The following is a 144179-nucleotide window of genomic DNA, read 5'->3' as shown; positions in this document are numbered from 1 at the left end:
AGAGCAGAGTATGAGGATTTGGTACAAGAGGGGTGTCCAGGACAGTAGCTTCATTAACAGCACGGAGATCCTGAACCATCCTGTACTTCTCTGGCTCACCCTTTGGAGTTTTCTTTTTCACAGGAAATAACGGGGTGTTGCATTCAGATTTACATTTGACAAGGGCACCCTTCCCCAAGAGTGCCTTGATGTGGACAGAAATTGCAGCAGACTGTGCTGGTTTTAATGGATATTGTGGTTTTCTTGGTAACTTAGCTCCTGAAATAAGCTTTACCACCACAGGGGGAACATTTAGGTGACCTATGTCCTCTGGGCCTGAGGACCATAACTTAGCGGGCACCTGTGTTTTTAATTCCTCTGGGAAATTGGACCTTAATTCTGCTGCCTCCTCACGGGGCTTTTCTATATGCAGCATCAGAGGCAAAGAGCATAGGGCTGAAGTGTCTGATACAGACAGAGGTGTAAACATTTCTACCTGCCCATCCGGGGTAAAAGTGATGGATGCTTGCAGGCGTGAGAGAACATCAGCACCTAACAGGTTAATGGGGCATGTGGAGGATACTACAAAGCGAGCAAGCAGGCTAGAGCCAACTCGTAGTGGAGTTGTTAAAGGGCTACGTCTTGGCTGGCCATCCACTCCAACACAAGAGACATCAATACTGGACAGGAAGGATGGGTCTGGCAGGTCTTGTTCTCGTAGAACACTACGGGCTGCACCTGTGTCAACTAGAAATGTAGTAGGGTGGTCTTCAATGGGCAAAGTCACTGTGGCAAGTGGCCCTCCCTTATCCCCTGTAGACGCTGCCATTACAGGGATTACAGACACAGGCTTGCCAGTTTCCTAATCATCTGGTTCTTCAATAATTGGAATCTTTTTCTCGGTCTTGGGGCCTGGGGCAGATTTAGAGAACTTTCTGGGTGCCCCAGGTTCCTTTTTAGGTTCCGGACAATCACTTCTGTAGTGTCCCTGAGCCCCACAATTAAAACAAGTTACATCCTCTAGCTTGGCACCCTTGGTGCCAGAGGTGATGGGGGTAGCGCGGGCCACCATGAGTGGAGCTGGATTGGGTCTTCTTGGGGTCTGAACAGATTCCAGACCTCTAGCAACTAAAAGCAGGGTATCCAAAGGAACAACCTTGTATTCAGGACGTGCAGCAATGATTCCCTTGCGTATAGAGTCTTTAACACCTTGGACAAACGCACCTGACAGCATTTGTGAATGAATCTTATCTGTAAGATCAAACCCCAAATCTGTGAACATTTGATACAGTCTTGCATGAAACCTTTCCACTGATTCTCCTTTATCTTGAATAACATCAGTAAGGCCAGCAGCCTGATCCGCAAGTTTGTCCTTAGCCCATTCTCTTAATTGGGTGCAAAAAGTTACTCCAGAGGGGTAATCAACATCACTGCTGAGCAGATCTGTACTGAGGTGTCGGGCCATGCTTGGCCAATATGCATCCCCTGCTTTTATAGCACAAATGCTCAGTAGATCACGCCATGCTGCGGAATAAGTCTTTTGGATTTGAACTATCCCTCGGTAGAAGGGCATAGGCTGTTTTTCTGGGTCAGGGAGTGATTTCATTAGAGCACTAGCTTGAGTGGGATTGAAAGCAACATATTTAGGAGGGGCCTGTTCTCCCCGACCCTTGTGGCCAAAGGGGTCATCGATAGAACGATGAGTTGGGGCTCCCGCGGCAAGCTCCGATGAGACATGGGACACCCTGTCCATCTCGTCATCATCGAATTCTATGATATTGGCTCTTTTGCGTGGTGCAGGGCCTGAATGAGGTGAAAGGATCGGTGGTTGGGAACGAGCCCCAGATGCAGGGGTGGCTAGCGAGTCATAACCTGGGGATAGGTAGTCACCGGGAATTACCGGCATCAGGGCCGAACTGGGGGCCGCCATATTGGTGGCCGGAGAAGGTACTACATTAGGGTTAAGGGAAGAAGTGGCGGCCATGTTGGAAGAGGGCACATCCGGGGCAGACTGTGCCGGACTGGGCATGACCGGAACCTGGGGCGTGGCTTGGGGAGTGGAGAGTGGATATCCGGGATAGGGCAGGGCCATGGGATATGGGAAGGGGTAGGGCCAGGCTGGGGAGGGGAAGGAGGTGGGGTATTGAGCTGGGGTGGAGATGGGAGGGAACGGAGAGGGATTGGTAGGGGTGGGTGTAGAGGGAGGAGCCGGGGCAAGGGCGGAGGAGGTGGTTAGTTGGGTGGAAGAAGAGAGGAGGGGGTCATGAACAGAGAGAGAGTGTAGGGCAGGAATGGCAGATGAAATGTTAGGGGAAGGTATAGCAGGTAGCGTAGGGATGGATGAGGATGATGGGAATGTTAAAGATGGGGCAGGGGAAAAGAAAGATCCATCAGAATTCAAGACCGGGCAGACAGGGGAGGTGATGGGATGGGTATTGGGAGTGGGGAACATAGTCAGCTGGCTATCACTAATTGCTGACTGAACCTTGGGGATAGACATTCCCTGGGCGCCGGTTTTGGGCGCTGGCTGAGGATAGACCCCAGCAACACAATTATTATGATACACAAACAATTTCACACCTTTGTGATTTATCTCTTCCTCAACCCAACCTTCTAGCTGAATAGCCTTCGCTACTCTATACCATGCTTCAGCAGTCTTTAATAAACCATTATCTGTAAGTTTGCCTTTCTTTTCTGTCAGTAACCTACGCCAACTTTCTGGTTGCAATCTTCCACATGTCGGTACAGCAATTCTACATACTTTTGCAATCTTTTCAACACCTTTAACCATTTCCTCACCCTCTCTGTCTTCGACTAAATCACATGCTAACCAGCCCTTACTGGGCTTGCTTAAATCCTGTCCCATAATCCCTTTACCCCTATACCAGCGTCCTAGATATAGGGAGAGAGAAGGAAAACTGAACAAGAACGTCTACAATGCTCGACTGCCACCCGAGAATCGTGGGACTTTCTCAGGTGCGTCTTCCCAAAACGTAGACTAGTCACTGAATCCGCCTACCCGGGGTGGTAGACACGGATTGGAGCGAGGTGAGAAGTGTGTGACCAATCACTTCTCTTTCAAGAGAAATGGGAGTGGATAGTATAATAATATAGGAAGTTTAGGAAAGATGAAAGGCAAGGAAAAATCCTTAGAGACAGACACAGGAGTTCATGAGGCTCCTAATAAAACAGACAAGACAACAATACAATTGAAATACAGTGCATGCATTACAGTTCAAATAAAATCAACAATAATCCCTTTCCTTCTACATGTGCTTACTCCAAAGTCACCTTTCTCAACCTCGTAGTGTCCCCGCTCGGAGAACGACTTTCATAAGTCTCACTACCAGCGGCCAGGGATAACAGCTAACACCGGTCCGAAATCCTTTCCAGCCTCCCTCTACTCTGCAGTCCACAAGAATGTGGCCACGTCTATCCTCACTCCCGTAGTGCCCCTATAAAACCCACTTATAAGTCTCACTACCACGTGATGCGAAAAACAAGCAATACCTGCCTGAATTCCCCCAGGAAACAAAGTCCCCTGCCACAAGGCTAAGTCTCCTACCACGATTAAATAATCAGTGGACCTTCAGCTCAACTAGAGCCGACAGGTCCGGGTCAGGACGTCCCCAACTCAACTAGAGCTGGATGGTCCGGGTCAGGACGTCCCCAACTCAACTAGAGCTGGATAGTCCGAACGCGCACAGTGAAGCTAGCTAGGCTATCAAAGTGTCACAAACTTGGATCACAGGAAACTATGATTCTACACAGATCCCACAGTTCCACAAACTTCTTTTTCCTTACAGCCACAGCCACGAGGCTCCTAAAAGAAGTAAACAGGCAAAGAAGACCCCCCAGGAACACATCCACGGGTCAACCCCTCTTTTTCCTTACAACCACAGCACCGTGGTTCCTAAAAGAGGTAAAACAGGCAACAGAAGACCCCCCAGGAACACATCCACGGGTCAACCCCCCTTTATCCCAAAAGGGGTAAAATACAAACAGATAGACAGACACACAGAAGACCCAGGCAAGTCCCCTCAGGTCCACCCCCCTTTATCCCAAAAAGGGGAAAACAAGCAAGACAGAACCCCAGGCAAATCCCCTGCAGGTCCACCCCCCCTTTATCTCAAAATGGGGAAACAGGCAAACAATTCAAACACAATTCAAACACACCCAGGCAACAGATAGACTAAAATGCAGGTAAACAAGTGAGTAACGAGGCACCGGGAAAGATATTACCTGTCTTTGATGTCCTCCCGGGAAGCAGTCACAGACACGTGGACGGGTCAATCAAAGGGGCCGGAACGTACCGGTGGCTCTGCAGAAGTCTCTACCGTGTATCTGGAGGTGATCAGTCTCCCTTCCTTCCCCCTGGATTCCTCCGTCCACCCTTGTCTTCCTTAGGACGGCTCACCGGCCAGACATAGCCCGGTGCCCCACGTTGGGCGCCAAGTTGTTATGGTACTTTTTGAAAGTAAACCAAAATGTTCAAAGTCTATCTGTTCCTGTCCAAATCAATAAAATTAAATTGCGTATATACGCTGAAGTAATTAAGTCTGACACACGAGGTTCAGGTTAAAATAACTTCGAGAAAGTTTATTGGCAAGTGAAGTAAAAGCGGGCGCGCAGGCCCTTTTAAGAGGCATTTTGCGTCATCATTGATTATTAGAATATCAGCAAATAAACATCATCAATTGGATTAATTGTTAAGTGACGGGGTTAGTGTCTTACCTATTGGTTCGTAAAATTAAGAGGTTAGTCCCGTGCCCACCCATCAGAGGTGGGATTATTCTGGACACGGGTGGGGGACAAGGGGGTCCTAAGCGTCATTTTACACGGTCAATGATATCAGGCTTTATGTCCAGGTGCAAGGTCTCTTATGAATAGAACATTTCATTACTACTGTGTTCTGTGGCCTTCAAACTGTACTATCTTACAAGCTCTTAAGGAGTAGCCAGCAAGTCTTAAGGAGTAGCCAGCACCTCCTGGTACTTGTCCTTGAAGGAAACACGGTCTTTGTCTACTGTATTAATTGGGTTGAGAAGTTCAGTCACGTAATGTAGTTTTAAAATGAACAAGTTAAGTCATGAGGACAAAATGGAGGATTGAAGAAGTCAGGTTAGGAGGACAAAATGGAGGACGAAGTCACAGTATAAAGTTAAAATGGAGTTAGTACAATAATTCAATACAAGTACAATAAAGATTTTTAATAATTCCACATCAATGGCACCTGCCTTTTCTACTTCCACAGACATAAACTACTGACCCACAGTTTTGGGACTCCAGAGGTTTGACCATGGACCCCAAAGATCTCTTGTCAAACAAGGAGGGAAGGTGGTAGCACCACTTTTTATTTCACATTTTCATGGATTTGGCACATAGGTAAGCATCTGACACTCAAGTAACTACAGACATGGTTTGTATGTAGAGATCTCAAGGAGATGGTGGAATCAAAGTTGAGTAAAGTGAGGGGAGATGGTAAGTTGAATTGTGCATTCAAATTTGACTGAATTTCAATTTGGATGAATTTGGGCTGATTAGCTGTTCAGGAAAATACTGTATCTATGCACACAAGAAAATTGCAAGCACAATGGGCAAAAAGTCACATGTTTATTTGATTCTGTATTTAGAGTTCTGCCCGTGGCACCAAAATTAAAGAAAAATAGAGAATTATTAATGCTGGCTATGGTTTATTCATAGATCAACTAAGAAGTGGCCAGTAAAAGAAAAAAAAGCTGTAAAAACCATCTATATTTATATTTATTACATTTATATAAAATATAGATTATTCTACTGCTCCTCTCTTTTCCCCCTCTATTGGTGACTTTTTCTCACTTGATCTGTGAGCCAAATGGCAGGAAAATGTTGTTTGACCAGTTTGTGAGTCCATTTTTCTTTTGTCCAAATGTTTTCCTGAATTTTTTTCTATGAATGCTATTCGTCCAAACTGAACTGTCACATGAACAAAATACTGGGCATCCTAAGCAAAATTGCAATTTCAGGAAAAATGATTTGCCCGAACTGAACGTTCCCATTGTGCACACGTCTAATGGATAGTAGACTTGTGCATTTTGCTTTCAATGAAATAATTTTTTTCTGAATTTTGAATGATCAGTGATTTGTCCAAATTCCATAACTCCAAGACACTATACGGGAAAATCATGAAACAAACAAGCCGTTTTGTTTGTTTGATGATGTGAAATTCCATTAATTGCACCAAAGAAAAAAGATGATTTATGGAAAAAGAGATGATTGATGTTTAGGAAAGTGGCACTAAATGTTGCCAAGTAAAGTGAGAAGTGACCAATAAAAAGGTGGAGCAGTAAAAAAAAAAAATATATATATATATATATATTTATCATCTCTATATATTATACATTATACACTGGTTCTCCTTATTGCTCTTTATTGGCTACTTCTCATTTGATTGGATGAAATGGCAAAAATATCAGTGTAATGAAAGATATATATATATATATATATATATATATATATATAATACATAAATGGTCCTTGCACTCAAGCTTCAGATTTTTTGAATATTTAAATGATTCAAATGCCGGGTGCCAGTCCTGGGGTATGGGTATTCAAAGATAATAGAAACATGGGCTGCACTCAAGGTCTTTCCAAGTAAAGATTCTTTATTCCATCAAGATTAAAAGCAGATCAACGTTTCGGTCCGCACAGGGACCTTCCTCAGGATATAATAGATAATGCCAATGTAAATACAAACTAAATATATAACAGTGTTAATTACAAAAAAGTTATTTACCCCAGGTGTTGATTGTTACTACCGGCGTCCCTGTATGCTCACAGTGCATGCGCGCGGATGTCACTCCCCCTTCGTAACTGTGCGGTCATGTTACGCCATTGTCATGGCGATGCGGGAAACATCACTATGGTGACCGCCTACAGAGGAAAGCATAGCCCAATAGAGAAGCCCGGTTAGAAAACCAACCGTGAATATGTGCATAGTTTAATAAAAGAGTAAAGGAGAAAAACTTGTGATTTAAAAACAGTAAGGAATAGCATACTGCAAAGGATGAGCTTACCCATGTGATGCAGAGCAAAATAAGTTCTGGTGTTATGCTTATCGAATATTATACATATTAAGCTACTAGCAAACATAAATAAATGTGAGCATGATCATTATGCTTCTGAATAGTTGCCATGAAATAAACTATTCAGAAGCATAATGATCATGCTCACATTTTGTAATTAACACTGGTATATATTTAGTTTGTAATTACATTGGTATTATGCTATTTTATATCCCTGAAGAAGTCATTTACACACTATTTTGGACGAAACGCGTTGGATATCGGACTCCTGATTGTTTTTATTGTCTATTTTGATTTTTAGTATTTTTTATTTCCTCCACTTGCTCTGCTGCTTCAAAATTGGAATTGTGCTTAATTTTCCACACTGCCTTCCAGTTCCACTAAGAGTGGAGATATGCCTAGAACATCTTTATGTTTGTAAGTGCAATCAATAAATCTCTTTTTTGTATATTTCTTACATACTTCACCATGTATGTTTGTTTTTTTTGTATCCATTTCTTTGAAGACATACACCTATTTGGATCCCATATTTGGATCTATTATCAAGTTTTATACTCCATATACCCCGAGGGGGTGAGAGGCCTGATTTTCACCGTTGTTTGTGAGTTTATTACCAACACCACAATTTCACTAAGATTATATAACGGTGTTATGCTATGATTTGTACTTTTTATCATTTTAGATTCCACCATATTCTTATATAGAATATTTCTACTCTGGTTATATTTCCAGATTGTATATTATATATTGTATGCTTATTGAATGTGGTTTCCACTTTGTTGTTTCTTGTTTTACTATTTTGGGTGATTAGTGAGGTTCACCTGGGACCTTTTCAATTTAGCAGATCTATTATCTGTGGTTAGTTTGTATACTACTCAGTTTTCATTATGCTATTTAATCCTGAGGAAGATCCCTGTGCGGACCGAAACGTTGATCTGCTTTTAATCTAATCTTTACTTGGAAAGACCGTGAGTGCAGCCCATGTTTCTATTATCTTTATATATACATAATATTCATATTATGTATATATGTTTTATTAAACTGATTGACCAATTTTAATGCAATTGTGGTTAATTCAATCTTCTGAAACCATCACGTGGGCTAAATGTCTGAACTGAAACCCAAATCATCTTTTACATTTCAGAAGATATATATATATATATATATATATATATATATATATATATATATATTTTTTTTTTTTTTTTTTTTTTTTTTTTCCAGGGTCACAAAATGTATTTTTACATTTTTTAATACCTATTATTTTACTCTTTTTGTCTTTTTGCAGAATTTGGTTTACATTTTTAACCCCCCTCCTCCTGATCACTGTACTGCACAGTATCTGTGCTGTATCAGTGATCAAAGAGCTCTCAGATCAAGCTAACATTTTGGGGGAGGTTATTTCTCTAAAAAAAATACAAAATAAACTTTAATGCTGCTAACATCTGTTTGATCTTTAATCAGTAATTGTGTCTACGTTTTTTGGTTTGGTGTTGGATTTTCTGTGGGTGGATGTGGGTAGTGTACATTAGGCAGGTAGGCACATTAATTAAATTGTTCCCTTAGTGGCATCATTTGAATTAATTCCTCTAAAATGGCACGCTAATATGTGATGGAGGGGGCATACGCCATTCTGGCAGGCTCTGATAGTAATCTCCCAGGCAGTGATAAAGTCCTAGTTTCTGACATTGAACACCAAAGTGAGTCTTCCAGTGATTTTGCCCCACCACCATCTACAAGAAGGAGCTTTGCATACCCTGCAGTGCCAGAGGAAAAGTGGGTACCCCAAACTTGACTGCCCCAAAATTACCCCCATTCATGGCTATACCTTCCATCACAATGTTTGGGAGCCAGTGAAATACTTTAGTCTGTTTATGTCAGACTGTATACATTACAGTAGAAAAAAAAACACATGTCCCCCCAGTGATGTAACAGAAATGAAAAGATTTGGGTATTTAACCCCAGTAATTAGTATTGCGAAAAAGCCATGTATCGGGCACAAATGGCAAGATTGTTTGGAATCTGATCCTGCCTTTGTTAAATAAGGGTTGTAAGCTATTGGTTGATAATTATTACTAAAAAAAAGGGTTGTAAGCTATTTGTTGATAATTTGTATACAGATATTGATTTATTTAAAAAAATATTTTGTTTTGAAACCCTATCATGTGACAAGATGTGTGAAAATCAAAGTTTCCCCAAAATACTGACAAGTGGCAGAAGCAGTAGAGGCAACTCTTCAGTTCTAAGCAAGGATGAGGTGCTGACCCTTCGGTTCACATGCAAGAAAGATGTATACATGCTGTCTACAATCACAATGGAAGAATAGTGCCAGTGTCTGTCAGAGGAAGAACTGAGCAGCTGGAAAACTAAAGTGCATTGCAGACTACGGCAAGCATATTAGGGGGGTGGGGGGTAGACTTGGCTGATCAATGTATACAGCCTTACCTGGTGAACTGAAAATGTAGGCCCTGGTACAGAAAAAATAGCAACTAAGTCAGATTGCAATATTCCATTCCTATGCACTGTACAAAAAAGCAGCCATAGGTAAGCTATACTCATGTCTTGATATTTTGTGGAAAATGGTGTCCAATATGCTATTTACCCAGTCCCTCGATCCTCCCTCTTTGGAATAAGGAGATGTCAAGCACTTTCCTTCTTTAATCGTCCCAACACCCTGTAAAAAGTTGCCCCAGAGAAAATGTCTTGTTTGTTACAAGAAATGAGTCTGAAAGGATTCCAGTAATTACTACCCTTCCTGCCCAGCTCTACCTTCCCTCTGAATAAGAGGGCAGAGTCTGCCCTACCATACAGAGCTGATCTATTGAATCACTCTGTATTGGGCTTTGTCAGTTTTTTGATTTTTTGGGGGGGATTTATGACCTCGGCTTGTCCTGATTACTCTTTGTTTGCTGTCTGTACCAACCTATTGGCTTGTTTTACCAACTACTTTATCCTCTGGATTCCCCTGTCCCTGTTTATGTCAACCTAGGCCATTCTAAAGTGGCTACATTCAACAACTCAAAATACTACATTTAGAATACTTTTTTAAAGGGACACTATAGTCACCAGAGCAACTACAGCTTATTGAATTTGTTCTGGTGAGTAGAATCATTACCTTCAAGCTGTTTGCTGTAAACACTCTCTTTTCAGAGAAAATGCAGTGTTGACATTACAGCCTAGTGATAACTTCACTGGTCACTCCTCAGATAGCTGTTAGAGATCCTTCCTGGGTCATGGCTGCCTAAAATGCATTCAAACGTTCAGTATCTCCTCCCTCTGCATGCAGACACTGAACTTTCCTCATATAGATTCATTGATTCAATTCCTCTCTATGAGGAGATGCTGATTGGCCAGGGCTGTGTTTGAATTGTGCTGGCTCTGCACCTGATCTGCCTCCTTGACAGTCTCAGCCAATCCTATGGGAAAGAATTGTGACACTTCAAATGACGTCAACAGGCAGTGGGCAGGTCTAAAGGAAACAGTGACAAAGCATGCAGCTGCAGACTTGAATACAACTAAGATTTTACTATTCTAGGGAGACATGAGGGGACCAGGGTGGCTAGATGTTGGTTTTAACCCTATAATATGTTTCTATAGTGCTTCTTTAAATAGTATGCTATTCTTTGTTAGGGTGCCATGTTCTCTCAGAGGCACAGAAAATCACATTGTCAATTTTACAAGTTGAAAAGGCTATCTATTATATTTGGTCCTGTGACTAACCCCCCAAAAAGCAGAAAACAATTGTATTTGAGGGTACTCTTATATTTGTGAGACAATGTGTAAAAAAATACCGGGTTTTATTGCACTAACGTATATTAGGATTATGACATTTTCTGTGAAAATGGAATTCATGTGTGTGCAAAAAGAAATTAAATGGGGCCAGTATTTTTGATAAAGTGGCTAGGCCAAACATCTCAAAATATGCCACTTTAAATACTCTGGGTTGCCTACGTTTGAAAATGACATAAATTATATTTGGACCTATCAGACAAAAAATTAACTAATAACAGATAAATAGATATAATTAACTTAACTTAGTACAATATGAATAGCTTCCCTAGAGGCCTTACCCACTCGAACATCTGTAGTATCAGATGGATAAAAAAATGGAAATAGGGATACAGCTAAGTGCTAGAATATGAAAAAGAAACAGCACATAGTGATGTACAGTATAAATAAATAACACACTGCGATGTTAGATTGCATTCATAAGATGTAAATGAGGTAAACGCCTTGAAATCCACAAAGGGATTAAACTGTTCCACTTTCCAGCGTGGAAGATGGTAAGTAGTCCGTAGGCACAAGTACTACAGGATACAGAATCAAAATCCAAATAGAAAAAAAATATATTTATTAAGGCACCCAGAAAAAATAGAAAGAAATGGGATCGGTGTGAAAATGGATGTAAAAGGGAATAAACACCACCTCCACACTGATCCCATGCACCATGAGGGCACTCCAGCAATGCCCAAGGGCTTAACCCTAGATACTAGCAACAGAAACAAAAAAGCAAAAATCCACAAACTGAATATAATGCTGACTGGAGATAAAAATATAGGCTACAAAGCATCCAGTGGTATGGAACAATGTAACCAGAGGGAGACCACTAAATATCTGAAGTAACAGAAAGTATCAACACAAAATTAAACTAACTCCAAATAATAATAAATACCGAACTAGCCTTATAAGGCTACCCCCATGCCTAAGTAAGTGAGGGGATAAAGTTACTAAACACCTAAGTCTGCAATATTCATATAGGCTTTATTAGTCCTGGCCCTTTAATGCCTAGGGTGTTAGTAAATCTCCACTTAGTACCTAGGCACCAGAAAAAGTGCCAAAGGGAGAAAGGTCACTGTCTAAAAGATTGGCAGCTCTAATAATCAAAAGTAGACGGACAGATAAAATAAAATAAATGCATTTCTCTACTTGTGAGACTTACTAGATAGGCATAGAAGAAAAAATTTAAATTATAACTCATAACAAACTCCCATGCCTAAGTAAGTAAGGATATGAAGTGCTAAACACCCAAATCTGCAAGATACATATAGGCTCAATGAGTTCTGGCCTTTTAATGCATAGGGTGTTAGTAGATCTCCCCTTAATTCCTGAGCAACAGTAAAAAATGCAAAAGGTTACTGTCTAGAGGACCAGCAGCACTAATAATCAAAAGTAGGACAGATAAAGTAAATAAAGTAGAGAAATCCTCTCTCCCTGATAGGCATAGATGAAAAAAAAATGAAAGGAAAAGCTTAAATGATAACAAAAACGTGTATCACACAGTGCAGTGAAGTGCCCGTGTGTGCAAGTTAAAAGTGACCCATAGGAAAGAGCCCGACGTGCATTTCGGTGCAGTATATATGCACCTTGGTCAGAGGCCTTTTTGTCGTTATTCGGCATGTGCCATAAACCATCCCCATTACCTTTTAATAAACACAGACACCAGTTTTTCTGTTGGAAATATATAGTCCACAGCTTTATTAAATCATCATCAATAACTTACACAACATTTTAGGGTCATTGCCAAAAGATATTTTAATCCAATCTCCCTCCGTACATATATACCCCTGGCAATGACCCCATACCAATATAACAGTATATAATGGTATAAATAACATATAAAATCCAACACGGCCTACCAAACAGGCCCATATCACACTGCTTAAATTGTAGGGGTGTACCGAGACACCTTTACACCCCCAGATTCGGAGCCACCGATGAGCTCGAACCTACCAACCAATTGAACCACTCCAACCTAATCCAGCCTAGACCTTTTCCATGACCACTTCATATTCCACCTACTTCCCATTTATCCTAGCCCTTCCCCGCCACAGCACATGATGACTCCTAAAGCTCATGGGCGCCTCCCACCACAGAACAACAGGGCCCTTGTGATACCTTCCTGGAAACCCAAGTTTAGCAAATCACACCCCATATCAGATAGATGCACACCGTCTCTCCTAAAGTAACCGGGGAGCCTGCCCTCCAATTCCCTATGCCTCACTGCCACACCACCCAATCTACGAATAAAAACTGACATCGGTCTTATTCACCTTGCCTCGACATCAAGCCACAGCCGCCGGATCCCTGGCATTTCTCCAATTAAACCGAGGAACCATCTCCGACCACACCACTACCACACCAGGAAGCAGCCCCCGCAACTGATCCACATCCCTCTTCATCCACCTGACTAACGCTCTCTGGGGATCCAAACCTAAGTCATTCCTCCTCCATGAATTAAAACAACATCCGGTTCGGTTCCCTGTGGCACCCTCCAGAACATCTCCTCACTGATGCTTTGCCAACTGTAGCCCCGAAAACCCAGCCAAACCAATGACACCATCTCCAGAGTAAAGCCCAGCTGTTCTCCTTGTCTCTTAACTGCGGCCTTCTTCTGCGTCCAATAGACGTATGAGTGTCCCACCAGCCAGGCAACCCAACCTAAAAAGAAACGAAAGAGTGACACAGCAGAACAACAGCCAACCATCCTTTACCAAGCCCATCTACACCAACCTGTCCGGTCTCAAGTACGAGCGGAACCGAATAGATTCCCACCTCCCTATGCGCTTAATCCGCTCCTCTCCCAGACCAAGGCACATTGCTTCGGTTACCGCACCAATTCGAAACGAGTGCGTCCCGAACTGCATCGGGTCCAGGCCCAGCCGCCGGAGCCCCATGCGAAAAACTCGAAAAAACTGAAACCGGGACAAAGCCGAATCATCAGCATTAATCAGAAAACAACCACCCACCGCGGGACGAAGCCCCAAAAAGCTAGCCCCACAGTAAACCAGACAGACTCCTGACCCCGGCAAGGAAAACAGGACCTAAACTGCCTTTACCAAATACATCCGTCTTAAAGCAACCCAGCCGAATCCCCACTCTATCTGACTGCACCCCTACATCCTCGCACCGAATCCCGTTGCTTCCGGCCCAGTTGGCACTCACCAACTGCCCAATGCGAAGGGCTGCAAAAAACGCCCAAACGCCCAAACAAATAGCACCACCTCATAAGGAGAGGAACACACCACTGGCAAGACCCCAACCAACCTCTGTAAGACGTCGACCGACACCGGCCTGGTTGAATCCACCGACTTTCTCCCTCTCCGGAAACCACAAAGCGCTTGCCGAACAAGGACATTTTTAGTAACATCCTCTCCACCAGTGAATTTAAACAAAATTCCAACGCTGACATGTACCGGTCTATCGTGGATGGCAAGGCCATCCTCGCAAACAGCAGGCATAAAATCCATAAAAGGGCATCCAGTCTGCCCTCAGACGACCGCGCTACCCCGGTCTGCTCCACAGTCTTATCCCATTCATTCCAAACCTTGATGTACGATGCCCACATGCCTGGGGCCAATGAACTCCTTATGAAATCCCCAAGCAGGACGTCCCGAGCGGCCACATCTCCTCCAGACACACCAGCCCCTCGTCCTGTGCCTCCGGTGCTGCTTCCCGAAAACGTTCTCACTGTGAATGAGACAGCGAATCAGCCACTGTATTCAGAAACCCGGGCACGTCCCGTACCCTGAAAACAATGTTAAACGACATAGATAGCAGAAGCAAGCGTTGCAGCAACCGAACCAGGGGTATCGAGGATGCTGACAAGCCATTAACCGCCTGTACTACCGCCATATTGATGACGCGGCCGGATCCCTAAAGAAGACCTGCCCGTTAAAATCCCGGAGAAACCGGTTCCATACTTCCAAGTCCGCTTTCATGGCCGCGGTCACCCTGATATACTGAGTCGTAACCGTACCCCCCCTGTCGCCCGGGCTAGTAACCTGAAGAAAACCCGGCCCATGGGAATCACCCTACATGTGAAATTTAGGCTGCCCAATAAGGACTGCAGCCCCTTCAAAGTCACTGTCCTTGCCCTTTTAACTGCCCTCACCAACCGGCGGAGTGTGAGCAACTTGTCCATGGGTAACCGACATTCCCCTTTTCCGAGTCAAATTCCAGACCCAGAAAACTGAGGCAGACCGAAGGGCCTACCATCTTATCCTCTGCTAAAGGAACCCCGAACTCGTGAGCCACACCTTGTGACACCCTCATTATCTGTCCGCAGCATTCGGAGCACTATCGCACCCCTGCCCGACTCCACTCGCACTACCCACTCCAAGAAGGTGCTGAACTTGTCAAAGTCTGCACAAGAAATGGAGCAGCCCATAGGCAAGCATAAGTCCAAGAAATAACTCCCCTCAAAAAAGCACCCCAACAAATGTTAACAGTCCGGGCAGATTGGAAGCAGCCTGAATGCTGCTTCTACATCCGCTTTCGCCATCAGTGCCCCGTGCCCTGCCTTCCAAACCAACTCGACTGCATGGTCGAAAGATGCATAGGACACAGAACACAGGGCTGCATCGATATCATCATTTACTGACCCTCCTTTCGGATACGATAAATGATGTATCAACCAATACTTGCCCTCCTCCTTCTTGGGGACCACCCCCAGGGGGACACCCACAAGTCCACCAATGGAGGGGGTGCAAACGGCCGTGTCATCCTCCCAAGCTGCACTTCCTTCCCCAACTTGTCCCGTACAACCCCCGGGTGTTCTTTGACCAACTTGAGGTTCGCACATAACCCCCCCAGCCCATTGAACAGCATAACAGCATAACAGCATAACGAAACTCCTGGAAAACCCATCAATCAACAACTGTGCATCCTCTTGCTTACCGCACCGCCTTAGCCAGGGTAACATCCCAGCAACAATCATCAGTGTTGCCCCCAGCGGCAGTGGAGGGGGCTTGTGCCCCCCCCGGTGCCCCCGGTTGACCCCCGGCGCAGCCTTCTGTACCATCATCAGCTTCATCCAGAGAGGCAGGTCCATCTGGTCCCACCTCATACTAGGATTCGCCGATAACCTCTGGTGGAATTGTTCATCATCTTTCCACCATGCCAAACCCCCATAAGTCCTATACACGTCCCCGATCCCATCAAGGTAACAAAAAAGCTGGGAACACCTATCGGGGAACTTCTCGCCCAGCATGCTGGCCAGGATGCAAAATGCCCTGAGCCAATTCCCAAACGTCTTTGGTATCTTGCGATAGCGAAAACGTTTTTCCTCCTCTTCCTTCTTGACATCTTTTTTATCCTCCTCTTTCAAATCAAGAAATTCCTCCAGAGGAAGGAGTGAAAAGATCTCAAGAAATTCCCCCCTTCCAAATTCTTTCTTTAACCTCTGTTTAAGTGTTTATAGTGTTTTTAGACACTGTAGTAGAGACCCCGAGTTGGTGCTTTACTTGTACTTTATCTCATTTTTTACTCCTGATGAAGTCTAATTAATTAGACGAAACGCGTAGAGTTGATTTATTGTTTAGTGTTTTTATATATATTGTTTTTCTGATTACTGCTTCTGTGGAGAACCCTCTTTCTAAAACCAACGGATTGGGAAGACAGAACTATATTGATGGGCTTTTTAACCATTTTAACACTGTAAGTACATTTCATTAAAGCGTGTGATTTTAATTCATAGCAGTGCTGTACTATGTGTATTTATGTTTTCCATGCATTACTGGATATCCGACCAAGGATGAACCTGTGAGAGTCCACAAATCATTGTTGATGAGCCTGAATATCTTTTTAATTTTGTGAGTCTAACATTTAAATAAGGGGCCAATTGTTGATTTATGTTTCTTCTCTATGAGCTTTTTCTTTCTCTGTTTATGTGTTTAGGTATATCTTATTTTCCCATATACATTGAGGATTAGGATGAATCCTTTGTTATATCAAACTAAAAGGAAGTAATTATCTTTTTATATTCATTGTTAATATGCTGCACCTGGGTGGCCTAATTCTGTTTTTTTGTTTATATTGTAACTTAACTTGTCATCATATTTTCACCAATTTACACCCTGTTCCAAATTATTATGCAAATTATATTTTTCTCATTTACCTAAATAATTGATGTAAATAACAGTCAGCATAATTCTCATGTTATCAACTATTAAGAGTTCAATTCAAATTTTATTGAACAAACCTAATGATAAAAGTATTTTTTTAAACATAAAAAACTTACAATGCACTGTTTCAAATTATTACGCACAGTAAGTTTAAAAACACTATTTAGGTTGTAAAGAACTGAAAATTGGCATTTGTTGTGTTTGCAGCATATTTACTGAAATCAAAAGCTATTTTAATCAAACATATAACAACATTTTTACTTTTTAAACATTTTAACAGGTCTTGTTACATTTTACCATAGGACCCCTTATTTGAAAGCACCTTCACAAATCTTGCATCCACTGAACTTGTGAGTTTTTGGACAGTTTCTGCTTGAATTTGTTTGCAAGATGTCAAATAGCCTCTGTTTGGATGTAAACTGCCTCCCACCCTCAGATCTTTTGCTTGAGGATGCTCCAAAGGTTCTCAATAGGATTGAGGTCAGGGGAGGATGGAGGCCACACCATGACTTTCTCTCCTTTTATCCCCATAGCAGCCATTGATGCAGAGGTATTCGTTGCAGCATGAGATGGTGCATTGTCATGCATGAAGATGATGTTATTACAGAAAGCATAGTTCTTCCTTCTGTATTAGGGAAGAAAGTGGTCAGTCAGAAACTCCACATACTTTGCAGAGGTCATCTTTACACCTTCGGGGACCCTAAAAGGGCCGACCAGCTCTCTTCCCATGATTCTGGCCCAAAACATGACTCCACCACCGCCTTGCTGACGTTGCAGCCTTGTTGGAACAGGGTGGCCATCCACCAACCATCCACTACTCCATCCATCTGGACCATGCAGGGCACTCATCAGTGAACAGGACTGTTTGAAAATTAGTCTGCATGTATTTTTCTGCTCAATGCAGCCATTTCTGCTTGTGAGCATTGGTTAGTGGTGGCCGACTCTGGAGGACTCTACACCTTAGGTCCCCCCCTATTGGTATTTAGGGCCCCCACCCACCGCTCAGGGGTGGGGGCCAGAGGAAAGGACATTAGGTCCCCCCCTAATTGGTATTTAGCACCCCCACCCACTGCTCAGTGGTGGGGGTCCGGGGGGAGGACATTAAGTCCCCCCTTAATTGCTATTTAGGGCTCCCACTCACCACTCAGGGGTAGGGCCAGGGGGGAAGACATTAGGCCCCTCCATTTTTATTTAGGTCCCCCTCAGGGGTGGCGGCTAGGGGGAGGACAATAGATCCCCTGCCCCAATTTTTATTTAGGACCACCACCCACTGCTCACGGGTGGAGGCCAGGGGGGGAGGACATTAGGTCCCCCCAATTTTTATTTAGGGCCCCCACCCACCGCTCACAGGTGGGGGCCGGGGGGAGGACAATAGGTCCCCCCCTTATTGGTATTTAGTGCCCCCACCCGCCACTAACGGGTGGGGGCCGGGGGGAGGACAATAGGTTTCCCCCCCATTATTTTACTTTAGGGCCCCCACCTGCCACTCGGTGGAGGGGACCGGGGGGGGAGGACAATAGGTCCCCCCCCTTATTTGAATTTAGGGCCCCACCCACCGCTCATGGCGAGCCCGAACATCCAGGTGTCCGCTTAACTCTAGTTTTGATGCATTCATGTCCCACTTTGGAGCACTTGCGCAGGCTACATATTCCAGCTACACCATAAAGGCATACCATTTCTTAAAGAAGCTATTCCAGGGTATTTCAAAAGACATATTTTGAACCTTGGTGTGGGATCATTTTTCTGCTAGCTTGTACAAAGTGTAGTGGTAATAAGCATTTTTTTCTGCCTTTTTGACACAAAGTGAGTTTGCATAGTATATTTTGCAAACCTTATGTGTGCTACAACTGTATGATACTACATATGTTGCTCAGCTATGCCGTCTGAGTACAGCAATAACCCCGTATGTACTTTTGCCAGGTATATGTGGATGTTGAAGGGACACGTTTGAGATGCAGCCATTCAGTTTTTTTCTAACTACGTTTTTCGCTGTGTCCATGTTGCATTTTGAAGTAGCTTAGTTGGTTGGTTGGTTGGTTATTCAAACTTCCCCACAAACACATACTATTTATTAAAGAATACACCCCGGGGTAGGATAATTTTTTCTCTAGTTTGTTCCAGGTGTCGTGGTAATGAGCATTTAAATGTATTTTTTTAAACTTTTTTTACTTTTTAAAACTTTTTTTTAGTTATTACATTTTTTAAACTTTAATAAAACTTTTTATTTACACATTTAACATTTTTATATATATTTTTTTTTTTTACTGTTAACCCCTAACTAGCAGTAAGCAGCACTAACAGTAAATCCCCCAATTTCCCATAACTTTTCCCACCCAGCAAAATATATCATTTTAAAATATTTAAATTAAAGAAATAAATTGAACCCCTGAGGGTTAAAAAAAAAAAAAAAAAGTAAAAAAAAAAAAAAAATCGGATCATATTATAATACTGTGATTTGTATTTTGATCACTGTAGGAAGTGATCAACTGCAGGGAAGGGGTTATTTTTTTTTAGTACTGGGTAAAGGGGGTGGAATTTTTTTACTTTTTTTTTAGATGTTATTAAAACAGTTTGTTTCACTTTTTAAAACTTAAAAAGTAGTAGCAAATTCCCCACTAACTTCCACGCACCCCAGCTAGCTAAATATATCCTTTTAATATATTTAAATTAATTAATAAAGTAAATGTAACCCCTAAGGGTTAAAAACAAAACAAAAAAATCAGATCAAAGTAAAATGTAGTCCCTGCCAATTGATCACTGAAGTCAGCGATCAATTGGCAGGGAATGGGGTTCTTTTTTATTTAAAATGGGTAAAGAGGGGGGGCGGAGCCTAACCAGCGAACTGGCAAGACGTGTACTGCAGGAGCTCCTGCAACACGGGCGCTGTAAATGCCCACCTGCCGAGCTACAGAGCTCAAATACTCCTGCCAATGTGCCCAGGACACGGAGGAAGTCTGCCGGAACACACAGCTACCAAACACGACGCCCAGGATGACCGAGCATCGCAACGGCAGAGCGGGGCCTAGCTCGAGAGGAGGCGAGGAAAGACGGCCGCTTTCCCGCCAAAAGCAAACAGCCGCAAGCGACTACGAGTTCTTACCCCCCCCCCCCCTATGGACCGGTGGGGGAGATCCCGGCACCCAAGATGGCGGACATAAGCGCATCCAGCACGAAAAGCAAGCAACCACCCACCAAACAAGTCCACGACACACTGGTAAGAGACTCAATCAGTGTAAAACCGCAGGTGGACCCCCGGGCCACGCGGCCTATAGAGACACAAAGTAAACGAGGCACTACTAAGATGGCGGCCCAACACAGGCCCCAAGCAAGAGACACATACACCAAACGATCGACACAGCCCATGGAGGCGTTAGACCGGCTATATAAAAGCTTCTGTGCAGTACTCCACAACCGTGGAGCGACATACTACCAAGCATTGAAAGCAGTGGCCCTCTGGATGCGCCCAGCAACCAGGCGCCGCCATTATGACGCACTGCCGAGGGCCCCAAGAGCGACCATCCAGCGGTGTCATTACAATTCACCAGAAAGGCGGGACGCGACTACTAGACGGGCAGGTACAAGCACCCGTTCCCATACAAGCAAGGACAGGAATACCATACAAGTCCCACATATACTCACCACACCGAACCCAAGATCCAGAACTCAATGCGGCCCACAGCGGCCCCATACAGCCACAACTGTCGGCCGGACCAACGTACAGAGGGTCACCCCACCGTCCACCGATGGAACCGAAACTGAGCACATAGGCGCTGGTGAACCCGCCTGTCCACACAGACTGATCCCACGGCGATGCCTACACCCACTCTGCCTGCGTGCCCTTGAGGTCTGCCTACCCCGAACGGGCATGGGCTGAATGAGACTGATTTGCGGACACATAACCCTCTCTAAATCTACCCTTGCTTTTTATATTCTCAATGTTTAAATGTTTGAATGTTTAGCCTCTCAGTATAGCCTGCACCATATAGAGTCAAAAAAGCTGCAGCATTTATGATACCCGAGACCGACCTTCCCTGTTTTTCTCTTTTCTTTCCTTTCTTTTAAGCATGCCTTTCACTATGAACGGCCTCAACGTAAACGGAGAATTAACTGTAACAACACTCTAACAAATATAACCCAAGCTCTGTATTATACCAGATTTAACGCCTAGAATAGGGCAGGAGTTATACTAGAATGTATTTTGACACGCTAGCTTACTTTACGCCCATACTAAAACAAGCGATATAACGAGGTTAAAATGTTTTAAAAAGTTTAGCATGTCTGTTTATTATTTTTATCTAAGCCTCTCTTGAAAAATAACGGTTTAAGTACACGATAAGTTAGTCTACACTGGGGACACCCTAAGTTACCCAAATATAGTTGTCCAGATATATCAGCGAAGATACCTTTCGACCAAGTAACGGAATTACCTGTCGGTACCTCTAAGGTACGCTGAAGCAGACAAGTTATTTAGCAATATGTTTATCGTAGTTCATTCATTAATGCCTAACGTATCACTATGTTCGTCAAAAAAAAAAAATTCTGTGCAATTTCTCTATGCCACTGTTTTATCCATATACGTTTCAATATAAATGCACGCTGTTGTGGCGTATGTAATTCAGATGTAATCACCTGCACACCAAAAATAAAGAATTAAAAAAAAAAAAATGGGTAAAGAGGGGTGGGATTTTAAACTAACTTTATTTTTATATTTTTACACAGGGAGAAGGTCAGCAGTGATCCGTCTCCCTGCACTTCACACAGAACGCGGGAGAGCAGGGAGGCGGATCAGAAGTCCCTGCAGCACATGTGCTCGCTCTCACAGCGCGATCAGGTGCTCCCGGTCTGCCTCGAATACAAAAGCATTACAAAAACCTTATTATTTGTGTATATGTCAAAATAAAGAAAAAACACAATTTTACTCCAATATTTAGCAGAGATTGGCAATGAAACGGCTATGTAAAAAGTGTCAAACCAACCTTAGGTAAATAGCCTGTGATGTCTACTTTATTTAAATACCGTATATACTCGAGTATAAGCCGAGTTTTTCAGCACATTTTTTGTGCTGAAAAACCGGAACTCGGCTTATACTCGAGTCAATAGTCTGTATTATGGCAATTTGCATTGCCATAATACAGACTGGGGGAGAGGGGGCTGTCAGAGCTGTACTTACCTTTCCTGCAGCTCCTGTCAGCTCTCTCCTCCTCTGCGCCGTCCGTTCAGCACCTCGGTCAGCTCCCAGTGTAAATCTCGCGAGAGCCGCGGCTCTCGCGAGACTTACAGTGTGATCTGACAGAGGGAGCTGCACGGACGGCGCGGAGGAGGAGAGAGCTGACAGGAGCTGCAGGAAAGGTAAGTACAGCTCTGACAGCCCCCTCTCCCCCCCACTGAACTGCCAATGCCACTAGACCACCAGGGAAGGAGCCCCCCTCCCTGGCCAGCTAGCAAGCAGGGAGGGGGGACGAAAATAATAATAGAGATATTAATAATAATAATAATACAAATTTAATAAAAGTATTAATAATAATAATAATAATAATGAACAAAATATTAAAAAATAATAAAAATAATAATAATAATTTTAAAAAAAATAATATAACAAAAAAACCAATTAGTATTAAAATAATAAAAAAAATAATAAAAATGCCCACCCCCACCAAGGCTCTGCATCACACACTCAAACAGTGCATTCATACACACTGCACTAATACACACAAGCACACTGCACTCATACACACACACTGCACTCATACACGCACACTGCACTCATACACACACACTGCACTCATACACACTGCACTAATACACACTGCACTCATACACACTGCATTCATACACACACACACACACACACTGCACTCATACACACTGCACTCTTACACACACACTTCACTCATATACACACCGCATTCATACACACACACACTGCACTCATACACACACACACTGCATTCATACACACACACACTGCACTCATATATACACACACTGCACTCATACACACACACACTGCATTCATACACACACACACTGCATTCATACACACACACACTGCATTCATACACACACTGCAAATAAATATTCAATTAATGTAATTTTTTTAGGATCTAATTTTATTTAGAGATTTACCAGTAGCTGCTGCATTTCCCACACTAGTCTTATACTCGAGTCAATAAGTTTTCCCAGTTTTTTGGGGTAAAATTAGGGGCCTCGGCTTATATTCGGGTCGGCTTATACTCGAGTATATACGGTATATACTTTTGTGTGGCAATTTTGTTTTCTGTGAGAGCTACTAAACCTAAAAGACAAACATACCAACTTCTAAAATTGTTGAACATTGAAATTTTATTTTAGTCCTTGTATTTTGTAACCTGTAGCTTTCAAAATAAGCTGAAATCCTATACATATTATGTACTGAATAAATCAAGACACATAAATGAATTTATTTTGAATTACTTTTTAAAGCTGGACATATTATGCACATGCTATTATTGCCAAAACTGTGAAAAATATATTTTTTTTTGATAAACAATGATAATGTATCTATGTATATGTGACATCAAATTAAAGCCCTGTTTGCCCTCTAAAAAAAAACGGTATATAATATGTATTGGTGCAATAAATGACAGAGATACAAATTGCGTTTGAACACAAACAGCAAATAACGCAAAAATGGCTTGTGTCCTCAAGGGTAAGACAGGCTTCTGAAGCTGTGCCCTTAAGGGGTTAAATTGCCATGCAGAACTTGGAAAATAACATTTCTTAAATCCTCACACTTTTTTAAAAGATTTTATTCATTCATATTACATTGTGTTTCATGAATAAATATTTGATGTGAAATTAAAGCCCTATTTTCATGAACAAAATAATATATATTAATAATATATTCTAGGTTTTGTTTGGGCCAGAGCTTGTACTATTGCCTCTGTCCTTAAGGGATTAATATGTCATAAATTATAATCCACAGGGGTATTCAGTTGACAGTAGAGAGTTGATCTTGATTACTAGTTTTAAGTTAAGCTAATTATTGACCTTTAGTGATACAGAGCAAAAATAGAACAGAATGTATCACTGGATGTAAAAGCATGTTATTAATTTCTCTATTCCCTGAGACATATCACTAGGAAACGATATAAAATAAGGAGAAATAATGTCTGTTCTCTGTAATGAAACATAGACCCTGTGTGTTTCACTGAGTTATGTCTCTGAATCTGATATTATGTATTTTAATAGGTTATTGTTTACTGTTTGCAAGAACAGCTCTTAGATCCGCAGCTTCTGCTAACTCATGTAGAGTGTTACTGTGTCTGATCATCCTTTATATTACTCCTACAATCAAGACCTCATCATCACCATGCAGCCTACAGCTAGTGCAATCGTATGAAGACTATGAATATTTTAAAGATGGAGACATTATCATTGGAGGAGTGATAACTGTGGGGGCATATGCGGTCGATTATACGTTTAAAGAGCATCCTATGATTCTATGTATGGGGTAAGTCAGCTACAAAAAACAAAAAGTACTAGACAAAATATTGTTTATATGCATGTACTTACTAAATTATGCATTGCAGCAATGTGAGAACAGAATAGTCAAAACAAAATACTTACATTTGAGAACAGTTTCAAATCAATCTGTATTACTCTAAACTTGTATATCAGCATTCAGCCCACTGTTTAGAAAATAAACCTCACACTGGTATTAGTTTAATGCAGAGATTATTAAGCTAAAAAAAACAGAATCCACGGCTATGAAAGCATAACTTTAATATAAAATAAACCTAAAAGGGACAAATCGCAATCCGGTATTTAAAATGTAAATAATAAACAAATAATCGCAGTAGGTTAATAAATGTAAAATATACAGTGTATGATAAAATACTTTATTAGATTACTAGTAGTAAGGGAAATCATTGGTTGTTAATACCACATATTGCTTTCCTGCCAACCTAGTGTTTGTAATTTATTCTTTTGAAGCAATGTAATAAATGGTAAAACTGCAGATTTATATTTGAACTTTGATATATATACATATATACATATATACATATATATATAGCAACATTTTGTCTTATTTGTTGTATTGTTTAAATATCTAAATCCCTAAATGTGTGTATGTGAATATATATATATATATTGTCTAGTACACACACACACACACACACACACACAAAAATGGGTATCTTGGGACTCACCCTTTCCAGATTACAATACATTTTCTGCCTGGGTGCAATCACACATTGAAAGGATATATAAACAAAATAAAGAGATGCACTCTCAGGGTTTGAAAAATGAAAATGTTATGATTTATTCCAATAGGTATTTACATAAAAAAAAAAAAAAACGATGATCAAAAAATGATCATACATTGCATAAGCCTGCCACAACATCAATGTACCCCATTTTTGGCAGGACGTACTCTAACAACCTAATGCTCGCTCTGTATGAATTGGCCCCAGCAGCACCTATAATGTATGCATGCTCAGGTGAGTGCACTGCACATAGATACATTTAATGATTTATTTGAGCAGGGCCTTCCTCATCTCTTGCTTCTGTAAATGTTTGCATGTCATTTACTTGTTGTCAAATATCCCCTAAATTATTCACTCTTTATTTACTGTTAAAATTCTAATAGTATTAGAGTTCTGGGTGCAAGGATTTTCAAGGTATTTCACTAAAGTGAGAATTGGAGAACTGTCAGAAAATCAAAGCAAATTCACAGTCGACTTGCTTATGGTAGAAACATTAGATTCAACTGAATCATTTCATCTGGGAAAAAAAATGTGCTTAGTCCATGCGGCTTTTCAGTTCAGACCAAATTTCTTCCATGCAAACAATTTGGACGAAGCAAAATTAGATTCATAATATGTATATGAATTTATATATTGCATTTCTCATTTATTTTTAGCATTTAAATTTGGTTCACATTTGGTTGACATTCGGTTTTCAAATATTCTGTTACTTTTGTGCATTTGGTTCCGAATTGTAATTGTTCTGTTTGGCTGATCACTTATATTTTTCTTTAGTTATTTGATTTAGTGCATGTCTACTAACCATTAACCCCTTAACCCCTTCAGGACCGGCCTGTTTTTGCGATGTTTGTACGTTAAGGACCAGAGCAGTTTTAACACTTTTGTGGTGTTTGTGTTTAGCTGTAATTTTCCGCTCTCTCATTTACGGTTCCCATACAAGTTATATATTGTTTTTTTCACGACAAGAAGGGCTTTCTTTACATACCAGTATTTATATTATGTCATATATTGTATTTAAAAAAAATAATGAAATATGGTGAAAAATAAAAAAAAAAACATGTTTTTGGACTTTTACTTGAAAAATCTTTTACTTATCTACAAAAGCTAATGAAAAAAACTGCTAAATAGATTCAACATTTTGTCCCGAGTTTAAAAACACCCAGTGTTTACATGCTTTATTGCTTTTTTTTGCAAGTTATAGGCCTATAAATACAAGTAGGAAATTGCTGTTTCAATATATATATATTTTAAATGTATCAATAGTGACATTGTTACACCGTTATCTGTCATAAATCCCCGAAACACACCTAACATGTACATATTTTTTAAAGTAGACAACCCAGGGTATTTAAAATGGGGTATGTCCAGTCTTTTTTAGTAGCCACCTAGTCACAAACACTGGCCAAAGTTAGCATTTATATTTGTTTGTGTGTTAAAAATGCAAAAAACGCTAACTTTGGCCGGTGTTTGTGACTAAGTGGCTACTAAAAAAGGCTGAACATACCCCATTTGCAATACCTTGGGTTGTCTTCTTTTGTAAATGGTATGCCATCATGGGGCTAATTCTCATTCCTTGGCTACCATACGCTGTCAAAGGCAACCTAACCAATCTGACAAATTTCAATAAAAAAAAAAAAGTAAAATCAAGCCTTATATTTGACCCTGTAACTTTCACAAACACTATAAAACCTCTACATGTGGGGTACTGTTATACTCAGGAGACTTCGCTGAACACAAATATTAGTGTATCAGAACAGTAAAATATATCACAGCAATAATATCCTCAGTGAAAGAGCTGTTTGTGTGTGAAAAATGCAAAAAACTTCACTTTCACTGACAATATCATCGCTGTGATATGTTTTACTGTTTTGAAACACTAATATTTGTGTTCAGCGAAGTCTCCCGAGTAAAACAGTACCCCCATGTACAGGAATTAGGGTGTCATAGAAAGTTACAGGGTTAAGCACAGTGCTAGCAAATTAAATTATCTGGACTTTTGGCCTGGGTTGGCAGGCAGGTCCCTCAAATTGCAATCATTAAAATTACTTAATTAGGTAAAAATATTACATAAATATGCACGTAGAATTTTAATATATATACATATTTATATATTTGACGTCTACGTGTATATTTATGAAATTATTAATGTAATTTTGTATGTGGACATATGTATATTTCGTATTATTTTTATTTATTTATTTATACATAGATATATATATCATTACATTCTAAGTGTATTTTGATATAAATATATATATATCAATATCAAAATACTGTTAGAATAAAATTGAATATATATATATAATTTTTTTTTAATTATTAAAAATTATTTTTATTTTTTGTTATTTATTTTTATTAACATATTATTTGTATTTTATAATAATATATATATACCATATATATAGTTATTATATATATTGTATATATTCGTGTGTAATTTAAATATAAGTGTATTTTTATATTAATATACGTATATATAAATATAAAAATACACTTAGTGTGACATTATATATATGATACATATACATATATTATATATAGGTATATATAGATATAATACATGTATATATATCATATATATATACACATATTATAATTTTTTTTACACTGATTGTTTTTTTTTTTAACTTTATTTTATGATTTTACAGATGCAGGGAGACTGCCTGTCAGCACAGACAGTCCCCCTGCAGGCAGATACAAAGACCCCTATTGCGGTCATGTGATCGAGTGATCACATGGCCGTGGGGTCCTGATCTGCCGAGGGGGGACTGCCCGGGCAGACAGGCAGTCCCCCTGGACCGGGAGGAGAGCTGATCGCCGCCGTGGGACCGACGGCGATCAGGTAAGTAGCCCAAAACCGTTATGACGGTTCAGGACCGTCAGCGGTCCAAACGCACGTTTTACCGCTGACGGTCCTGAACCGTCAGCGGTCCTGAAGGGGTTAAGGACCAGCATGTTTTTGCGATGTTGTACTTTAACGACCAGGGCTCTTTTAACACTTTTGTGGTGTTTGTGTTTAGCTGTAATTTTCCTCTCTGTCATTTACTGTTCCCATGAAAGTTATATATTGTTTTTTTCAGGACAAAAAGGGCTTTCTTTACGTACCATTATTTGTATCATGTCATATAATTTACTTTAAAAAAAATAATAAAATATGGTGAAAAATTAAAAAAAAAACATGTTTTTTTACTTTTGCTTGAACAATCTTTTAGTTACCTATGAAAGCTCATGAAAAAAACTGCTAAATATATTAAAAATGTTGTCCTGAGTTTAAAAACACCCAGTGTTTACGTGCTTTATTTGCTTTTTTTTTGCAAGTTATAGGGCTATAAGTACAAATAGGAAATTGCTGTTTCAAAATATATATTTTTAAAATGTATCAATAGTGACATTGTAACACTATTACATTGTAACCAACCTGCCAATTTTCAATGTAAAAATATTTGACTGTTATATTTGACCTTGTAACTTTCAAAAACGCTATAAAACCTGTTCATAGTGAGGGTTAACCGGTTTCTCCAAACTTTCTCTGAGCCTTGCGATCGCCCCGCCCACCCCGTGAACGACCAATGATCTGAAGAGGATTACTGACGTCATGTCTAAGGGCGGAGTTCCAGGCACATTTAAAAAGAGGCGCCAGCACTCCGCAAACTGCTCTTGAAAAAGGCGACTTGCTTCGCCGAAACGCGCGTTGAGCATTTCTAAGCGGATGATTTTAACTTAGGATCATTTGGGCTTGTAGATTGTCTTTATTACCTGTTGATAGGACTGGATACTAGTTTACTATTAGTACGATGTTAGGGACTCCTTCCCCCAAATCTCCTATAGTCTTATAGGTAACTTTTTCTCACATCGGCATTAGTGGTCATTTAGACCGTTTATCTATTTAGCAATGTTGCAGATCTAGGTTGCTTTACTGGTTTTCGATGCATTTAACTTTCTACTTATAGACTTCATATATTTTGCATCCAGGGCTCCTAGTTTTCTACATTTAATGTATCCTCTATCATTTGCAACAATATTTAGCAACTTTGCTACATGTATATTGACAATTCAATCTTTCTGACTACACCACTAAATTCTCTCTAGGTAGACCAGTCAATATACCATTCAATTTTTTGATCCTATGTTATATGTATTCCTTTTTTTCATGTTTGTTTTAGTTTCTCCCCTACGAGGGATTATTAAAGAGTTTTTTTTTTGCTCTCTGCACCCCACTTAGATATTTATCTACTGCAGAGGAGCTTTCTCTATAAGGATACCAGGTCTCTTTGGGAGGCAGATCGTTTATATCTGCCACCCATTAGTCCACTTTTCTTTTTGTATGTATAGGGGTTAAGCCCCAGGGTATCTCCCAACCACTACAACTCTGGCGTGTGGACTTGCTCCATGTCTAACCAGCGATGTCTTTCTGTACATGGGGAGACTTCGCTGAACACAAATATTAGTGTTTCAAAACAGTAAAATGTATCACAACAATTATATCATCAGTAAAAGTGTGGTTTGTGTGTGAAAAATGCAATAAAAGTCACTTTCATTGACAATATCATCGCTGTGTTATGTTTTACTGTTTTGAATCACTAATATTTGTGTTTAACGACAACTCCCGAGTAAAACAGTACCCCCCATGTACAGGTTTTAGGGTGTCATAGAAAGTTACAGGGTAAAATACAGTGCTAGCAAATTAAATTATCTGGACTTTTGGCCTGGGTTGTCAGGCAGGTCCCTCAAATTGCAATAAATAAAAATACTTAATTATGCAAAAATATTTAAATATTTATGTATATTTATATATTTGAAGTCTATGTGTATATTTATATAATTATTTATGTAATTTTGTATATGGACATATGTATATTTCGTATTATGTTTATTTATATATACATATATATATATATATATATATATATATATATATATATATATATAATTTCATTCTAAGTGTATTTTGATATAAATATATATATATATATATATATATATATATATATTAATATCAAAATACAGTTAGAATAAAATTTCATATAGATATAATTAAAAAAATAATTATTATTATATTTAATTGAATGTACTTATTATTTGTATTTTATAATATATATATATATATATATATATATATACACACACACACACAATATATATATAGTTTATATATATATATATATTAGATATATACACGTGTGTAATTTAATTATACGTGTATTTTTATATTAATATATTTATATACACTTATTATGACATTATATATGTACATATATAATTCTATTTTTTTATTAACTTTTTATTTTTATTTTTTATTTTACACTTGCAGGGAAACTGCCTGTCAGCACAGACAGTCCCCCTGCAGGCAGTCACTAGGACACCTATTGTGGCCATGTGACCGCTCTGTTGAGCGATCACATGGCCCCCAGTGTCCTAATTCACTAAGGGGAGACTGCCTGGGCTGCAGGCAGTCTCCCCACAACGGGAGCACCGCCAATTGCTGCCGGGGGAACGACGGCGATCAGGTAAGTACATAATACCATTATGGCGGTTCAGGACAGTCAGCGGTCGGCAACGCTAAAATGCTGATGACTGTCCTGAACCATCCGCGGTCGTTAAGGGGTTAATCATCTATTTTTGGGATGCCATGGGCAGACTCTGAATTACAAAACAGTTTCATTGTCATTTTCATGTGTTTCATGATTCAGTCATATGGCGATTCAAAGTAACAGAGTTTAGACAACAAGACCATCGCGCTAAAATTTGTACGAATCACGACTTAAAACTAAATGAAGATTTTTTTCCAGTTTCCTATGAATTCCTGACATTTTTCACTTTAGTGAATTACTCTGTTAGTATAGTTGCACCAACAACTGGTAAGATTTGCCTGTGCTACTGTGTAGCAGTGCTTTACAATTAGGGGATATTTGATAACAAGTAAATGACATGCAAATATTTAGAGAAACAAGAGGTGAGAAGTGATAGTGGCTTTTTTACTGAGTCGTCCAATATACTAGTGCTCCTCAACTCTCTCCTCAACAGTCCAGGATTTAGGGATTACCTAAAGGTGTTTAAAAAAAACTCCACTAAAAACACCTTATTATTATATATTATACATACATATACAACACATGGGGAAACACGTATAAAGAACATATAGAATAATAATAATATATGTAAAAGATGACTTGGTAAATTATTTTAAATAAACAAAAAAAAATCCAAAATAAAATGTTAATCTTTGTTTTTAATAACCCCTTCACACCAGCACGTATGTATACATGACTTCCAGGCAATGTAACCATACCCTGCAATTGTGTATAAATGATTATCATAATTGCAAGTTAAATGTGTTTATTGCAAATTAATTTAGTTTGCAAATTATGCCATAACTACAGTCAGAGAGCTCACAATGCAGTGGCCCAGGGAGCAGCTACAATGCAATCCTCTAAACAATGTGTATTGCGTTTAGACATGAGAAAGAGAGGTAAACTCTTTAAAGTTTGTCTTTCAAATATGTTAGTCCATTAAAAAATATATATTTATATACACACACACATACACCCAGGGTTGGCACTACCATAAGACGGCACAGAGGGCCACCTTAGGGTGCACCAGCCCAAGGGATGCAGAGCTGGGTGACTGGCAAGAGGAGAGCATGCAGCACTGCGCTCCTGTCCTGCCAGACCGAGGGGAGGAAAACAAACTCCTCTACCCTGGTACGTGGCTCAGTCATGCTACACAGGAGGGAGCTAACCGGACACTGATCGGGAGAGGAGAAAATGGGACCCATGAGGGGGCTGGGGGAACAAGACACATGAGGGGTGTGGCGAAACCAACCTCGCCACTGGGCCCTGGAGAAGCCTGTTTGCTAGCCTCCTACCTGCTGACTATGGCCCCTGGGTTATTTGGGGCATATTGTACTTTATATTGCTGCTGCTGGCCCTTTTAAAAGCATCAGTGGACATATTGGGACTTTTGGGACTACTGTCCCTTTAAGACTGTGGAGCATATTACAATATACTGCCTTTAATATTACATATGCTATAATGTGTTCAGTTAACCTGGGTTATATGTATGCAGCATTCATCTGATTGTTCGGTAGAATCACTCCATTCATTATACTGAGTGAAACTACCGAACAACCAGACCACCCAGGAATAAGTATGCCTCCAATTACCGTTTGCAACAATGTTGCAAACGGGTAATTGGCAATCAGTGTAATGTATTCTTTGTCCTCTGGGTGGCCGCCATTCGGGAAACGAACACGTGGCGGCGGCCATCTTAAACTACCGAACAGCGGTGTTTTGCCGTCGAGTGTCTGGAACTAAAATCGGACACTCGACTAGGCAAACACCGCTGAGACCTCCATACTTCCAGAAATTCGTATAGAAACTACCGAATGATCCGCCGTTCGGTAGAAAGAACCCCACAAACAAGGGAATTCATTCAAACCCTCTCCAGGCTCTATAACACAGGCAATTCGTCTGTTTTCATTCCCTTGTCTGTGACTGACCGCAGGGCCAAAATGCATGGAACTGTTTTCGGATACTTTACCCATGCGGTCGGTCAAATCTTTGGAACCCCATATCTCCCGAACCGTTTATCCGAATGAACTGATTTTTGGATATGTTGTCCCCCTGAATAAGGGCTTTAAAGGTGTACACCCTGTTTTTGGGGTACATCCAGAACCTGGCTAAAAATGTGGGCCGTATAATTGGGTTTACTGTTATCTGAGGGGATGTGTGGGTGGAACCATGTATGTGATTGGTTATTGTATGCCTCCCCCTGGGTGTGGCCTGTAAGTGTACAAGTGTAATAAAAGCCAGGCTGGATGAGCCAGTCCAGAGTTCCTGTTTTACCCTCAAAGTGAAGTGTCGTCTCATTATTGGGGGAAGGATTTATTGCATGCTGTTCCAGTTGACTGCTAGGAGTGTAAGCCTATTCGTATGGTTCCTATTCAACGGTCTACAGCATTCCTATGCTTGAGAAGATTCATATGCTGCATCGGTTCGGTGATTGTGGTGTCTGCCAGAGTGCTTGGAGTCCTCAGGAAGCACTAGGAGCATCCATTAACGGAGGTACCCAGTCGGGGTGCCAGGTGATCCGTTACAAGGGGGCTGGGGCAATGAGACACAGAGGGTCTGGGAAGGAGCTGGTGCAATGAGACACAAGAGGGGGCTGGGGCAAAAAGACAAGAGGGGGCTGGGGCAAAAAGACAAGAGGGGGCTGGGGCATAAGACACATGGAGTCTGGGGGAAGGAGACTTATAGAGTGTTTGGAAAGGGGAGAAAGAGACACACAAATGGACTGTGGTATAAAGAGACATACAACGGGGCTGGAAGGGAGTAAGACACACAAAGGGGAGGAGTAAGAGACAAAATGGGAAAAATGGGAGGATAATATATACTAAAGGGGAGTGTAAAAAAAAAGAGGATAAGAAACACTAAGGGGGTAAGAAATTAAAGAGGGTGTTTAAGGGACACACAAATAAAGATGCAATTTTGGATGGGGACACGGGGTCGGCAAAATGCATCTTTGCCTGTGTAGCCAAAAATATTTGGGGCTATGAGAAAGAAAATAGTAGATGTTGGTAATGTCACATTTTACCATGTGTTTAGAGGGTACAAGAGACAATCATCTTGGAAGAATTGAACACACTATGCACCAATACAATGTTAACCCCTTAAGGACTGAGCCAAATGTACACGTTGTGAACAGAACAAAACGTAAACAAAACCTGGCATTTGCGCTATAAGTCTGTCGAACCGTAATTCACCTCTTTAATATTAAATGCAACCCCCCCCCCCCTTATTATATATCATTTTATTCAGTGGAAACAGAGCTTTCATTTAATATCAAATATTTAGCTATGAAACATAACTTAATATGAAAAAAATGGGAGAAAATAAGAAATGTTGTTATTTTTTAAGTTCTACATGACATTTTAACTGTCAATGTCATAATACTGTTTGTTTTTACTGCAATAAAATACACATATTTGTATTCAGCAAAGTCGCATGTGTAAAACAGTACCCCCTATTTACAGATTTTATGGTGTTTTGGGAAGTTACAGGGTCAAATATAGCGTGTTACATTTCAAATTGAAATTCGCCAGATTGGTTACGTTGCCTTTGAGACTGTATAGTAGCCCAGGAAATAAATTTACACCTATAATGGCATACCATTTGCAATAGTAGACAACCCAAGGTACTGCAAATGGGGTATGTCCAGTCTTTTTTAGTAGCCATCTGGTCACAAACACTGGCCAAAGTTAGCGTTAGTATTTGTTTGTGTGTGCACAAAATGCAAAAAACGTTTTTAAAAAATGCAAAAAATTTTGGCCAGTGTTTGAGTTGTCTACTATTGCAAATGGTATTCCATCATAGGGGTAATTTTCATTCTTGGGCTACCATAGGGCGAATTTTAATCTGAAACAAATGAAACACAAGCCTTATATTTGACGCTGTAACTTTTGAAAACACCATAAAACCTGTACATGAGGGGTACTGTTGTACTCGGGAGACTTCGCTGGACACAAATATCTGTGTTTCAAAACAGTAAAAAGTATCACAGCAATAATATCATCCGTGTAATTGCTGTTTGTGCGTGAAAAATGCAAAAAACTTCACTTTTACCGGCGATATCTTTGTAATACATTTTACTGTTTTGAAACACTAATATTTGTGTTCAGCAAAGTCTCCTGAGTAAAACAGTACCCCCCATGTACAGGTTTTATGGTGTCTTGGAAAGTTATAGGGTTAAATATAGTGCTAGCAAATTAAATTCCCTATACTTTCGGCATGGGTTGTCAGGCAGGTCCCGCTAATTGTAATTAATTAAGATACCTAATTATGTAAAAATATTACATAAATATATGTGTAGAATTAATATATGTATATATATATATATATATATATATATATATATATATATATATATATATATATATATACGTATGTGTATATATATATATATATATATATATATATATATATATACATAGTCCCCCCAACCGTGATCGCCAGCGTGGGATCGCCAGCGACCGGGTGAGTAAGAAAAGACCGGAGGGTGTACAATTACGCCCGGCGGCGTTTAGAGCCGGTCTTAAAGGGACACTCTAGGCACCCAGACCACTTCTGCTCATTGGAGTGGTCTGGGTGCCAACTCCCACTACTCTTAACCCTGCAAGTGTAATTATTGCAGTTTTTTATAAACTGCAATAATTACATTGCAGGGTTAACTCCACCTCTAGTGGCTGTCTATTAGACAGCCACTAGAGGTCACTTCCTGGGTTCTAGCACAGGAAACCTGTGCTAGAGCGTCGCTGGACGTCCTCACGCTGTGTGAGGACCTCCAGCATCGCTCAAAACCCCATAGGAAAGCATTGAAATTATTTTTCAATGCTTTCCTATGGGGAGACGTAATGCGCATGCGTGGCATTGCCGCGCATGCGCATTAGGTCCCCTCGGCCGGTGGGCGAGATCAGTCTCGCCCACCGGGCAATGCAATGAAGAGGAGGAGCGTCGCGGAGGCGGAGACAGCGACGAGGGACATCGCCGCTGCCTCAGGTGAGTCACTGAAGGGGTTTTTACCCCTTCAGTAACCTGGGATTGGGGGGTGGGAGGGAGAGGGACCCTCCAGTGCCAGGAAAACGGATCGTTTTCCTGGCACTGGAGTTTCCCTTTAAAGGGTTAATGCATTTGATATGGTTTATCCATATTAATATGCTGTCGTTTTTGCATGCTCAAGTCTTTATATATTTTGCATAATAAAAATATTTTGCAGAATGCTGCACCATAAGCCTGCCTCTTTACCCACACACTCTCACTTTTGAAAAAGACTTGCTTATGAAATGTATGCACATAGGTGAGACATTGACAGTTCTGACTGATCTGGACTACAAAACAACCTGTATTAGAATGAGAGGACAGCGAGGGAGACATGCTAAGGCTATCACTACCTGTTTGTAGTTTCTGTGACCGTCTTCAGCTAGGCAGTGGCGCATCTGGAGCATTTGACACCCAGTGAGGATCCTATATTTGGCACACCCCCATCCGCCTCCCAACTTTAATGTAAAAAACACCCACTAATTTTTAAATGTATTTAGCACTGAGCAGTGTTTGTGTTTTTGAATGTAAGCATATTTTTGTATGGAGTATGTGTGAGTGAATGTACGGGTGTGTTTGCATGTATTGGCATTTGAATGTAGGTGTGCATTTTTCTGTAGTTTGGTTTTTGAATATGGTGGTGTGTTTTTATGTAGTGTTGACCTTTGGATCCAGGGTTGTATTTGTGTGTAGTGTAGGTGAAATGCTGAGATGTATGCACATATATACACTCACATATACACACACACAGACACACAGAAACACAGATACAGACAAACACTGACACACATACAGATAGACACAGACACAGACACAAACACATATATAGATACAAACACACATATACAGACACACAGACACACAAACAGATACACATACACACACTAACACATACTCAGACACACTTGTATGAGTGGCTGTGTGTGTGTAGTGGATGCAGTGTATGTTGGTGTATTTCTGCATTTATTCTATGTAGTGTGTACATAGTTTATGCGTGTGTATAGTGTATGCAGTGTATGTCTGTGTGTTGTGTGGGATAAGTGCTGGGAAGGTGAGCAGTGTGTATTGTTTAGGTACAGCTTCCTTCCTGACTCTTACCTGCCTGCCCCCCCTCCCCTGTCCCTGACTTTTACCCGTGTCCAGTGAGGGGGAACACTGTTCCCTGGTGGTCCGGTGGCACAGCATAGTTGGCCCGTGAAGAGTGGCACAGGACTATCCACCTTTGATCCACTTCTAGCAGCAGCAAGTCCACTGTTCTCGTGATCCGCGAGAGAGTTGCTATGGCAACCCGCGGCAAAGCTCTCATGGATTGCGAGAACAGCGGAACTGCTGCTGCTGGATGTGAAATGAGCGTAAAATTCCACCCCTGTGAAAGTGTGCCCAGGGCACCCCCTAGTGAATGGCACCCAGGGCGGACCGCCCCCTAGCTTTCAATGTAAACACTATATTTTCTCAGAAAATACAGTGTTTACATGAGAAAGGCTGCAGGGAGCTATACAGGGAGTGCAGAATTATTAGGCAAGTTGTATTTTTAAGGATTAATTTTATTATTGAACAACAACCATGTTCTCAATGAACCCAAAAAACTCATTAATATCAAAGCTGAATATTTTTGGAAGTAGTTTTTAGTTTGTTTTTAGTTATAGCTATTTTAGGGGGATATCGGTGTTTTCAGGTGACTATTACTGTGCATAATTATTAGGCAACTTAACAAAAAACAAATATATACCCATTTCAATTATTTATTTTTACCAGTGAAACCAACATAACATCTCAGCATTCACAAATATAAATTTCTGACATTCAAAAACATAACAAAAACAAATCAGTGACCAATATAGCCACCTTTCTTTGCAAGGACACTCAAAAGCCTGCCATCCATGGATTCTGTCAGTGTTTTGATCTGTTCACCATCAACATTGCGTGCAGCAGCAACCACAGCCTCCCAGACACTGTTCAGAGAGGTGTACTGTTTTCCCTCCTTGTAAATCTCACATTTGATGATGGACCACAGGTTCTCAATGGGGTTCAGATCAGGTGAACAAGGAGGCCATGTCATTAGATTTTCTTCTTTTATACCCTTTCTTGCCAGCCACGCTGTGGAGTACTTGGACGCGTGTGATGGAGCATTGTCCTGCATGAAAATCATGTTTTTCTTGAAGGATGCAGACTTCTTCCTGTACCACTGCTTGAAGAAGGTGTCTTCCAGAAACTGGCAATAGGACTGGGAGTTGAGCTTGACTCCATGCATAAAGAGGATGATGTGGTCAAAATACTCATTTGCCTAATAATTCTGCACTCCCTGTAGTTCTCACCTGAACAACCTCATTAAGCTGAAGTTGTTCGGTGACTATAGTGTCCCTTTAATTACTTCCTAGCTTACCTCCAAATCTGCATTGTATCAGACAGTAGGGGGATTATAAAGAATTTATCAATATGCACATTAAGTTTGTGAATAATGTCTATTAAGTTATATGTGAATGTATTGAAGTGTGTTAACCATGTATGGGAAGAGTTACCAAGTTCTATGTATTTATGCAAGGGATTGCAAGAAATATTGTGATAAACATTGCCATTATAAATTTGATTTAAAAAAATGTCATTGATCTTTCAATGAGGGACAAGAGTTGGTTGAACATCTGAAGAAGTTAAAGGGACACTGCAGGCACCCAGACCACTTCTGCTCATTGAAGTGGTCTGGGTGCCAACTCCCACTACTCTTAACCCTGCAAGTGTAATTATTGCAGTTTTTCATAAACTGCAATAATTACATTGCAGGGTTAACTCCACCTCTAGTGGCTGTCTACTAGACAGCCACTAGAGGTCACTTCCTAGTTTCTAGCACAGGTTTCCTGTGCTAGAGCGTCGCTGGACGTCCTCACGCTGTGTGAGGACCTCCAGCGTCGCTCAAAACCCCATAGGAAAGCATTGAAATGATTTTTCAATGCTATCCTATGGGGAGACTTAATGCTCATGCGCGGCATTTCCGCGCATGCGCATTAGGTCTCCTCGGCCGGTGGGCGACGTAATCACAAGGATGAGCGTCGCGGAGGCGGAGACAGCGGCGAGGGACATCGCCGCTGTCCCAGGTAAGTCACTGAAGGGGTTTTCATCCCTTCAGTAACCGGGGATTGGGGGGTGGGAGGGAGAGGGACCCTCCAGTGCCAGGAAAACGGATTGTTTTTCTGGCACTGGAGTTTCCCTTTAAACAGATGAAAATTGAATTTATATTCTTATTTATGAGTGCCTCAAGTGGAGTGTCTATTTTTTTCCCCAAAATTCAGTGAAAATCCAGCCACTCAACTAAAAATAAAACAAAAATAAAAAATAATTTTAAATACCGATTGCATGCTGTATATTGGATTGTTAACAAAGAGCAATAGAATATTTGAAAAAGCTTTAGCTTTAGCTTTGAGACAGAATCCTCCTATTACAATGGAATAATCAGCATTTGCATCTTAGACTTGGAGTTTCTACCCTGAACTTATAACAATTCTGTTGACTTTAATTTTACAGGCAATCTATAATAAATTATTATCACTTGCTCAATTTTATGTTTGGCATTGCAAAGATTAACTCAAATCCATCGATTTTACCAAATATCACACTGGGATATCATTTATATGATTCATGTACAGAACCAAGGAAAGCTGTGAAAAGTGTTCTACAGGTTCTATCTGGACCAAGGAGGACTGTTCCTAATTATTACTGTATGAATGGAAGAAGCAAGCTGGCTGGTATCGTTGGCGATTACCATTCAATTACAACCATCCCCATAGCACAGATCTTGGGGGTGTTTGGATATTCACAGGTGAGTAAATTTATTGTATTCCCATTATTTTCTCCCTTATGAGGCTTTTAGGAGATCTTCCATGTAAGACTTTAATAGATATTTTTTTAACTTCTACATGTAAGTCTAATAATTCCAGCAACGCTACAACATTTTGCTTACGGAACCAAGGTTTAATTCTCACCTAAATTATAAAGTTGATCCAGGTGGAACAAAAGGGAGTGTTGTCCCAACCAAAGGGTGAAACAAGATGTTTAGGCTACTCCCCCTGCACTGTCCAGATCAGAAGAAACATCACCTAAATAGTGCTTCCAATTAGGGGGTAACCTTGAAGCTAAACTACTGACAATGAGAACAAAACTCCCAGTGTCACCCAAAATTGTGGGATACACTGGGAGGAAGCACAAAAGTAATGTAAGTGGCCAAAAAAAGTGAACTTTATTCTCAATGATACAAAAAATAATGGTCCACTTAAAAAGAAAATATAAACCATATTAAACCAGGGGTGTAAGATGGGTAGTGTCTACCTCTGGACAGGTAGGGATTAAACTAGACTCATCCGAACCGCCCCTGTACACTGTATCCCAAAACGCCAGAGAGGGAACCAGGAGGTTGCAATAGATAAAGGTACTACAAATTCCCAATTAATAAAAACATCTCTCTCTGTCCCTATATATACACCTCGGCATCGCACAGAGCTAATGCCTACTGGAACAAGTAACCCTGAACACTCAAAACAAAAATTCAAACGTGCATAGTACTACCCAAGTGCAAATTGAAAATAAAAGCGCTCAACGCGCATTTCAATATACTAAGACACCGTCATCAGGAGCAGAGTGGCCATAGGTATCCTCTTTTAGGTTTAAATACCCAGCCCTTAATTAGCCATGTGTGAATGATCCGATAACCAAACGGCCCACAAGCCAATCAGATGGCAGAGGTGTGGCCAGGGAGAGTGGCAGCATAAATCTTCCTTTATTTGCTGAATACAATCCTCTATTTGATTGTAATCTGAGTCTGTTTGTCAGGGTGAGCGACCGATATATGTGTCGCAGTGGTACAAATCAGTCTTTGTTTTCATTTTGATTTAATACCCTGTCATTTTTTACATCCTTTTTCTGTTGCACTAGTTCACTGTTTAGTTAAAAGTGCCAAACTTGCCCCACTTTGGGCAGCACTTTTCCTGTACATTTCCTCTACAGCTGTTGATCCTTACATTTTGTAGCTGCTGTCTCACTACCCATTTCCTGGTACGCTTGGGATCTAGTATTCTTAAAACGTACTATATATTTCCAGCCTTGGTGTGGGCTATTTTATGTCAGTTGAGATTTATGCGATCAAAAGCCCACTTGTTCACCACTTACCACATTATTCCTCATTCATTCCCATTCTTTCCACTCTATTTGGACAGATAAACCCCTGTCCTAATCCTTTTTAAACACTGAATCTGCCCACAATTTACAGCATGCCTGCGTAGATCAACTAGCATTGCACTGGGATGCATGCCAATTGATCTGCTTCCTACAGCAGCCACAACAGGGTGATCGTCCCTGTGGGTGTTTAACCATGGGGGCTGATCATCCGTCACTATGCATGCGCTGGGCTTCCAATGATGTTCGAGCGCATGTCATAACAACAGGTATTTAAAAATCCACCCATTGCTATACAGCACAGCTCTATCTTAAAGGAATGTCATCCTTGAAGAGGCAGTAAAACTCATCAGAACAATTGGGTCAATAAATGGAGGTGCATGAATATATCTCCGTTGAGTCGGCATGCCCTATTTTCTTCCATTTAGTCACATTAGTTATAGCTAAATGCTATGCTTATAAGTAATATGATGAATATACAAACACGATGAAAGATAATCTAGCACAGTTTCTGTAATGGTTGTGGGGTAGGCATAACCCAACATAGAAATCAATAAGAAGCTTAGTACAGACTAGTAAGAAACAGCCCAATACCAATCCTATTACTAGTCCAACATTGGAATGAGAAAACCTTAAACATTTATAATTCACAACTTTATTAAATCCCTAGAAGTGTGATACAAATACACACGAAAAAAAGCAGTGCCAGAAAAATGAAGGAAAATAGGAAAATAAAGGAAATAGGAAAATAAATAAAATTGGACAAGCAGATGGATCCTATATAGATAGTCAGAATGATCTCCCAGCTTTGAAATAGACTAGAAAGCAGGTGAACGTAATCTGATACTAGGTTACAAACTTGCATACAAATTGAAAGAACCCGGCTTAAGTCTTATGAGCTGCTGGGGGCTAGGAAAGTCTGATATAGTATTTAATATTTAACAATAAATGTAGATAAAGAATAACAGACTGATCCTAAGGCAGTGTAATGGATCATAGGCACAAATTGTAGAGTGAAGAAGGCCAGGGCCGGATTAAGAGCCCAGTGGGCCTGGTGCTGATAATCATGATGGGCCTAATTACAAAATCTTATTGACCAAAAACACTAAAACAGTCCTACCTCCTAAGCGTCATGTATCTGATGGAGATGATGCTGTAGGGAAACTCATAGGATGCAACTATGAGAAAACACATACCCTTTGCTAATCTAATGCTTTCATCTTTCAAGTAAACCCATACCCCCTAACAGCAGTGTCCAGTAAAGCAGGAAGTCTATGGATGCAGTAAAAGGGTGGGATACTGACACAAATCTCATAACCAGAACGGGTGAACATACACAAAAAGGGGGAATGTCTGTGTCCCTATGTCTCCTAGTCCCTTAGTGTTTGTGTCCTCATGTCTCCCAGTGTCCCCATGTCACTAGGGGACATTGGGAGACATTGGGACATTGAGAGACATTGGGACACTGGGAGACATGGGAAACAGATACTAGGGAACACTGGGAGACCTAGGAAATCTGAGACTCTTGGGGACACTGTGTGACAGACACAAGGGGACACGGGGAGACATGGGGCACTGAGACACTGTGATATATAGGGGACACTGGAGACTTGATAAAAACCTGGGTACAGGTCAAAATGTTGTGGTGTCCAATAAACCTGCTTAAAGCTATCACAGTGAGTGCCTGAGATTTTTTCTTTTATACTAGGGGACACTGAGACACTACGGGCACAGACACACTACGGGCACAGAGACACTATGGGCAGAGAGACATGGGGCACTGAGAGACATGGGGCACTGAGAGACAAGGGGCACTGAGAGACATGGGGCACTGAGAGACATGGGGCACTGAGACACTGATACATAGGGGACACTGATACATAGGGGACATTGGAGACTTGATAAAGACCTGGGTACAAGTCAAAACGTTGCGGTGTCCAATAAACCTGCCTAAATGTCTCCCAGTGAGTGCCTGAGATTTTTTTCTTTTATACTAGGGGACACTGAGACACGGGGACACAGAGACATTGGGAGACTAGGGGACTTTGGGAGTCTAGGGAACACTGAGACACTAGGGACACTGGCACACTACAGACACTGAGAGACACCAGGGACACATGGGGATACTGAGATACTAGGGACACTGGCTGGGAGACATGGGGACACTGCCATGTCTCCTATGTCTCAAAGTCGCCCAGTGTCCCCATGTCTCCCTGTGTCTCCATGCCTCTCAGTGTCCCCATGTCGCCAGGTGTCCCCTAGTGTTTGTATCCCCATGTCTCCCAGTGTCCCTTGGAGTCTGTGTCCTCATGTCTCCCAGTGTCCTGATGTCACTAGGACACTAGGGGACACTTAGAGACATGGGGACACTGGGAGACATGGGGCCACTGAGACACTAGGGACAGTGGCTGGGAGACATGGGGACACAGACTAGGGGCCACTGGGAGACATGGGGCCACTGTGTCCCTAGTGTCTCAGGGTCATGGGCGTCCGAATGGGGGGGGGTAAAGGGAAGTACCCCCCCGGATTTTTCAGCTTGTGCTGCTATTTTTCGTTTTAGTGTGAGAATACAGTGCAGTAGGTGGCGCTGTGAATGGAGAAAGGCAGGAAGCTACAGCTTATCCCTGCCTCTCTCTCATGACTGAAACCGCAGGGGAGCAGCACAGAGGCAGCCTACAGAGCAGGTAAGTGAGGGATGGGGGATAAAGTAGAAGGAGCAGCAAGGAGCAGGAGGGGTCAGCAAGGAGTAGAAAGGGTCTGCAAGAGGCGTCAGCATGGAATAGGAAGGGGCAGCAGGAAGGGGTATGGATGGTCTGCAAGGAGCAGGAGGGGTCACCAAGGAGTAGGAAGGGTCTGCAAGGAGCAAGAGGGGTCAGCAAGGAGTAGAAAGAGGCAACAAGGAGTAGGAAGAGGCAGCAGGAAGGGTCTGCAAGGAGCAGGAAGGGTCTGCAAGGAGCAGGAAGGGGCAGCATGGAGTAGGAAGAGGCAGCAAGGAGTAGAAAGGGTCTGCAAGGGGCAGGAGGGGTCAGCAAGGAGTAGTAAGGGTCTGCTAGGAGTAGGAAGGGGCAGCAAGGAGAAAGAAGGGGCAGAAAGGAGTAGGAAGGGTCTGTAAAAAGCAGGAAGGGTCTGCAAGGAGCAGGAAGGGCAGCAATGAGCAGGAAGGGGCAGGAAGAATCAGAAGGGAGACTTTGGACCTTCTCATCTCCCCAGGTAAAAACAAACAATATCAGTGTTAATGTGTTCACTTTTATTTACTGAGTGTCAGGAAACACAGAGGGCCGCTGGGTAGGGGTGCCGCTGATTGGCTAGATGGGTCAGCTAGCACTCTAAGCCAAACAGTAGCTCCCCATTCATAAAAACGTAAAACATTTTTATGAATCGGGAACTAACGATTGGCTTAGAGTGTCAGCTGACCACTCTAGCCAATCAGCGGCACCGATGCCCAACATCAGTCTGCACTTCCTGACACTCTGTTTCAGAAGTTGAAAGTTGAGCGACCTGGAGATCTGGAGCTGAAGGAAGCCTTTGGGGGTAAACCATTTGAGAGCGGTTTCACCCCTTCAAAGAAAGAGCACCCAGGGGCCTCCTTGCATCACAGCATTTTCATTTAGATAAAGTTGTTATGGTGACCAGAATGTTCCTGTAATTTGATGAAAGGAACACTATAGTGTCAGCAATACAAACATATATTCCTGACACCATAGTTGTGAAAACGCTATTCATCCTTGCTTTATGTGAAAATGACTATGCTCCTTCCCTTTCTTGAAACTGTCAAAAAGGGGCCAAGCATGGATGTCATTACAATTATGCCCCCCCTCCCCCCCTGAAAAATTCCTGCGGACGTCCATGCTCAGGGTCCCCATGTTCCCCAGTGTCCCAATGTATCAGCGTCCCCATGTCTCGGAGCTGCTGTCTGGACTCTCTGTGCAGAGCTGCTCCCCCGCGGATCAGTGAGTAGAGAGAGGCAGGGAGGGAGATGCCGTAACTTCTTATCACTGCCTCTCTCCACACAAACAGTGACCCCTACTGGCCGGCGCTGGTATTGCAGAATAATCTATGTTTATACTGAGACAGACATTTGTATTGCCGGTATTACTGCAATACCGGCACCGGCTAGGCAGCCTCAAATACCTGAGAAATACTTCTGAGAAATACCTGGCAACCCTAAGAAATACATGAGAAATACCTGGCAACCCTAAGAGTAGTGTGTAAAAAAAAAAAAAAAAAAAAAATTTTTTTTTTTTTTTTTAAAACCAATGGGCCTATTCCATGGGCCTGGGCCTGGAGCTGCAGCTCCATCAGCCCCTATGTTAATCCGGCCCTGAAGAAGGCTCTGTATGGTGTTAACCAGTGACTCTTATTAATCAGCTTAACTAATCGTTAAGAAAGCAAAGAAAGAAAAGGAAATTGGAATATATGGGGTAATCCAAAGCAGTAAACCTCAGGCTGTGAAACTATAGCAGCCGGGAAACCAACAATTGAATATGAAGTTGCCGCTAGTATAATATCCCTTATGGACAAGTGCTGAGAGCCAATATAATAATATATAGATAATAGACAAATATGCAGACCTTAATTGGTCCACTCATAAGTGACGGAACAAGTAGTCCCATATAGCATACACCTTGAAGATAAAGAGGTTAGTCAGTAGTATAGAAAATTTAGCTTAAAAAAAACACCAAAAAAATTGGTAAATAACTGCTTCAGAGTGACCCCCTCAAACTAGATATAGACAGTGTGAAATAAGCTAAACACTGCTGCTTCAAGGCAGCCTATCATCTACCTAAAATAGCCGATAATAAAAATTAACAAATAGGTGAAAGCACACACAATAAGGGAATACTACCCGCTCTGTAGTCAATTGATCTGGAAAAAAACAAATAAACAAGACATAGAGTAGTATAGCCTGATACAATATATGAACAGTAGGTGCCAATCACACTCACATAGACAGAGCCACTTAAATAGCTGGCTCAGACTTGATGCCTTGAATATATAGAACAGGACTTTCACTGGGAACTTCTTTCTCCTTGGGATGTAAAACCTCCAGGACGCAGAATTTTCAGGAGTAAAACACACTTTATTCTTCAAATCAAGAAGTATATAAAAACAAGAATAAATAAAAGTCCTAAATATTAAGTCCAATCACTTGAAGCGTTTCGGCTGTTCGCCTTCATCCGAAGTGATGTTGATATCCAAGGCATCTCGATTAAATAGTCAAAATTTGGCGCTCTTTTTCTCCTCCATTCTGTTTGCATCCTTCCGGTTCTGATGTCGGAACGCCATCTGCGTCATCACGTTCCGACGTCAAATGTCACTTCCGGTCACGTGTTTGTAGTCCGGATGTACGGACGCATAGAGGTACAGCGTCCTTACGTCATGGAAATATTTGCGGGCAAAAAATATAAGTGCCAATTTGAACGTTCACAATAATTATATATATATATATATATATATATATTTAATCATTATCAGTCTACATGTAATTTGATATTAATATATATATATATATATATTAATCGTAAAATACACCCAGACAGTGTATGTGTGTGTGTGTATATGTGTATATACATATATATATATACTTAGATTATATATATATATATATATATATATATATATATATGATCTAAGTATATTATTATTATTTTTTTACACTGATTAACATTATTTTATTTTATTTCCAGCCAGTAGGGGGACTGTCATTACAGTCAGTCCCCCTGCTGGCAATGCAGCAGCCAGCCAACCCGGCCATGTGATTGTGAGGTCCTCACAAGGACCTCACTCTCACATGGCCGGGGGGGCTGCAGGAGGCAGGATCTGCCCTGGGGGACTCCCTAGGAGTCCCCCCAACCGCGATCGCTGGCGTGGGATCGCCGGCGGCCGGGTAAGTAAAAAAAAAATGGAGGACGTACTATTACGTACTATTACGCCCTGCGGTGTTTAGAGCCACTTAGAATAGGGTGTAATAGTGTGCCCTTTTAAGGGGTTAATCCTTTCAAATAAAGGATTAAGGATCATGTGAGGTCTCCCAAGTTAAGCATAGAGACCCTCATCGCCCGTCACCTTAAGGAATTCCACTCAGCAGATTCCCAAGGCTTTTGTTTCTGTGGGTTGGAACTGGTTAAACGCAACCATAGAAGGGGTGATTATGACAGGCTCCTGAGACAACGTGAGAACTTCTGGATTTATCGCCTGAAGACTCTTCAACCTAAAAGGTTAAACAAGGGCTTCTGTTTTGCACCATTTATTTAATTGGCAATACATTTATAAATATTTTTTATTATTGGATTCTCTTCTATCCAACATTGACATTAATTTTGTTCCAGTCACTTGTCACATATGTATATGAAGCTCAGACAGGATACATAGATATGTACATTAATATCTTATTTTTATGTCTAACACTTCTATATTTCATTTGATGCTTACACTGGACATCCAATTTTAAAAGACTTTCTTAATATCTTATCTCTCCCTATAAGGGATATATACTTTAAGATTGACTAAATTCTTTACATGCTTTCTGGCATTAGTGGAGTTAATTTGTTTGTTTTCATGACCCTCTGGTATTGGAGGGGTTAATTTGTTGGTTCTAATGTCCCTCCTCCTCTATATCTGCCTAACTGGATATGAAGCTGTCACTGATATCACACACAAAAAAAAAAAGGGGGCGTCTCAATTTTCCCTTTAACCCCTTAAGGACACATGACATGTGTGACATGTCATGATTCCCTTTTATGCCAGAAGTTTGGTCCTTAAAGGGTTAAAAGGAGGCAAGATTTCAGTCTGATCTTAGCTCTTGACAAAGGCGCATACAAGCGCTGAAATGCGTGTTGAGCAGACACACACACATACTCAGACACACACACACACACACACACACACTCACAGACAAACAAACAAACACACATACACTCACAGAAACACAGAAATTACCCCCCCCCCCAAAAAAAAATAATAATAATAATATACACTTGTATGCATATATAAATGCAGGCACACATACACACATACATACACACTCACAGAAACACACACATTATTATTTTTTAAAATGTAAAAATGTCCACACAGCCTCCCTACCTGGAGAGCTGGTGTGGACCTGTCCCTGAGGTCCAGTGGGGCTTCAGTGTGGTGGGCACCTGTCTTCCTGTCAGACGCGGTGAGGGAGCTATGTCCTCTCTGTTCTGCTCCCTCCCGCCGCGCGGGCTGTCTGCTGATGCCGGGAGCAGGAATATGATGTCATATTCCAGATCCTGTCATCAGCAAGCTGCGCGCGAGGAAGCAGAGCAGAGAGAACACGGCTCCCTTGCCGCGTCTGACTGGGAGACAGGTGCCCTCCGGCGGTGTCCATCAGGTGACCTCTTGGCCCCACCTGAGTGCCTGCAGGAGCACCAGGAACAACGTTCCTGCTGTAAAAAAAAGTGCAGGAGTGCCGTTCCCACATGTTCCTGCAGGACTCGAGCCCTGCTTAGCAAAGGTGAGTGGATCCCACTTGCAATGGTCAGAAAAGGTATAACAAATATAGGAAAACAAAACAATACAACAAGATCTTCCTCCTGCCAATGATACATCTTATGGTTTTAAACCTTAAATGCATAGTTACATAGGTGAATAGCTCATATAACAAATTCTAGCTTTTTATTTGAAGAGTATAAAAATTATCACTTGCTTTACCCATTCTGCTAATAAAAAAAAATCCTTGCCTTCTCCAGAGATTAAGATTTTTAGAAGAACACCTATGATTGTTGGTTACTTGCAATGTCCTCTGATTCATTGCAGAGTGAAATAAACCACCAGCATGAACTAAAATAGTTTAATGTGTAATGTCAATTCTAGTGTCCACATGCAAGTTTTCAGCACTTCTATAACTAACAAAAAGACAAATGAATACACCAGTTGGACCTACCATATGTATTGATCCAGGGCTTCACCCCTAATCAACTATAGAAATGATTTGCAGTTCCCAAAAGGAAACAGATGGGAAATGCTTCTCTTGTATAGAAAGTTGAATAGAAAAAGACCTTATAATAATTAACCAGTACTAATAAAATATACCATATCCTAGCTGCATTTCTATATAATCATAGAAAGATAGTATGGATGTTTCCGACTCTAACCCCAAGATTAGTAAAATGTGATCTGTTATTGTGCAATATATTTCATAGTGTCATTCTTTATAAGCTGGCAATCAGATTATCTCAGACAACAAAGAAAAAAAATTATTGGGGAAAACTTTTAATCCCTTAAGGACAGAGCTTCGGAAGCTTGTCTTTCACTTAATGACAACGGCATTTTTTGCATTTTTTGCTGTTTGCGTTCAACTGCAATTTGCATTTGACTAATTTATTGCACCGACGCATATTATATACCGTTTTTTAAAGGACAGAAAGGGCTTTAATTTGATGTAACATATATATACATAAATGCTTATTTATTATAAAAAAATACAGAAAAATGCAAAAACATTTGAAACATTTTGTGTGGTTTTTTTTACAGTTTTTACAATAATAATGTGTGCACAATTAGTGCAGGTTAAGGAAAGTAATTAAAAATAAATTAATTTAGTTGTTCTGATTTACAGAATATATAATGTGTCTGGTATTTTAAGTTTTTTGTTGGTAGTTACAGGTCACAAAGCACAAGGAGTAAAATAAACTTTTAATGTGGAGCGAATTTAGAATTTGGTATGTTTGTCTTGTAAGCTTAATAGCCATAAAAGAAAACAAAATTGCCACACAAAAGTATATATTTATATAAAGTAGACACCACAGGCTATTTACCTAAGGTTGTTTTGACACTTTCTATGTAGCCATTTCACCGCCAATCTCTAACCGCTAAATATTGGAGTAAAATTTAGTTTTTTGGGGGTTTTGGCACACAAACTTATAACAAAGAACTTCTCATGTGTATTTTGTAAAGTTGGTGTGTGCTATTCCTGTACAAAGTTTATTTTTGTGTTCAGTTACATCTGCTGAGTAAAATGACACCCCCATTGTATGTCTTTGGCACTATTTTGTGAAGCTACAGTGCCATATAGGAGACCTGTCCTTTTCAGTATTCACAGTAGAATTTTGAGAGACAGATTTAATGAGCCTATGCTTCCATTTGGGGTATTATAACAGTTTGACTGTTCAAAAAAAACCCACAAAGGCCTACCATTTGTAAAATAAGACACTCCAGGGTATATCATAAGGTGCATATTGTGCCTTAGCATGCCCCCATTTTTTCACCAATATATGCCAAAGTATGTGGTAACAAATTATTTGGGGCATTTTTTTACATACGGATTGCATTTTTGCTGGGCATTTTGTATATTTCATATGTGCCACTAAGTTCAAAACCCCCAAATTATGCTCAGCTAAGTCTTCTGTGTAAAAAGACATCCCCAATGAATGTCTTTTGCACTATTTTGTGAAGCTACAGTGCCATATAGGAGACCAAGCCATATCAGTTTTTACAGAACTTTGAATTTTGACGCTGGGCCTATGTGCAATTTCAAAGCAACTTTGCAGGTTTTAAATTCAAACTACCCCACAAAGGCCTACCATTTCTTAAAGTAGACACCCCAGGGTATTTCAAAAGGCATATTTTGAACCTTAGCGTGGGATCATTTTTCCGCTAGCTTGTACCAGGTGTAGTGGTAATAAGCGTTTTTTCTGCCTTTTTGACACACAAAGTGAGTTTGCACAGTATATTTTGCAAACCTTATGTGTACCACCACTCTATAATACTTTATATGTTGCTCAGCTATGTCGGCTGAGAACAAAAATACCCCCGTATGTACCTTTGCCAGGTATATGTGGACATCGGAGGGGCACATTTGGGACACAGCCATTCCAGTTTTTTTTCAAGTTTTAAATTTTTACGCTGTGCCCATGTCCCATTTTAGAGTATTTTACCAGGCTATATGATCCAAATACCCCATAAAGCCATACCATTTCTTAAAAAAGACATCCCAGGGTATTTCAAAAGGCATATTTTGAACCTTAGCGTGGGATCATTTTTCTAGCTAGCTTGTACTAGCTAGCTTGTACCAGGTGTAGTGGTAATAAGTGTTTTTTCTGCCTTTTTGACACACAAAGTGAGTTTGCACAGTATATTTTGCAAACCTTATGTGTGCTACGACTGTATAATACCTTATATGTTGCTCAGCTATGTGGTCTGAGTACAGCAATACCCCCGTATGTACCTTTGCCAGGTATATGTGGATGTTGAAGGGGCACATTTGAGACGCAGCCATTCAGTTTTTTTCTAACTGAAGTTTTACGCCGTGTCCATGTTCCAATTTGGAGTAGTTTAGATGGTTGGTTATTGAAACTTCCCCACAAACACATACTATTTATTAAAGAATACACCCTGGGGTAATTCAAAAGGCATATTTTGAACCTTAGCGTGGGATAATTTTTTCTCTAGCTTGTTCTAGGTGTAGTGGTAATGAGCGTTTTTAAATGTATTTTTTAACTTTTTTAACTTTTTTTACTTTTTAAAACAATTTTTTTAACTTTTGTTTTGCTTATTATTTTTTTTAAACTTTCCTAAACTTTCTTAAAACTTTTTTTTTTACAGATTTAACATTTTTCTAAGCTTTTTTTTTACCGTTAACCCCTAACTAGCAGTAAGCAGCACTAACCGTAAATTCCCCATTTTCCCATAACTCCCACCCACCCCACCTAGAAAAAAATATTTATTTATACAATATTTAAATTAGTTAATTAAATAAATTGAACCCCTGAGGATTAAAAAATAAATAAAAGTTAATCGTCAGGGGTTAAAAAAAAAAATAGATCACAGTATAATACTGTGATCTGTGTTTTGATCACTGTATGCAGTGATCGACTGGCAGGGAAGGGGTTAATGTTTATTTGGACTGGGTAAAGGGGGGTGTTTTTTTTTGTTTTTTTACTTAAACGTTATTAAAACTTTTTTAACTTATTTTTTAACTTTTTAAAGCTTTTTTTAAAACTTTTTTTAACGTTAACCCCTAGTTAGCCTAACACCATATCCCCCAATTCCCCACTAAATTCCACCCTCCCCAGCTAGCTAAATATATAATTTTAAAATACTTAAATTAATTAATAAAATACATTTAACCCCTGAGGGTTAAAAAAAAAAATAATTAACCCTCAGGGGTTAAAAAAAAAAATCAGATAATAGTAAAATGTAATCCCTGCCAATTGATCACTGTAGTCAGTGATCAATTGGCAGGGAAGGGGTTCATTTTTTTATTAAAATGGGTAAAGGGGGGTGGGATTTTAATTTTACTTTATTTTTTTTTTCACTAAGGGGCAGGATCAGCACTGATCCGTCTCCCTGCACTTCACACTGAACCCGGAAGTGCAGGGAGGCGGAGGTGAGTATACATAGCACATGTGCTCGCTCTGACATGCTGTCAGAGTGGGCACATGTGCTGGGGCAGCACTATCGGGTGCTCCTGGTCTGCCTCTAATACAGAGGCCGGCCTGGAGCACCATTAACCCCACGATCGCCGCGATTGCGGCGATCTGGGGTTAATTTTACCGCGTGACGGACGAGGTCCGTCACTCGTCATTAAGGGTTTCCCCTGAGTGACGGACCTCGTCCTTCACTCGTCCTTAAGGGTCAATAAGCTTTCTAAATGATTCAATGTAAGGAAACTTTGAAAAATGATTTACCTACAATAAGCCACCAATAAAGTCTATGGGAATTTTTGTTGATAAATTAAGTTTTTTGTTTTTTTTTGTGATTTATTATTGTGCAATATATTGTCACATATTGTCATTCTTTATAAACGCACAAGCAGATTAACTCAGATTGCCTGAAGTAGCACTTAAAATGATTGTAAATCTGATGTCAAGAGAATTTAAAAGAGATGGTAATTTTTAACTAAATATGCTGGAGACAAATGAAGCTGGAGATTTGATAACAAGCAGAGGACTTTAATATGGATTTCAAATGGAGGGAAGACGAGACAGGGCGGATGTGATAGAAACATTTAAATACATAAAAGAAATCAACACCGTAAAGGAGACTATATTTAAAGGAAGAAAAACTACCACAACAAGAGGACATAGTCTTAAATTAGAGGGGCAAAGGTTTAAAAATAATATCAGTAAGTAAAACTTTACTGAGAGGGTAGTGGATGCACGGAATAGTCTTCCAGCTGAAGTAGTAGAGGTTAACACAGTAAAGGAGTTTAAGCATGCGTGGGATAGGCATAAGGCTATACTAACTATAAGATAAGGTCTAGGACTCAGGGCGGGATTAACATAGGGGCTGATGGAGCTGCAGCTCCAGGCCCAGGCCAAGGCCCAGGCCCATGGAATAGGCCCATTGATTTAATTTTTTTTTTTTTTTTTTTAAAAGCACACACTACTCTTAGGGATTCCACCTGACTTTTATTTTATTGGCACAGCCAGTATTTGAGGCTGCCTGGCTGGTGCCAATATTGCAGTGATACTGGCAATACAAATGCTGGTATTTTTCTCAGTATAAACAAGAGATTACTATGCAATACCAGCACTGGCCAGTAGGGGTCGCTGTGTGTGGAGAGAGGCAGGGATAGGAAGTTCCAGCATATCCCTCCCTGCCTAGATATACTCACTGATCTGCAGGGGTGCAGCTACAGAGAGTCCAGACAGCAACTCCCACTCTGCAGAGACAGCCTACAGCTCAGGGAAGTGAGGGATGGGGTGAAAGTCTGCAAGGAGACATAGGGGCACTGAGACAGTAAGGGACATTGGGAGACATTGTGGCAGACACTGAGACACTAAGGGACATTGGGAGACATTATGACAGACACTTGGGGACACAGTGACCCCATGTCTCTCAGTATCCCCATGTCTCCCACCCAGTGTCCCTGGTGTCTCAGTGCCCTCTAGTCTCCCAGTGACCCCTAGTCTCCCAGTGGCCCCAGTCTGTCAGTGTCTCACTGTCCCCATGTCTTCTAGTGCCTACATGTCTCCCAGTGCCTCAAGTGTCTCAATGTCCCCATGTCTCCAAGCTAGTGTCCCTAGTGTCTGTGGCCCTGGTGTCTCATTGTCCCTATGTCTCCCATTGCCCCATGACTCAATGTCCCCATGTCCCCCAGCCAGTGTCTCTAGTGTCTGTGTCCCTGGTGTCTGTGTCCCTGGTGTCTGTGTCCCCATGTGTCCCAGCCAGTGTCCCCTAGTCTCCCAGTGTCACTGGTGTCTCCGTGTCCCTAGGTCACACATAGACACATGGGAATACTGGAGGACACAGGGAGACATGGAGCATTGAGTCACTGTGATACTTAGGGTCACTGGGAGTCCAGGGGACATGACACTAGGGAACACTGGGAGACATGGGGCACTGAGACAATGATACATAGGAAAACGGAGACCTGGAGTAATCGACACATGGGGCACTGGAGTCATGAGTGCACTGGGAGACATGGGGGTACTGGGAGGAATCCATCTATACAGCAGAATCAAACTAAGTGATGTTACAGCATTTTCTCTTATGTCACTCCTTGTGATTTACATCATGTGATATCACCCATACATATTTAATTATGCAAATTAGTAAGGCCGGTATGTTTTTCCAAGAAAGGTGGCAACCCTAACTACTTTTCACATACTCTTACTTAAGTATGGAAACTTAAGAGGGATGTATGGGAACAAAACTTGTGTGGACTGGCTGACAATGAATATGGTTAAAGGGACACTATAGTCACCAGAACAACTACAGCTTATTGAATTTGTTCTGGTGAGTAGAATCATTACCGTCAGGCTTTTTGCTGTAAACACTGTCTTTTCAGAGAAAATGCAGTGTCTATATTACAGCCTAGTGATAACTTCACTGGCCATTCCTTAGATGGCTGTTAGAGATCCTTCCTGGGTCATGGCTACCTAAAATGCATCCAAACATGCAGTGTCTCCTCCCTCTGCATGCAGACACTGAACTATCCTCATAGAGATTAATTGATTCAATTCATCTCTATGAGGAGATGCCGATTGGCCAGGGCTTTGTTTGAATCATGCTGGCTCTGCCCCTGATCTGCATCTTTGTCAGTCTCAGCCAATCCTATGGAGAAGCACTGTGATTAGATCAGGCCACCACTTCTAATGATGTCCGCAGACTGCTTGTTTTTCTGAGTCTAACAGCATGCCGAGTTATAGCTTCAGGCTTGAGTACAGTAAGGTTTTGCTATATTTATGGAGGCATGAGGGGCCCAGGGGGGCTAGATGGTGGTGTTAACACTATAGGGTCAAGAATTCATGTTTGTGTTCCTGACCCCATAGTGATCCTTTAAGGTAATGCTGACTTTGGTCTCTCTAACACTGTGGCATGTTCCCTTTATTCTACTCTCACTACATACAACTTTTCTCTGTCCCAGACTATATACCAGGAGCTTCCGCCTGCAAGTAAGAAGTAAGAAGAGACAAGTGGACCAGCGAGTGCTAGGGGACAGTCCTTAGAAAGTGTTGAGCGAGCACATCATTAGACGCATTTATGCCAAGCTCAGGGTGCTGTCTGCATAGTATGCCCTTAGTTGCCCATGATTGGCAGGCAGCCTGACATGCATTCATGCCAGGATGGCCTTCTAATTCTTTGGGCAAACATGTCCTATTTTTGGGCATGTTCGCCCCTTTTAGCAGGTTACGTGATTTGTGTCAGTGGCACATCCTTTTACCATGCCCATTGACTTCCTGCTTGACTGGACACTGCTGTTAGGGGTTATGGATTTACTTGAAAGATGAAAACATAAATTAGAGGGAGATTAGCATAGGGCAGTGGTAGTCAATCTTTTTCTACCTACCGCCCACTAATGTTGAAAAAATGTCCTTACCGCCCACCAGTTTTCGCGCAAATGCGGAATATTTTTAAGAAAGGAGGGTGTTTTTAAAAAAAATAAAAATGTACGTACATTTATCTTTTTATTTCTACTTAATGCAGGTTTATAAGGTTTTTAACTTTATAAAGTTTAATGAGAAAACAATAAAGTAAATTGAAATTACCTTTACTAGTGATAAATGAGATCCTTGAGGTTGATGCTGCGAGACTAAATATTTGATATCTGGTTCGATTTTCGTAAGGAACAAACAAAGGTCTCTTTCAGTGATATTCAGACGACTTCTCTGTTTCCGCATAATATGATTTCGCATTTGTGCGTCAGCTCATCTCCTCTCCCTCCTCAATTCCCCTCCCCACCTTTTTTCCCCTTTTTTCTATTTTTTAACCTTCCTTATAGCAATGCCCAGTAGGAAGGCTGAGCTAGGTAGCCCACTTACTATAGTCCACTATAACAGACAGGCACACATACAGACACACATACACACACACGACACACATACAGACACACATGCGCACATACAAGACACACACACACACATACAAGACACACACACACATACAAGACACACCCACACACGGCACACGTACAGACACATACACACATACATACAGACATACAAGACACACATACATACACACACACACACACAAAGACACAGACAGGCACACATACACACACACACACAAGACACATACATACAAACAGACAGGCACACATACAAACAGACACACACAGACATGCACACACACGACACACACATACAAGACACACACACACACACATACAAGACACACACACACACATAGGACACATACAGACACAGACAGGCACACATACATACACATACAGACACACAAGACACACATACATACACACACACAAAGACACAGACAGGCACACATACACTCACACACACAAGACACATACATACAAACAGACAGGCACACATACAAACAGACACACACAGACATGCACACACACATGCAGACACACATATAAGACATACATTGACACACACACATGCAGACACACAAGACACACATACAATGACACATACATACAAAGACAAGACACACATATATACAGACAGACACATACACACACACAAGACATACATACAAAGACACATACAGACAGACACACAAGACATACAAAGACACACACACACAAGACATACCTACAAAGACACACACACACAAACAAACACACACATTATATTTAAGTCACCCTCCTGTTTCCTACCTTTAAGGTGCAGGAGGGTGACTTTTCCTGGGGTCCAGTGGTGGCTCAGGTGGATGGGAGTCAGAGTTCCCACTCTGACTCCCTGGTGTTCCTCCCGCGTGGCTCTCAGTTTTAGCTGGGCGGAGTGACCGGGGAATCACTTCCTCCCAGCTCTGTGATGTCATCACAGGGGGCCCGGTCACGCTGTTAAAGCGCCCAGCGCTGACCGGGCCCCCTTACAATCCGCATCCATCGGGTGGCCCTGACAGCATGGGCCACCCGATGGACACTTTGGAAGGCGGCCCCGGCAGTTTACCGCGCGGGCCGGAGCCGCAAATGGTCACAGCGGTACCCAGTCGCACGGGTACTGCCGGCTCGCACCCACCCGCCCGCACTATCAACCTGGAAATCCCTACCGCCCACCTGGAATCCTGAAACGCCCACTAGTGGGCGGTAGGGACCAGGTTGACGAACCATGGCATAGGGTATGTGTTTTCTTATAGCTGCTGTTTTCTTTCTTTCTTTCTCTCCAGCACCATCTCCATCAGATACATGACGCTTGGGAGTGTTTTAGGGTTTTTGGTCGATATAATTTTGTAATTAGGCCCGTCATAATTGTCAGCACCCGTCATAATTGTCAGTACAAGACCATTTTGTTTAAGATTGAACCTAAGTTAGCCAATCTTGCCCTCTCTGATGCTGGTAAGGATGCCCAGGGCTTACTGTTCGGAGATTCCTTCATAAAGAAACTAGGGCATTTCATTGTTTAATTTACCACCCTGGATAAGGCCCAGTCCTCCATGAGGAGGGTATTCCAGGAGCGAGCCTCTACCAGTGCCAGCAGATCCAGAGGTTTTCCGACCGGCCACAGCTATTTCTACTCCAGTGGTTCGGGACGAGGCTCCTTCAACCAACGCCTCAATTACTAGCCATGTCAGTCAATAGGCTTCAGAGCAGAGGGAATTCCGCTGCAAGATACCCATACCTCATGTTTCTTCTCATGTTTGTGTAGGGGGCAGACTCCATTTTTTTCCAGCCTGGGCAACCATAACGTCTGATGCATGGTTTCTCGATACAGTGAGAGTTCTCCACATAGAATTGGTTTGGGCACCTCTCCATATCCCAACCCCTCAACCGATCTGTTTTTCCCTTCAGGATCGCAGGTTGAAGGGAGTTGTCGGCTCCCCTTACCAAGGAAACAATAGAGCTTGCCATGCTGTGCCCCTCGGGGGTCAACAGCAATATCTTTCTGGTAGAAAAGAAGCCCTGTTATCAATTTGCGCCCACTCAATTACAGGGTACACTACCGCCAATTCAAGATTGAGGGCCTTCAACTTCTTAGAGATCTGTTCCTGCACATGGATTGTTTGGCAAAACTGGATTTACGAGCGTACCTGAGGATGCTGGTGAATAAGGTTTTGAGGGATTTCCTTCGGTTCCGTTGGAGGAATCTCATGTGGCACTTCACCTGTCTTCCATTTGGTCTGTTTTCAGCACCTTGGTGCTTCACCAAGCTGCTACGTCCAGTGATGGCCTGGCTCCTTAGTTGGAAGGGTGCGTCTTATCGTGTACCTGGACAACATTCTGCTCATGGTTCAAGACCACTCCGTCCTCCTAAGATACCTGCAGTGGATGGTGGATCTACTGGCCTGGCTGGATTTCCTCATAAATTGGGAAAAATCCTGTCTGATGCCTTCCAGACTCATGACGTTTTTGGGTTTCCTCTTGGATTTGAAAGAGGATTCGCTGAGCCTGCCTTCGTCCAAGATTCGGACATTCCTGCCTGCCTTCGTCCAAGATTCGGACATTCCACAAGGAACTTCGCTGGGCATTACACTCGCCATATATCATGCTGCATCACTTGTTGAGGCTCATCGGACTCATTGGCATCTTCGATCCTGGCGCTCACCACTATCGGGCTCTTTAATGGTTGAAGATCGCACACCTCAGCAAGGGCGCATCATATGCGGATTGCATTGGTGGATCAACCAATATGCATGGAATGGCAAGGCCATATTCAGATATCAGCAGGAGTACACCGAAAACTACCGATCGGTCACATACGAATTTGCGAACAGTATTTGTGAACTCGGATGCGAGTCTACACGGCTGGTGTGTGCATTGTGAGGGTTTGTCAATGGAAGGTCTCTGGTCGGAGACCGAATCCCGAATGCACATCCATGCTTTGGAGCATCTGGACAAGTTTCACTGCCCGAAGGATGACAAATGTGCAAAAAACCTTGGTCTTGAAGCTTCAGATGTAGCAATATTGGAAACCCTAGTGGACCTCCTCACAGATTATGATAGACACGACAAAATGGCAACAAAATTTATCAAACTGAAATGTAGGAGTAAATTCACTCCTGATTTGAATGAATTTACGTATATTGATTTATTTGTAGAACCTGTGCAGGTATTGACAAAATTGTGAAAAGTGACATTTGCTTAAACCTTGTAGCAATCTAGATGTGAGCGAACGCAAAGCATTGCAAAAACTGAGAGAGCAAGAATCATTGGTAATTAAGTGAGTCAATATATTGAGATGTCACTACGCTTGGTTGAGGCCTTAGTCTGTATTAATAACCAGAGATGAGTACAATTTTATGCTCATCAACAACCCCACAATCGTCACGTTCTACGCACTCCCAAAGATTCACAAGAAACAATCTATACTGACTGGCAGACCTATTGTTTCTGGCAGAAATAATTAGCAACAAAACATCAGTGTTTATGTTGATATGGGGAAATAGTTGAGAACTTACCATCATACCTTAGAGACACCAAGCAAATCTTGAATGTTGTGGAAAACTTACAAGTTTCACAGAAAGCCATCCTCTGAAGTCTGGATGTTGAGGCCCTCTATAGTTCCACCCCAGACGAAATAGGACTCATATGATTCCTTGATACATGGAACCCATGTGTCCAGACTCACAATCAGTTTGTCAAAAATGTTTTGCAGTTTATCTTATTTAATTATTTTCTGTTCCAGGGCAAGTACTATCAGCAGATGAGGGGGCATCTTTGGGGACGGCTTGTGCCTCCTCATATGCCAACCTCCACCTGGGCTGGTGGGAAAAATTTATAGTGTTTTGCAATGAACTAGCATACTATACCAATCACATCCAACTTTGGAAATGCTACATCGATGATGGTACTGATTATTTGGTCTGGTACTGAGATTGCCTTCCTTGAATTTGTCAATATCCTGAACCAGAATAACATCACTCTGAAACTCACATATGAGATAGGAGGACAGGCACTTAACTTCCTTGATATCACCATTTATGTAAATCAGGAAAATAGGTTAACTACCACCCTCTTCTGTAAACCTACCACCACCAATAGCTTCCTGGACTGGAGTAGTTACCACCCTCTGGCCCTGAAGAAAGGAATACCGGTAGGGCAATACCTCCATTTAAGACGCAATTGTTCGTCTACGGAAGACTTCAAGACTAAGGCTAAGGTTCTGCAATTCCTGTTCAAAAGCAAAGGCTATCCAAACAGATGCCTTAAAATGACATGCAAAAGGGCACTCCTGTCGAATAGGTCGGACATTCTAAAGGAACCTCTGCCTACCATACCAACTAGAGAACCGATTAGATATATAATAAACTTTGATGCAGGATGGTATGCAGTAAAAGGAATACTTGAACGTTATTGGTCATGATCAACGTGTCCACCAGGTCAACCCTGCACACGTCTCCATTACAGCGAGCCGGGGGCGTAATCTTAGGGACATTTTGGTCCCGAGTCATCCTAAGACTCCCTCACTGGACCCTAATTGGCTTAGATCTCCTGCTAGTGGCACCTACAAGTGAGGGAGGTGTAAGGCATGTAGGTACATGTAGGAGACACTCTGCAAACTTTTACAACTCTATGCAGGCAGAGAGCTTCATAACCCACTCCTTTTTCAACTGCCAAATGAGGGGATTGATTTACCTTCTCAAGTGCAGCTGTCAAAAACAATATGTGAGTAAGACACTCCATGCATTTAAACTGAGGATCCTGGAGCATGTAAACTCTAATAATCCATCCCACCATGTTGACACCCCAATTTCCAAGCACCTAAAACTCTACCATGGGGGTTCTAAATCTGGACTGCGTTTCAGTGGCATAGAGAAAGTTACTCTGGGGCCACGGAAGGGTGACTTTGACAGGAAGCTCCTACAAAAAGAGCTTCTGGAATTATAAATGAAAAACCCTGTAACCAGTGGACCTTAACGTACACCTCATTCATCTCAGATTAGATGCCTTCTTTTGAGGACTGGTACTGTATATATGGACACCACGCACCAATTTATTATTGCATTGGTTAATATCTATGTATCCATTTAGCTTCCCTAGATCCTCGAAATTTGTTTTCTGCTGTATTATTGATCTGGAACTTTGTATAATTATGTACAGTCTGTTTTTTACCCACTGATCTATTAACATTTATATACTCTATTATTATATTTTTTTACTCCTCAGGCCTCTTGACCCTGCATGATGTCTTTGATGGCGCTGCCTCTTTATGGTTGATCCTAATTCTATATACATAGGGACTGTCCTTCTCAGCAATATGATAGATGTACCGTTGTGCATTAGTTGTACTTGCATCTACCTGGCCTTTTGTGGGGCTCTGTGAAACTTACTTAAAATATGGCTTTACTTTGGCTCAGTATAACTTGCATTAGCTATCCAACAGCAGTGATTGGGGACCTCTTGCCATTGACCTGTTTGCCTCGCGGCTCAACGCCCACATACCTCGTTTCTATATCTGGTTCACACAAATTCTGGAGATGACGATGGGTTTTCCAAAGGTCTCTTCCTCCACCCATCCACGTACAACACCAAGGGTCCCCGAAAGGTGACAACAAGCCCCCTGTTAAATGTACACTACTGTTACACCAGATATGAGTTGCACTGGTGTGACACTGTGCCCTGGCAGGCCCTGAAACGCACACGTGTGAAGGAAACTGACTGCTATTATATTACAGTCAAAACATTTTTTTTTTTTTAAATGCAAGCTATTGTGACACCAGATATGAGTGGTGGCACTGGGCAAGTGGGCACAGTATACGCTGTGAACCTGACACACACGCTGTCAGGCAGGCAACTGCAATTAGATTACACAGAAAAAAAAAGCAGACTGATGTTCTAGCCCTAAAAAGGGCTTTTTGGGGTGCTGTCCTTACAGCAGAGATCAGATGAGTCCTTCAGGACTGTAGTGGACACTGAATACACTAGCCTAGCTATCGATTTCCCTATTAAATCAGCAGCAGCTACACTGTCCCTCCTCTCACTAAGAATGCAGCTTCCGGGGGGCGGGGCCTAGCTGTCATGGAGGAAAGACGCACTTAGTGTGAGCTCCCTCAATATCTCACTTTAAGCAGCTATCAACAAGCGAATTTCACCCCAGAAGGGGGTGACCCAGCAATGTTGCTCCTACCTGACCGACCCGACATGCTTAATAGCGGTCAGCAACTCGACAGAGTCTTACTTACCTCCGCGTGGCAAGTGTGGCTTGGTGCTCACCGGGCGGGAGAGGCGGCCGATCTCCCGATCCTGGGATGCCCAGGAGCAGCTACTTCCCGGCAAGAGCTCCGTTACCCCTTTCGGACCAGTGGGGGTTATCCTGGTCCACCCCTGAGAGGCTGTCTGGAGCTAATGGACGCACAGAACACAGCCGCCCAGGCTGACATACTCATCTGCGACTCTCCCAATATGGCGGCAGCCGCGTGTCCTCCTGGTACCAGCAAAGCATGGCAGGATATTGAGTCTAAGCTGGACAGACTCTTTAATCAATTTTGGAAGCAAATAACAAGCAGGAAGACCCAACAAGCTCCACCACAGCCCCAACAAACTCCACCACAGCTAAGCGAAGCAGTCCCCATTAAAATCCACCAACGCAAAAGGCGTCGAAGACGGGACCGGAGGCACAAACAGAAATGCAGAGCCTGCCCCACGTCAAGCACTCGCCTCCACCTTAAGCCACCACAATCCCGCACCGGACGTGAAGCACCACCGGGACAGATCCGACCACCCGACAAAACAAGCTTCCACCACCTCAAGCCGCGAACACGGCACTCAGCCAGAGACTTGCCTTTGTTGTTCCAGGTATCAGAGACTCCCAGGGTCTGCACCTGGCGCCCAGAAGGGATCGGATGAGCACAAGCAGTAAACAGCAGCCTGCCAAGCATGTCCCACTATAGCCGATCCTCCACACCATGCCTTTGATCACATGAACTGCTCTCTGCACATTAACTAATCGTAAAGTAGCAAGTGTTTAAACATGTCATTATTTCACCTCCTAAAGAGTTTATTGTCGTAGTTCCTTACATGCCTTTACCTTAACTGCTCATGTATTATGTTATTCACTAGTCTCATCTCATGGGGCGACTCACACTTGATTTATAACTAGTGTTGGAGCTGCTGATATAAATACACAGTTGATAACGTGCAAGCAACACCCTAAACATGACAGCCATCTTTCACAACAATGTACTGCTATATACTCATACCCTCAGTGCAACTAGCCATGATATACGCACGTTCAGCCTAGCATGCTCAAATATGACACACTTCTGTCTAAAAATAAAATACAAAAAAAAAAAAAAAAAAAAAAAAGAATGCAGCTTCCGAATGAATCTAAAATGGATGCTGTCCAGGAGGTGGGAGGGTCTGCTGCTGATTGGCTGGAATGTGTCTGCTGACTGTGAGGTACAGGGTCAAAGTTTACTCAATGATGACGAATAGGGGGCAGACCGAACATCGCATATGTTCGCCATCCGTGGCGAACGCGAACAAGCTATGTTCGCCTGGAATTATTCGCCAGCGAACCGTTTGGGACATAGAAACATAGAAACATAGAATGTGACGGCACTACATTTGGTAGCAGTTTATTTTTGCACTATGATTATTTACTTCACTTTCGGTTCTACAACTGCTAAAATACTCAACATCCTAGAATATCAAACGTTAACATTTTTTTTTTTTTTAGCTTTGTAACAATAATGCAACTTTTATACCTGGAAAAATAGAAACAAATATTTAAAAAATTCCCTTAATCAGATGAATTTACCTTTAGTTGCAGTAGTTATGTTAAAATTAATACAGATTATAAAAAGATTGTTTTAGACTTTGTATCTTTTTTATATATATATTATTTGTAAATATTGACACCTGATCTGGCATAATAAAAGATAACTGTACATGTAACAAAATCCTCAAACGTGACTAGGTTCTTGACATTGTGGTTTGTTTATTTATTTGATTACAATGTTTTCATTTCCAAAACTTGAGACAGTAAGTTAGTATCCACCTTTTTATTCACACTTTTTTCATTCCTTTTAGATCAGTTATGGAGCTACAGACTACATGCTAAGTAACAGACTTGTTTATCCACACTTTTTCCGAATGGTTCAAAATGACCATATCATTTATAAGATTGTGTCCCAGATTTTGAAATACTTTACCTGGACATGGGTTGGGATCTTGGTATCAGATGACATTAGTGGAGAATCAGAGCAATTGGTTTTAATGGATTATCTAACCAGTAATGGAATCTGTGTGGCTTTCGCTGTGAAATGTGGCATGGATACACTCAAGCAACCAGCTGAGGTTAATAAAATTAGAAACATTATGCAAACATCATCTGCACATATTATTGTAATTTGTGGATCATTTAATCAAGGAATTTATTTTTTTCTACAAAATGAAGCACATATTTTCTATGATAAGACATTTATTCTTCCTCCTTCATGGACCTCAAGCCCTTACCTAACATCTTATAATGGTGACACATTAAATTGCTCATTAGCTATAGAGCTTTATTACATGACTTTACCAGCAATCGGTAATTTCTATGATAAAATATCTACCTCATATCGTCCTAATGACAAAATTCTAGAAGATACCTGGATATCAGCCTATAGCTGTTTGACAGCAAATTCATCAAAGAACACATTGTATCAATCTCTATATAATGTATCTCTTAGAGATTGTTCTGGAGAACAAGTTACAGATGAAATGAAATTGTATCTACCTCTTGGGGTTTCTCCTCGTGTGTATTATGCAGTGCTTTTCATGTCTTTTGCCCTACACGATATGCACTCATATTTGAATAAACAATTAAACGGACAAAACATTAAAAGTTCTAATTATAGGAATGGGGTAAGTATATGACCTTTTTTCTTTTACATCCCCATGTTTCTTAACTTATTTTTTTATTAAAAAAAAATCAATACCAACCTGAAGAAGTCCAACTAGATATGATGTAATAAGGTTACTCTAATAACAGTGGTCATTGGGTTAATAAAGACCTTGAAAGGTTGAAACGTTGCAAATAAACCTGCCTGGATACAATCACAGTGAGTGCCTGAGATTTTCTTTTTTTCTTTTTATTGGGTTAATATTAGACATGGGCAATTAGTTTCATTCCGAAAGTTAATTTTGGACGAAGGAAGTCCCGCATTGCCGAAGTGCCGAACTGAACCACATTGCCGAAGTGCCAAATTGTCCAATTACCAAAGTGCTGAATTTCGGCCCTCCTGACCCTAACTTTAACCTTAACCCTACCCCAAACCATACCCCTACCCCTAACCATAACCCTACCCCTAACCATACTACTAATCCTACCCTAACCCCTAACCCTACTCCTAACCCTTCCCTACCCCTATCTTTAACCCTACCCCTAACCTAATTCCCGAAGTGCGAATGGCCGAAGTCCCGAATCTTGGAAGTCCCGAACCAAACCATGCACATCCCTAGTGAATATAGAGTAAGGCCTACCAAAAATAATATATATTGTCAGAATTGTGTCAGGCTTGCAAAATACAGAATCATCACTTTAAATAAATAAATAAACATATATGGACTTCAAAGCAATTTAGAAGTCAGTGTGTTTTTTTTGGTGTTTTTTTGTGTTAACTAATCATAGAAAAGCACCATTAAAATAAATGCATGTTCTGGTGAGTATACTATTCCTATTATATATATATATATATATATATATATATATATATATATATATATATATATATATATATATATAAAAATAAATATAAATATAAATAAGTAGAGTGTGTTTTTTAAAGCAAAGTTTGGGTTACAAACTGAAACGTCGATCTCTTAATTGAGTAAAATAAAAGTTATGTTTTACTTTCCATATCTTTGGAGTCCAGGGAGTGCTATCTCTATGCTATTATATACTCTCAGTCTCTCTCTCTCTCTCTCTCTCTCTCTCTCTCTCTCTCAAGCTCTGGTTAGTGTTGCTAATTTCTTTATCAAGTAGGTGTGGATCATGTCAGATCATTGGTGTGACCAACTCTTCATGTGGGCTACACGCTGTTGGATGTCTCTAACTGTGATAGTGACTGCTTTGTGTTCTGGGAGCGTGAAATGGTCTGCTTGCAGGTCTAGTAGCCACTGGGCCTTGGTGTTATGTGATGCCTTTTTCTCCCAGGTGTTCTTCCAGTACTGTTCAGTCTCTCCTATAGGTGGGTCTTGCCCACATATCCATCCAAGGCCCATTAATCTTTATTAGTTATTTGGGCATTTATTCTTGTAGCCTCTGCTTCTCTGGTGTATCTGCTCAGTCTGGTTGCCAATGATGTAGTAGTCTTTTGAGGACCACTTATGCTGTGGCATATAGAAGCTTGTTGGAATTGTGGACAGTGCCTCATTAACTGCTGCTAGCTATTTTCTGGTGGCAGTTTATGAGACGTATTCATCTGCATATAAAAATGTGATTAATGACATTTACTTTTCTGACAGGAAAAGTTTTTCCGAGCAACATTACTGTCCTGATAGGAAAAGTTGTGCCAAGCAGCAATCAAATCCACAGGAGGGTTTGTGCTGAGCAGCAATTATGCAAATGGGACCTGATAACTGCCTTTGGGGTGTAACAGAGTCTATGGGAGGGTAATAGAAGGAAGGTATCTAGGACCCAGAATCCTCCATAGTCTATACTCATTCACCTGCCCAATTAGCAACTACTGAGGCTTTAATTAGCAGGTCTCAGAGCAGAAAGAGTCAGATACAATCTAACCTGCAGAGAGAGAGCAGGCCTGTGCAGAGCAGCATCTAAACAATGTGCTAAAGGTTGGTGAAACCAATGCTTATTTTTTGATTTGTGTAGTTTATTACCCTGGTTAGTAAGGGACATTTCTTTATGTTTAGTTAGTGCTCAAATTTGAGCTAGGATTTATTTTGTAGATTTTCCTTTCTGTTGTGCTGCAGTTTTTGAACAAACTGATTGCTGTATGGATTTTGTGCACGCTCTAAATAAACCACACCATTTTTGCACCAGAGACTGTTGTTCTATGCCTGTTACCCTAGAGGACTATGTTGCTTTGCCCATAAAGGTCACAAGATGGTGGAGGATGCGGGCATTTAAAGCACATTTATACGGTCTGTGGGTATAGAGGCCTAAGGTACTGCGACTCTGCAAACTGAGACTGGTTGTTTGAAACAGAGGCCTGCAGGTGTGGTGTGTGTGGTATTTACCAAGTGGCTGAAAGAAAAAAAAAAAAAACAACAAGCAAGATGGAAGAGTTAGTAAAAGCCTTGGTACAGGCTACTACTACCCAGCAAGACACAAACCGTGTAACAGCGGCACAGATCAGTAGCCTCATGGAGACACAGCGACAGGCTGTTGTGGTCCAACAGGAGACAAACCGCTTATTGGCCACACAAATAGACTGCATTATGGAAACTCAGCGGGAAGACAGAGACAGACTAACAAGTGCTTTGCAACAAACCATGCTGCCAAGTGTAACTACCCCTACTACAGATAGGGGGCGCCGGATTAGAGTTACTGACTTTTTACATAAAGTGAGTGAGGTTGATGACATGGAGGCTTACCTGACAACCTTTGAAAGGATTGCTACCCGAGAAGAATGGCCTCCAGGTCAGTGGGCAGGATTATTAGCCCCTTGCCTCAGTGGAGAATCAGAAAAAGTGTATGATGATTTGCCTCTCAGCCAAGCACAAGACTATGACCGATTGAAAGCGGAAATACTAACACGGCTTGGAGTTACGCCTGCAGTGTGAGCCCAAAGATATAATGCTTGGGTTTATGATACCGAGAAACCTACTAGGTCACAAATGTATGACCTCTTGAGACTTGCCCAGAAGTGACTACAGCCAGAAATCAACTCTGCTGCAGTAATCATTGAAAAGGTGGTTATGGATCGCTTCCTCAGGAGTCTGCCGATAGCGCTACGGAAATGGGTCAGTCAAGCGGATCCAAAGGACCCTGAAGAAATGATGAACTTGACAGTGAGATACCAGTTTGCTAATGAAACTCAGAGTAAAGAACCTTACCTCAACGCCAAATTGCAAGGTAACAGGATACCTTCAAAGAAGTCTGGTGGGTTTAACCCCTTAAGGACCAAACTTCTGGAATAAAAGGGGATCATGACGTGTCACACACGTCATGTGTCCTTAAGGGGTTAAAGAAACCAATGGAAAAAAAGATTCTGTACAGACCCATAGACAGACTGACTACCTGGAAAATTGGGTACCCAGGTTCCCAACCCAGCCACAAGGCCAGACTGAGAAAGAGATAAAGTGTTATAGATGTCAGGAGATTGGACATATTGCACGTAACTGTCCACAGACTGATGAACCTATGATGCTGTATTGGGAAGATACTGTAATAAAACAGGATAAACGTACAGAGGTAGAGGCAGAAACAGTGGGGTTAGAGAATGGTTTCCCTTTTTCTACGATTGATTTGGAGCAATATAGTGAAAATGAACCCACTGTCGTATGTTTGGGTGAGGAAGGGGTGAAAAAACATAGAGTTGGGGTGGTACCATCATTGCCTTATGATGCTGTATTGGGGCGTGATTTTCCCCTCTTTTGGAAAATTTGGGAAGATACTCCTGTTAACCCGGAAACCCAATTGTCCCTTCCCTATTTTGCAGAAAAAAATAATTTACTTTACCGAATAGAGAGGAGGGGGGTTGAAGAGGTTGAGCAATTACTGGTACCTCAATCCCACAGAAACCTAGTCTTAAAACTTGCTCACAGCCATGTATTGGGGGGGCATCTTGGGATTGAAAAAAACAGGGAGAGAGTACTAAGAAGATTTTACTGGCCAGGAATTTACTCTGCTATAGAGGGATTTTGCAAGTCATGCCCAGAATGCCAAAGAAAGGCTCCATTCCAAACTTTCCGTAATCCCCTCATTCCTCTTCCCATTATAGAAGTCCCATTTGAAAGAATTGCTATGGACCTGGTTGGTCCTTTACTTAAATCCGCTAGGGGGCACCAATATATATTGGTAGTACTAGATTATGCTACCCGGTATCCCGAAGCTATACCTTTAAGAAATACCTCAGCTAAAACCATTTCCAGAGAGTTAATGTTTATGTTCAGCCGGGTTGGACTACCTAGAGAAGTACTTACAGACCAAGGTACTCCTTTCATGTCACGAGTGATGAAAGAGCTATGTAACTTATTGAAGATTAGACAATTGAAAACTTCAGTGTATCACCCACAAACTGATGTGTTAGTGGAAAGATGTAATAAGACATTAAAAGCAATGCTCCGTAAGGTAATTGATAAAGATGGTAAGAATTGGGATCGTTTGCTCCCATATCTAATGTTTGCTATCAGAGAAGTCCCCCAAGCTTCCACAGGGTTCTCACCTTTTGAATTATTATATGGCAGACATCCTAGAGGTCTCCTTGATGTTGTGAAGGAAACATGGGAACAGGAACACACGCCTCATAGGAGTGTTATTGAACATGTGGCACAAATGCAGGATCGCATTGAGGCCATAATGCCAATTGTCAGGGAAAATATGGAGAGAGCTCAGGAAGCCCAGAAAGCTAGTTATAACAGGAATGCTAGACTTAGGGTCTTTCAACCTGGAGACAGGGTTATGGTACTAATCCCCACAGTAGAAAGTAAATTCCTGGCAAACTGGCATGGCCCATACGAGATCATTGAACGAGTCAATGAGGTTAATTATAAGGTGAGACAACCTGGTAGAAGAAAGCCCGAACAAATATACCACATAAATTTACTTAAACCCTGGACAGACAGAGAGGCCTTGATGGCCATGACAGATAAAGTTCCTCTGACCAAAGTAGACAAAGTACCAGAGGTTAACATTGCTGACACTCTAGCACCTCATCAGAGAAATGAGGTCCGAGAGTTTGTTCTTAGAAATCGGGATGTGTTTGCTCCAGTACCCGGAAAAACTCATGTTATTAAACATGACATAATTACGGAACCTGGAAAAAGGGTTAACTTAAAACCCTACCGAATCCCAGAGGCCAGAAAAGAAGCCATCAAAGCAGAGGTCCGAAAGATGCTTGAGCTAGGGGTTATCGAGGAATCACAAAGTGAATGGAGTAATCCTATAGTATTGGTACCCAAGCCAAATGGAGAAATCAGATTCTGTAATGATTTCAGAAAATTAAATGAGATATCAAAATTTGACGCTTATCCCATGCCTAGGGTTGATGACCTAATAGAGAGATTAGGACGGTCCAGATATCTGACTACATTAGATCTGACTAAAGGTTACTGGCAAGTTCCCTTAACGGAGCGGGCCAAAGAAAAAACAGCTTTTTCCACACCAGATGGTTTATTTCACTATAGAGTCTTACCTTTTGGGTTGCATGGTGCACCTGCCACCTTCCAAAGAATGATGGATAGAATCCTTAGGCCCCATAGTGAATACGCTGCTGCCTACCTTGACGATGTGGTTATACACAGTACAGATTGGGAAACACACCTTTCCTGAGTTCAGGCAGTAATAAAGTCTATACGAGATGCAGGTCTAACTGCCAATCCATCCAAATGTACGATAGGTTTGGAGGAGGCTAAGTATTTGGGCTACACTATTGGGAGGGGTCTCCTGAAACCACAGAAAAATAAGGTAGATGCTATTGTGGATTGGCCACGTCCTGTGACAAAGAAACAAGTTCGGGCATTTCTGGACTTAGTGGGCTACTACCGTAGATTCATACCTAACTTTGCTACGATCACAAACCCGTTGACAGAACTAACTAAGGCAAAAGGCCCAGTTATGATTAAGTGGACTCCCGAGGTAGAGAAGGCATTTAGTACCCTGAAGGAGGTTTTGTGTGCTGACCCAATTTTGGTTGCCCCTGACTTTACAAAAGAATTTGTGGTACAGACAGATGCGTCTGATGTGGGCCTAGGAGCGGTTCTTTCTCAGGTACACAGGGGAGAAGAACATCCCATTATGTACCTGAGCAAGAAGCTGAATCCCCATGAACAGAGATACTCAGTGGTTGAGAAAGAATGCTTAGCCATAAAATGGGCACTGGAAACACTTAAGTTTTATCTGTTGGGGAGAAGGTTCAAACTTGTCACAGATCATGCGCCAGTGACGTGGATGAGACATAACAAGGAAACAAATGCCAGAGTAACTAGGTGGTTCCTTAGTATTCAGCCATATAACTTCTCTATGGAGCATAGAGCTGGTAAAGACCAGGGGAATGCAGATGGTTTATCCAGAGTCCATTGTTCGTTGTCAAAGGTCACTACGACCGATGGGTCTAAGCTGGCGGGGGGGATATGTGACAGAGTCTATGGGAGGGTAATAGAAGGAAGGTATCTAGGACCCAGAATCCTCCATAGTCTATACTCATTCACCTGCCCAATTAGCAACTACTGAGGCTTTAATTAGCAGGTCTCAGAGCAGAAAGAGTCAGATACAATCTGACCTGCAGAGAGAGAGCAGGTATGTGCAGAGCAGCATCTAAACAATGTGCTAAAGGTTGGTGAAACCAATGCTTATTTTTTGATTTGTGTAGTTTATTACCCTGGTTAGTAAGGGACATTTCTTTATGTTTAGTTAGTGCTCAAATTTGAGCTAGGATTTATTTTGTAGATTTTCCTTTCTGTTGTGCTGCAGTTTTTGAACAAACTGATTGCTGTATGGATTTTGTGCACGCTCTAAATAAACCACACCATTTTTGCACCAGAGACTGTTGTTCTATGCCTGTTACCCTAGAGGACTGTGTTGCTTTGCCCATAAAGGTCACAGGGGTCAAAGGCCGATTACAGCCTATCAGATCCAGAGGAGGGGTATTTAGGCCGAGTTCTCATCCTGCTCAGTGCCCTGTCGGTGTTTTCCTAGTGGTTGTCCGAGAGCGCGTTCCTGATTCAAGTTTCTTCTGGTTTTTTACTTTGACTTTGGCTTTGATTTTGACTTCCCTGTATTCTGGTATCCCTGACTTCTGGCTTTTCCTTATCGGTGTGTCTCTTTCTGTATCCCCTGACCTCGGCAAGTATCCTGACTAATCTTTGGTACGTTAAGTCTGGCCATTCTAAGGCCCGGTAATACTTTATCTATTAGTCATCTGTGTGACACAATTCTACGTGCTGGATCAGCTAGTAATCCTGACAGTTTATCAGTGATCTTTGGTAATCTTGTGGTCAAGGACTTACTTTTTTCTAGAATAATTTCTTATTATGCCATCTTGGGACAGAGATTCAGGTTGGCAAGCCTCTTTAAGTAAGCGAGTATGGAAATTTGATTCATGTAGGATGTTCTGTGTAGTCCATATATTTCTAGTTGTGACATTGGCTTCCATCTGACATTGTTCAACCATTGTGTAACTAGCTGTTTTGGTGTTATGGTACATGAAGGTATCTTATTCATCCATAGTTCCCATATATATTTTATGTAGCCCATCTCATTGGTTCTGCTGTTGTTGTAGCAGTCAAGCAAGTCTAGGTTCTCACTTTGTGTCCAGGAATAGTTTTTTTTTCCAGTAGCCGACTTATCATAAGAATGCCCTGATTCCCTAGCATCTGACATGAACCTTGTTAATCCAGGCAATGTCCAAGCTGGCATGACTCTTGGTTTGTGTTGCTCTTATATTATTAAGATGGGCGGGGGTATATATGGTTTGGTGTCTTGCCCAATGACTCTTACTGGTGAAATGGTCAGTTTTGAATTTGAACCTGGGTATTCCAGTGTTAAGGCAGTGACATTATATATATATATATATATATATATATATATATATAAAATACACAAACCAGTGCACTCGCTTATTAACTAAACAGTGATTTCAAATCCTACATAGTACTATTTAAAAACACCTCACCTAGGTAACAAATAATGGGGGTTTGGTTACATTATATGATCATACATTGCATAAGCCTGCCAACTGCATCAAAGTACCCCATTCTTGGCAGGTCCTACTCTAGCAGCCTAATGCTTGCTCTTATGAGATTAATCCACTTACTTGGGAAATGCTTCCTTACTGGGACTCTCTGCAAGTCAAGGCTAAATAGGATCCTGGAATGAGACACCTGTGGCAGGGAGGGGTGCAAAACCCAGGGGTTGGCCTAGACCCCTATAATTGTAGATTATGCTAGCTTTAGTGTACTGATAATCTTAATTTTATTAATGACAGGAGGCGAGTATTTGCTTAAGACTTTCTTTACTTAAGCTTCACAGCAGCACTTTTTTACTTAGTAACAAGGTAACCAATCAGAAAAAAGATAACATGGTATAAAAGTCCCTCCCTGTGACGTCACTTCCTCTTTCTGGCTGCGAACCAAAGGAACGGGAAACTGTAAGGGAACCGATAAGAAATCCGGAATGCCAGACGAGAAAGTAGATGCTTGAGAGGGAACAGGAACGAAAACATGACTTCTAGGAGAGCTGAGATGATGCTTGAGATGAAACAGCAACTAAACTTGTCCTCTTGAGGGGCTTTACGCTGAAACGAAAGAGCAGAGTCGAAACCAAGGATTAATTCGAGAATTGGACTTCTAAAATTATGGTGTCCAGTAATTAGAAAAAATCATATATAATAGACCACCTCCCCTAAAGTGTTAATTTATACAGCCATGGAGAGAAATTCTTAGCCCCTCCTGGTAGAATATACAATAGCGTGTTACTCTAATTTGAGATAAACTTACCTAAAGAGGCGACCCAAGGGGGGGGGGAGAAAACGAAGGTGAATGGGTGGGAAATACTCGCCTCCTGTCATTAATAAAATTAAGATTATCAGTACACTAAAGCTAGCATAATATACAATTTTATAACATGACAGGAGGCTTCGTATTTGCTGTTTTAACGCTCCCCCAGGAGGGCTAAGGAAGCGTGCACAGCTGGACGAAAGTAGAAGTTGCGGAACGTCTGTTCCCTGGACCAGTCTGCTGAGCGAAGGATGTCCCGAAGGGAGGCTCCAGCGTTGAATGCTCCCGATGCCGCCGCACCCCTGATGGAGTGGGCTCCGAATGAAGTTTCAATCCCGGCCAGGGAGAGCAACCACCTAAGCCATCTGGCAAGGGTTGTGGTTGATACAGGATGATGGGGTCGGACGTATGAGATCAATAGCTGGTTGGAGGAGGTTGAACGTAGAGAGGAGGTGACTGATAAATAACGAGAGAGGAGCGAGACCACACACAATTTTGGATGGTTAGGGAAATAAGGGTAAAATACTGAAGAGGAGTTTGATTTGGTCCGTCTGGACACGGAAAAGGTGACACCTTCTGGTGAGAAGTTGATAGCGTTATGGTCAAATGCTCGAACGTCTGATACTCTACGGAAGGAGATTAGGCAAAGCAACAGAGTGAATTTTGCTGAGAGTTGACGTAAGGTTAGATCTTCGTTGTTCGGCCAAGCTTCAAGGAAGCGAATCATGACATTAACATCCCATAGATGGGAGTATTTCGGAGTTGGGGGGCGAGCTAGTTTAATGCCCCGCAATAGTCTACAAACCAATGGGTCCTGGCCAACTGGAGCTCCATCTAAAGGTACGTGGGCCGCTGAGATTGCTGACCGGGCAACGTTGATGGAACGGTATGAGCGGCCTAAGTCGAACAGATGTGAGAGGAAATTCAAAATGAACTGTCTAGGGGCTGTAAGGGGATCGGTATTCCGTTCCAGGCACCAATTGCACCAAGCACCCCAGGAGGAAAGGTAGCATCTTCTGGTTCCAGGCGCCCAAGAATCCCAGAGGAGTTCCTTAGCTCTCTGCGATAATTCTCCGAAATTCCAGGATCCCCTGAAAGAGTCCAAGCCACTAGTTGGAGGTGGCCCTGAATTATCATCGGATGAGGGTTCCCTTGAGGGTCCTCTAGCAGGTTGAGCCATGGAGGTAGAAGGAGGGGATGTTGGCAGGATAGGTCCAGGAGATCTGGGAACCATGCTTGGCCCTGCCAGAGCGGGGTGAGTAGTACCAGCGTGACTTGTTGTCTGCGAATCTGGAGAAGGACTCTCGGGATCATTGCGAAAGGAGGGAAAGCGTAGGCTCCCGTAGTCGGCCACTTTTGAAGGAAGGCATCTACCGCCGAGCATTCTGGGTCTGGTAGCCAGCTGAAGAAATGTGGGACTTGAAAATTCGTTCGGGAGGCGAAAAGGTCCAGAGTAAACGGTCCTCTGAGCTTGGAGATGCGGAAGAAAACTGATTTGTGCAGGCGCCAGTCGCTGACGTCCCTCCAATGTCGGGAGAACCAATCCGCCGTAATGTTCGTCTCTCCCGGGAGATATTCTGCTCGAATTGTTATGTTGCGTTGGAAACAAAAATTGTAGATGTCCTTTGTCACTTCGGATAGGGTACGTGATCTGGCGCCTCCTAGTTTGTTGATGTATTGGACAGCTGAGATATTGTCCATTCGAAGGAGGATGCAGCAGTCTGAGAGGTGGTTGGCCAGACTGCGGATTGCGAACGAGCCTGCAATTAACTCCAGACAATTGATGTGGAGAGAGTGTTCCGCCGCAGTCCATGGTCCCCCGGTGGAAGTTGCATGACAAGTTGCGCCCCAGCCTTGGAGGCTCGCGTCTGATTCCACCACAAAGTCTGGAGTGGGGCCGAAAATTGCTTTGCCATTCCAGGCAGACATGTGGCGGAGCCACCAGTTGAGTTCCTCCCTCACCTCGGTAGTGATCGGGACCCTCTGGTCGTATGATGGATGGGTCTGGAGGAACTGAGCCTTCAGGCGTTGCATGGCCCGATAGTGGAGGGGACCTGGGTAGATCGCCTGAATGGAAGCCGAAAGTAGGCCTACAATCCGAGCTAAACCTCGGAGAGGTATATCCGCTTGTCGAAGCGTCTTGCGTAGTTCCTTCCTGATCGCAGTTAGTTTGGTTTGAGGTAGGCGGAGAACACAGGTAGAGGAGTCGATCTCGAAGCCGAGAAATTGAATGATTTGGGATGGAGTCAGTGAGGATTTTGCCTTGTTGATAACGAATCCCAAAGATTCGATCAATGAAGATGCGTAGTTCGTTTGTGACTGTATGCTGGATGCGTCGTCGCAGAGTAGTAAAAGGTCGTCGAGGTAGATTAGGCAGCGAATGCCTCTTGCTCGAAGATGTGCGGTGACTGGTTTGAGTAGTTTGGTGAAGCACCATGGAGCGGAACTCAGGCCGAATGGAAGGCAGGTGAATTGGAAGACCCGGTGGTGCCAGAGAAAGCGGAGAAAACGTCGGCTGGATGTATGTACCGGTAAGGAGAGGTAAGCATCCTTGAGGTCGAGTCTGGTGAACCAATCGCCTGGTCGGAGGATGTCTCTGAGGAGATGAATCCCTTCCATTTTGAAGTGCCTGTATATCACGAAAGTATTCAACTGGCGAAGGTTGATTACTGGGCGAAATTCCCCTGATTTCTTCTTGACTAGGAAGATGGAACTTAGAAAGCCTTTGTCGTTTGGAGCTGGTTGAATAGCTCCTTTTGTCAGTAAGGAACGTAGTTCCGAATCGAGGAGTGTGGCTTGAGCTCTTGACATTATCGGGTAATGGGGAAAACCTGTTTGAGTAGGGAGAGAATAAAATTCTATCAAATAACCCCGAACTGTGTTTAGAACCCAGGTATCTGAAGACAGCGTCTTCCACATATCTATACAATGTAATAACCTGCCCGCATGATAAACCGTAGTAAGGTGAAAGGTAGGAAATCTCACCTGTAGGGTATCTGTTGCGTCCACGGGCTCTGCTTCCTCTTCCCCTGTCTGCTCTTTGGGTGTAGAAACCCCTTGACTGGTAGTTGGGGAAGAAGGATGAGGTGGGGGGTCGCTGTCGTTGGCCTGTGGCCCAGAAGCGGCTGACTGTACGACCCCTTGAACGGCCAGCCCTTCCAAAAACCCGTGAGGGTTGTTGGTGGAATACTCTTTTCATGGATGATTGTGCTTTGTTCAAAGTAGTGTATAAGTTTACATGCTTGTGTAACTCTTTGATATAGGGTTCTCCAAATAATAGACCCTTAGCCTTGGGGCCCAATTCTTTGGTACCCAGATCGGTTAGTTTGGCATCCATACGCAGCAGCACTGCTTTTCTACGCTCCGTACATAGGGAAGTATTTGCATTGCCCAGCAGGCAAATGGAGCGTAGTGCCCATTCTCTTATAACCGATGGGTCTAAGGGGCCCTCGTTAGTGAGGGCTTCATCAGCCAATAGTAGAATTCTTGCCAGGGGCCCCAGGACATCCAACATCTTGTCCTGGGTGAGGCGTAGGCTGCGCTCGATGCCCTTTTTAGGGTCACGGCCAGTTCTGGCTAGGTATGTGCAGAGCATAGGATCGAACTCCGGGGTCATGGCAACCTTGTCCGGCAAAGTCGGCCTAGGGCATTCAGCTCTTAGGCGCTTGCGGACCTCCCGGTCTAGTGGTCTCCTGATCCAGAAATGGATATATTGGGAGAGATGAAATGGGAGTGACCATTCAGAAGACCGAGGATATCTGATATGCCGTGGGTCAAATAGGGGTTGACCCAGTGTATCCATAAAGGTTTCGGCGTCTTCCGAAGGGTTCTGTTCGGGTACAGAATCCTCTGTTGTGAGATCTCTATTAAAATCTTGAGGGAAAGGTGCCCCTTTAAAAGAAGCCACAGGCCAGTCTTCTTCATCTTCAGAAGAGTGGTCGGCTTGCCATTCATCTAGGATGGCCAAGGGGTGTAAATCAAAGGAGTCGTCCTCTTCCTCTGACAGAGTAGGTTGCACGGGATGTTTAGTTTTGGTGTCAGTCTGTTTCGGGCGTTTTGCCGGTTCTTTCCCCTTGCGTTTGAGGGGTTCTGGCCCATCCCCTTTCCAATATCTTTTATTGGGTTTGGAAGGGTTCCTTCTTGTGGAATCTGAATCATCCGCCTCTTCCTCAGAAGGCGGGGGCTCAGAAGTTTTTGGATCTTTAGGCTCAATGGGCAGCACCCGAGCCAGGGCCTTTTCCAGTGAAGCGGCAACAGCCGCATTTATAACAGCTTGTAAGTTTTGGTCTTGGATTGATGCCTCCATATCAATAGTTGATGATACCTATGGGGCAGAATAGGCCAGCATTAGAATGTATTGAGGCCGTCCGAAATAACACAAAACTTTATTAAAATGTTTTAAAAACAGTGCAAGCTGTAGCTGGGGGTCACCCAGTCTTAATAACCTCCGGGAGTAATATTTCAAACCCGTATAGAGGTATGGCGGCACAGACAAAGCGGGCCAATCATGGGCTGTATATCATAACAGCAATCATAAATATATTTAGGGATTTACCCTCAAAATAATTCAGTATTAATGTGATGAAACTCAGGCTGAATGGTAATGGGGTAATCCCAACAACGGTATTGAGTTGTTTAATATGAATTCGAAATATCAATATTTGGTTCCAAGTAGTACTTCCCATTCACCACCAGGGGGAGTAGTATAAGCCAGTAACTCGTCAAACTGAATTACAGAGTAAAATATTTCCAAGGGGAGTGAAATCAATCCTACTCAGAGGTAATATTATTATTATCTGAAAATTAGCAGTGTAAAATATATATATTTCTTTGTTAGAAATTAATATACTGCCGAAGTGCAGTTAAAATGGCCGCCGTGCGGCTATTTGGGCTCCGATCGCGGCTCCAAGAAAATGGCCGCCGCGATCGTGCTCATGCGCACAAGGAAGAGAAGCGGCCGATTGGATCTCGCAGAGGTGCGCGAGATCCAAGATGGCCGCCGTGCGCACTCGGGGCCGCTGGAGGCGTTCTCCACGGCCCAGAAAGCCCGGGAAAACGGGGCAAAATATGCCGACCGCAACCCGGACCGTTAAAATGGTAAATGTTTTAAAAATTATTAATTTAATACATTCAATAGATACACAACAGAAATGGAACTGTAGAATGAGGAAAGAAAAAATAAGGTGGTAATAAGAACTAAGTTAAAAGAAACTTAGGGAAAAAAATAAGCTAGGGTAGGAAACGAACACCTATGAATAAGAAACCATATTTAAAGTGAAATTGTGACAGAAACAGATAGGTAAAAAATAAGGAATAAAGAATAAAGAATAAACCACAGAAACCACAGAAAAGTAGGAGACAGTGGCACTCTGACCTGTACTGGTGTGAAGCAGCAAAGAAAGAGGAAGTGACGTCACAGGGAGGGACTTTTATACCATGTTATCTTTTTTCTGATTGGTTACCTTGTTACTAAGTAAAAAAGTGCTGCTGTGAAGCTTAAGTAAAGAAAGTCTTAAGCAAATACGAAGCCTCCTGTCATGTTATAAAATTATAAACAAGGTCAGGAGGGCTGCACTCACCTAAACATGCATTTATTCACGGATTTATTACAGGGTGCTACTGGGACCAAAATACAAAATACACAAACCAGTGCACTCGCTTATTAACTAAACAGTGATTTCAAATCCTACATAGTACTATTTAAAAACACCTCACCTAGGTAACAAATAATGGGGGTTTGGTTACATTATATGATCATACATTGCATAAGCCTGCCAACTGCATCAAAGTACCCCATTCTTGGCAGGTCCTACTCTAGCAGCCTAATGCTTGCTCTTATGAGATTAATCCACTTACTTGGGAAATGCTTCCTTACTGGGACTCTCTGCAAGTCAAGGCTAAATAGGATCCTGGAATGAGACACCTGTGGCAGGGAGGGGTGCAAAACCCAGGGGTTGGTCACTTTCTATCATAAAAATGGCTATGTCCCGTTCGGAGTGGGGTCGGTACTTCGACTTTAATCGAAGTGTCGAAGTGCCGTTGATAATACGGGTCGGCGTGTTCGAAGTTAAAATGGCCGCCGCCACGTGGTCCTTTGTCCGATGCCGGCCACTTCGACGACTTCGGTAACTTCGATATCTTTGGTAACTTCGGTACTTCGACAGCTTTGACTGTGTCCGAAGTGTCATTTACAAAAAGTACCAATCCTTCACATTATCTCCCAGGGATCATAAGTACTGGGCAAATCAGACGAACCCAGTAGGTTTAGTCCAGACGGATGGGTCTGTCACATGGCTCCCTCCTTGTGGGACACTCCGGCAGACCCGGCTTGACCCTGTGGCGGGTCAACTTGGGGATGACCGGACTTAGCAGAAATAGGGATGTCTGTTTGCCGGGATAACCCATCCGCATTCCCATTCTGCTTACCGGGTCGGTAGCTGATGGTGAAATTATAAGGCTGCAATGCCAAACTCCACCTCAGCAGCCTGCCATTGTCTCCTGAGACCCGGTTAAGCCAGACAAGGGGGTTGTGGTCTGTTACGAGAGAAAATTCTTGTCCGTATAAATAAGGGCTCAGTTTCTTCAGTGCCCAGACCAGGGCTAAACACTCTTTCTCCACTGCCGCATAACTCACTTCTCGAGGTAGTAACTTTCTGCTGAGATATGCGACAGGGTGCTCCCCTCCATCCTCCCCGACCTGGCTCAGCACAGCCCCCAGTCCATACATGGAAGCATCTGTGTGGACAAGAAAACGTTTGTTAGGGACTGGGGCGGCCAGGACAGGGGCATTCACAAGAGCCTGCTTCAGGGCCTGAAACGCGGCTTCACAAGCTGGAGACCACAGGACCTGCCTAGGTAGGTTCTTTTTAGTCAGGTCAGTCAGGGGCTTGGCAATCGTGCTGTAGTCGGGGACAAAACGTCGATAATACCCTGCCGTCCCTAGGAAGGCTAGCACTTGGGTCTTGGTGATAGGTGTGGGCCAGTTAGCTACTGCCTCTACCTTAGCTGGTTCTGGCCGCTGGCTCCCGCATCCTACCCTGTGACCCAAGTACTGCACTTCTGCCATGCCTAAATGGCACTTGTCCGGTTTCAGAGTCAGGCCGGCGGCCCGAATCTTGTCCAGCACTACCCCCACGTGTACTAGGTGGTCTTCCCAGGACTCACTGTAGACCGCGATGTCGTCCAGGTATGCACATGCAAATCCCTGGAAGCCATCGAGGAGCCTATCCACCATACGTTGGAAGGTAGCCGGAGCATTCTTCATCCCGAATGGCATAACCTTGAACTGGTATAGGCCAAACGGGGTGACGAATGCCGACTTGGGGATAGCATCCTCGGCCAGGGGGATCTGCCAGTACCCTTTACATAGGTCAATGGTGGTCAGATAGCGCCCCCTGGCAATGCGGTCTAATAACTCGTCTATCCGGGGCATCGGGTAGGCGTCCGTGGTAGTCCGCTCGTTGAGCCGCCTGTAATCCACACAAAACCGGGTGGTCCCATCTTTCTTAGGCACTAGGACTACAGGCGAAGCCCACGGACTATCTGAGTGCTCAATAACCCCCAGCCGGGTCATCTCCTGTATCTCCTTCCGCATTCCTTCTCGGACTGCTTCAGGGATACGGTATGGGGGTTGTCGTAGGGGGTTCTGTCCGGGTGTCTCGACCTTGTGCACAGCTAGGGTAGTGTACCCGGGTTCTTGGGAGAACGTCGCCTGCTTCTCCCACAGAAGCTGCCTTGCCTGTTCCTTCTCGGCCGGGTTTAGTCGATCTCCTAGCTGCACAAGGCTGGTAAGGTCGGTCTGGGGATCTTTTTCTAACAGGTCAGGTAAGGGTAAGTTCTCTGGGTCGTCAGTAGCTGGGGCACAAACTGCCGCAACATCCTCTGGTCGCTCCTGATACTCCTTGAGCATGTTCACATGAAAGGATCGCTGAACCCTTTCATCTGAACAGCTGGCTATAAGGTAGGTAGTATCACACACCTGAGCTAACACCTTATACGGGCCCTGCCAAGATGCTTGCATCTTGTTTGCCTTCACAGGTTTGAGCACTAGAACCTTCTGCCCAACCTGGAAGACCCGCTGTCGGGCACCCCGATCGTACCATCGCTTCTGTCTCCCCTGGGCTGCCCAGAGATTTTCCCTTACCATCAGGGATAGTTTCTCCATGCGGTCCCGGAGTTCCAGAACATATGGTACTATGGGGGTTCCTTCTTGCTCCGTCTCCCCCTCCCAGTGTCCTCTAATGAGATCTAGGGGTCCACGAACCCTTCTCCCATAGAGTAACTCAAAGGGGGAGAACCCAGTAGATTCCTGAGGCACCTCTCTGTATGCAAATAGCAGATGAGGCAGGAATCGCTCCCAGTCCCTGCAAGTGTCAGTAAAGGTCCTCAGCATCTGTTTGAGGGTGCCATTAAATCGCTCGCAGAGACCGTTAGTCTGTGGATGATATGGTGAACTAAGTAGCGGTTTGATGCCGCACACCTTCCACAGCTGCTGGGTGAGCACAGCGGTAAACTGAGTTCCCTGATCAGAGAGGATCTCCTGAGGGAACCCGACCCTAGTAAAAATTTTAACCAGGGCATCAGCAACCGTCTCTGCCTCTATATTAGACAGTGCTACTACCTCTGGGTAACGTGTGGCGTAGTCTACCACAGTAAGAATATATTTCTTACCGGATGGACTAGCCCTGGCCAGTGGACCCACAATGTCAACGGCTATGCGGGAAAAGGGCTCTCCAATGATAGGCATCGGCTGAAGCCTAGCTTTGGGATGATCTCCCCGCTTACCTACCCGTTGACAGGTGTCGCACGTGCTACAATACATCCGCACATCTCGGTTAAAGTTAGGCCAGAAAAAGTTTTGGGTGATTCTATGAGCTGTGCGGTGGGAACCTAGATGACCCGCTAACGGCACATCATGCCCAATCCGCAGAATCTCCTGCCGATACTTTGCAGGTACTACTAGTTGTCGTTTCTGCGGAGGGGTATTCGGTTTCTGGGACGGTTTCGGGATCCTGTACAGCCTATCCCCCACCCACTCATAGTGTTCCCCATCTACTCCTTCTTCCCCAGCGTCGGCCCTGGCCCTGTACGTCGCTAATGTCGGGTCTTCCCTAGTTTCTTTCCCGTACATCTCTGGGGTATACCAGCCTAACGGGGCCTGGTCTAAGGTACAAGTCGGGGTAGAGAGTCTTACCTGGGTCTCAGCAGCAGGTGGGCCGGCCTCGGCGGCACGGGTCTGGGCACGGGTCGTGACAGCGTCCACTGCAGCGGGACCCATGGGGGCGTAGGCCGAAACAAGGGGAGCCAAGTCATTGCCAAGGAGAACATCAGCGGGTAAATCCTTAATGACCCCCACATTCACGTGTCTAGCGCCCACTCCCCAATCCAAATGTACCCGGGCAACGGGCAGGCGAAATACTGCACCCCCGGCTACTCGTACTGCCACGGTATCCCCGGTATGTTGAGCTTCGGACACCAGGTGCTTCTGGAGCAAAGTCAGGGTTGCACCAGTGTCTCGTAGACCACTGACTTCCTTTCCGTCGACTTTTACGTTTTGTCGGTGGTGTTGTCGGTTGTCCTGGTGGGCAGCCTGAAGGGGGTCTGCCTCATGTAAGATGCCCCAGCATTCCTCTTCCCCTACACAGTGGGCTGCTGGGAGAGGAGCTCGGGGAGGGGCCCCTGCGGGTCTCCTCCAGGACTGGCTCTGGTTTGCAGTGTTCATCGGGCACTCCGGTCGTTTGTGCCCTATCTGATTGCACAGGTAGCACCGACTGGGTTGGGAGTACTCTCGGGAGTTAAACCGGGGTGGACGTTGGTACTGGGCAGACGGAGGGGGTGCGGATGGTCGATTCATGGGAGGCTGATAAGTGGTAGTTGCTGGTTTATATTCCACTCTGGCGGGAGCCTTGCTGATGGAATTGTCCAGTCTGCGGGCATCGGTATACTCATCTGCCAGGCGAGCTGCCTCATGCAGAGTGGAGGGTTTACGGTCCCTTACCCACTCTCTGACCCCTGTTGGCAATTTATCGAAGCAATGTTCCAATAAAAACATCTGCAGCACCTCTTCTCCTGACACCGCCTGGCACCCTGCCATCCAGTGGGCAGCTGTGCGATGTACCTTACATGCCCATTCAACGTATGAGTCCCCAGTGGTTTTAGCAGTGTCTCGGAATCTCCTCCGGTATGCCTCGGGTGTAACGGCATACCGGGCAAGTAAAGCTTCCCTGACTGTCACATAATCCCCGATCTCCTCATCAGGAATGGCCCGAAAAGCGTCGTTGGCCCGGCCGGATAACTTGCCGGACAGTATAGCAACCCAGTCTTCCAGGGGTACCTTGTGCAGGGCACATTGCCATTCAAAATCAGCAAGGTACCCATCAATCTCTCCTTCTGTCTCACTGAAGGCTTTAAATGCTGCAAATGGCACTTTCTTTTTGTCCCCCGGGTTTGCTGTGACTGGGGCTGCTGCAGTACCGTTTTGGCGTAGCAGGTTGGCCTCCACAGCGGCTTGAACCTGGGTGATAATCTCTGCAGAGGGGTTGGGGCCATAATGGGCCAGCCTAATTCTTACCGCCCGGTCGAATCTTGCCTCCTCGGGGGTTCTGTCGTCTGGGCTGGGTCCATTGGTTCCCTCTGCCGCTGATACTCCATCCATTTCCAGCAATAATGTCCCTCTTCTTGAGGTTACTGGCCTGTAGCTCTTCTCAGGTTTTGGTATTGTAGTTCCATTTACTCCTGGTCGTAGTGGTCTCTTTGGGCGTTGAGGATCATCCCGTCGCTTGCCACCAGTTGTTACGGTACCGTCTTCCGAGCTCCAATCGTACGTATCGCCCCTTTCAGCCGAACAGCAATAGGACCTAAACCGCATACAATCTCCATAAGCAGTCCTTAGTCACTAGTAATCCCGGTTCCCCCAATAACGAGACCAAGCTCCATTATGAGGGTAAAACATGAACTGAGGACTGGTTCATCCAGCCTGCCTTTTATTTCCATTTCACACATACAGGCCACACCCAGGGGGGGGCATAAAATAACCAATGGCATAGATGTTACATCCCACACATCCCCTCCCCTTGGTGTGACACATAATCCCATTATACATACAGTTTGAAATATACTTTTACACCCCTTTCATAACTTTAAATCCATATATCATATTCACATAAAAATCACATATTCAGACTCAGCATACTTTAAACATAAACACTCTCAAAAATCATACCAATCCCTTCAGTAAATAAAAAGTTATCCGGAAGTCCTTTTATGACCGACCGCAAGCACTTTTTCTTGCCCAAAATAGTTCCCTGGATTCGGGCTGTGCGGTCGGTCCCTTTCTATCATAAAAATGGCTATGTCCCGTTCGGAGTGGGGTCGGTACTTCGACTTTAATCGAAGTGTCGAAGTGCCGTTGATAATACGGGTCGGCGTGTTCGAAGTTAAAATGGCCGCCGCCACGTGGTCCTTTGTCCGATGCCGGCCACTTCGACGACTTCGGTAACTTCGATATCTTTGGTAACTTCGGTACTTCGACAGCTTTGACTGTGTCCGAAGTGTCATTTACAAAAAGTACCAATCCTTCACATTATCTCCCAGGGATCATAAGTACTGGGCAAATCAGACGAACCCAGTAGGTTTAGTCCAGACGGATGGGTCTGTCACACAATGTATGATCATATAATGTAACCAAACCCCCATTATTTGTTACCTAGGTGAGGTGTTTTTAAATAGTACTATGTAGGATTTGAAATCACTGTTTAGTTAATAAGCGAGTGCACTGGTTTGTGTATTTTGTATTTTGGTCCCAGTAGCACCCTGTAATAAATCCGTGAATAAATGCATGTTTATGAGTGCAGCCCTCCTGACTATATATATATATATATATATATATATATATATATTTATATATATAATGTATTTGTGATTGGGGACAATAAATCGAGTTATATTAGTGGCGCACAAGTCGGTTGTAGTGTGCTGAAACCAATGTTAAAGGGATCCTATAGTGCCAGGAAAACAAACCCTTTTTCCTGGCAGTATAGGTTTAATAGGTCCTTCCCCCATCGGCGCTGGGTCAGGCTCCGCCAACACTCCTCCCTCACCGACATCAACCGGCGGGGGAGACCTAATGTGCATGCATGGCAATAGCAGCATATGCATTAGACTTCCCCATAGGAGAGCATTATTCACTGCTTTCCTATGGGAAAAAGTCCGAAAGTCTGTTTAGATTCTGGGAGCGCCCCCAGTGGCTGTCTGGTAGTTTATCTTTTACCAGTAAGCTTGTGATGACATAACACAATTTGGCTGCATAATATTAGGGTTGTGAGGCTTCTAGCACGATGTAAAGTTACCAATGTGTTCATATATTAATGCTTTACACTGTACTATGTTTCCTTGTTGCTAACTTCTGTCTTACATTTGTGTTAAAAGGCATAATAAAACAAAAAATAAAGAGTGTAAAAAAAAAAAAAGCTTTTAGGGTTTAGCAGCAGCTGGTAATGAGTTGCCACAGGTTTGGAGACCAATTAGAAGGCAGTAGCTAAGTAGTTGTTAGCAGTTACTTAGCAAAGGACTTTTAGTAGTAGCAGCTGCTGGTATCTCCCTGTCACTACTGCTGCAAGTTTGCAGTCCATAACCAGCTGCATCTTGTTAACACTAGTGACAGCCATTTTAGCGAGTAGAAGCTGGCCAACAAAGTGGCGCAACAAGGGTGCAAATGTGGTACTTGCCTTATCCGGGGGTTGGCCGTGGTCGCACATGGCTCGAGCACTACTGCCTACACATGAGTTGTGTGCGGCACGATCGCTTCTTCTGAGTGGACCACTTATTTTGAATAGTCACGCGACCCGCCTTGCACTGGGAGTTGGGCTCACATCACGAGTGCGCTCTTAAAGGGGCAGTGGGAGCCAAAAGTTAGTTAAGGCTCCCATTGGCCCTCATCATTCTGGCGCCCCCCACATGAACTGGGTCAATCAAATGCAAAGTAAGGCTAATTAAACTTCCATAGCCCTATCCACATTGCCCTATCGTGGTTTCTGTTTCTGTACCCTTTAGTGTGTTCCTTGATCTATTGTGTTTATTCTGGTATTGACTTTGGCTTTTTTCTTGGCTATGATTTTATCTTTAGCCCTTTCCTGTATAGGCAACACTCCTGGATACTGATGGTGCAAGCTTTATTCTAGGGTAGGTTACCCTACAAAAACAATGCAACATGCATGATTAAGGCTCATTTGAGATGAAACACTGCATTGTTTTAGTGAGGTAGCCTACCCTTGAATAAAGCGTACATTATCAGTATCCAGGATGGTTGCCTATACTCTTCTTTCTGAGGAAGGTGAAGAAGGTATCCTTCAAGGATAGCTTCATATTGTAGATTATACTAGCTTTAGTGTAACTATAATCTTTATTTTATTAATGACAGGAGGCGAATATTTGCTTAAGTCTCTCTTTACTAGAACTCCACAGCAGCACATTAACATAGAGATAAAAACACCAGAGACAAAAAAACCATGAATCTATAAAAGGCTTCTCCCAACTAACTATTTCCTCTTTCACGCTGCGACAAATAAAGTACATGAACAATACACCGCAAATACAATAACAGGAGAAACGAACATAACAACGATGAATGCCATGCGAACTAGAAACCGTGGAACAGTGGGTGAAGCCTTGACCTTTAACCTGTAGAGTTGTCGGATCTAAGAACTGTAGCCAAACCATTAAACTGAAACGAGTGAAACAGAGTCGAAAACACTGATTAGCGAATGAAATGTACTGAGAAAACATGAATCCCCATCGTAAATACTGACAGTATAATATCCCAGAAAGTGAAAAAACATGAATCCCCATCATAAAATACTGACGGTACCATATCCCAGCTAAACCCCAAGTCCCCTAGATAACCAACCTAGCCCAGGAGACCAGGTGAATAAACAACAAGTCAGTCAAACCAACAAACAACAAAGGGAGGGAGAAACTGGGAGGGAAATATTCGCCTCCTGTCATTAATAAGATTAAGATTATAGTTACACTAAAGCTAGTATAATCTACAATTTTATAGCATGACAGGAGGCTTCATATTTGCTGTTTTAACGCTCGGACAGCAAAGACCAAAGAAACACGATCCGCCGTACCAACCTAAACTCTGCGAAGAGAGCTCCTCATAACCGGCAGGAAAGCGCACAATGTCTTGGAGAAAAACGCCCGCCATGTCGGTACCTGAAGTCGCAGTGTTACGGACTGAAGTGAACCGAAAAAAAATATACGCCCCGCCAATGCCAACCACAACCAAGCGGTACATGAAGGGTGAGAAAAAGGGAAGAACCATTTAAACAAACGGTGATGTCGAACACCGCCTAAAGGTGGGATCACTACCAAAGTAATAATATAACCCTCGGGTCCGACTAAGGCTGATGGACAACTAAGGTCCGAACCACCGAACCCATCTGAAAGAAAAAACAAGGTATAATAACTGAAATAAATCCAGAATCAGTGAATGGACAAAACCAGACAGAAACCACCATAGGAGCATGACAAAAATGCGTGTACCCCCTGGGGAGATGAATACCCATCCTCAGGAACCGTAAAGGGAATTCTAAGCAGAGCGAGGCCAGCTGACAACAGTTGTACGCGCTACCTAATCTAATTGATATGGCAGTCCCCGGTAATAAAGTGACCAAACAATACCCGAACCCAGCAAAATTAGGAGATCCGTACCAGACCCAACTACGTCAGGGTCACCATGCAGACCAAAGTCTCACAATCCCCGAGATCAAATGAGCAAGGGTCCAGGGAATCCAGGAACTGCAGACCGAGGCACGTGTAGAAAGGTCCTGAGACCAAACAAACGGAGGAGACTCGTACGCATCTCCGTGTCGAACACTCCTTGAGGGAAGCGTCCATCGCTGAGCAAATGGGTCCGTCATCCAGCCGAACTGGTCGGGGCCTGATGGGTCCTCCTCTGTGGACTAAAGTCTTGACGCCGGGTCCTCCCAGAGTACCTATTCCATACGTACGAGAAACTCGGGCAGTGGAGAGCGTAGGAGGCACCCCCTTGCGTCAAATCCACCCTCCAGGACTCCATTCCTTGAGATGTAGAGGAGGTCGATATTTCCCTGGTTGAAAAAAACGAAATCCAGGAAGTCTAACCAGGGAAAACGCAGGGAGCGTCTGACCTTTCGGTCTGGGAGGTAACTTGCAGGGGTTCCGGCAAGCCCGTCCAGGTAGACCATACAGCAAGATGTCCTATATCGATGAAGAGTCGCGTTCGGGTCCCAACGCGTGGAAAATGAGAGATCTCTTCAGATAGTTCTGGTATTCCTGAATGTCCTCAATTCCTCCCAACCTGCCAAACAGGTTGTATTGCTGCCCAAATGACTGATGCACAAGATACCTATCTCACCAGGGAGAAAATAGAGGCCACCTTACCAGAACTTGGCCCCGCGGTCCCTAGAAGTTTCTTGAGGGCCGCGTCTAATTCAAAGCAACTAATGAATATACGTTCAATCATGGACTCGTGCCGGGACTCCGAGGGGCTCAGATCCCTTTATCCCATGCACCTCCAGCGGTCCAAATTGCATTTAGGATAGGGTCGTCTGCCACCCCAGACTCGGGGGCCCTGTCTGGGATGTCATCCGAAAGTGGAGGCAAGTGTTATATTCCGGGTCAAGGGTCCAATCTCCTATAAAAGGTACGGGTTGGAGCTGAGATAAGCCTCCGTCAAGTATTTCCATGTAAACTATGACACCTCTTATACTTCCTTGTATGTTCTGCTAGCACTACTCACTCGTGTAGCAGAGAACAATCGGCTTGCCAGTGCGGCCTTCATAGTATAGGCACTGCAGTGGGCCGCTCTCAGGATCTCCTGAATACTAGACAGGTGCTTAACCAGCAAAACCGCAGTGCCCCGTCTGGGTTTGCGGCTACTTTGTTCGGGAGCCCAGCTGGGAATACCGCTCGAATTATCCTGCGGGCTTCTCAAGCCAGCGGTCTACGGGCCCATAAACACACCGATGGTTCTAGGTGATCGGGCAGAGACCATTCCAAAGAAACCAGGTGAGCAATGGATCAAGGGTCAAAGAGGGGTTCATTTAAGGCAATCCACGAGACGACCTCTTCTTCCAAGGACTTTGGGGCCCCTGTAGTGGACTTTGTTCTACATCTCATTGTGCCACTAGGGGCCGTCATCATAATCCACACCCCCATCATCCTCTCCCTCCGAGGGGAACCGGTCCGCCCGCCATTCAGCTAGGGCGGCCATGGTGGGGGGTTACGGGGACCTTCACCCCTGTGACACATAGGCAGTGTCGTCTGGCCGTCAAGGTCGATCATATCAGGGCTAGACCCTTCTCCGGAGTCTAATCTTTCCGGGCGTCTGGTTCCGGGCCTTCACCCTACCCATAGTGCTTATGCGCCCTTGCCTGCTCTCCACTCGGAGAGTCAGACTCCTCCAAGTCATCTGCCTTTTTAAGAAGGCGGTCACTGCCACGTCCGGTAGTCATCGCCTCCCCCGCGCCATATAGGCAGGGCCGTCTGGCCGATTGCAGAGGGGTTAGCCGCTCCTCAGAGTCTTCTCTTTCCGGGAGCCTGGTTCAGGGCATTCACCCTTCCAGTAGCGCTCATGTGCCCTTGCCTGCTCTCCTCTAGGAGAGTCTCACTCATTCAAGTCGCCTGCCGTTTTAAAGGTGGGCCCTCTAGCGTTACGCTCCTGATAAGCTAATTCCACGGAGGCCAATCAGTAAGGCACGGACAAAGCCTGCCAAGTCCTGGGGCACAGACAAGTCAGGACCTTCAGAGATGTACAGGTGAGGAACTGTGCATTCCATTTCCATTCTTCCGATAAAATTTACCTTTTGCTAAGATGTACATAACACTTCTTCAGATTATTAGCACATAACACATTTCTGTGTAACTGTAATTAACACTCTTCTGTGTAACTGTACGTAACCTTCTTCCGTGTAACTGTACATAACACTCTTCTGTGCAGCCGTACATAACATCCTTCTGTGTAAACATACAATACGTTCTTCTGTGTAACCGTACCTAACGCTCTTCTGTGTAACTGTACATAACACTCTTCTGTGCAGGGGAGGGCTGGCAGCCTTAGGCCTGGGGGGCAAAACCAGTCAAGTGGCCCATTGCACCACAAAATCAGTGCAGTGGTGCCCACCTTTTCCTGGTTTTATAACGGATATTGATGTTATGCTAATCAGTAGCTCTTTGCCATACCCGCTCCTTCGCGGCTCTGACTTTCAATGTTGTCAGAGTGCAGGCTGAGAATCTCTGAGCCTGTGCTCTGACTCACTAACTGAGCACTGGAACCACGAGGGTGAGGATATAATCTGACTGCACCTACTGCTGGTGCGCACACTGGACCACCAGCAAATCGTTTAAATTGAATATGCTGGTGTACCCAACTTGTGAGCTGTGTTGGCCACCGGGCGCCTCTGTTGTCATGGCACCCTACGTGACCGCACAGCTTGCACACCCCAACTGCTGGCCCTGCTGACACACACTGACGTTACTACTTAGACATCCCTCAATATTAATACAGACATCAGAGTAAATTTATAAAGATTTGCTTAGTGGATTTGTTGTAAGATTAAATCATGCCTCCTCCTCTCTCTCTCCCATGCGCTGCTCTGTAGGCTGGGAGGAAGTGAAGAGTAATCACATTCTCCCAGCACAGCACCACCAGTGGCTGCATGGGGAACAGCTGTTTAATGTAATGCTTGCAGGACGGCCAGCTGCCACAGAACCTCTTTGTTCCCGTCTCTGCAAAGGGCTCCAGGCACTGCTTGCTGTGAGTGTGAGCCACTGTAAATTAGGGGCAGAGGGCACTTGCACTGCGGTAAAGACGGATCTGGGCAGGAGGAGAGTGCTGTGCAATCAGTGCACTCCCCTCCTCTGGGTCACCAGTAGACTGGTGCACCTGCCCAGGATCAGAGCCGGTGCAAGGATTTTTTCCGCCCTAGGCAAAAGAAAAATTTGCTGCTCCCCCATGTGACATCACAATGCCCCACCTATATGATCTGCCATATGAACTAACGCCAGTGCTGCACACAGTGTGTGTTTACATTAAAAAGCCTGCAGGGACCGGCTATAGACACCAGAACCACTTCATTAAGCTGCAGTCGTTCTGGGGACTATAGTGTCCCTTTAATGTGAGGTAAATTAGAGATTAGTGTCACTAATAATATACTAGATTGCCTACTTACAACCAGATGAGGATGATGGGCTGCAGTATTTGCTCCACTGGTCTGGTGTAGAACAGGATCTCTAGAGGCTGCTTGTAACTGTGGTCACAAAATTCAAAGTTCTAGTAGAATGGGAAGCAGCTCCATTTTTGGGGGGCCCCTTACACAGCTCAAGGTCTGGGCCCCAGGGCCTGACGGTGAGTATGCCCATAAGGCCCACCTAAAAGTCCACCTACATGTTCCACCCATGAGTTCGCTCACAGGAAGTGGAGTGTGTAGGGGATGTGTTATGTGTTATTGTAGAGGATCTAATGTGTGTGCTTATGGTATGTAGTATATAGGGATACCAGTTTGTGTAGGTGATGCAGTGTATTTGTTTGTAGTGGGAGCAGTGTGTGTGTGTGTGTATTAGGGATGTATTGTGTGAATCTGTGTTTGTATGCATAAGGGATACAAGGTGTGTGCATTGAGTGTGTGTATGAAATGCATTGCATTTCTGTGTATATGTAAGAGAAGCAGTGTGTGTGTTTGCATGTGTGTGTAAGGGTTTGCATTGTGTGTTTCTGTGTATGTGTGCAAAGGATGCATTGTCTTCTCACCCCCCCCCCCCCAACCTCCGGTGTTCTTTTCACCCCCTCCCTCCCTGTGTTCTTCTCACTCCCCTTCTCCCTGTGTTCTTCTTACTCTCCCCCCTCCTCTCTGTGTTCTTCTTACCCCCCATGTTCTTCTTACTCCCCCCCGTTCTTCTTAATTCCCCCAACCCCCCCGTTCTTCTTAATTCCCCCAACCCCCCTGTTCTTCTTAATTCCCCCAACCCCCCTGTTCTTCTTAATTCCCCCAACCCCCCTGTTCTTCTTAATCACCCCTCCCTGTTCTTCTTAATCACCCCTCTCTCCCCCCTGTTCTTCTTAATCTCCCCACCCCCCCTGTTCTTAATCCCCCTCCCCTCCCCCCTGTTCTTAATCCCCCTCCCCTCCCCCCTGTTCTTCTTAATCCCCCCACCCTCCCCCTGTTCTTAATCCCCCTCTCCCCCCATTCTTCTTAATCACCCCTCCCTGTTCTTCTCAATCTCCCCACCCCCTGTTCTTCTTAATCCCCCACCCCTCCCCCTTCTTCTTAATCCCCCCACCCCCCTGTTCTTCTTAATCCCTCCACCCTCCCCCTGTTCTTCTTAATCCCCCTCCCTCCCCCTGTTCTTAATCCCCCTCTCCCCCCATTCTTCTTAGTCACCCCTCCCTGTTCTTCTTAATCTCCCCACCCCCTGTTCTTCTTAATCCCCCACCCCTCCCCCATTCTTCTTAATCCCCCCTCTTCTTATTAATCCCCCACCCCTCCCCCTTCTTCTTAATCCCTCCACCCCCATGTTCTTCTTAACCCCCCACCCTCCCCCTGTTCTTCTTAATCCCCCCAGTTCTTAATCCCCCCTCTCCCCCCATTCTTCTTAATTGCCCCTCCCTGTTCTTCTTAATCTCCCCGCCCCCTGTTCTTCTTAATCCCCCTCTTCTTATTAATCCCCCACCCCTCCCCCTTCTTCTTAATCCCCCACCCCTCCCCTCCCCCTTCTTCTTAATCCGCCCTCTTCTTATTAATCCCCCCTCTTCTTATTAATCCCCCCCCTCACCTCCCCTTCCCTGTAGCGTGGCGGCCGAGCTGCTCTCCGGTCCGCGGTGCCCGGCCGGAGTTATAGGAAGGTGCACGCTCAGTGTGCACTTCCTGTCAGTCCGGCCGGTTACAGGAAACAGAAACTCCTGTTCCGCGTGGAGTTTCTGTTTCCTGTAGCCGGCCGGACTGACAGGAAGTGCACACTGAGCGTGCACCTTCATATCACTCCGGCCGGGTACCGCGGACCAGAGAGGAGCTCGGCCGCCACGCTACAGGGAAGGGGGGGGGAGAAGATGTGCTGCAGCCGCCTGAGGCTCTTTACAGAGCGCTCAGGCGGCTGCAGCATTAGGACCGGCCTGCCGTGGCCGGTCTTAAAATTATTTGGGGCGGCCTGGGATGCAATTGCCTCCCTGCCCCCCGGCCCAGCCCGCCCCTGCTTCTGTGTAACTGTATATAGCACTCTTCCGTGTAACTGTACATAACACTCTTCCGTGTAACTGTACGTACATGCGTCTGTGTATTTGTACATAACACTCTTCTGTGTAACAGTACATAACATTCTTCTATGTAAATGTACATAGCCTTCTTCTGTGTAACTGTACATAACATTCTTCTGTGTAACTGTACATAGCATCCTTCTGTGTAACTGTACATAGCCTTCTACTGTGCAACTGTAGATAACGCACTTAAGTTAAATAGTGCCTGACACTCCGTAAATAGTGAACTTGCATATTGATTACACATGTAGTCAGGGAACTCACCAACTGAGTTACCTCACAAGAGGTGCTCCATTGGTCAAAATGATAAAACAGAGTGCTGCAAGTAATCATCTGAACAAACAAAAAAAGGGGGGGATGAGTATAAGTGGTAACACTGCCAGTTGTGCCTGTAACCCTTGAGAGGATGGGGCACAAAGCCAGGACAGCCTGAGGGTGCAATGCGCCCAAGTCATAGCTGAGTCCCAGTCAAAGCTACAGCACATGTGCCTGCCATCGACGGAACTAATGCGGTAAGTCTGGTAACTGGCCGGCCTCGCCTCCGCACTGCATGGGAAGGTTACCCCCCCCCCCACCCATGCCGTGGGAGCAGTTATACCGCGAGCGGAAGCGTGTGTCGGGTGGGGTCTGGAAGCAGAGGATCTCACTCGGTGGATGGAGCCGACGGGCAGGATCCTACACGTGGGACGTGGGCAATGCCACCCGGAAAAGGTAGAGGGAGGGAGGGAGGGAGGGAAAAAAGGAACCCCCCCCCCCAAACCCAAGAAAAAAGTGATCCCCAGACATGGGGGCCCAACACAGGAAAATGCAGAAAAGTCATAAGAGAAAATACATCCCTACAGCAAAAAAGTAGGGACAGAAAAATACAATCTAAATAAATAAATCATAATGGCAGTAGGAAGGTAAACACATTCTAAACAAATAAATCCCTGCAGCCAAAAGAAGGTAGATGCAGAAAAACAGAGTAAATAAATCAATCAAGCAATCACTACAGCACTAAGCAGGTAGGTGAAGAAAATACAGCTAGCTAAATTAATCAATCACTAGAGCACTAAGAAGGTAGATGCAGAAAATACAGTATAGCTAAATAAATAAATCCCTACAGCACTAAGAAGGTAGATGCAGAAAATACAGTACAGCTAAATAAATCAATCACTACAGCACTAAGCAGGTAGATGCAAAAATACCCTCTAAACAAATAAATCAATACAGTAATAAACATATAAATACAGTAAAATATCCACAACCACCCATATATAACAGGAGGCAGTGGTACTCTGACCTGTACTGTCTGCGGAGCAGCAAAGAAAGAGGAAATAGTTAGTTGGGAGAAGCCTTTTATAGATTAATGATTCTATGGTGTTTTTATCTCTATGTTAATGTGCTGCTGTGGAGTTCTAGCAAATAGAGACTTAAGCAAATATGAAGCCTCCTGTCATGCTATAAAATTTGGAGCAGGTTGTGTTCTTCAATCCATCATACACTGATCAGCCACCACATTAAAACCACTGACAGGCAGGGCCGGACTGGGGATATGAAGCAGCCCTGGAAAAAATCTATGCCAGCCCCATAAGTAATTGTGCTATGTAGGGTATATATTTATATATATATATATAATATATATATATATATATATATGTGTGTGTATATATATTTGTGTACGGCACATTCCGAGGACGTAAGGAAAGCAAAGTTAAAATAAGCAGTTTTTTTTAAGAGTAAGTCAGTTGAGGTGTGCCGAAACTGACGTGAGGTTAGGCCTGTAAAAGAGGGCCCACCTAGGTAAAATGATAATAAATTGAGGGTGCGGTGGGAGGGGCACTTCCGAGAACGTCGAAGACAGGTAAGCAGGGGCTCACTCGGCTTATATAGGGAACTAAGTGCCTCCCACAATTACAGGCCAAGCCTTCTATTTGTGTACGGCACATTCCGAGGACGTAAGGAAAGCAAAGTTAAAATAAGCAGTTTTTTTAAGAGTAAGTCAGTTGAGGTGTGCCGAAACTGACGTGAGGTTAGGCCTGTAAAAGAGGGCAAAAATAAGAAGCGATTAAGTCAAATGCGTTTATTAAGCAATACATTATTTAGACATTTCACAGAAAGCCATTCTTATCTCTTTTTCCGGATTGGGGATGTATCTGTTGTATGCAGACGATTTCCACCTCCCCATATTTTTAATGATGTGTGTTGGTACATGATTACCTGAGGCAGCTGTGGCTGCTCCAATGCGGAATGAATGGCCCGAAAATGAATGTGGGTTCTGTCCCAACCGGAGTAATAACATGCGTATGTAAAGCATAACGTTTTTAGTGGTTAGGGGCTTCCCTTGAATAGCTAGAAGTGGGCAATCAGGGTTGGAAGTAATTTGGGATCCTACTAGTTTATCCAATACTCGGATAGGACACCATTTGGTCGATGTGGGATAAAATTTAATTTCCACTGGTGGACCTGTTTGGCTCGTTTTGGTATGAGTAATAGATAATATGTAGTGGTCCTGATTTTTAACTAAGTGTTTGTTTTGGAGGCATGAGCTGGAGTCGGAAGCTTTCTCTACAGTAAATTCTCTAGGTCTCAAGAAACCATAAAAGGCTAAGTAAGCCGCGGATTTGATAATTAGGTTTGTGATTTGTTCGAAAGGGGACATGTCGAGTGCATCGGAGATATTCTTAAAGAGCTTACTATCTATGGGAAGACGCTTAGTGGGTATGTGTACTGATAATTTCTGAACGCCTTTGAGGACACTTTTAACTGGGTAGGAAGCTAGGAATGGAGATTTGTTGGGAAAGCAGGTTAACATGTAGTGTTGAATTCCCGTTAAGTAGAGTTTGATTGTGTTGTAAGGTAGATTAAGAGAAAAGTGGCAAAAAGTTGTAAGTGCAACCATGGTTTCAATGGAAAAAACATTTATTATACAGTAATCACGAACAAATCTTTTAAACAGTTCATATGCTCTGTAATAAGCTTTCCTTGTATTAAGGGATAAACCTGCCTGAGCGAGCGTCCCACTATGTTGTAAGAGAGAGCTTAACGCATTAATAGGTCTGTGAATTTTGGAGGTACCCTGGGTTGCTGGGTTGCTGTTGGATGCAGCCTGAAGAATTCCTGAAAATTAAAGCGTGACAGAGCATCAGCAGCGGTATTTTGTATACCTGGGACGTGAACACAGGTTATGCAGAATTGGAGATTAGCTGCTAGCCAAGTGAGTCTTCTGACCAAGTTCATAACCGTGAGGGACTGAGAGCGGCCTTTGTTAATGATATTACACGTAGCTAAGTTATCACAAAAGCATCTGACTGACTGCCCCCTCCACTCTTTACCCCACGTGTGTGCTGCTGCTACGATAGGGTAAATCTCGAAAAGTGCCGAGGTGGTACTGAAATTTTCGAGCGAGGAGGCCTCGATCGGCCAAGAGTCGTATAGCCATTCATCGCCAAAAATGGCCGCATAACCTATGGTACCTGAAGCGTCAGTCCAGAGTACTGGGGAATCGTCGGAAATGGGGGGAACAAATAGCGACCTGCCATTCCAAGAGGATAGGAACAGCTGCCACATTTTTAGATCAGCTGTAGATTCGTCTATGGGTGTCGTGGAGTCGTCGTCAGGGAGACCGTGCAATAGTGAGAGGATTCTGGAAATGAAAGACCTGCCTTGTGGAATTATTCTCATAGCGAAATTTAGTGAACCGAGTAGTGACTGTAGCTGTTTCCTGGTGCAAGTCCCTTGTGACGTGCAGATGTTTATGTAAGAAAGAATTCTGTCTACTTTCTCCTGGGGCAGGCTGGCTTGCATGGAGACAGAATTGAGCATTATCCCCAGGAAAGTAATCTCCGTGTTGGGACCTTCAGTTTTGTCCTGGGCTACAGGGACTCCTAAATCTTTGAAGAGAGTGAGCATGTGATTAAGGATGTGTGGAGTGCACTGGTGTGGTTCGATGGTGAGGAAGTCGTCTAAGTAGTGTATGACAACTGGACATCTGCAGAAGTTCAGGAGTAGCCACGTTAACGTTTCGGCGAATAGGTCAAATAACTTGGGGCTACTTTTGGAGCCGAAGGTAAGCCTGGTAGCAAAATAGTAGCTGTCTTGCCACTTAACTCCATGCAGATGCCAGAGTGACTGATGAATGGGAAGTAACTTGAAGGCGTTGGTAATATCTGATTTACTTAACCAGGCCGCCTTCCCGGAGTTAATGATAGCTTGTATGGCATCGTCGATTCTGGCGTACTGCAGTGAAAAGTCTTCTGATGGGATTAGTGCATTTAGGCTAGGTGTGGAAGATGAGTGAGGTGTCGATAATTAGTCTCTTTTTATTGTTAAACTTCCCTGTGGCGATACCTAGTGGGTTTGTTCTCCAGGAGGAGAAAGGTGGTGTAGTAAAAGGGCCTATCATGAACCCATTAGTGAGTTCATTCTGTAAAAGTTCTTGTAAGGTGTCTGGGTCTGTGAGAGCTGACTGTAGGTTGGGGCATTCCAAGATACCTGTGGGGAGTGACACAAACCCTGTGTGAAACCCGTGAGTGCACCCTGTCGTGAGAAACTCCACCAGATGTAAAGAAGGATGATTAGACAGGTAACGTTGCAAATTAGGTACGTTTATTGGAGTGGAAGCCTTTTTAGGGTACAACCTGTTAGGGCACATCATTTTGGCATGTGCCCTGAAACAAAGCGAGCACACGTGTAGCAGCCTACAGGCACTATAACTACAACCCCCAGCATTGAAATTATTGCAGACTTGAGCTTTACCCAAAAAGACAATCAGCCTGCCTAATTTGTCTCTAACTTCCCTCTGGGTAGAGGTGGACTGATAATCGGAGTTGGCGCTACTGGTAGAAGGGATAGCTACATTTTCGGGACAGAAATTAACCGAATGAGCTGCTGATGAGCATATGGCGCAGGAAGGAGTTTTGAGACCTGCAAAATGCATCAGAAATAATTCTGTGTCTAACTGTCCCCAGTCTGTGACTGTATTATATTGAGATAGTGATGCGGCTGATCTGGAGGAGAATGACTTGTGATAATCGTAAAAGGCAAAGCCCCCATACTAGCTCTATCACTTTGTGTAGGTATAAGTCTAGCTCCTCTCTGCGGAGGGGAAAAGCTGTACAGATCATGTCTCTGTAAAGACCAAATGCCAAGACAAATTCGGGAATGTTAAGTTTCCTATTTAGTCTAGGATCTCTAGCCTTCATCACTACTGATAGATCCTCAAACGTGTATGCCCTGTTCTCTACAACGTCTTGAGCCGCTATCAGTAGTGAGGCCAAGTTAACGTCCTTGCCCTCTATGATGTCACGTCTCAGAGTCTGCGGTATGAGGTGAATAGGATTGATTACATTAGTAGCTTTTTTAGCTGGTAGAGGGTTATCGTTACCTCTAGGGTTAGGCGCGGGCTGAGCAACAGGCCCGGGAACTTCAGGGACTGTTGGAACATTATTAGCCTCCAGATTATCCAACCTATTATTTATAGTAGATACTGAGGATACTAGGGAGGCCATCATGGCGTGCAATTCAGCCAGGCTATTTTGTACGTTAACCTCTGAACTAGGGCCAGGCCTTTCGTTATCCTCAGTAGAGTTCAACAAACGAAAAAGTTTTTTCCTGGCTGTAGCCGGATAAGGGATATTCCTCTTTTTGAGTTCTGCGGTGATTTTTGGGATAGTCCAGGACCGATAGCTGGAAGCTGGACTCGGAGGGATGGGTTGCCTTCTCTGCATGCCTGATCTGAGAGGGGTGCTGGTAACCGACAGATTGTCTTCTAGTACAGAAGCGTTGGACATGCTAAGGGCGTGAGGCAGAGAGGTTGGATTAGTACAGTACTGTAAATTACCGGAGGGACCCCGCTTACTAGATTAGTGCCTTCAGGCGAAATTGTATTAACTAGCTTATGTTGGTGGCAGCTGAGGCCCTAACTACTTGCCAAGTGGCTATGAGAGGCGCTACCTATGGTTTGGCTCGTGGGGCCTTTGTGCCACTGAGGTGGGTGGCGGGGTGTTGGCCTCTCGGTGACACGTAAAAGAATGTACAAACGTTTGGCCGTGACGTGTGAGGCCCTAACTATGAATTGAAGCAAGGCTTTAACTAAGCGTTGGGACGATTGGCCTGAACCTCTGAACGGAAGGGCTGACTTTATGCCTTGCGGGACCACTAAACTTATAGGCAAAGAGGCCTTAGGGAACATACCTAAATTGGCGGGAGTTTTACAACTAGTCCTAATCCCCCCCAGGGGCACACGAGTAAACGTACCTGCTGACAGTGTCGTACTAGGTATACTGTAGAGGAAGGAATAATCTTTACTTGACCTAATATTTGACTAAAGACGGGAGGATAACGCTTGTCCTGAAGGGAACCAACGGAACTAAAGGGAAAGAAACGTGACCTATTTATGTCAAGTACTTGCTTACCTGAAATAAACACACAAACGAATTGGGTGAATTGGAGGCCTACCTCTTTAATAACGCTGCGAATACGTATAACCGTGAAGGGCCACTTGCAAGTAGTGTCAGAACTAGTAAGGACTTTAACAGAAAAAAGAGGATATTAACAGCCATCTAATTATATGTTTATTTCTCTTTTTTCTTTTCTTTTTTAATTTTTTTTTTTTTTTTTATACCTTTAAGGGGATCATTAAATAACTTTAAGAACCAAAACTTTAGAGAAAGGAAGTACGTTTATATTAGACCGGACAAAAAAGAGAACTTAACTTAACACTCAGCTAACAAAATTATCTATTTGACTGCAATAATGTGACAATCACACATGAAAATGTAACAGTATAAATGAACTGGCTACATATGTAGATAACGTAAGACAACCCAGCCCGGCTAAACATGCGAGTCGAGATTACGAGGTGAATGTGTAACCGAACGTGTTACAGACCGAGAGTTTGCACGGAGCGGAGTTAGACACGAGCCCGCGAGAGTCAGGGCTAAACTTACGTTTTTGCCGTCCGTGTGATGCTAAGCAGTATTACTCACAAATTCAGCTGCAGAGCGTTTGAACCGGGCTGCCGGCGGGCGGGAAACTGACGTCACGGATCCGTGAACCGGAAGTACACTGAAGCACTTCCGAGAACGTCGAAGACAGGTAAGCAGGGGCTCACTCGGCTTATATAGGGAACTAAGTGCCTCCCACAATTACAGGCCAAGCCTTCTATATATATATATATATATATATATATATATATATATATATATATATATATATATATATAGGCAATTGAAATAGTTGGCTGCACTCTCGGATTTCCTTAAAACGTAGCTTTTATTGAAATATTTAAGAGAAAATCAACGTTTCATCCCCTCTTGTGGACTTTCATCAGGATCATGATGAAAGTCCACAAGAGGGACTGAAACGTTGATCTTATATATATATATATATATATATATATATATATATATATATATATATTGATACATTTCTTCTTCTAATTCAAAATATTAGTTCTTTCAGGGTGTAAAGGATCCTGCTATCCGTGCAGCGCTGATCCTTGAAGCGTCTCCCGAAATCCAAGCTGAAAAGAGTGAAGTAGTGATTATAGCTCCCAATTCCCCAAACATGAGTCGAGACTTCATGAAGGGGTAAAACGAATGTGTTTATTGATGGCCAAACTCAGCCCTTTTATGATGGTCTTCCAGCAAGGACACTCCCACATGGGACCTTGTGGAAGACTGAAACAGAATATACAGAACCAATCACTGTACTTTACAAATATTACACACACCCACAGGAAGAGTGTAACCCCTCCTCTCTATCCTGGAGATAATTAACTTACCCCTCCTCTCTATCCTGGAGATAATTAACTTAAGTGGTTGCAGAGAACCTAATTATCTCCGGGCAGAGAGAAACATGTGCTTTTTAGCTTTTAACAAAACTGTATTAAAATCAATAACTCTTGTTTCGCTGAACGAAGTCCCCATGTTCCACACACCCCCAGATAGCTTGGATCTGAGCACATATTATAGGCGAATAGCGCTCAGATCCCACGAACACAGTTCTCAATAACGTCGAGTAAAGTTTAAGTTCACCAGCTGTCCGTGCAAATGTACCCGAAAAGAGTTCCAGAGCGTCGACGACAAACTACTGCTGAATAATATACAAAAAAAGAGAGCGCTAGTATTGAATGAATTCTTCACTGTCATGGTGACTAAAGAACAGTCTAGATAAAGTAGGTGGAAGATATAACTATACCTATATATATCAGCTGCTAAAACAAAATACATTTTCCCTTCGTATAGTGGCAGTACTTACAAGTGGGATGTTCCTTAGGGTTCTGGACAAGAAGCTCCCCCTTCTTTAGAATTTAAATGCTGTGCTCCGCCTGCTGCCTCCATATAAGCTGTAACCCAGAGACACACACCAGTTCTTCTTGTCCCGGCAACGGGACAGACAGGTTCCCCCACAGTGCAGGTGGAGATTTGGTGCGTTCAGCACAGGTTGCTGACCGGGAGGTGAGTGCCCGATAGTTTCCCGGGCGGGAACTGAGCGGCAGTAGTACTTCCGGGTTCGCGTTACGGAACGCGACCAGGTACTGGCTTTTGTGGGTTTTTTCTGATCATTGCTCGTTACGCATGCGCACAGCGGTGGAACGCACGCCCGGGAGGTTTTGCGTTCCACCGAACACAGAATCGCGCTACTGAGCATGCGCAAAACGGTGTTTGGCGCCAAATTCAAAATTTGGACCTATATGGCTGTGCAGGACCTTCCTGACCCCAAGGGTGGGTGTACAGTCCTGGTTCTCCATGTCACCAGCCTCCTACACGGATCTTAGGTGATTTGAGGTGAGATTTATCTATTTAAACTCTCCTTTTTTCACCTTTCTTTATGCATGCTCCTGGAATTAATGTATTCTGGTGTTTTTTCCCCACAGTCCTGTGTCTCCAGATAAGACAGATAAGACAAGATGTCAACTTCTGTTCCGAAAAAAGCCACAAGCAAATCCTAAGCACTTATGTTGTCTGGAAGTGCAGTACCTCTACCTGACGGATGTCGCAAAAAAACATGCAATCAGTGCGCAACGGAACTGCTAGAAAAAGCCAAGCAGACTGATATGGCATCCTTCCTGGGCTGGTTTCAGGAACATTTGTCCCAGACATTTTGAATCTTTTAAAGATGCTGTGAAAAAGAACCGGCTATTCGGTAGAAACTGCCCACAAAGCGTAGGAGGAATAGATCTCATTCTGTGTCTGACGTCTCTTCAGGTAAATGCTCTTTTTCTTCACCTTCAGAATATTTCCAGCCTGGCTTCAAGTGTGGAGGAGGGGTTTCCACCAGAAGAGCTGAAGAAAGTTATTAAAGAAGTGATGACGGCAGTACAAGAAACTGAACCTACCAAGGGTAAGGTTAAAGGTTTCCCAATGTCTCCTAAAATATTGGATCTCCTTCATAGAGAATGGAAGAATCCTGAAAGACTTGCGTTTATTTCAAAGCATTTTAAACTGCTGTTCAAGCTACAGTCTGAAGAAAAATGGGAAGAGCTTCCTAAGGTGGATGTTCAGATTGCCCAGCTATCAAAGAAAACCACTATACCCATTGGCGAAGTCTCAGGGCTTAAAGACCCAATGGACAAACGGGCCGAAACTTTGTGTAGAAGAATATTCCAGGCCGCAGGATATCAGTGCAGAGATGAAATTGCAGGTTCAGCGGTTTTCAGAGCTCAGAGCGTTTGGCTACAAGCCCTGGAAGATTCCCTTATGGGAAAATCAGATACAGATCCTTCCCATCTCTTGTTCCTACTGAAACTCTCCAATGAATTTCTTTCGGATGCCTCTAATGAGTTTCTGCGTTTATCAGCAAGAATTATGGGTTTGTCGTCCGTAGCCAGAAGAGCGCTTTGGCTACGAACATGGACAGCTGATTCTGCGTCTAAGGCATCCTTATGTGACTTACCCTTTGAGAGGAACAATCTTTTTGGCACTCCTTTGGAAGACATTATTGGACAGATGTCAAATACAAAGAAAGCCCTACCTCTGGAATCAAGAACCAGGGATATAAAAGATTTCAGTACATGGGTCAGAGGTTTTTTCGTTACCAAGGGCGGTTTCGCAGGTTTCAAAAACATGGTGGAAACAACAGCCAGTGGTCTAGATAGGAATCCAACAGGCAAGACAAAAAGTGGAAGTTTTGACGCCATAAGAGTGGGAGGTCGCCTTCGGTTCTTCGCCCACGTATGGGAAAAGAGTACTTCAAATGGGTGGATTACAAGAACCATTTCAGAAGGTTACAGAATAAAATTTTCATCAAAACCACGTCCATCCTTCCTACTGTCAAGCTATCCTTTAAGAGTAAAAACAAAGGCTCTCCTAACAGAAGCTCTTCTTCTTTTAAGAAAAGATGTGGTAGAGAAGGTACCCAAACGTTGGGAATTTCAGGGAGTTTACTCACGCCTTTTTCTGGTTCAAAAACCAGATGGATCCTTTCGGCCGATCCTAGACCTGAAACAAGTAAACACCTGCATACCGTACCAGAAGTTCCGTATGGAAAGTATTTTGTCTGTGACACACATTTTCCGAAAGGGAGATTACATGGCAAAGTTAGATTTAAAAGATGCTTATCTCCATGTACCGGTTTTAGAATCTTCCCGGAAGTTTCTCCGGTTTGCGGTTTTAACAAGTAAGCGAAGGATTCTCCATTTACAATTCAGGGCTCTTCCCTTTGGCCTATCCTCAGCTCCTCGAAAATCCTGTCACCCATAGCAGCAGTTTTACGTCTGAACGGTATCTCGATTGTTCCATACCTGGACGATTGGTTCCTGAAAGCCCAATCAAGACAACTGCTAAATCTTCATCTCAAGATTGCAATGAAGGTTTTTTTTTTTTTTTTTAATTCTTTATTTTCATTGTGCATGAAATAACAATAGGCGAGCAGAGCCACAATAGCAGCTGCAGGCTTTTCATAACATTTTTACAAATTAAATTGTGGCAGATTAAACAGCACTTTTTTTTTTTAAAGCAAACATGCAAATATCTATCGTTATGACAATAGTAGATATATATAGATTCACTAAGCTATACAAGCCTATGAATTGTCAAGTTTAGTTACGTTTAAGATTATATTAAATGTTATATCATGTCTATAGCATTGCAATTCTGAGGATGGCAAAGGTTAACACTTTTGATATGTTTACAACTGTGTAAATTCTCTTTTTAGTTAGGAATCAAAATGATTAAACAAGATTTACAAGAGATAGTAGTAACCACTGAGAACCTCAAATCTTACAAGCAGAGAAAAGGAGATAGTCTCCACTGCACAGTGCTTCCTTAAATGTATTGCTAAGCTATTTGGTAAATACAGCCCACCTTGTTTCAAGAGAACCGTGGGTTAATCCCAGGGTTGCTTAGGTATTGTCTGGGGGTGGGAGGCTGATGCAATATGAGCAACATTATTGTACATGGGAATTTCTATGGTTGAGGACTGTGACTGCGCGGCACATATCAAATGTTTACAGAGTAAAAGAAAGTAAATTAAAAAAGAAAACACAGACTAAGATGAAACATGCTAATAAGGCATATCAATATGGAGCTGTACGCTGGCTATTAAACCTCTTCGCAGGGTAGGAGAGTCCATCGGTAGGTAGTTGGTCAGGGATGCTAGGAGTGGTAGTCCCAAAAAGTGCTGTCCGAGTGGGGGATGTGGAAAAAAGGCAAGTTACTCAGCCAATGCCCCCTCTCGCGGCCCATTCCTTCCATGTGCTAGGGGGTGCCGTTGGGGATTGCCATAGCGTGTCCCTGGGTGTCGTCAAGCCAGATCTCCGCATGGGTGGCAGCTTGTGGGGACAAACTCGCCGCTGGACAGGTCCCTTCATGGTTGAGGAGGCTGAGCGGGGTGAGAGATGGCTCCATTGCTTCGCATCGCTCGGGCACTTTGTTTGTTTCTGCCGTCTGGTCACTGAGCACCGGGCGTATACGGCATTTTCACTGTCAGCCGAGCGAGGTAAGGCAGTCTTCCAGCTCCTGGTGTATACTCTGGGCTGCCCCTGGGTGCCAGTAGCCATGGTGCTTCGGGTTTTCCCCTTTGAAGGGTAGTGAAGTGTCTTGCCTGGCTGCCGTTGCAGGTGGCAACGTGGTCTCCTTCTGCGCGGGCAATGCTTTGGGGCTGGGCCCCTAACCATCTTCTTAACGGGCAGACGGACACTTGGCACTGTTAGTGTGGGAGCCGCTGGTGTCGGAAGTCGTGCAGTTCGGCTAGCCATTCTGTTCCAGAATTGGTCACAGATCGCGTCAAATCTGGCCTTGAAACGAGTGCTCCATTCCTGGCTCTCTAGATCTGCTTGGGAGTGTGGAGGCCCTGCTGCGGCAGCCATTTTGGGTACTTCGCTTAGTTGCATGCTTGTCGCTGAAGGTATGTGCTGTGGAGACAGGCTTACCCAGTGGGGACCGGGATAATCCCCACCGGTCCAGGGGGGGGAGGGTACTGTAGGGCCCTGCTGTGGGCTGCAGAGCGAGGAGATCGGCCGCTCTCCCCCTTGCCAGCAATTTTGTAGGCCTCGGTCACCGTAGCTTGGGGTCTCGGGTGGGTAGGTCGTTGATTAGGGTGTCCAGAGGTGCACCCCGAGAATCCCCATTCAATTATGCCCCTTTAGAGTGGGTTTGTACCAGGTTTACGGGGTATTTTCCCCAAAATCAGGCATATATTGCAGGAGCTGAGATTTGGCACGTCCACTCTGCTTGGCAGCTAGGCTCCGCCCCCCTCAATGAAGGTTTTTTAAAGATCACGGTTGGATCCTGAACCTGGAAAAATCCAAGCTGACTGCGTCACGAATTCTAGAATTCTTGGGTCATCGAGTAAATTCACAGTCCCTATCTTTTTTTTCTACCAATAGTGAAACAAATGAGGATTTTAAAAGCCGTATCAAAGCTACAAAAAAACCTATGCTCTATCAGGGATGCTATGAGGTTACTGGGCCTCCTCACTTTGGCAATCCCGGCGGTAGCCTGGGCAAAGGCAGAATCAAAACCATTGCAAAGGGACATCGTTTCCCAATGGACACGAAAACAGGAAGATCTAGACTCGCCCTTCCACCTATCCGAAGGGCTGAAAAGACAACTGAACTGGTGGAAACACAGAAGCAACATCTCAAAGGGCCTATCGTTTGCACAGAAACAGTGGATTACGATAACCACAGATACCTTCCAGATGGGTTGGGGCGCCCATCTAGGTTCTCAGTTCCATCAAGGTCGTTGGAACAGCGTGGAGGCAGGCGCTTCCTCAAAATTTCAGGAAATTAAAAGCGGTTTGGAAGGCACTGGTTTCCTTCAGTTCAGCCATCACCAATCAGTCAGTGAGGATTCAGTCGGACAACGCCACTACAGTGGCTTATTTGAATCACCAGGGAGGCACGAAGGTGAAAGCGCTACAAGATCTCTGCTACCGCATAATGTCTTGGGCTCAAGCGAATCTTCTCGCTATATCAGCTACCCATATCAGAGGGTCTCTTAACATTATTGCAGACGACCTCAGTAGAAGCCATTGGTCTCAGTCAGACTGGGCACTGTCAAGCCAAGTTTTCTGGGAGCTGGTTTCATGCTTCGGCAGGCCAGAGATTGCCCTGTTGGCCACAAGGTGAAACAGAAAAGTGCAAAGTTTTGCTTCTCTCCATTCAGGAGATTACCCAGATGTCCTAGACGGTCTATCGATCCCTTGGAGCTTCAACATGGCTTATGTTTTCCCTCTGGTCGCTCTTATACCACGGATTGTTTGGAAGTAAGATGGAGAAGGCAAGAAATTTGGCAGTCCTGCCCTTCTGGCCGAACAGAAGTTGGTTTTCAGAAGTGGAAAACATGACAATCTCACGTTGGCATCTCCCAGTCTCTTCTCAAATATTGGAGAATGTGACTCTCCCCGTGGAAACTCTGGAGATTTTTCACCTGACGGCATGGTTGCTGCAAGGGTGATCCTTCAAGGCCATGGTCTTTCTGACCTTTTATGTGATGTGTTGCTGTCTTCTGTCCGCTTGTCCATTTCGAAAATCTATTTCAGAGTTTGGATTAAGTTCAGAACCTGGTGTTCACTTCGAGGTTTGGATCCGGCCAAATCCCGGAAATTCTTTCTTTTTTGCAAGATGGGTTTGAAGCCGGCCTGGGAGTATCTACGCTTAAAGGCCAGATTTCAGCTCTAAGTCACTTCCTGGTTCGTGTCATTGCCTCAAACCTTCTTATTTGAAGATTTCTTAAATCCATAAGGCTTAAGAGGCCTCCTAAGTTAGTACCTTTCCCTACTTGGGATCTGTCTCTGGTGCTTCAAGCCCTTTGTGAACCACCGTTTGAACCTTAATGGAGGTTCCTATCAAGTTACTTACCTTCAAGACGGTTTTCCTGGTGGCTATCACCTCTGCTAGATGAGTAGGTGTGATCCGAGCTCTCTCTTCCTCTCCGGAATTCTACATTTTTTTTCATCAAGACAAGGTGGTCCTGCACACCAAGCCTTCTTTTTTGCCTAAGGTTATTTCTAGTGCGGCTATTAACCAACCTATTGTCCTGCTGGCTTTTTGTCATCTCCTACATCGGATCTGGAAAGAAAGTGACATCTCCTAGATGTTAGAAGATCCCTGAAAATCTATCTTCAGAAGACTCAGGGATTTAGATCCTTGGATCATCTATTTGTATACTTTCATGGCACTAACAGGGGTTGTGCTGTCTCAGGACCCTCTTTGGCCAGATGGCTGACGTATACAATCAGGTTGGCTTATCAATCCAAAGGGATTCCCTTAGTTTCCCTTTAAAGGCTCGTTCCGCTAGAGCTATGGCGACCTCCTGGGCTGAAAAAGCAGCCGCCTCACCTGAAGACATCTGCAAAGCTGCTACTTGGTCTTCCTTACATAATTTTATCAAGCATTGTAGGCTGGACGTATTCTCATCATCTGAAGCTGCTTTGGGCGTAAGGTGCTACAAGCTGTGGCCTGCTGAGTTCCCACCCTTTGTTTTATGCAGGGGTCTTGCTATATCCCACTTGTAAGTACTGCCACTATACGAAGGGAAAAACAGTAATTTTACTTACCGTAAATTCATTTTTTCTTAGTATAGTGGCAGTACTGGCTTTCCCTCCCTTTCAAATAGATTAAATTCTATGCATCATTCGGTCTCCGTTTGGTTCTTTTGTATTATTGGTGTGTGTCTCTCGGTTACAGCTTATATGGAGGCAGCAGGAGGAGCACAGCATTTAAATTCTAAAGAAGGGGGAGCTTCTTGTCCAGAACCCTAAGGAACATCCCACTTGTAAGTACTGCCACTATACTAAGAAAAAAGGAATTTACGGTAAGTAAAATTACTGTTTTCCTAGTTTCTACAAAAGTATGTATATATGGGTTTCAGCGCTTAGAAGATATTCCCCTCATTAATAATGAGGGTCTTAAAATATAAAGGGTTATAAAGGATAATCAAACCTTGTGAACCTCAAAGATCAAGGGTAAAAGCAACCAAGATCCAAAATATAAGTAGAAAAATATAAAAATAAAAATGAATAATAAAAATCCATAAAAAGACCAAAACAAAAGCAAAAGAAAGTCCAAAGTCAGCAAAAACTAAGTAAAAGTTCTGCACAATAATAGTCCAATGATGCAGTGGTTGGTAGGGGTCCAAATATGTGGAGATACCTTAGATAAAGGGAGACAAAACTGGATATGGTGTAACTCTGTGACACAATTTATTTCTCCAAATACAAATATAAACTCCCCCCCTACATAAATACTCTTACATAAAAAAGTCTTAAATGATTATTTTTAATGATCCCGGCCGGCCATGTGTGAGCTGTGCCGGCCGCCTGGCTCCCCCTGCCCACCCTGTGCGGCCACACAGCTCACACATGGCCGGCTGGGATCACAGGAGCCTAATCACTGAAAGGGGCTGTCAGCCCAGCCCCAGGTGCCGCGACCCACCGGGAAATTTCCCGGTATCCCAGTGGGCCAGTCCGACCCTGCTGACAGGTGAAGTGAATAGCATTGATTATATTGTTACAGTGGCACATGTCAAGATGTGGGATATATAAGGCAGCATGTAAACAGTCAGTTCTTGAATTTCATGTGTTGGAAGCAAGAAAAAAGAAGCAAGTGAAAAGATCTGTGTGACTTTAACAGGTGCCAAATTGTGATGGCTAGACGACTGGGTCAGAGTATCTCCAAATCGACAAGTCTTGAGGGGTGTTCTCAGTATGCAGTGGTTAGTATCTACCAAGAGTAGTACAAGATAGTGCAACTGGTGTACCAGCATAGGGGTCATGAATGCCCAAGACTTATTGCTGCACATAGGGAACAAAGCATTGCCCATCTGGTTCGATCACACAAAAGAGCTACTGCAACTCAATTTGCTGAAAAATGTAATGCTGGCAATGACAGGAAGGTGTCAGAACTCACAGTGCACCGCAGTTTGATGTGCAAGGGGCTGCGCAGTTGCATACCGGTCACAGTGCCCATGATAACCTCTGATCACTGCTGAAAGGGCCTTCAATTAAAATGAGAATTGAGCAATGAAAGAAAGTTCAAGGAAAATTGGCCAAGAGGGTTATCCACAGATAAAGGGAACAGAAAAGGGGGTAACCCTAGGGGAATGGAACAAACAAACATCGGTAAATTGGTAGAAAAAACTTAAACAAAGATACACTTTCATATGGTAATTCTTATGAACATAAGGTGATGATATTCCCCTTACACCATTGGCATGAAAATTGAGTCATAATATGTATGTACAATAATTAACAATGTTTTTACCGTTTGTGACACTGGTGATTTGTATTTATACCATAAAAGCTTTCTTAATGTGCAACACAGTGACTGCTATTCCAATCTAGAGTTTTCAATTTATTTTAAATGATTCACTGTTAGATTTTTATTTCTTATTATATATGTGAGATTAAAAGCATATAGCTATTAATAATGTTACTCCAGATGGTTTAACCTCTCTTATGTTTTGGTTTGCCAGTTAAATATATATATTTTTTTCAAAGTTTAAAGTAAATGTTTATGTGGCTTTAATGTTAAAGTATCCATTCAAAATTAGGCAAATAATTGGTAATAAAAGCATAAATCTGGTTTGTAAAATAAAGCATGTAATCATTGTAACTCTATTATTTGCTAGGAGAAAGTCTCTCCTCTCAAAAAATAAAATGGCAGCATGGCTTAGGTTGGCAAAGTTGCATCTGAACAAACCACAAGACGTCTGGAACAATGTCCTTTGGACAGACAAGACCAAAGTGGAGATGTTTGCCCATAATGCACAGTCACATTTGGCAAAAAAACAAACACAGTATATCAGCACAAACACATAACTGTCAAGCATGGTGGTGGAGGGGTGGTGATTTAGGCTTGTTTTGCAGTCACAAGGCCTGGGAATCTTGCAGTCATTGAGTCGGCCATAAACTCCTCTGCATACCAAAGTATTCTAGAGTCAAATGTGAGGTCATCTGTCTAACAGCTAAAACTTGGCAGATATTGGGTCATGCAACAAGATAATAATTCCACACCAGCAAATCTACAACAGAGTGGGGAAAAAATAAAATAATCATGTACTGGAGACTCTTTCTCCAGAAGGATATTGATTCTTTGGAAAGAGTTCAGAGCAGGACTGCGAAACTGATTCATTGATTGCAAGATACAATTTACAAGGAAAGATTAAATGATCTTAACATAGATAGAAATATTTAAATACATAAAGGAAATCAACACAGTAAAGGAGGAGAGTTTTTTTAAAAGAAAAACTACCACAACAAGAGGATTAGAAGGGCAAAGGTTTAAAAATAATTTCAGGAAGTATTACTTTACTGAGGGGTTGTGGATGCATGGAATTGCCATCCAGGTGAAGTGATAGAGGTTAACAATGAAGATGTTTAAGCATGCGTGGGATAGGCATAAGGCTATCCTAGCTATACGATATGGCCAGGGACTAATGAAAGTATTTAGAAAATTGGGCAGACTAGATGGGCCAAATGGTTATCTGTCATCACATTCTATGTTTCCATAAAAGTGTTTTGTTTGATATATTTAGAGTGATATCTACCTCTAATCACATACTGGATAGGTATATACCTGTGTAAGTACTTTAATTTAATGTTATGTGGAATACATTGTCACTGTGGTTCCTATATTCAAAAAGGGTTCAAAATCCTTGCCTGGAAATTATATACCTGTGAGCTTAAAGGACCACTCTAGTGCCAGGAAAACATACTCGTTTTCCTGGCACTAGAGTGCCCTGAGGGTGCCCCCAACCTCAGGGACCCACTCCCGCCGGGCTCTGAGGGGAGGAAGGGGTTAAACTTACCTCTTTCTCCAGCGCCGGGCGGGGAGCTTTCCTCCTCCTCTCGTTCTTCCTCGCGACGTCATCGGCTGAATGCGCATGCGCGGCAGGAGCCGCGCTCGCATTCAGCCGGTCGCATAGGAAAGCATTCATAATGCTTTCCTATGGACGCTTGCGTGCTCTCACTGTGATTTTCACAGTGAGAAGCACGCAAGCGCCTCTAGCGGCTGTCAATGAGACAGCCACTAGAGGCTCTGGAGGCTGGCTTAACCCTCAGTATAAACATAGCAGTTTCTCTGAAACTGCTATGTTTATAAAAAAAAAGGGTAAAAGCTAGCTGGACCTGGCACCCAGACCACTTCATTAAGCTGAAGTGGTCTGGGTGCCTAGAGTGGTCCTTTAACTTCTGTTGCTGGGAAAATATTTGAAAGGTTATTAAGGGATAATATTCAAGAATTCCTTGAGAAGAACGTGGTTATCAGCAAAAACCAGCATGGTTTTATGAAGCATGTCATGTCAAACTAACTTGATTGCATTCTACGAAGAAGTAAGTAGAAGTATAGATCAGGGTGTAGCATTGGATGTGATCTATTTGGATTTTGCCAAGGCATTTGATACAGTTCCACACAATAGATTAGTGTTCAAACTCAAGGAAATCGGTCTAGATGAAAATGCTTGTTCTTGGGTAGAACATTGACTTAAAAATAGAGTACAAATAGTTATTATTAATCGTAAATTTTCAAGCTGACAGAGGTGGCAAGTGGTGTCCTTCAGGGTTCTGTTCTGGGACTCCTTCTATTTAACATGTTTCTAAATGATCTTGAAAAAAAAATTGAATGTTTCAGTGTTTGCAGATGAAACAAAACTCTGTAAAATACAATGTGAGCAAGATATTACTTTGCTGCAGAGAGATTTAGATAGACTGGGGGACTGGGCACTCAAATGGCAGGTGAAATTTAACGTTGAAAAATGCAAATTTATGCATATACACAAGCGAATTAGGGATAACAACACACGAAAAGGCCTTGGGAATTGTTAAAGACAACAAACTATGCAACAATGTGCAATGTCAATCAGCAGTGGCTAAAGCCAGTAAGGTATTGTCATGCATGAAAAAGGGCATTCATCCTCACGATGAGAATATCATTTTGCCTCTTTATAAATCACTGGTAAGACCACATATTGATAAGGATATTATGGCACTAGAAAAAGTGCAGAGGTGGGCTAAAAAATTAATAAATGGAATGGAACATATCAGCTATGAAGAAAGGTTAACAAATTTAAACCTATTTAGTTTAGAAAAACGTCGCCTGAGAGGGGATATGATATCATTATACAAATATATTCGGGGCCAATACAAACCATTGTGTGGAAATCTATTCACAAACCGGACTTTACATAGGACACGAGGTCATGTGTTTAGACTGGAAGAAAGAAGATTTCGTTTAAGGCAAAGGAAAGTTTGTTTTTTTTTACTGTAAGAACAATTAGGATGTGGAATTCTCTGCCTGAAGAAATGGTTTTATCAGAGTCCATACAGATGTTCAAACAGCTACTAGATGCATACTTGCAAAAACAGAATATTCAAGGATATAATCTTTCAATGTAGGGTAATAACTGCTTGATCCAAGGATAAATCCGACTGGCATTCTGGGGTCAAGAAGGAATTTTTTTCTTAGCTTGTTGCAAAATTGGAAGTGCTTCAAACTGGGTTTTTTTGCCTTCTTTTGGATCAACAGCAAAAAACAAATGTGAGGAAGGCTGAACTTGATGGACGCAAGTCTCTTTTCAGCTATGTAATTATGTACCTATGTAACTGTTTTTGACACTTTACTGGAAATCAGGAGGTTTTAAGGATTTTATGATTTTTTGACGGCGCTGTTCACTTTTAGATTTTTGGATTCTATTAAATTGGTGAAATTTGAGTGATTGATTTCACAGTGTTTAACAACTGCACCTTGTTCACTATTGCACACAATTTTGCTAATGAAAAATATAAAGTATTTTTGACTCCCTTCCACCAGAGTCCTGTTTAAATAGGGCTTCTCCCTCAAGTCTGTGGTGGCTAATTTTATTATATGTAAAACAAACCAACGAAAGTAGAATTATGAAGAAGCATCTATGAGCATTAGAGAACATGCTTATTTTAAGTAGGATACCATTTGTTTATTCTCAGCTTTGAATTGTAAGCTTGTGTGGGTAGGGCCCAAGTTATACAGTAATTAGTGGTCACTGACAAATAATTCATTTCCAGCTCTAGTCTGATTGGCTGAAAGAATCAACACACCAATAATGAAATATATTGTCCAATTCTTCTTTATCCTGCTTACTCTTGCTGGGTTTCATAAACATGCAGTAGTAGAATGCATACCAAGTAAATCATTAATATTTGCTCTGTTTACTTTACAGCTACACCACTACATAAAAAAATTAAAAGATTATTTACAATTGCAACGTAACTATACTTTTAATGAAGATGGAGATTTTTCCTTATATTATCTAATTACAAACTGGGTACGAACATCTAACTACACTCTCACTCAACAGATAGGTTTGTACTCGGATTTGGAAATGGATGATAAAAAACTAGCCATCTATCCGAACAAAATAACGTGGAGAACCAAAGGCAATGAGGTGAGAGCAGCTGTAATTGTCCCCATGTGTTTAATGTGCTATGAGATTTCAAGATCATTATAACTACCATTATAAAGTAACCATTACTGTGTCCTGGTATTTATAACTACCATCAAGTTTAGTCATATGTTTTCACTCTAAGCTGTTTGACCATATCCAGTTCCAGTATAATTTTCCCATCAGTAGAAAGAGTAGACAGCTGCCTACCGAAGTTGGTATATAGGCTTGTCTACATTTACTAGAGAATTGCATATTATATATAATAAACCCTTGCACTCAAAAAAGATGATACCCGGTGCTCTGGTAGCTAAGCACTATATACAGAAACAATACCGGCACTCCAAGGTTTTCCAAATTATAATCTTCTTTATTCTTAATGACATCAACGTTTCAGCTCCCTTACAGAGCTTTCATCAGGATACCCTATATATATTATATATAATTTTTTTTTATTATTATTATTTTTTTTTGATGCATTTACATTTTGGTAATTGTGTTCTTTTTCATTTGTGGAATGAATGAAAGATACATCTTGGCTCTCTTGTTCTTAAAATCAGAGATCATGCAACAGAGAACTAGATTTTTGGTGCGAGGAGGGAAATGTCGTACTTACAAAACCCTGAGAAACAAATTCAGATTTGCTTAGGTGACCTTAAACAATGTCCCAAATGAACCAATCTCTAAAAAATCCAAAATACAATTTCTCATTGAATACTACTGGCATAGGTAAGATAAATCTATATGAAAAGGTTACTGAATGCACAAAGTTTGATTTCCTGTTGGTAATTGGTAAGGCATTTGATTTGATTAGTTAGGTACTTGCTATTGATTGTTGGTTAATTAGCTATTGTTTGCAAATAAGCATAGGCCTACCCAGGTGTTAAACATTCCTAGTGGGTGGTGATTTAGGACCCTTTAGATAAGGGTTGTTGTCATTAGCTTGGCTAATATAGCATGGTTGCTACATCTAAGTGCTGCTTCTAAGTGTGTGATTGGAGATAATCTGGAGGTAATCTGAGGTATTCAGGAGGACAAAAAAAATTAAAAAAAATAAGATATGTTTGATTTAAATAATTCACCTCATTAAAATGGCAGACTTAGTTCAGTGTAATAGTTGTTATGCTTTTGTTTCCACTTTTTGGAGATTTGGATGTGGTCTAATCTGTAGACAGTTCTCTATATTGCGGAAAGATATTGTATTTTTGAAGTCTGAGATTTGTAAATTATCTGGTAAACAAACTCAGGCTGGAACTGCTGCAAAGCCACTGCCACAGAGACGTACTAGGAATAGCACATAAATTACTGTAGGATCTGGTAGACCTGTGGATAAAAAGGCATATTGCACAGTCTGTTGCTCTACATAATTCATTTTCTGCACTTTCAGAGTGTAATGGTGTTATGGAGACATTCTCAGGCACCAGGTGTAGTGGTGTTATGGAGACAGGAACTGAGGGTAGTGGTGTTGTGGAGACAGGCCCAGGCACTGAGGGTAGTGATGTTGTGGAGACAGGCTCAGGCACTGAGGGTAGTGATGTTGTGGAGACAGGCTCAGGCACTGAGGGTAGAGATGTTGTGGAGACAGGCTCAGGCACTGAGCGTAGTAGTGTTGTGGGCACATGCTCAGGCAGTGAGAGTAGTGGTGTTGTGGAGACAGGCTCAGGCACCAAGTGTAGTGGTGTTGTGGAGACAGGCTTGGAGACTATGGTGAGGCCTAATAGAAAGCAGTTGTTGTTGGGGGATTCTATCATAAGAGGTGTGGAGATGGACAATGGTGGTCTTGTGAAATGTCTTCCCGGAGCTACTGCTCACAGAGACAGGCAAAGTATTTGTAATATTTTTAAGCTTGGACAAATGACTTGGCTTGCAATGAGGTTTCAGAGGTTAAGGAAGTTTTTAGTGTTTTTGCCAATGATATATGGCAGGTTGCTTCCACACTGTCATTCTCGGAAGTTCTGCCTGTGCATAACACTCAGAACGACAGGTGGATGCATATTAGAGACTTTAACTTGTGACTTGGTGAATGGTGTCAGGAGCAAGGATTTGGCTTTATTTCTCATGGTAGCTCTGTTTGGAATGGAAATAAACTGTACAAAAAAGATGGTTTGCATCTTTCTCAAAAGGGATCAAATGTTCTCAGTGAGCAGTTCATAGGTTTTGCTAGGATGTATTTAAACTAGGAGGAGGGGGCAAAAGGGTGATAAAACATCAATCCAATTGCCCCCCAAAACAAGGACAGAAGGTGCCTGTAGCAAGTGTGTTAAAAAATGATAAGCTTAGAGTCATGTCTACAAATGCTTGCAGTTTAGGGAATAAGATCTATGAACTTGGCCAATAATGGCAATTGATAATGTAGATTTAGTCGCTGTTACTGAGACATGGTATAATGAGAAAAATGACTGGGACATAGCAATACCAGGGTACTCTTATATATTTTTCTATATAGAAAAGACATGGAAGGCAAGAAAGGGGGAGGGGTGGCCCTGTATGTGAAGGATAGCATAAAATATAGCCTAATACAAGTTAGTGAGGCGAACATAGAGTCCGTTTGGGTTAAGTTAGAATTTGGTAATCACACAGTAACTTGTGTAGGTGTGATTTATAGGCCCCCAGGACAAATATAAGAGTTAGATAACCTACTAGTTGAGGAAATAGCTAAAATACAATGAAGGGGGAAGTTATCATCATGGGTGACTTTAATCTTCATGATGTGAATTGGAAAACCAAAATAGCGGCTTGTGCCGGGAGCACACATATTCTAAACTCCCTACTGGGATTGCCTCTAAAACAAGTCGTTGAGAAGCCAACTCGTAAAGAGGCCATTCTAGATTTAGTGTTAACAAATGGAGCTTTGTTATGAGATATTACTGTAGGTGAAAGTTTAGGATCCAGTGATCATCAGTCAGAGTGGTTTAACAGTGACTGAGTCACACAACACAAAAACAGAAGTTTTAGACTTTAGAAAAACAGACTTTTCTAAAATTAGAATATGTGTAAAGGAGTCATTATCAGACTGAAGCAATTTAAATGGAGTCCAAGAGAAATGGAATTATTTAAAATTTGCACTGCTGAAGGCAACAGAAAATTGCATTACGCTTGTCAGTAATAGCAAAAGATTTAAGAAACCATTGTGGTACTACGCATAAGTGGCCAAAATAGTAAAAAACAAAAAGTTAGCATTTAGTAATTATAAAAAAAAACAGAGTGAGGAAGACAGAATGATCTATAAGATTAGGCAGAAAGAGGCTAAACAAGTTATAAGAGCTTCCAAATCACACACAGAAGATAAAATAGCACAGTCAGTAAAAAAAAGGAAACAAACCCATTTTTAGATACGTACATGAGAAAAGAAAAGTAAAACAAGGATTAGTTAGATTAAAAACAAAAGAAGGAAAGTATATAGAAGAGGATAAAGGTCTAGCTGACTGTCTCAATTAATATTTTTGTTCAGTATTTACAAATTAAAATGAAGGAAAGTGGCCTCAGTTAGGAAAAAGGACAAATGAGTCATTTGTCACATGTCTGTTTACAGAGGAAGAGGTTCTATTTCAACTGTCAAAAGTAAAGACAAATAAATCAATGGGACCTGATGGAATACACCCAAAGTTATTAAAAGAGCTTAGTAGTGTACATGCAAAGCCATTAACCGATTTATTTAAGCAATCATTGTAAACAGGAGTAGTCCCAGAAGATTGTAGGTTAGCGAATGTTGTGCCCATTCACAAGAAAGGTAGTAGGGAGGAGTCGGTCAATTATAGGCCAGTAAGTCTTACTTCAGTAGTGGGGAAAGTAAAGGACACCATGTTAAAGTATCGGATTGTTGAACATCTAAAAACACATGGGAGGGGGGGCGTGGCTAGCAACTGAGTTAGATGGCAGCACATTAGGACAGCTCCTGAGCTAATCGGAGAAAAATCGCCAAAAACGGAGGTAAACAGTACACATGGGGAACCACAAAAAGGCTCAATCGGGCACCCAGCATACCGGGAAGACCCCGGCAGGAAAAACAGGTACCGCAACCCGTCTGTTTAAAGAATATACCGACCACGTGTCGGACATCGGCGAATCCAATATGGCGCCAACGGCGGCTAATACAGACTCAAACCCGCTGAGCTCCACAGCATCTGACATTTCTCATACCTCCACAGACATGGATATAAAAGAACTCCTACGAAATCTTCCATCAAAAAACGATTTAGCACAAATGCTAAGCAGACTACCTACTAACCACCTTTCAACATAAAATGGATGGCCTCAGCTCAGACATACAGCAGGTAGGCCGCAGAGTGCAGGATTTAGAAGATGAGAGGGGGTCTCACCAAACCCAAATGCAAGCACTATCAGCTAAAGTTCAAGTTCATGAATGACAGCTATCCATGCTACAGCGCTCACTGGATGATGTTGACAATAGGGGCATAAGGAATAATTTACGCATAAGGGGCTTACCTGAGGCCGAGGGGGAAAATCTATACACCACCTCATCCTGGGCCGCAAGGCTGACACCCCGGTCATTTTGGACAGGGCACACCGTTCACTAAAACCCAAAATGGGGACGGGAGAAATACAGAGAGATGTTATAGGTCGTATCCATTACTTTGCTCTCAAAGAAGAGGTACTGAGAAAATTAAGGGACACCTCCACTCCAATGCTATACCACGGCAATGAAATACACATTTTTCAGGACCTCTCATGGCACACTCTGCAAGCTAGAAGAGCCCTGAGGCCCATAACGGACCAACTACGTGCACGCAACCTAAGATACAGATGGGGGTTCCCCTTCGCCCTAATAGTCAACACCCGTGGATCCACCTACACGATCACAACTCATCAAGACATCATCCCATTCACCAAAGCGCTTAATCTGGCAGAAACGTCTATCATGGACTGGTACGCGCCTGATCCGGCCTTGGCAGCTTCGTCAGTGCAGCAACGAACGAGATGGAGATCTCTGGCAAAGAGACAAAGAACGAACCCTATAGGAACTCTGCAGAGGGAAGAGAGAAGAACAGGCGATACCAAGAAAGACTAAAACGGACTCCCATAGACATCCCCAGTTAAACCATCATGTACTCACGTACTCACTTACCAGACTAACAGTCCCAGATACCATACCAAATACGGTCAATGTACTAGCTTGGACATTTGCCGACCACGCCAAACCAGTCGTGATTAAGCACAGACACCCCCGAACAAGGATAACTCTGCTTGACTCATCGTTCAAGGTCGTATGTATAATAAGCTGTATGTAGCCAAATTTTGGTCCAAAATGTGACCCTTTACTGACATACCAACGATGATCCCTAACCACTCTTACCCTAGACACAAGGTAGATAACAGGGCCCCACACATATTCGATAGTGAGGACAGATCTGTAAGAGTAAAACCAACAGGGCCGGGGACTGACTAAGACTGGTTCTGACGGAAGATAAGGGACCGATAATAGCCTACCCGGTAACAATCTAACATTACACTCCCCAACAATGTAGGGATTGGAACTACCACCGCTACCACCGCTTCATACTACACGTTCTCCTCTCCTCTAACCTCACACTAATGACATACACAAACCTCCAAGAAGCAACCACAACCTTTCAAGCGATTTTACTCCGTGGGCTCATTTAAAAGCTCATCACACTTTAGACACTGAACCATCCAGGAGACGAGTAGCGGCAATAAAAAAATAAAAATAAAAAAATAATAATAATAATAATAAATAAAATAAAAATAAAAAAATCTGCTCATACAGTACCCCACATGCTCCCCAACCTTTATTAATATCGGGGTCATTTACAGTTAGCCCTCTGTAGACTACGGGAATTCTCAGGGGCAGACCCCAGGTATCCTACAGTTGATCGGACACAACAACCCACTCTTCATAACAACTTAAAAAACCAAACACACGACCGACTCACTGTATTGTATATAGTTTTGTTTATGTTTATATTGTGCTACCTAAATTACTTGTCATAGTACTAACTACCTGCTGGTTTTTGACACACAAAGAACTCAATAATCTGTTTAGTTGTATACTGCATTCACTGTATACTGTATGCGAAAGTCCAAGGTGCACTCAGGTTCACTTGTACACACTTAACAACACACCCCACCCCTTCTTCCTTTCAAAACTTGATAATGGCAACCATAACAGTTTTATCCCACAATGCCAGGGGTTTAAACAACCCCGAAAAACGACACTTAGCTCTCACAGATTATCACAGACGTAAGGCCGAAGCAGTCTTTATACAGGAGACACACTTCCGAAAAGACTCAGCCCCATCTCTTAGATCCAGACACTTCACAAAGGGATACTTCGGAAATTACACGGAATCAAAGTCTAGGGGTGTAGCAATCCTCCTCTCCCCCCATTTACCATTCACCTACAAGGAACACATGTCGGACGACAATGGTAGATATATATTCTTGAAAGGCCTAGTAGGATCAACATCAACAACCTTCGCAAACATATATCTCCCTAATAGAAAACAATGCCGGGCATTACGCACGATACTCAAAAAACTAGAGGATTTCACAGAAGGCCTTCTGATTTAAGGGGGAGACATCAACATCTCGCTAGATGGGGCACTGGACACGACATCTCACACACAATCATATCAAGCATCCACGAGAGGGCAGATCCAAAAACTCCTAGATGCACACCAACTATATGACTGTTGGCGAATAACACACCCAACAAAACGAGACTACTCATACTACTCGTTTTCATCAGGCACCTACTCGAGAATTGATCTGTTTCTTCTCCTGCACAGATTTTTAAACCTGGTAAATACCTGCGAGTATGCCTCTATCACATAGTCTGATCACGCCCCAATATCATTATTCATTACAGTACCTTCCTTATACCCTACCAGGTCACAATGGAAACTAAATGACACCCTACTAAATCACCCGGAGATCCAAAACCGGATTAGGGAATCACTAACCCAATACTTTGAACTCAATGTACAACCAGACTCCTCATATCCTATAATTTGGGAAGCACACAAAAGCACAATCAGAGGCACAATTATCCAAGCAGCCTCTAGACTCAAAAAGCAACGGGAATCCCGTACTCTAAACCTAACCAGGGAGATCAGGGAGCTGGAAGGGACACATAAAAAAGACCTAAAATTAGCCACATACAAATCACTGGTAGAAAAAAGAAGAGAACTGAACACAAGTCTCAATGTTAACACCAAACAAGCACTAGCTAAAACCAGAGGCAACTACTATGCTCATGGGGGCAAATGTGGGAGACTTCTGGCACACGCACAAAAAAAAAAAAAGGAACACACATTTATAGCAGCCATCCGTAACACAGAGGGACAACTATCACACTTAATGACTGACATTCTCAAGGCATTTAAAGACTACTACTCAACACTTTACAACCTAAGACAAACACCCCCCTCCACAACAGACATCCACAATTTCCTATCGCAAAGAATACACTCCACCATTCCACAAAATATTTTTGAATCCCTAGACCAACCTATCTCAAGAGATGAATGCTTAGACGCAATCAAACACCTCCCAACAGGGAAGAGCCCTGGCCCAGATGGTCTAACGGCCAAATATTACAAGAATTACGCCGACATACTAGTACAGCACTTCCAAAATTTGTTCAATTCACTGCTCACAAATGACAATCTCCCCCCCCAAGCCTTAAACGCAACAATCACACTACTTCCCAAACTGGGAAAAGATTTGACCCAATGTGGGAGCTACAGGCCGATCTCATTGATAAATGTAGATTTGAAACTCTTCACAAAAATATTGGCTAATAGATTACGTCCCCTACTGCCAGGCCTTATCCACACAGATCAATCAGTCTTCATCCCGGGTAGAGAAGCCAAACACAACACTACAAAATTAATAAACCTCATACACCAAGCCGAGAGAGCAGGGCGCCTACGTCTACTCCTGTCAATTGATGCCGAAAAGGCGTTTAATAGGGTTGACTGGTCCCTGATCTCACATACCCTGCAATATATGGGCTTCGGTCCACATTGGCGAAAATGGTTTGATGCACTTTACTCAAATCCCACAGCGAGCATTCGCATCAACGGACAACTGTCCGAGCCTGTAAAAATCACAAATGGCACCAGACAGGGTTGCCCCTTATTCCCCCTCCTGTTTGTCCTGGTGCTCGAGCCCTTCATTCAGGGTATCAGGGACAATGCACACATCAAAGGAATTATAGCTGGCTCAGGAGAACACAAGATAGCAGCGTTTGCAGATGAAATGCTTTTTACAATCTCTGACCTCACATCATCTATACCTCCTTTGATGGCTGAGATTACCATCTACAGTTCCATCTCCAACTTCAAGGCGAATCTCAGTAAATGTGAGATTTTGTCATTGCATATCAGCCGCCAAGAAAAAACTAATATCCAAAAAGAACACCAATTTGTTTGGGCCACACACAGCATAAAATACCTAGGAATATACCTTACCAAAACACATCCCATCTATTTGAGAGCAATTGTTTACTAATCTAATGAAAGACATAGCCGCAGACCTCAATACCGAGAACAAGCCACAATTCGGATGGTTTTGTAGACTAAACATCTTAAAAATTAACATCCTGCCCAGAATATTATACTTACTACAAGTTCTACCAATTACACTGCCCAAGACGTGGTTCACACTAGTCCGAAAAACACTCACAACGTACATATGGTCAAATAAAAATCCGCGATTAGCATACTCACTACTTACAAGACCCAAGGAAGAGGGAAGCCTGGGTCTACCAGACATAGAACACTACCACCAAGCAGTCCTCCTGACCAGAATTTACGATTGGACTCTCCCACATTCATCCACACAATGGGTGACGATAGAAAACTCATTCTTTCGAGTGCCCATTTTTACGATACCCTGGCATAAATCGGGACAAGCACTCCTATGTCATAACCCCCATCCTACAATCACCCCAACACTCTGCATGTGGGCCAGAATAAGAACGCACCTCCCCGCTGTACCCTATTACGCACAATCCACTGTTCCAACCAGGGGAAGACGGCAGACGTTCAAACACTACCCCCATACAGACTACCTGAAATTAGGAGACCTCATGGGTGACACAGGAGACCAGATAAAACCAATGTGAGACCTCACGGACAAACAAAATGCGATGCAATTATTCCAATATAGACAACTCACCCATTTCATCCGCACAGGACCTTTAGTGCATAAACCATACCGAGCTAACACACGATTTGAACAACAATGCAAGGAACACTTACTAAAGAAAAAATTAATCTCAGTGATGTACAAAATAGTAGCACAAACACAACCTCACCACCCACCTGCCTTCACCACAACATGAGAGAAAGAACTTAATACTAGTATAGCTCCAGACACTTGGCGCCTCATATTCAAACAAATACACAGAACTTCCCGAAACACATTAACCCAAGAGGGAAACTACAAGAGGATAGCGAGGTGGCACTATACACCATCAAAACTAAAATCACTCTTCCCTGCACTCAACAACCTCTGTTGGAGGTGCAATGCTCCCGATGGAAACACCACACACATCTGGTGGACATGCAAGGTCATCAATAATTACTGGAAACGCATACAGGGTCTAATACAAACAGTATTAAACACACACATCCCATTTACACCAGAAACTCTCTTGTTCCTTATACCGCCCCAAACAATACCAAAACGGAAGACAGCCCTGCTAATGCACTTAATATCTGCTGCAAACCACCTCATCCCCACACTATGGAATCAACCAAATCCGCCCTCTATCCGCGAATGGATTCAAAGAGTAGAAATGATACGTGGTCTAGAAGAAACATGCTATTCCATGACAGAACAATACCAAGTATATACTGACACTTGACAACCTCAAGAATCCTCAAGAATCACCTCAAGAATCACTCATCATAGATAGCACGACCCTGTAGAACACTGGCCCAACCCTCCCCCCATGCACACCAATACAGTGATATGCACTCTATAATTGACAATTGGTTTTGGTTAATTAAATGGAATTAAACGGGGGTGACAGCCCCATATTTGAAACACACAGCAAGACCAATGACCACAACCTTAATTAACTGTTGGAATAACTACATAACTGTGACAATGGTTGTTCAATATAATCAATGTTCAATGTAATCCGTTGCTTTATGTAACTCGTAGTTGAAACAAAAAACAAAAAAAATAAGTATGTTGTACACTTGCAAATTTCCAATAAAAATTAAATAAATAAATAAAAAAAAACACACCATGCTTCCCTTACACACAGAGAAACACACAATGCATTAATTACACACAAAGACAATGCATCCCTTGCACATATACACAGAAACAAACAATGCCTCCCTCACACACACACTGCATCCCTTACACACAGAAACACACAATACATCCCTTACACACACACACACACACACACAAGAAAATATTTGTCATGGAATGTAGCATTTAGGAAGGAGATTGGAACATTTTTACCTGGAATTTTGCGTAAAAATCTTAAATTATATTGCATTATTAATATTCTCCCTTGCAAAAAAAAAATAAAATAAACACATGGGAGATCATGCCAAACTAATCTTATTTTTTTGATTGAGTAACTAAAATAATAGATCAGGGTGGTGCAGTACGCATTGCTTACCTAGATTTCAGTAAGGCATTTGACACTGTTGCACATAGAAGGCTTATCAATAAACTGCAATCTTTAAGTATGGATTACAATATTGTTGAATGGGTAAGGCAATGGCTGAGTGACAGGCAACAGAGGGTTGTAGTCAATGGAGTATATTCACTTGTCACCAGTGGGGTACCTCAGGGATCTGTACTTGGACCCATTCTCTTTAATATTTTTATTATTGATATTGCAGAAGGTCTTGATGGTAAGGTATGTCTTTTTGCTGATGATACTAAGATATGTAACAGGATTGATGTTCCAGGAGGGATAAGCCAAATGGTAAATGATTTAGGTAAACTAGAAAAATGGTCAGAGTTGTGGCAACTGACATTCAATGAGGATAAGTGCAAGATAATGCATCTTGGACGTAAAAAAACTGAAAGACTGGTGAGACCTCAATTGGAGTATTGTACGCAGTACTGGAGCTTCAGAAGGATATTGATACTTTAGAGAGAGTTCAGAGAAGGGCTACTAAAGTGATTCATGGATTGCAGGATAAAACTTGCCAGGAAAGGTTAAAGGTTTTTAACATGTATAGCTTGGAGGAAAGACGAGATAGGGGGGATATGACAGAAACATTTAAATACATAAAGGGAATCAACACAGTAAAGGATGAGACTATAGTTAAAAGAAAAAAAACTACCGAAACAAGAGGACATGGTCTTAAATTAGAGGGGGCAAAGGTTTAAAAATAATATCAGGAAGTATTACTTTACTGAGAGGGTAGTGGATGCATGGAATAGCCTTCCGACTGAAGTGGTAGAGGTTAACACAGTAAAGGAGTTTAAGCATGCATGGGATGTGCATAAGGCTATCCTAACTATAAGATAAAGCCAGGGACCAATGAAAGTATTTAACAAATTGGGCAGACTAGATGGGCCGAATGGTTCTTATCTGCCGTCACATTCTATGTTTATATGTTTATATGTTTCTATATTCCAATCTTTAATACTATTAAAGGAACAATCCAGCCAACCTTGAATGGTTTGACTTCCTACCTGGGTCCATCAGGTTCCACTTCCTGCAGTTACTTTAAACACCTTAGAGTTATTAGTTCTTAAACAGGAGTTCCTATTGTTGCCCTGCTAGGATTCACCGGCTGATTTCGACATGTCTTCCATAGTCTAACATCTAACATGCCGTATATCAAATCACTGTATTCTCTATGTCCATGAACTTATACAGTTCATCAAATCACTGTATTCTCTATGTCTATGAAATTATATTTCAGCAAATCACTGTATTCTCTATAAATATGAACTTATACAATTCATCTGATCACTGTTTTCTCTATGTCTAGGAATATATCACAGTTTAGATCACAGATTGCTGAGTTTCAATACAGTGTATATATCACAGCTTGATGTGTTTTTGGCAGTTTATACCACAGTTTACTGAGAATTTTTAAATGTCAGTATACATCTCAGAGCACTGTGAGTTACATGTATATATGATACTTGGTTATGCAGGCTCTGTACAGGGTGTATACAGAGCTAATTTGCTAGTTAGCTCTAAGATTGATGTGCTTTACAGTATATACATTCTGGTCTAGCTATGGGGTCTCAGATGAGACTACTCTGGTATAAGTCGCTGTCCATGGCATGTATTAAAAGCTAAACAGACCTAACTCTGGCTCCAACTGGTATGGGAGACCAGTCTATGCTGATACTATTAAATTTTATCAGCTTCTATGGCAAGATTCATTGAGTTGACTATGGTTTAACCCTACTCCTGAAAGAGACCATAGGTACAATACCCTTCAGGTGGTATGACGATGATGATCTATTATATATAGATAAGAAATCTCACACGGATCTGTAGGTGATTTAACGAAGGTATCGCTCAGTATATCTTGCTTTTATGGACACTATAATCACTGGAACAACTTCAGCTTATACCCAATATATCTGGAATACCACTATTTTGCCTGCTGGGCATTTAGGGACTGCCAGTCCCGGTTCAGATTATTCACACAGTATTACACTGTCTGAAAGGGTTGGTGTCTAGGGGTCCTATGTCATAGGAGACCCTGAGGACCTACAGATATTTAGGGGACTCTTCCCAAACTTAGGGTCTCAATTACTCATTTAATACACAACCCAGGATGGGCCTGCTACGTCTGCTCCCCATTGATTGGTCTGTCATGTCTGTGCCCTATTGATTGGCCTGCTATTTTTGTGCCCCATTGATTGGCCTGCAATGTCTGTGCCCATTGATTGGCCTGCTATGTCTGTGCCCCATATAATGCCCTGCTATGTCTGTGCCCATTGAATGGCCTGCTCTACCTGTGCCCATCGTTGGCCGGTTCTATCTGGACCCGAACCCCCTTTTGGAAAGGTGAAGGCCCTACACCTTATGCCCTGAGGGGCAAAACCTTTATGAAGATTCCCGGGCACGCAATCACGGTTTACACCAACCAGTGGTGACACATCTCCAAAGAGAATTTCGCACAAGCAGGGACCAGTGCTCGGACGCAGACAGGGGAACACGGTTCCATGCCTTCAACAACTAACCATTTAGCTGCCTTCCAGGTATCCACCTTGGGTATTGGTAGTTAGTTCTACATCATGTTTAACTCCTTACCCTCTCAGTTGGGTTTCCTGGTCTTGCTTCTTCCGATCGGTTATTCACCTTCTCCGAGGTTCGTATTATTATTATTATTATTATGTAATATCTACATTATTTGTTGTTTCTTGGTCATCCTGGATCCTGCGTGTGCGCACTAGATATGGGCGGTCCGTGGGTAGTTTCCATCATTGTTTCCGAAAGTTCCCCTGATTCATCATTAGAGGGCGCGACCCTCCTTCTACCTCAGCCCGATTCCAAGCTGGATACAGAGGACATGTTTTGAGTGACACATTCTCATAAAGGGAACCGGATACGGATGTAAACTCTAAGGTTTGTTTATTAACGGGTGCGGCACGCTCATGCTGTCAGCCAGGCGCTGACACGGAGTTCGATCACATTATTACAAAGTGCGGCTCTCACATACACTCAAGGCACTATGGTGCCATCTATTTAGTCATCACACAGGTTTGTACCTGTACAGGACAATGATGACTGCTTAGAGGATCGCCCCTCCTGCATTCGATTAGATCTAACAACTGTGCTACCAATATCAATAACTGTGCTACCACTAGGGGTATATTATACCCGATCTTGTAGGTGGCGTGTGGACCAGGAACCCCTACATGAGTTTGACAGGTCGGGCATGGAACAGGATCGTACAAACGGGTAATCGGATTAATTCACTCTCTCACTAAAGCACGTGAGGACTCTTCTTTGTTATCACCCTTAGACGATATATATCTGGATGGAAATCTCAACCCCGGTTTATGTTCTCATCCGTTTGAATATTTCCGGGATTCACATTCCCCAGAATAGTTAATCACTGTTCCACCACAACCCCACGTACAATGGATCTATCAGAGGATGGTGTTTTTTCCATATTTGGGATGCTTCGTCAGCTGGCATCTTCATCGATCCGTCTATCACTTCTCGCAGTTGGAGGATCCATTTGGATTGCTCTTATATCTCACGGAATAGGTACCAGTGAAACAAACAGTGTTGAATTTGTTGGCTGAGCGTTAAAACAGCAAATACAAAGTCTCCTGTCATGTTATAAAATTGTAGATTATGCTAGCTTTAGTGTAACTATAATCTTAATTTTAATAATGACAAGAGGTGAATATTTCCCGCCTATTCTTATCCCTCCCTTGTTTAATTTTATAGTTTGAGTCCTTCAGGTATGTATGCAACTCTGCTTGCTGTCTCTGCTACCTGTCACTTGTTCTTATGTCTGTTTTTCATAAGTAGGGTTGGGATCTATGTAGGTTACGGTAAAAATTTTGGTTTTTGCTTGGGTACCTACTTGCTTGTTCAAAGTACCGTATTTTTCGCTCCATAAGACGCACCTCACCATAAGACGCACCTAGTTTTTAGAGGAAGAAACCCAGAAAAAAAATATTCTGAACAAACTGTCCCATAGTGTTTCTTACTATGGGACAGTTTGTACAGAATATTTTTTTTCTCCCCTGTCCCATAGTGTCCCCCCCTCCCATAGTCTTCTCCTCTCTCCCATAGTCTTCACTCATCCCCTCCCCATAGTCTTCACCCACCCCCTCCCCATAGACTTTATCCACCCCCTCCCCATAGACTTCATCCACCCCCTCCCCATAGACTTCATCCACCCCCTCCCCATAGACTTCATCCACCCCCTCCCCATAGACTTCATCCCCCCCTCCCCATAGACTTCATCCACCCCCTCCCCATAGACTTCATCCACCCCCTCCCCATGGACTTCATCTCCCCCCTTCCCATAGACTTCATCTCCCCCCCTTCCCATAGACTTCATCTCCCCCCTCCCCATAGACTTCATCTCCCCCCCTTCCCATAGACTTCATCTCCCCCCTCCCCATAGACTTCATCTCCCCCCTCCCCATAGACTTCATCTCCCCCCCTCCCCATAGACTTCATCTCCACCCTCCCCATAGACTTTATCTCCCCCACTCCCCATAGACTTCATCTCCCCCCCTCCCCATAGACTTCATCCCCCCTCCCCATAGGCTTCATCCCCCCGCTCCCCATAGGCTTCATCCCCCCCTCCCCATAGACTTCATCCCCCTCCCCATATTCTTCTCTCCCATACTGTCCCCCTCCCCTTGTCCCATAATTATTTACCTGTCTTGTAGCATTGGCCGGCAGCACAGGGCGCACCGCGGTAGTGGAACTTGAATTTCATGTTCCGGTTTCAGGCGGGACTGAAAGGAAGTGCGCACTCAGCTTGTGCACACTTCCTTTCAGTCCCGCCGGAAACCGGAACATGAAATTCAAGTTCCACTACCGCGGTGCGCCCTGTGCTGCCGGCCAACGCTGCAAGACAGGTAAGTAAAGCTTCATATTCGCTTCATAAGACGCACAGACATTTCCTTTCACTTTTGAGGGGAAAAAAAGTGCGTCTTATAGAGCTAAAAATACGGTACATTTCATTGGCTAACCAACCTGTTCAACTATGTTTTCTTTTGTTTCAGTTTACAGTCCATCAACACCATCTGGTTCGACAGCTCTTCTCGGATGGTGGACATTGTCATTTTCATTATATCTAGGACTTCGTTTCTTCCCCATTATGTTTTCTATATTTTGTTCTGTCTTGTCGCAGCTTGAAAGAGGAAATGATGCATGGGAAGGGGAGTTTTATAGTACCTAACTTTTTTCTCATTTGTTGTTTTTCTGTGCTTCTGTGGAGTTCTAGTAAAGAGAGACTTAAGCAAATACTTGCCTCCTGTCATTAATAAAATTAAGATTATAGGACTACCTTCTCTAACATCAGTTGTTTTAAGTGTTAAACTCTATCAGATTGACCAGTATTGCTTCAGACTTGTGGAAGAGAGGAAATCTCTCAAAAGCTTGTCTTTGAAATATTATATTAGTCCAATAAAAAAGGTATCATTGCATACTGCAATACTCTGGTAATTTGGCATCTAATTTTCTAGTAACTATCATACTTCTTTTAAATATCGGTCAGTGGCTACTGAGTAATCAGTGTTTGGTTCAGTTTTCTCTGAATATCACTTTACCTTCTACAAAGCATGGATGTATTTACCTATTTATATTTTAGTTACTCTTTTTAACCCCTTAAGGACCAAACTTCTGGAATAAAAGGGAATCTTGACATGTCACACACGTCATGTGTCCTTAAGGGGTTAATCACTGTTGAGACACTTCCATACATAGCACCATATATATATTTTTCAGGCCTGATGGTTCTTTAGATTATTACTATCTTTGCATTGTACATTTGGCAATAATGCCAGGCTGTACTTTGCAACATTATTTGCTACTAAACTTGTAATATTGTCTACACCAGGGCTTCCCAAACTTTTATGGGCCTAGACCCACTTTTGAAACCAGTAATCTTTCGAGACCCACTTGCTTTTAATGCATATTTTAAAAATGAATAAACTTGGCACATCCTGGCAGCTTTAGAGGCAGATAATTAGCGCACCATGGCAATCAGTTTTAGATGCATAAAATTGCAACATAATGGCAACCAGTTTCAGAGGCATTCAATTTCACACACCATGACAATCAGCTTTAGAGTCATAACATTGGCACACCATGGCAATCATTTTTAGATGCATTAAATTGCCATATCATGGCAGCTTTAGATGCATAAAATTGACACGCCATGGCAATCCGCTTTAGATGCATAAAATTGGCACACCATGGCAATCAGCTTTAGATTCATAAAATTGGCATATCATTGCAGCTTTAGAGGCATAAAATTGGCACATAATGGAAATCAGCTTTAGAAGCATACAATTAGCACACCATGGTAATCTGCTTTAGAAGCATAAACTAGGCACATCATTGCAATCAGCTGTAGATGCATACAATTGGCACACCATGACAATTAGCATTAGAGGCATACAATCGGCACACTGTGGCAATCAGCTCTAGAAGCACAAACTAGGCACATCATGGCAATCAGTTTTAGAGGCATACCATTGGCACATCATGGCAATCATTTATAGATGCATAAAATTGGCACATCATGGCAATCAGCTTTGGAGGCATACAATTGGCACATCATGGCAATTAGCTTAAGAGGCATAAAATTGGTACACCATGGCAATCCGTTTTAGAGGCATACAATTGGCACATCATGGCAATCAGTTTTAAAAGCATACCATTGGCACATCATGGCAATCAGCTTTAGATGCATAAAATTATCACATCATGGCAATCTGCTTTCGATTGATATAATTGTCACACCATGGCAATCACCATGCATACACTTTCCAAATAATAGCAACCAGTTTTAGATGCATAAACCTGGCATATCATGGCAGATTTAGAGGCATTGTTTTGATATATCATGGCAGTTTTAGTGGCAGAAACGTGGCAGAAACGTGGAATATTATGGAAATCAGTTTTAGAGGCATACAACTAGTTACCCACAGACTGAGGCAGAACCAGAAGCACTGTGTCCCTCTCTTTCATCCAGGCACCTCTCGTTGAGTATCCCAGTGGTAGATCCCCATCTGTTGGAGAACTCCAACAATGCTATGCCAGCTGAGGATCTACCATTTTCTCACCGTTGCAGGGTTGTATTTGTGAGCAGTGTTTGAGCATTCGAATGTAAGCATGTTTTTTATGAAGTATATGCATTGATGTATGGGTGTATTTGTATGTACTGTTGCCATTGGAATGTAGTGGTGTACTTGTGTGTAGTGTTTGTGTTTTAATTCAGAGGTATTTGCCCTGAATGTACATGTTTGAATGCAGGTATGCATTTGTGTGTAGTTTATACACTTCCACACACACACCCACACACACACACACTCATGCAAATATACAGACACACAAATACACAGACTGAAACAGCAATACACACACTGACACAACACACACACAGACACACAAATACACAGAAACACAAAAGAACACACAGAGACAGGAGCTGAGAGTCACCATATGTGTGTGAGGTAAGTGAGAGTAACAGTGTGGGGAATGTGAGAGTGACAGTGTGAGGGAAGGTGACAGTGTGGTGGGAAAGAGAGGGTGATAGTGGAGGAAGGAGGTGACAGTGTGGGGGGAGAAGATGGTGACAGTGGGGGGGGTGAGGGTGACAAAGGGAGAGGGTCAGGGTGACTGTGTGGGAGAGAGGTGAGAGTGACAGTGGAAGGGAAGGGTCAGGGTGTCAGTGTAGGAGGCAGGTCAGAGTGACAGTGGGAGGGAAGAGTCAGGGTGACAGTGTGGGAGGGAGGTGAGGTGGATATCCATTAAAATACTCTCCTTCCCTCCTCCCTCTTAGTCAGGTGGCTCTTGCTGTTTTGTCTGCAGCTCCACCTCCGCTGGCTGTAGACCATGCAGACATTATCACTCGAGCTCTGGCTTGTGAAGTCTCAGAGCATTGATGTGGTAACCCGTGGTAACACTCTGTGATTGGCCGAGCTCGCTGACAGTTAATGTGTGGTCTGCAGCACTGCCCCCAGCGGAGGCGTAGCTGCAGCCTGGAGGGGCGCAGGGCATTCTCCCTGTCACAGAGGGGCCCCGCACCCAGTGGCACTCCTTGCAAGTCACTGGGACCCCTCTTGGTGTCGGGCCCTCGGTCATGGACCGAGGGCCTGACGGTCTCCCGAGTCCTCGGTGGCCACAGATGCGTGAGTCAGCACAACCCATCTAAAATCACACTTTGGAAAGCCCTGGTTTAGAAAATTGCCCTCATTTCCAGGTGCTATCCTCTTAGACTTTATTTCTTTACATGTTAAATTAGTCTTTTAAACCCTATGTTTTGTTTTAGGTTCCAAGATCTCAGTGCTCAGATATATGTTTGCCAGGATACAGGAAAGTTCAGAGGAGTGGATTTCAAGCTTGTTGTTATGACTGTGCCCTATGTCCAGCTGGAGAAATAACCAATACAACTGGTATAGTATAATGATTGTGTTGTATCATGTCATACTCAATATACGATATATATGGCTTGCCAGATATACACATAAGTTAAAATAGGTAAATAAAGCCTTTGGGTCCGCGTGATCCACATATAATTACACAGAGGTTTTAAAACTCCCTTATGCCCCACCTTACATGATGTGGGTGAGCGCATATCAAATAAACATTGTGTAACCTGCAGCAGCTCAATAATTGATACCCCATCCCCTGTTCTAAAATAATAGAGGAAGTTTGTCTATGGTCCCCCCTTATCCCCATTCCTACCCTGAAAAAAAATAGCAGCTAGGCAGCTATGGCTGCCCAGTTGCTGACAACTCTGTCCTGTTGAGATAGTGCTTTTAAATTCAGGAGAGAAACAAGACCAATATGGCATTTACTCACAACCTTACTATATGTAAGCAGTTTCAATATAAGATCTATGAAGGGTATAATAAACTCGTTTAAATAGATATAGGTGAACCAAAGTGCTTAATGTGAGGTCAAGATAGTGAACATAATGGAGAGATTACAACTACCCCATGAGAATGGCCAAATGAGGGTCTTAAGGATAGATATGTTGCCAATAACATGTAGTATAATGGGGTATTATGCAACCCCTGTAAGACTGATGTAAGGCCCAAATGAGGTTTCAAATTAGGACATAGCATGTAGCCCACTGTGGGGCATATGACCGTACATTGTAAAGGCCGAGTGAAGGCCATGAGTAGGAAATTGCGTATAATACCAGAAGGTGTCCCAGTTTGTGTCCTGAGTTACGGGATGGTTGTGCCGCTGTGTTGGGATTAATGCAGGTGAAGGTAGGATGTGAATCAGAGAATTGTATGTAGCCAAGACATGTTGGTGATGAGATGGTAGAGAACCTGATAGAGTTACTAATAAGTTGGAGATGTTGTATGTAGCCAAGACATGTTGGTGATGAGATGGTAGAGAACCTGATATAGTTACTAATAAGTTGGAGAAGTTGTATGTAGCCAAGACATGTTGGTGATGAGATGGTAGAGAACCTGATATAGTTACTAATAAGTTGGAAAAGTTGTATGTAGCCAAGACATGTTGGTGATGAGATGGTAGAGAACCTGATATAGTTACTAATAAGTTGGAGAAGTTGTATGTAGCCAAGACATGTTGGTGATGAGATGGTAGAGAACCTGATATAGTTACTAATAAGTTGGAGATGTTGTATGTAGCCAAGACATGTTGGTGATGAGATGGTAGAGAACCTGATATAGTTACTAATAAGGTGGAGAAGTTGTATGTAGCCAAGACATGTTGGTGATGAGATGGTAGAGAACCTGATATAGTTACTAATAAGTTGGAAAAGTTGTATGTAGCCAAGACATGTTGGTGATGAGATGGTAGAGAACCTGATATAGTTACTAATAAGTTGGAGAAGTTGTATGTAGCCAAGACATGTTGGTGATGAGATGGTAGAGAACCTGATATAGTTACTAATAAGTTGGAGAAGTTGTATGTAGCCAAGACATGTTGGTGATGAGATGGTAGAGAACCTGATATAGTTACTAATAAGTTGGAGAAGTTGTATGTAGCCAAGACATGTTGGTGATGAGATGGTAGAGAACCTGATATAGTTACTAATAAGTTGGAGAAGTTGTATGTAGCCAAGACATGTTGGTGATGAGATGGTAGAGAACCTGATATAGTTACTAATAAGTTGGAGAAGTTGAATGTAGCCAAGACATGTTGGTGATGAGATGGTAGAGAACCTGATAGATTTACTAATAATCATCTAGTTTATGAAATGGTGAAACAGAATAGAACTTGTATGCAAACACTTAGAAAGCATAATATAATACATACCCACGGAGCCAAATAAAACAGGGTGTTGCAGACAGAATTAAGCAGGAACAGAGACCTCTAGAATGCCACAGTGGCTGAACAGGTTAGCGGCCGTGACAGCTGTACTTAATCGATAGGAAGAGACAGGAGCTATAAGATATACATTTAAAAAAAAAAAAAAAACTACATGTGTAATGCTTAGGAAGATGAAAAATACTTATGCATACACAACAGGCATGGAAGATTAGGGATGAAAGCAAAGCAAATGCTAGAACAATGGTAGAATATCTCAGTATTATTAACATCAGATAAAACTTGCTTAAACTGAACATGACTGAATGAGGTTTACATAATGCGTGTAGACCCTACACATAAGACAGTAATCACAATACCTAAGCTGGCCTAATATGGCCAAATATGATTGACATGTGTTATCTATTTAACCCCTTAAGGACACATGATGTGTGTGACATGTCATGATTCCCTTTTATTCCAGAAGTTTGGTCCTTAAGGGGTTAAACGAGTTTATTATACCCTTCATAGATCTTATATTGAAACTGCTTACATATAGTAAGGTTGTGAGTAAATGCTATATTGGTCTTGTTTCTCTCCTGAATTTAAAAGCACTATCACACCACGGGACATCAACCAGTTTTGCCCAACTGCATATCCCGTTTGCTGAAGATGTGGAGGGGGGACAGGTGACATGTGCCACATATGGTGGAGGTGTGGGGGGAACAGTAGTGGCCACGATACGGGAAGTTACAGGTGCAAACATATCCCTTGAAATGGACAACCTACTACTAGTGATGTCCCGAACAGTTCGCCGGGAACTGTTCGCTGGCGAACATAGCTAGTTCGTGGCGAACGCGGCGGGCGAACATATGCGATGGTCGGTCCGCCCCCTATTAGTCATCATTGAGTAAACTTTGACCCTGTACCTCACAGTCGGCAGACACATTCCAGCCAATCAGCAGCAGACCCTCCCTCCCAGACCGTTCTACCTCCATGACGAATAGGGGGCGGACCAAACATTGCATATGTTCGCCCGCCGCGTTCGCCACGAACAAGCTATGTTCGCCAGCGAACAGTTACCGGCGAACTGTTCGGGACATCACTACCTACTACTCCTACAGATACAGTAGATACTTAACTAAATTCAATAACTCGTTGCTGTATTTTAAGTCGGTCATTGCAAGCCTGTTGAAGGCGACCAAGGCTCCAGGCCTACGGGAATGAATAGCTAAAATTGAGTACTTCCGTATCTTATCCATATCAGTATGATAGGATTTGGCAATCTTGGCTCTCCTATATGGGAGTGGGAGGAAGGGGGCGAAGGGTACATACAAGGGGGACGTGCACTACACGTCAAAATAGCCTGTTCGATACTCACAACTCTAACACAGGGCATGGTTGGGATGGAGACCCGTTTAGACTACGATATCTGCATTCTCCTCCTTATTTTTTTTTTGTTTACTCACGTCTACATAATAGTCACCCTCATGCTTAGGAATAGTGTGTATAACAACATACGCTAAAATGTTATACTATACTGTTTGATTAGCGGTTCTTTTCTTTTCTGTACATAGTGTGTTACTGGTTTGATATGCATTCACCCAATCATATGTTCTCAATACTTGAGCAAAATGTGAGATAAGAGACATATCGCGGGAGTACGGGAGCCCTGGGCAGCTTTTACTTCTATTAAGTGGAAAGTTTACTGATTAGATGAAAAGCTTAAGTTGCCCATAATGCTAATAATGTGTATGGTAGAAAATAAGAAAGAAATAAGAAATATATGGCATAGTGCAATACTGTATATACTATAATTGAATATATGGGCAAGTGACAAATGCTCACTCACACTTTAACATCCCAAGAAGTGCCTTTGAAAAATATACTTGGTGTGTCTTCTTTGCTTCAAATACTTGGTAAATGTGAATCTCACATAAAAAACAAAGTGCAAAAAAATAGATTGGCTGACACTCAGTTCCCATGCATTGTAACTCATGTCCTAATTTTAGTTGGAAACATTTCCACTATATAGGTTTAGAAACAATTAATAATCATTGGAGGGGTGGCAATCTCATTAAAAGATTGGCACAGCGAGAAACGTATTGGATCAATATATTAAAAAACCCTTCAAACAGGAGGACTAAATGCAGATATAGATCTGTGGTGCTTCTTAGAGTAATTCTTTTTTCCTCTGCTCTCTTTTCTTTTGCTCTCTATGGGTGGTGTATATTGTCATATATCCCTCTATATGTTTTTTGGTATTGAAAAAGCCAAGAATCTATTCTATTTTTTCCTACCATCGAATATAGAGGAACGTTTCCTCTCAAAATTATAAATACTTGGTCTTCTAGTGGCATTAGATATGCCTTAATTTTAAAATTACAGATTTTCTGTTGAATGTAGAAAAACTACCATGTTTTATTATTTCACATCTTTTATTATTACTATTTTTTATATATATTTATTTTTTGCAGAATTATTTTTTAATGCATTTATGGCATTATTTGGAATATCTTGGCTTGTGCATATTACATTATGCAGTGTGCATGCTGCCTTATGCAGTATGGAGTTAGGCATTCATGCACACTGACATAAATATATCAATGTAAGAAACACAGGTTACTGGTGTGTTTGTTTTGTCTTTTATAAATAAAGTTTATTCAAAAAATCTTTAAATCAGTAATATCTCTTTAACCTGTTTTGTCTTTTATAAATAAAGATTATTCAAAAAACCCTTTAAATTAGCAATATCTCTTTAACCTCTTTGCCATTCCCTTTTGTACACTCCCCCCATTTGTATTTCTATTCAGAAACAGTCTCTTTTGGACTTTTTTCAACATCTCAGCCTGTCATTATGAGTGACAGCCGAAACTAAGGTGGAACGCATAGCTGGAACGCATGACGTCATCACGCACGTCACGTGACCGCACAGGACACACGAAACCCGGAAGTAACTCAAATTTGAATTGAAAACAGCTGAAGAGAAATGGAATCATCTGCTGAACCATCATTGGGACAGATTGGGGGTGGTATATATTAGGGGATGTTTGTAACTAGGTTTGTATGTATTTTAATTCATCATCTTTGTTAAAGATTGTCCCTGAGGAAGTCCCTAACAGGGAAGAAACGCGTTGGACTGATTTACCTGCTTTTATTTACTATGATGTAAGTAATAAATGCTTTTTTTACTCTTTACTCATACAGTCATCCAATCTATTTTTTTGCACTTTGTTTTTTATGTGAGATTCACATTTACCAAGTATTTGAAGCAAAGAAGACACACCAAGTATTTTTCTGAAGGCACTTCTTGGGATTTTAAAGTGCGAGTGAGCATTTGTCACTTGCCCATATATCCAATTATAGTATATACAGTATTGCACTATGCCATATATTTCTTATTTCCCTAGCTTGGAATAGCTCTATACCATACACATGTTGAATTGAAGATAGGAGGAAATCTTCGGGCATATCCTATATTGCTAAGGGAAGTTATTTCACTTTTTATCACAATCACTTTTCAAATTTAGATTTATACAGCACTGTATGTGGACACTATCCATGAGTGTGTGAGAAATTCTATATATCTTTCATAATGCTAATCATACAGTTCTATGTTGGCATTTCCCGATAATACCTTTCCATTGGGAAATTGAGGACAGGTATTATTGGACAGGTATTATATCTTTTACTATAGGATCCTCATTAATATAAACTTTGCAAAAATTGTTATTTAAAATGTCTGCCTTTTCTTGGTCTTAATTAACTAACATGCCCATCTCTTTTTAATTTTAATTTATGTGTGGAAAACTATACCGATTATATGTAATTGGTCTGATTATGTTTTACTGTATATCTTGTGATCGACCTTTTCAAAGCGCAATGTAAGCTCTTTCTTATTTGTCATTTTGCTGCGAACGTTTGTGTATGTTATTTTTCAATAAAAAGAAATCGAATAAAAAAAAATCAGCCCATTCTGGAAGTGCAGGGCTATTTGCATGCCTCTGCCATACATCTGGCTTGCCTGTGTAAAAAAAAAAAAAAAAAAATGGAAGGATGGAGGATTGGATAAATGGATTGGATGGATGGGTGGATGAATTATGGTAGACATTAGCATTGGCAGTTAATGATGATCAGACTAATAACTGCAACACAGACTTAAAATACAAGTTTTACGCTATATTCCCATTTAACTTTGGAAATTGTTCTGTTTTCCAGACAGTGAGAACTGTATTAAATGTGCAGACAACGAATGGCCAAACAACAAGAAGGATACGTGTGTTCCTAGAGTGGAGGAATTTCTATCATACAGTGATGATGTTCTTGCTTCTGTTTTCATATTTACCTCAGTTTTACTCTTCATTATAACTATTATGATATTAGTCATTTTTATTGTATACAGAGACACAGCAATTGTCAAAGCCAACAACAAGAGTCTCAGCTTTGCCCTCCTGGTGTCCATCATGCTGAGCTTCCCATGTGTGATTTTGTTCCTCGGTCGTCCTGTGGATATAACTTGCATGCTGCGTCAATCGTCATTTGCTATCATTTTCTCAACAGCGATCTCTTGTGTTTTGGGGAAGACTGTCATGATCTACATCATCTTCAAAGCTACTAAACCTGGAAGTACCTGGAAAAATTGGGTTAATAGGAAAATATCTAATTTTGTAGTCCTGATTTTCTCATCTTTTCAAATTTTTATTAATATAATATGGCTGGCAAATTCTTCCCCATTTAAGGAACTGGACACACACTCTTATCCAGGAAAGATCATTGTTCAGTGTAATGAAGGTTCAGTTATTGCCTTCTACTCTGTCCTGGGTTATATGGGGTTCCTGGCAGCTGTTAGTTTTGTTATAGCTTTTTTAGCTAGGACGTTACCGGACACTTTTAATGAAGCCAAGTACATCACCTTCAGCATGCTGGTATTCTGCAGTGTTTGGATTGCAATGATCCCAGGCTATCTGAGCACCAAAGGGAAATACATGGTGGCTGTAGAAATTTTTGCATTATTGACCTCAAGTGCTGGACTTTTAGGCTGTATTTTTTTTCCTAAATGCTATCTAATTTTACTTAGACCAGAAATGAATACAAAATCCTATTTGATTGGGAGTAGAAATAAAATAATATCCACTGACTTTTAACATATTTTTCATATGCATTATGTTTTCCATACATTAAAACATAAAGGTACATCAAAATCAAAGCGCTAAAATACTAATTTACTATAGATACACAGTATAATCTTTGATGATACATTTGATAATATCTTGGAATCTCATTATATAAGCTTCATATTGATTGGAAATTAAGTAACTGTTTAGTTATGACACAATGGGACCTCCTATTCTTTGTTATATTATGTAGATCTCCTGGAACTCATAACTAAACAGTTGCATTCCTGTCAAATCATAACAAGCTTACATAAGTAGATTCCACCTCTATCATTGACAAAGTTATCTTAGTAGCATAAACTGTATATATATCACAAATATCTTTATCTGCCATTATTTTTCTGTTTTATTATCTATTATAAGCTGTTTAAACCAAATTAACACCATTGTGTATAGGCTCAATTGTCACAAGTTATTCCCTTTCCTTGAGCCACAGAAAAAAGACTAATGCGAGTCGACCTGTGTTTAGACCCACGTCCCCTACCTTTTTACTCTGCTGTCTCCTCTTCTTCTACTTCCTCCCTCTCTTTTTAGTCCTCCTCTATTTTTTTCTTTTCAATTTCATCATCATCCCAGTTCTTTACACACCACATTCTGCCTCTCTAGCAGACCTTCCACTCATAGTTACATAGGATGAAAATAAATATGTGTCCATCAAGTCTATTCAGCCTTTCTCACAATTGATTTTTGCTGTTCCAAAAAAAAAAAAAAAAAAAAAATCTGTGCTTAGACCCATTCTCTTTAATATTTTTATTAGTGATATTGCAGAAGGTCTTGATGGTAAGGTACAGGGCCGGACTGGGAAAAAAATTAGGCACAGGCATTTTTCAATAAGAGTGGCCCCCTAAGAAGGGGGCGGGGCCAGGGAGGGTGTGTTTTGTCATCACTAATGACAAGCACGCCCCCTCTCAAAGTGAGCATGTTGGTTCAATGCGCAGAGCCCCGCTGAAGAGCTCTGGCATTAGAAAAAGGCCCTGTATTTGTTCTGCGCAGCGCAAGCAAATTTAATAACATGCTTGCGCTGTGTTTGCTTTTAAATTGTCTCTGGTGTCTCCACAAGTGGGATACCAGAGGCCAAAAAGGGCCAGGAAAGTGTATGGTGCATGTGTTTGGAGCCTGCTTGTGGGATTGCGTGTGTGTAGAGTGTGGTGTGGTATCATGTAAATAGGTCAATTTCATTTGTGTTTGTGGTGTAATATGTGTGGCTAGTGGCTGTAGAGAGTGTGTGTATAGGGGGCATAGTGTTATAGTGGATGTAGTGAGTGTGTGCATACGGGCTGTAGTGTGTGTATAGGTGACGTAGTGTGTGTAAGGGTTGTAGAGAGGGTGTGTTTAGAGAATGTTGTATGTGTTTGCTAACAAGGAATGTAGTGTGTGTGTAGGTGGTGCAGTGTGTGTGTGTAGGAGATCTAGTGTGTAAAGGACTCAGAGTGTGTATAGGAAATTGTGTGCGTGTGTGTGTGTGTGTGTGTGTAGAGGATTAAGAGTGCATATAGGGTAAGGGATCTAGCGTGTATCTGGAGTGTAATGTGTGTAGTGCTGTAGTGTGTGTGTGTGTATATATATATATATATATTTGGACGTATTGTATGTGTGAGGGGCGCAGTGTGTGTGTATGTAAGAGGGGTGCTGTGTGTGAGGGTGTTTTTATCTGCCGTCACATTCTAATTTTCTTTGTCTGTTTACTCACTGAGGGTTAATATATATCAGGCGTGCTGCCTTATCCCTGGTGTTCCAGTGGTAAAAGTGAACTCTAAACTGTAGGCTAGAGTTCATTCTCGCGAGATCTGAGCATTGCCGCGGTAACCACGGAAATGCTCAGAATCCCGCGAGAGGACCCGGCGGAGCTGCTGGATAGAGCTCCGCCGGTCCTCTCCTCTCTCCCACACTCCTCAGCCGGCATCCTGTGATCTCCCCTGCCGGCCTTGGCCCCATGGCCACCACGGCCCACTAGGCATTTGCCCGGTATGCCCGATGGCCAGTCCGGGCCTGGTAAGGTATGTCTTTTTGCTGATGATACTAAGATATTTAGCGAAAGAAAGAAAAGACCCCCTGACGGGGATAAATTCAGTGTGTCGAGATCATATCTCAGTAGGGGATAACCCTTATACTGTATAGAGAAAAGAAAAAAGGAAGTGTAGACCTAGGACCGAAGGTCCAGGAAACACTGGTGAGATATAAATCTCAGTTGTCTGTTAAAATTTAATAATCATTTAATCAGTATACAAAGTCATGAACACAAAAGAGAGATAATGAACAAAATAATAATAATAACAAATAAATAACCCACTCTGGAAGGGAGATCTAAGGAGCTCAGGGAGCTATAGGGGGAGTATGAACAGGAGTATATAGCTGTATAGATATTCACCCTGCCGAATGAAAATATAAAGGAGAGAGACACCAGTACCTCTCAATAAAGGGCTGGCAGTAGTGATAGTGCCTGCAGTTGTTTAAACACTCAAATCCTAATAAGGATTAAAAATGGAGCATACTAATAACTCACACTGGCTAGTATATACAGGTTAATCCTCAGTACACAATGCCATTTGAAAATGTAGAGACAAACAAGCCTCAATGGTGGCTATAAAGATACTGCTTAGAACAGTGTTGCATAGTAGCTCATATTAAATAATAGGTGCAGTTAAACATACTCCCAATATTTGTAAATCACACTGGCTAGTATATGCAGATAGATCCTCAGTACAAAATTGCCAAAAGTAAAATAGAGACAAACAGGCCTCTTATAGTGGCTATACTGAAGGATACTGCTTAGAACAGTGTTACATAGTAACTCATGTCAACTAGTAGGTGCAAATAATCATACTCCCAATAATGGGCGGACAGGAATAGTAATCAAAGCTAGAGCTAAAGAGACACTCAGGCACTGACTAATCATGCAGATTAATCCTCAGAGTCAGTATGCCAATTGAGAATTTAAGAGACATACAATATGGCTATGCTGGAGGATCCTGCTATAATCAGTGTTGCCTAGTGACTCATACTGATTACTAATTGCAGATGCAAACACTCTCTTGCTACAAAAAGAAAATATGTAGCTAATGCTAGAG

General features: G+C 42.6%; 1 protein-coding gene across 1 annotated transcript; it reads left to right on the top strand.

Moving 5' to 3' along the window:
- The first annotated feature begins 24141 nt into the window (after window positions 1–24141).
- LOC134566029 (uncharacterized) lies at window positions 24142–141081 on the top strand. The gene is made up of 9 exons (XM_063425743.1): window positions 24142–24437; window positions 39303–39597; window positions 64303–65121; window positions 67540–67997; window positions 68154–68293; window positions 70002–70264; window positions 114925–115011; window positions 133977–134100; window positions 140156–141081. The coding sequence occupies exons 1-9, from the start codon at window positions 24142–24144 to the stop codon at window positions 141079–141081; spliced, it is 3408 nt and encodes a 1135-aa protein (XP_063281813.1).
- Window positions 141082–144179: the final 3098 nt, after the last annotated feature.

This window comes from Pelobates fuscus, chromosome 6, assembly GCF_036172605.1.
Source record: "Pelobates fuscus isolate aPelFus1 chromosome 6, aPelFus1.pri, whole genome shotgun sequence".
In the NCBI taxonomy this organism is placed as follows: domain Eukaryota; kingdom Metazoa; phylum Chordata; class Amphibia; order Anura; family Pelobatidae; genus Pelobates; species Pelobates fuscus.
This window is presented reverse-complemented; position numbering and strand designations above follow the sequence as displayed.

Bases quoted from the DNA above. Each gene is read 5' to 3' on its own strand.
- LOC134566029 (XM_063425743.1), top strand. From the start codon at position 24,142: ATGTCTCTGAATCTGATATTATGTATTTTAATAGGTTATTGTTTACTG. The intron at 39,598-64,302 runs GTGAGTAAATTT...CATTCCTTTTAG, and splicing joins GGGTGTTTGGATATTCACAG to ATCAGTTATGGAGCTACAGA. The intron at 65,122-67,539 runs GTAAGTATATGA...ACTACTACCCAG, and splicing joins GTTCTAATTATAGGAATGGG to CAAGACACAAACCGTGTAAC.